Source organism: Ictidomys tridecemlineatus, chromosome Y, assembly GCF_052094955.1.
Source record: "Ictidomys tridecemlineatus isolate mIctTri1 chromosome Y, mIctTri1.hap1, whole genome shotgun sequence".
Classification (NCBI taxonomy): domain Eukaryota; kingdom Metazoa; phylum Chordata; class Mammalia; order Rodentia; family Sciuridae; genus Ictidomys; species Ictidomys tridecemlineatus.
This window is the reverse complement of record NC_135494.1, coordinates 26200108-26344286: the sequence shown is the minus strand read 5'-3', so window position 1 is coordinate 26344286 and position 144179 is coordinate 26200108. Positions and strand designations below refer to the sequence as shown.

Below are 144179 nucleotides of genomic sequence, written 5' to 3'. Positions count from 1 at the left end.
ACTCTTATAAGAGCTGTTTTTGAAACACTGAAATGGAAAGTTTCTTTTTTCAAAAATTGTTTTTCTGTACCCCACAGAATGTACCCAACTCAGGATATGGTGGTGGTCATGGTGAGCTACGCCCTTGGTTTGAGTACATTCATGAGTCTACGTGACTTTAAAATAGATTATGTGCCCCCCACTCAGCTGAAACCCAGGATATGGTTATCCAGCACGTTTGTGGACATAAGATGTGATTAAGCTAACTGCTTTTTTTAGCCTCTGTAAAATCTTTGCTTGTGTGATGCTGAGAAAAATTCCTAAATATATTTTTTTGTGTGTGTGAGTATGTGTGGGTGTGTGTTTGTGTGTGTGTTTTCCATTCTTAATTTTCAAGACACAGTCATGAAAATTGTAGTTCTCCCACAGAGCATCAATCTCTATAGGTGGCAGAAAATAACTTGCCAGCTAAATAAATCTCCCTTTTGTTTTAATTTTAACTTAGAGTTTTTTCTGAGGTGGCTGCTCAATTCAACAAGAGAAGAAAAAGTGTCTTTTTAAGTCAAAACGGCTTGGCTGGCTATCATACATTTTTTCAGCTGGCTTTCTTAACTACTGTTACAGGAAAGAAAGAAAAAAATAGATACCAAATGTATAAGATTTCTTTAATTCTGTTTTGTTTTCTTTTGAGAATTTCTCAGGTTTCCACATTGTTTATATCTGAACTGACTTGCACCTGAGAAAAAAGTACACTCTGACCTGATGAAAAAGTCAATATTGTGGCTATTTAAGTTTTTTTATATTCTATGTTAGTTAATGTATTTTTCTGATCAGTCTTATTTTATCTAACTCTAAAGGTTTCTACTTACTGTCTTTGTTCAAAGGCCAGTTTCTCCAGGGTTAACCATCAAATACATTCACAAATTTATTTTAATACATCCATAGGAAGATATAAACATAGTGATGATAGGAATAAATCTGATAACTATCAGGGACAAATAGCCATCTATTTGAAACCTTTGATTTCAGTGTCCATCATTGCTATTAGATTCTATACCTGGCATTTCCATTCATACAGGCCTGTCTTGTTTATATATTATGTACTTGGAATCACACTGGCATATAAATAAATTAGCACTCATGAATTAAAATTTAAACAAGTATATGGAGCCAAATAATTTGATTCAAATCAATTAATTAAATACAAATATAGATTTTTTTAAAAATTCTTACTCAATTTTTTTTCTACATGGTCATAAAAAATATTTCTAAAAAATGTCTAAAATAAAATATAACATCCATTGCTTCTAAAATTTTTCAACAGAGAAGAAATAATTAATACTACTAATCACATTTTTCTTATATTCTTTTCATGATTAAAATAAGTAAATTAAATTTAAAATAATTGGGATTAATATTCAGCAATATTGTTTCTTAAATAAATAAATTAGAAATTGCAACTGATGTTCAAATACTTTCTCCTTTATTTTTTTCCAACTGCTAAAGAAACAATAGAATCATGCCTCAAATCTCTCCAAAGCAAGCTGAATTAACTACCATTATCCTGGATCTGATATTATTTTCTACTCCTTTAAACAGTTTTTCAGATTCTTAATATACAGCTCAACTTGTTCCTTATACTGCTGTAGCTGTGTTAACCCCTCATTTAGATTCCCATTTACTATCTTTTTTTTTAACCCTTCAGATAATTTAAAGCATCATATGTCTCCCATCTTCCTTACACATATGTACATGCACACCAAGATTCCTGAAATTCTGATAGAGAATAATGCTCACAGAGATACATCTATGAGATCCCTTTCTCTTTTATTTTCAGATGCTGTAATATCTCATTAATTTTTTTTCATCAAAATGCACAATCATTAATGAAGATTTTTCCATTTATTCCCAAAAATCTCATGCCAATTCATTAAATTTTTTCACTGTACACCCTTCCAGGCCCCCATGTGGGAATCTGAAAATCCATGAGGCCTACATTGTAATGCACTTTGGCAAATGCATGCTACTCATTTCCCTGTTTCATTTTTACTTCTTTCTTAATATTTTCAATGGTACTCATTCTGGGTTTATCTGGCTACTGTCTATTGATCTAAAAATATATCTGCTTACATTTCTCATTTCTTACTCTGCTTCACCACTATGAATAAGCCTAATTATTTAAAGACAGATAAGTCCCTGCATATACAACCTGTGCTTTTGTACAATTTTTTACTCATTGGAATATAATTTTAACCCTTGAAATTCCCCATTCTACCTCTTCATTGAATGAGCACATCATACCTTCAAGACCTGCCTCTCAATGCAAAAATTAAAAGAAGACCTAGGCCAGGGCAGAATACATTTTTTTTTAATTTTATGCAAATGAGCATAAAATAAAGGATTTAAGAAACAATGGGACCTGAGGAAACTTAAAATGTGGTTTACAAATTCAAAAATTTTTTTAGAACTAGATTTTTTTATATTTGAAATCTCCTATTTACATGACATAGTTGTATTTTCTTGTATGTTCTTAATATGGTATAGTTATTCTTCTTTTATAGAAAAAGAAAAAGGTACCTAGCTGATTTCTATTATTAAATCATTTAAAATCTTTCACCTAAGCATAATTTTTTTTACATTTGGTATAATCATAAAAAGTATATTTATTTATATAAAGGCACAAGCTTTGTTTAGATTTTAAAATGTCCCTTACAAAAAGGTTATGTATATAATATTTCCAATGTTGGTTATGTAAATTAATCAAATTTAAGTTACACTACTTAGAATAAATTACCTGGAAATAATTGACTCATAAGATTCATATTTAAACCATTTTTATTTACAAAATACTATTGTAATAAATGTAATTCTGTTAAGCTTCAATTTAGAGCAAAAATATAATCACTTGAGTAATAGCAGTTAGTTAAACTAAAAATGAGTAATATATTACTTTTGAAGGCAGACAAAAATATAATACTTCATTTTTATGAGATATTTCTTAGCATTTTTTTGCAGATGTTTCTTATAGATAGATAGTGTTTATTTATATGGTTTTGTGATGAACTGATTTTAGTACTTTTTTTAAAAATCAAATTATAGAGATAAAGTTTCTCATTCTCCCAAATTTGCATTGTGTTCACTTTCACTATGCAGAGGAAGTAGGGTGCTTTTTGTTTTTAGTTGATTTGTTATTGTTGTTGTTATTCACATGCTGATTCTGCAAGGGCTCCAGAAAAGTAGATAAGAGAACAGTCTCTGGCACTGGGGGGCCTGAGGTCTAGGACTTTTTCTACCAAGGTGATCATCCTGAAGTTACTCAACTTCACAGATCCTACACTTTGTTCTCCTTGTTCAGTGATGATAATAATGTATCTATTTCCTGTCATGATGTGGGGGCTCAGTGACAGCAATTTGTTTAAGCCTTCAGCACCACCTATGTAAAGCAGAGCAAGCCACATACAGGGTTTCTGCTTTATGGCCTTAAAGCATATCTCAGATGAAACAAAAAAATACTTAGACAAAGTGATACTGATCATAAGAGAAACAATGGATAAACCACAATGCCCAGCTTCAAAATATAAAACAGAGCCATAGTAATAAAAAAACATGGTCCTAATGTAAAGAAAGACCCATAGACCAATGGATAAAAAAGAAGTCAGAGAGCAAACCCAGGGGTACAGTCATGTGATACTAGGAAAAGACACCAAAAACATATTTTGGAGAAAAGACAAACAACATTTTAGAAATAGTGTTGGAAAAATTAGATATCTATATGTAAAAGAAGAAACCTAGATGCCTATTTTCTAACACTGTACAAGAGTTTATTCAGAAAGGACTAAAGACATATGTACCAGACTAGAAGGTTCACAAATACTAAAAGAAAATGTATGAAAAACACTTCAGTATGTAGGCAATAACTTCCTTAATAGAGCAACCTGCAGCTCAGAAAATAAGAGCAACAATGGATAAGAGAGGGTGCATCAGAGATTCTCATTGTTATACAAAATTACATATAAGAAGTTGTGAGGGGAATGGGATAATAAACAAGGAGGGAAATAAATTACAGTGAATGGGGTAGAGAGAGAAGATGGGTGGGGAGGGGAGGGGAGATAGTAGAGGATAGGAAAAGTAGCAGAATACAACAGTCACTAATATGGCAATATGTAAAAATGTGAATGTGTAACCAATGTGATTCTTCAATCTGTATTTGGGGTAAAATGAGAGTTCATAATCCACTTGATTTTAATGTATGAAATATGATATGTCAAAAGCTTTGTAATGTTGTGAACAACCAATAAAAAAAAGAGAGGGTGCATCAAACTGAAAAATTCCTGCATAGTAAGTGAAACACAAAAAAGTAAGAAGTGGTAGCCTCCAGAAATGGAGAAAAGCTTTGCCAGCTATTCTTCTGATAGAGGATTTATATCCTAAAAATATTAATGCAAATATCTTACTACCAGAAAAACAAAAACCTTTTCAATAAATGAGCAAATGCACAGCTAGTTCTCAAAATAAGAGATACAAATGGCCAACACTTTAGGGGAAAAAATAAAAACCATAACATCTTTATTAATTGGGAATATGCAAATCAGAACAACATAAAGCTCCCATTTTCCACCATTCAAAAAAGCAATCATCAAGAAGGCAAATAATACTGGGAAGATTAGAAGAAAAATCTCTTACATGTGAATGGCAGAAACATAAATTAATATATCACTATGGAAATTCATATGAAGGCTACTCAAAAACTGAACATAGAACTACTTTATTATTCAAATATACTTCTCAGTACTTACCAGAAAATATTAAACTCAGCTTATTTTAGAAATATACATATGCCCATCTTGCCATGACACTATTAATAATAGGCAAGTTATAGATTCAGGCTAGATGCTAGTTAATAAAAGAATGGATAAAGAAAATGTGGTATATATAAACAAAGAAGATTTCTATGCATAGAGAACAACAAAACTAAGTTAATTTTAGGAAAATGAATAAAACAGGGAAGCATAATGTTAAATAATATAAGCCAGACTCAGGAAACAAATATCATATATTTCTCTCACATGGAAAACTAGAGGAGGAAATGTTCAACATAAAAATAGATGAATAATAAATTTTATCAATTAGCACTTCATAACTAAAATAAAATTAAAGTAATTTCAAAAAAAAAAGATATCATTTACATTTAACCTTATTTTAGCTTCTTCAGGATATTTGCAAATATATTTCCTATCCTGGAATAGTTCATAAAAATATTAGTGTTTTACAATATACATTAAAGTAAGTAAATACAAAAATATCTAAAATTTGAAATTTCAAAATTTTACATAGAATTTATATATTTTAAGAAACTATAATGGAAAAACAACAATTCTGAAACTAAAGTATTAAACAATACATTTATTGAGTGTTTCTGCTTCTAGAACTGGTTATTACTTTACACACACCATTTATTCTTTGATTAGATGAAGAGTAAATTTTTAGAAAATTTTATTACCTCAAATTTCTTTAGAATTTTTATTGGTTCTTTTCAGTTATACGTCAAAATAAAAGTTATATACTAGAATATAATTATAAAAGCATAGAATATAATTTGTTCTAATTCAGGACCTAGTACTTCTTTCTGTTCTTCTAATTTTTCTCCTATTTACTTAGAGTTTTTTTTAAAAAAATTACTGTCACTTTTAGTGGAAAGACTCAAAGTATGGATATGCAAGCCATTTTAATACAAGTATTAAGATAAAGATTCTAGATTTCTGGGTTGTCATAATTTCCAATATTACTTTAGTATAAATATGGAGCCATGGAAAGAAATAGAGAATATAGGTCTCCTCAAAAGCTATGATACCAAAATATCAAGGGTCCAAGTAAAAAAAGAAAAGTTATGTGCAATGTATATTATATATTCCAAACTAAAGGCACCGGGAAAATTTCACAATTTTATAAAAATTAATTTAGGCATGAGTATTGTAAGTCATGTAAGAATTATTTAAAAACCACAGTAATGAAAACTGATACGAAAAATCCTTGAATAAATATTAAATTTCCTCTACAGTTAGAAAGCTGTTTCTAATGCAATTTTTTTCACTATATATTTCACAGCCCATTGTTACTTCCAGCCCCCACGATCCCCAAGTACTTGAGAAAACAGTGATACAAAAAGCATTTTTTTAAAAAAATCAACATAATTCTTTAAAATGGATTCTTAGCAAATATTCACATAAAATATAAGAAAAAATACAGCTAAATTTTCAGCATTAACATCTTAAAACACAAAATTCAGAGCAAGAACATGAGTTTTTTTTTTTACAAAAAATCACTTTACCTTAATAGGAGCTTCATAGGTGTCCTGAACCATTGTAAACAAGGAATCATCTGAGTGTGATTTTTTGATAGATCTTTAAAGCAAAAATGTATAACAAAAATGGTGAATAGTTTTCTTTTTAAAATAAACTCTGATTAATTTAAGGTATAACTTATTAAATGGTGTTTCTTGATTGATTAATTAAAATATGACCTCCAATTAAAAAAATAGCTTGTGTTCACCTCTTTCTGACTCTACTGCTGTGAATCTATAAAATATTCAATATAGATATTAAGGCACTCTTAGTTCCAATTCAGAGCAATAGCCAGTACATGAGCAGAAACAGATAATAATTTGTTCTTGCAAATTGCCTGTCTTGAAGGCTGAATTTAAAACCCAATTAATGGCTGACAATTTTTTTTTCACTTGAACTCAAACAAACCTCTGGAAACACAAGACAAGATAACAAGAGGCACAGTTCTCTCTCCTGAATATCCAGGAGTCAAATACTAAGCAATGTTGTTCTTCAGCATGGAAATCAACAATAATAGTACACTATTTATTCCCTCTACCCACAAATAATGCACAGTGTTTTCTGGAACTTTAAAAATTATTGAAAGTTAAAAAGTGAATATATATGTTATTTAAAATACCTTTGTCAGAAACATTGAAATAAATTATAAAATTAATTTTTCCGGTACAGGTCTCACTTTATTCAGGTCCTCATAAACTAGTAAGCCCTTTAAAACCTTTACAAGCACTCAGACACCCAGGGGAAAAGACTGCCAGAAAAGCGGTCTTGGTATTTGTACCTCTGTTTCCCTAGCTATTATGTAAATACCCTCCCTTCCTCTAAGAACCCATTTCCCAGTCACTCATCTGCAAAACTCAGTGGCAGTCTCTGAACTTGAAATCTACATCCCTTGAATATTCAGATTTCTGACACAAGGTTAAACTAAGTGGAGTCTCAATCATTGGCCTGTCTGAATACCTTTCCAACTACTCATCTGAAGCTTTATAATAACTTTCCCTGCCAATCACTCCTTTGCCCAGACTACATGTACATTTTAAGGACATCAGCAATTTGGAAAGAAAGTGAAAGTGAATGAAAACCTGTTTTGTGCCACAGATTCATGTATTCTAGCTATTTCCACAGTCTGTTTTACTAGTCTCTAATCCATTCTTGCATTGCAGAGATGAAAACAGGCAAAATACAAGCTATTAAGACTTCCTCTAAATTTTTTATTAATATGCCTTTATAGAGAGCTTTTAATATTCTGTGTTCTTCATTCCTGTTTTGTGCTCATCAAACTATTCATAAATCCTAAGATTTTGGTCTCTTTTTTAAAATGCTTATTCCTACCCAACACAGTATTGTTACTCTGGGTGAATACTTTTATAGCCCTTTCTTTCACTAGTTAAATTTTGATCCTCTACCACTGTGTTCATTTAAAAATTCTAGTCTAGTCCTCTTTAGTTGGGTTCCTATAGTCAATCTTCAATCTATTATTTAAAAAATCACCTTAAAAATGATAACCAGAAAATATACTGAGCTCAGAATTTAAAAACTGGAGTTTAAATTTCATTGTTGTCATTGTTTGTACCAAGAAAACTCCCTTTAATATATTTAAGTTCCAGGTACATCCTCAAAACTATCATTTGGCTGGCATGTAGAACACATGCTGAAAGACTAGAAGGTTTCTAAAATTCCTTAAAATTCTGAGATTTCTAAACTTTTGATCTGTCAAAAGAAAAAAATAATATTCAAATGACAAAATAAAACAGAAACTCAAAGAGAACAAAACAGAAAATACAAATAGAAATTAAATAAAAGGTTATAGTTATAAAAAAAGAAAAAAGTATAAAAGTAAAAGTCTTCATAAAATTGTTAGGGGTAGTAATTGAAGAGAAACTAACTGGAAAATCAGGAAGTAGAGAAATTAGAATGTCCTATAAGGATTAATATAAGTAATACAACATTGTCTAAGTAATGTTATTCATAACTTTCAGTAAAATAATTTCTCTACAACACTTCCCCGATCTTCTTGTTTATTAGAAACTATGAGGCTATAGCTCTGTGAGATTTTCCATAAAAACTTTTGATATATTAAGAAAAAATCCTGATTACTAGTGGAACTGTCAATATCGGGACAAATTCTTGGACTACAACCTGAATTATCAGGTAAAATATAAATCAGAATTAACACACAACTGCCTTTGACTTTCTAAATTGATGATACACAATATGAAAGTTAAAATGTAAATCTATATGTTATTTAGAATACATTTGTCAGACACATTGAAATAAATTTTTCCTACATAGGTCCCACTTGGTATCAACCTGTACAGTGGAACAACACAATGGAGTTGTCAGCCAGGTAAGACTACAGTCTAAACACAGGCCTGAAACTTATTAATTACACAAATATGGAACAAATAGTCAACTTCTATGAATGACAGCTCTTTATTAGGAATTAACAGATTATAATAGCACAGATACTTTCAAAGTGCTTATAAGATAACTTTAAGAAACAAGTGTTAACTGAATGTAGTGTCTGTCCCACACTAGAATACTCAACAAATCCTTCTACCTTCACTCTCCACTTAGTTAATACACATTTTTTATTTAAAATCTATAAATTCATACCTTCTTAATGAGTCATCTTTAAGACTTTCTTTCACTATTAAATAAAACCATAAAATATATAATTAATCAAAGACAGAAATATAAAATATAAAATTTTATGACTCTGATGATTTGTTATAAAATGTTCCAAGAATGCAGAGCAGGATCTCATGGTACAAGGTGTAATGTCCACCCTCATCTCTTTGTCCAGCCAGCTCTCTCTACACAGCTTTGACTTAGATAAACTATTTGGAATGGGAGCCATACAGGGGGTGCGGGGATTGTGATTTATCCATATGTTGCTTAAAATTTTCATAAGGAGCACCATTCATTAGAAATAAAAACAGTAAAGACTTTTGAGGGGATAAGTCCACCAGGCAACCATATAGCCTTGGGGCCTGCACTGATGTGGAGAGGAAGGTGGTGCCTTTTCAACCTTCCAGATTCCAGGTGCTAGCTGAACCAGGTAGGTAACAGAAGGGAGCCTCCCTGCTCACGCTCAGAGGAGAGTAGGCAAAGCCAATCTGTTTCACGTGTTCTGGAGCCCTTTGGGGGAGGAGAGAAGGACACACATGTGGCCACAACCTGTTCTTTGTGCGCCATCTAGTTGCTACATTAGAAACAGTCACTCATAATTCCCACCTGGGAAAAAAATAAAATAAATCATCTGGACCACTGAAATTTGGAAATTTATTCTCTGTGCTCTGCCATGAGCCAGGCAAGTGTGGAGCATGAGGGCACTTGCTGTGTGCTTTGAAGCTGTCAGACCTGGGAAAGGACTGGGTCATCATTAATATTTAAAGTTGCACCTATTCCAGGTAGCCCAAGCCAGTGCTGCCCATTATGAAGCATTCTGAATACCACCACTGTTCTTGTGTATTTCCTCTTTATGCAAAATTAAAAAGAAACATACCATTAGCATTTCCCATACGTGCATTATGTGGGATCCATGTGCATGTATTCCTGTGTCTCACCTTCACAACAACTGGTAACCTAACACTATGGAGTCCATGTGATCCTTTTTAGAGTTGGAACAACCCAGGCAGACCTGCTGTAGGCACAATTTTGGTAGAGAGGAAGGTCGTAGAGGAATTGAATAGCTTGATTTGGCTTGAGCACATATATCTCCCAGGTCCCCAGCAGTGGGAGTCAGTCTGGGGCAAGATGGCCCTTTGTCTACCTTCTGCCAGGCTCACCTGCAGTTCATCTGGGGGAATCAGTCCTGGGCCTGACCTCTGTAGGAGTCCACCTGTGGATAAATGGAACTGTGCTTACCCATGTCCAAGCTCCCCTGCAGCTGGATTTCGTTGATCAGGCTACAGATTGAGCTCCAGAAGGTGTTTGCTTGGGGGAAGAGGCGGTCCTGGGTCTTGCCTGAGCACTGGTGGGGGTTGGCCAGTGGCAGGACTAATCTAGTCCTAAATTGGGCCAGGCTCCACAACAATCAGCTAGGTGATGTTGGCTGAGGCTCAACTCTGGCAGGTGTCTTTCAGTAGGTGGAGTCAGTGCCTGAAGGAGTCTGAGCTCTGACAGGCATCTGACAGTGGGAAAGGTCATTCCTGGGCTGATTCTGAGCTCTGGCAGGGTTCAGTCAGAGGTGGGATACATCTGTGACTACCCTCTGCCTGGGCTGTAGCTTCATGTCATCATGGGAGTTCTAGGCCAATCCTGAGCTCCAAAGGATGTTTGCTGAAAAGCAGAGGCAATTCTTGGCCAAGCTCAAGGATCTATGGGGCATCAGGTAGTGGTGGGTAGAAATTGGGTCTTCACTGGTTCCTGGCTCCTGGACAGAGCTTCAGCCCAAGGTAGGCATGGCTCCATCCGACCTCCACATGGTGTTGGAACCTCCTCCTGGCATTCTCCAGGCCTCACTAGGCCTTCTATCTCTGCTCCAGAACCAGCAAGCCATGGGGACTTTTAAAAACATACTCACTCAATTGATATATTACCTATCCAAGTGTATCAATGCATTCTACTGTCATGTATAACTAATTAAAGCCAATGAAAAATGTTAAAAAGTAGAACAGCAATTAGGACTTTGGTCAACATGTGGCCATAATCAACTAATTTTCAATACCATGGGAAAAAAAGAAGACAAACAATGTCACCCTATGACATGAAATTTTCCAGTGATTTTCCGCCTTGTTTCATATCAAACCCAAACCCCTAAGACGGATCACAAGGACTACTGGAAACAACTCATTTCTACTGCAGGGCCATGGCAGCCCCCTTGCTGAGTTTGGGCTCTATTGCCTGCCAATTTCTCTCCAAAGTTGTCATATTGATTCCATAAAGGTCGGAGTAAAGCTCAGTGTCCCTGGAGCCTAGAATTGTGGCAGTCACACAGTTCTCATTTGGTGATTTAGTTTCTCTTCACAGTGATATAATTAGTCAATCTCTTTTCCACTATTGTATATACTTGAGGACTCATCATCACAGGAATAATGACAAGTGTGCTGTCATCAGCATGTCCAAACTCGGGATTCCAGTTAAGGATCATGACAAAGAAACAGTAGATCATGGCCACATTCAGAAATCCAGATTATTACTCTACTAGGCTCCTGTAATGGTATGCAGAAGCCTGCAGGTATGATGGGCTCAGTCTGCAGGAAAAAAATTATGAACAGGATGAGAGTAAATAAATCCTAAGAGGTTAAGAAAAGGCAGTACATTCAGAAAAACTCGCTCCACCAGATTGACGTTAATACTGGAAAGAAGACAAGGATGACAGCAGCACCTGGATACAGAAATTGATGTGTCTTATGTGTTAAGAAAAAAGTACTTGAGCCTTGTCTCCTGTCACATGGAGGCTGAGGCAGAAGGATGACAAGTTCTAAGCCAGCAACAACAACTTAGAAAGGCCATAAGCAATTCACTGAGGCCATACTCTAAATAAAATATAAAAAAGGGATGGTGATGAGGCTCAGTGTTTAAACTCCCCAGAATTCCATGCCCAGGACAATAAAAATAAATAATGTGGTTGAACCCAGAGAGGAAGATCCCATTGATATCTATTTAAAAAGTTATATGCAGCACTCAGATGTTGTTCTTCTATGTCTTTGCGTTCCACATAAATAAAACTATGAAAATAAAGAACCACATAATAATAAGTAAAGTATGTTCCTTTAGAGAGATGCAAATGTTGAACAGCTATCTACCTTCCTTGTTTCAATCTGTATAAAATCTTCCTTGCAGAAGGAATCATGATAGAAAAAAAAGAAGATCAAAAGTTATTTTCAAAAATGTTAAAAAATACAGATTTGAGAAGTGTGTGTGTGTGTGTGTGTGTGTGTGTGTGTGTGTTTGTGTGTGTGTGTGTGTATTTGAATTTTTCATTTGGTAGCAGGAATTGAATCTCAGATGCACTCAACCACTGAGCCATATCCACACTCTATTTTGTATTTTATTTGGAGACAGGGTCTCACTGAGTTGCTTAGTGCCTCACAGCTCCTGAGGCTGGCTTTGAACTTGCAATCCTCCTGCCTCAGTTCCCCAAGACACTGGGATTAGAGGCATAGGCCATCACACCCAACAGAAAAGTATCATCTTGAAAAAATAAAATAAGTCATATATTTAGCTCCAAGAGTTACCTTAACATAGAGAATTATCATATCTGAAGTGTGGGAACTAGGAACAGAGTGACAGAACTAACAAGAGAGATCAGGAAAGACTTTCATGAATAAAACACTTGGTAATGTCACTAAGGTCTCATTTCCATTATTTGGAGAAGAAAAAATATTCCATAAAAGGTAGTGGGACCATTATAAAGATGCATAATGATGTAGGTAAGAACATGAAATCCAATCCCTATCACATTATGTCTATCAAAATAAACTCCAGATGCTCTGAGACATTAAGTGTAGAAATCATCAAAGTACAGGAACAAAATAAATGAATGTTTGCGAAAGATAGGAGGATTTATAAACATCAATGTGAAAAGAAAAAGGTGAAGTTGGTTATGAATCCATGTTTTGAATGCATATGGAGGTGTAAGTGTGTGTGTGCACATGTACACATATACACCAGAACACATTGATCTTGTACTTTGGTAGTGTTAAAATAAATATTTGAAATAATCAAATTCATACAGACAGGAAGTATAACGGTGGCTACTGGGATAAGGTACCGGGATAAGTGGCAAGATAGTATTGAATGAGGACAGGATGAATTCATGAATAGAAGAGTACTGGGGATAGACAAATGATGATAAATGACTGTAAAATAACGTGATTCTCTTTGAAGCCATAGAACCATACTCTTTTTTAAAAAGTTAATATGTTAATTGAATTATATCATGAATACATACAACTATGAGCTGTGTTAACTTTTTTAAAGCACCTTCTATATTATTTTCTTAATTGTTTTTCTTAGTTGTGGATAGATATTTAATTTTTTATTTATAAATTGTGCTCTGAGAATGGAACAGAAGGCATCTGACATGCAAGGCAAATGTGCTGTGGCTGACCTATACTCCCAGCCCATGTAGGAACTTTTTATAAAATATGTCTGAGATAGAAGTAATTATATAGGAATGTGTATAAAGTTGTGTAAAAGTATTTTTAATAAACAATACACAAGAGGGACTGGAGGTTTTGCTCAGTGATAGAGTACTCAGCTGGCAAAGGAGAGGCCCTTGGTTTGATCCTCAGCACTATGTGAAAATAAATCAATAAAATAAAGGCAATGTGTCCAAATACACCCCCCAAAAAACCTAGTATGAATATATTTATATATTCATGTAAAATGATTACAGTGGACCAATTGTGAGTAAAATTCTTTACAAAAATAGCCCCAGTACCAATTAATGACTCACATAAATTAAAATTCATGGGATAAAGGTAGGCATGCACTTTAAATTTTGCATATTTTATGAAACTACTCTGCAAATAAGGTATGACAATTTTGTATTACAATTATCAGAGCTTGACAATTCCATTTACCAACACTGTTGACATTAAATTTTCTCACTCTCTTTTTTTCTAAGTATCTGATAGGCAAACACAAACATGTACTCTGTTTCCTTTGGATTTCTCCTTTGTAACTTAGTTTACTCAATTTTTTGTATTACATCTTTTATAAACATCATATAATGGGTTTTCCCATTTTTGTAAGCTCTTTGTTTCTGCATATTTACTTGTAGAAATTCCCAATGTTATTCAGCTCTTGAAAGTGGCACAGACACCCAGAGGAATATCACCAATACTGTTTTCTAGAAACTGGCCACAGTTTTTGATACTTGCAACGAGCCCCTTAATATCTTGTTAACTTGGCCACTCAAAATTTAAACAGCCTCCATATCACCCTGCACTGTGGACCACGCCTTTAACGTAGGTTGCCTAAAGAGTCTTCAATATTCCAAACACAGCAACCCTTTACTGAGTGCAATGAATCATAAAGCCCTGATCCCAGGAAAGAGAAAGTCCATACCACTGTGACAGTTTCCTATGAAAAGGTGTCTGCAAGGTTGAATATTTCAATATTCATTATTATGTGGTCAAATGGAAATCCTGAAGAAAGTTCTGGAGATTCTGTGGAATGGTTTTCATTAACTCGAAAAGGAAAGATAGAAAATAAAAATAATTACTAAAATTTAATCATTTGTTAATAATTAAATAAAATTAATTATTAAAAATTATTTAAGCTTCATACATGGAGCTATCCAGAAGGCTATAAAAATAAATTAATTCCATACCTTCATTTGTGAACATGAAGAGTAGCATTAGTATTTCTAGCACTAAGACCAATTTGCTACTTGGATGCAATAGGGAGAGGGCTTCTTTCCACATGATATCAGTGTGTGCAAGTCAGCAGAGGAGCTTTCCTTCCTGGTGGCATCCCAGGAAGATCCAACCCAAGCAGCAGCTAAGCAGTCATATTAGGAGGAGAGACCTTGGAAAGAAATCCCATGAGGGCATGCTATTTTCAACACATACAGCCCAAACTTCTTCAGTCCATAGATGTGGAGCATGGATCTGTTGGTGGCCTCGATTCTAATGTGCCCTCAGGGCAATTCTGCTCCTTTCAGGGCCCTGGACCCAGCAGCTATCACTCGCGTGCCAGCACCACCCTGCAGTCCCGCTATGTGGCGAAATTCCAGGTTGGTCTCACCAGGCAGGTCGGGCGCCCCATGCACCATTATTCAGGTGCCAGTGCTGGGCTCTCCTAAGAGGCAACAAACCTGGGAGGGCTGTTGGTCTGGTGAGCACCAGGAGGACACGAGGATCATCCCAGGTAGAACCAGGCCCAGTGGCCTTGCCCTCTTGTCTTGCTCCTGCAGGGCCTGGCTCTTCTGACAGCTGGCCCAGTCAGGGAACTTGCCTAGGTTTCTGGTGGCTCCAGGGAGTGGTCACTGCAGACATCTGAGGGCAGTGAAAAATCCAAGGCAGCTCGGTGGGTTGTGGTGGGAACTTGGAGCTCAGCAAGATGCCACTAACTTGGTGGGGCTGCCCCCTCATTTCCTAGATAGATAATCTAGGAGATCACTGCACTCTGGGCAGAATGAAGTTTAAGGGAAGGTTGGTGGGCCCCTTGCTTTCTAGGAATGTCAGCAAGGGAGGGTGTTCCTGAACATGGGTGACAGAGGGAAGGAGCAAGAGAGCAAGGAACTTTCAGTGCAATGCACTCTCTGCACCAGCCAGGCCCCACTTTGGTGCCAGCAGCTGCTGTTGCTGCTTCTATGCGACACCAGATCCATTCCAGAAATCCCTTGGGCCCCAAAGTCCAATATTTCCTTCCATTGAGCTGCAGAGGCAGAAATATATAGCCAGTTGGGCTGAACCTGAGGGTTCCTCCTCTGGGCCTGACTATAGGCTCTCGGATCCAAAGCCCTCTGAGAAAAATGCCCGGGGCTCTTGTGGCAACCCCTAGAAGAAATGATTTCACTCGAGTGTTACAGCCCCTGCCACAAAGCTGTGCCCAACATGTCTGTGCAATGAGCAGAACCGCTACCACACAGTGACTGGATACTCAGGTTCAAATAGTGATGCCTGTAAATTTCACACCTCATACTTGCTATAGGAGTAGAAATGTAGAAGTTTCTAAAGTTTGATATCAAATAAGGGGGAGAGAGCTCAAAAGTTTTCTGTGGAGTACTAAATTCTTAAAAATGTTGGGAAGGAGAGGATGGTGTTTATTTCACAGACACTGAAAGAAATTGTAGTTGGTATTGATTTGCCTCTGACAAATATCAGTGGCTTAGGCTCATCAGCTGCAAGATATCCTCAGCAAGGGGAACAGGCTGAAGAATGTGAAACCAACATCAGAAAGAATGAAAATTCAACTTCCATAGAATATAAGACTATGTAGGTGCTGAGCCTTTTTTTTTTTTTTTTTTTTTTTTTTTTTTGGGATTCAGTGGAAACCAGATCACACATGTTCATTTTGCTTTTCTGGCAGCAGCAGCCTGGCACCAATTCCAGTCCAGAAATATTTCAGGTGCAAATGTGGAACACTTGCTTCCATTGACTTGCTGAGGCAGGGATATCTAGCCAGTAGTGCTGAACTTATGGTTCCTCCAGTTTGCCTGATTCTAGCTCTCAGACACAACGCCCTCTTAGACAATGCCCAGGGTTCTTAGGCAATCTCTTGAAGAAGAGATTTAACTGGAGGGTCACAGCCCCTGCCACAAAGATGCTCCAAAAAGGTTTATCAGATGAGTGAAACCAGTGCATGAAATTGACCTGATAATCAGGCTCAACCAGTGCTTTCTGCCAATTTCACACATCAGCCTTGCTGTAGAAGTGGCAATGTAAAATTTTGTAATTTTGGATATTAAAAAATGGGGAGAGCTTAGAATTTTTCTGTGGGGAACTAAATCTAGACAAGAGTTGGAGGTGAGAGTATTTTTTTTTATTTCACAGACACTGAAAGAAAGTGTAGTTGGGATTTATTTGCCTCTGAGAAATACTAATAGTGTCTCAAGGTTCAAGATATCATAAGCAAGAAGTACAGGCAGAAGATTCTGAGGCAAAAATCACAATGGAAAAGAATTCAACATTCATAGAACATAAGGCTTTTGCAGTTTCTGAGTTATTTCTTTTTGATTGATGTGGACAGTAGATCACACAATTGCTAATTTTACTTTTCTGGCAGAAGACAAAAGAGGGAAGACTTTCCTGTCAGAATAGTACCTTCACCTAATTTCAAAATAAGAAGTCAACCATTCTATGAGTCAGTTATTATCCCTTTAATGAGATACCAGAAATAACTGACATCTAAAGACAAATTATTTTTCTTTGGATTCTCCATGTTGTAACTTAAGAACTAAGGGCCCCTCGTTTTCTCCTCTAGAAAGGAAAGCACAACATGATGTAAGCACATGGCAGATCAAGCTGCTTACCTCTTGAGCTAGAAAGCTCTAGAGCACTGGACAGGCCTACAATCTAAACATAGATGTACAAACTGTGATCATTATACAGTAAAGTTGGAATGGTAAGTTTTTTTTAATTTCAGCTGATGTCTCATATGTCATCCATTTCCAACCTATCCTTCTCTGGATATAAAATATATTCCCTTTTAAGTATGTAGAGTATATGTTTTTGTAAGTTTAAGAATTGTAATGTTCAGAATAATATACTGCTCTTTAGAGTCAATGTGCTTATATAATTTATCCACACATGTGCATGCATGTAACACACTTCTTCCTAAATCAAAACTCACAAGTTTCTAAGAAGGAAGATGGAGCTCAAGCTTCAAGTAGTTCCATGAACAGAAGAGCGGGCACTTGCACACTGGTAAACTTTATTCATTAAGAAAGGGAAGGGAAAGTTAGTCTTAAGTCTTTACATGTGTAGCCCCTGCAGAAACTTAGGACAATAGGAGGGAATGTAAGGTAGTATAAACATTATACAAAATTTTATGACTGTTCCCCAAAATACTAAAAATAAATCTACTACATGATACAGAAATACCACTTCTGGTTACACACTCACATGGAATAAAATTCATATGAAGAGATATCTACCTTCGTTGATTGCAACACTATTCCCTACATCCAAAACATGACAATAATCTGTGTCTAACAATAGATGCAGAGAAAAATAAAATGTGATATATATCTATAATGAAACATTATTTAATCATAAAAGCTGGAAATACTCACATCATGATAATGTGGATAAATGCATAGGGCATTATATTAAGTGATCTAAGCCAGACAGAAATGTAAATGTGGCAATAACTCAATTGTATATGGAATCTAAAGCAACCCAACAGAGAATGGAATGATGGTTACAGAGGCTAGAGGTCAAAGATGTGGATTTATGAATGTCAAAATGTTCAGAATCACAGACAGGAGGGATATCAAGTTTTTATTTAACTCTATTATGTAGCATGATAAAATTAGTAAATAATTTTGAGATAAACAAGATTAAGTTTCCAATGTTTCATGAAAAATAATAAGTATTTGAGGTAATATATATTTAATGTAATTTATATTCCATATTGTGTACATAAGCCATATTGTAGCCCAAAATATGTACAATACTAAATTGTCAATTTATAACACTTTTTTTGTATTAAGGATTTAACCCTCAGACACTTACTACTGAACCACATACTCAGTCTTTTTTTAAATTTTATTTTGAGTCAGAATTTTGCTAAGTTGCTTAGAGTCTTGCTAAGTAGATCAAGATGGCTTTTAACTTATTATCCTCCTACCTCAGCCACCTGAGATGTTGGGATAACTGTGTCATTGCAATAAAATTTGAAAACTAAAAAGAGTGGTGGGATTGTCAAGATGTAGAGCTATCTGAATTCCCTGAGCTCTCAAAAGAAAGTGGCTGTTGCTGTAAACTGAGGGAGACAAGCAGCTCATTTCAGAATCAAGTGTTTGAGAAGTAAAGTTTGGATGGTCACTAGGCTTGTCTGAATGACAGATGAATGCAAAGTAGAAAGAGGAACATCTCCCTTCCTCTGGCTTAGATGAGTTTGAAATTAAGCACAGAGAGAAGGTCTGAGAAAACACTTGTCTGTTTTGCACTGAAAAATTCAGGAATAATGGTTGTTAGCTGCAGAAAAGTTTAACATAGTGTCAAACCCCATCTGGGGATGTGGTAGCTTTTCTTTGATGTGGTTTAGACCAGTGAGATTTGCAAAATGTGTATTAATGAATTTTAAGTAAAAAAACCATAATTTTACTTTTTTCAGAGAAGTTTATTTGAAGTTTATTTTCTAGAATATGGACTGTAAAACCATGTGGGTTGCACTTTACAAAAATTCCAGCAATGTGGGAGGCTGAAGCAAGATGATGGTAGCTTTGTGGTCAGCCTCAGCAACTTGGTTTGAACCTGTTTTGGAATAAATAAATTAAAAATAAGTAAATAAGCAAATGGTGTGGAGGGAAGCTCAGTAGCAAAGTTCTCCCAGGTGCTGCTGGGTCAGATTAGTCATAGAAAATAAAAGTTGCTTTTCTGACTTCGGAAAGCTCAGTCACAGTCCAGCTGTGGGGGTTGGGGCTTAACTAGAGAGAATATCAATATGTCACCATGGGCAGATGAACTAACAGTGGCTATTCACAAAATTTAACTTGGAGCAATGACAACAGGGTGTATGTGGAGCTCCCTCTGAGTCACATTCTTTTTAGGGCAGAATTCCAAAGGAGCTTCTTCATTTCCAGCAGGCAGGGACCAATTGAAGTTTGTATAACTCTGAAATGGTTTTTCTTCCAAACTATGCCACTTGTTCCACCTGACTTAGGGCGAGGAAGAGCCCAGGTGAGAAAAAGACCTTAGAATATCTTTCTTTAGCTAATATTAGTTCAATAATCACAAAAATGGATAGTGAAGGAACTTATTTTCCCTGAAACTAACTTATAAAATGAGGTTTTTCTATATATTCTACCAAAAGTGTTTGCAATATCAAGTTTACCAAAAATATTTACAATAACTTGAGTTTCTGATGTGGCATCAAAAACTATGAATTATAAAACTTAACATGCAGATGACACCATGGTTAATAGGTTGGAGTCAACAAGGGGCTTCTCCAGGCTTCTGGCATTTGGGACTCTTGAAACCTTCCAAGACTTACTGAATTATAGTACCTATTCATTTAGGAAACAATAAGATTTGCCTTTTTTTGATTAGTATAATAGAAAAAATTAATATAAAATCTTTAGCAGGGAGCTCAGTATTAAGTAATATTTTTTTACTCAAACACCGAATTGATTGCCAGCTTGAGATTTATTTCATGGCAAAGGTGAAAACATTGGAGAATGGTTGCTCTTGTGAAGGATTAATTAGATAAAGAACAGTTTACAGCTTGGTGAATAAGCGCATTGTAATGGGGTATCACTTCCAGACAGGTCTTTTGACAATGAAGTTTGACATCATATACTCCCCACCTGTCACACTACATTTTTTTTTTCTTTTTGGGTCTACGCTAAGCTGAACAGTCTCTTTTTCTCCCCCCTGTTTATCTTTTTTTAACAAAAAAGGCAATTCTTTTCTTCCTGTCATTTTTTTCTGCAAACTTCAAGGTAAATTTTCATCCCTCATTCTAACTTAGTAGCAGGTACTTTCTGTTTTGACTTAATGTTGTTTTCCCATCTTAAAATTATCACGTTGTCTTTAGTTTTTTAAACTAAATTAATATTAAAATAGATATTTCTCTAAGATTCTTCAATTTTTTTTGTAATGAGAGTATATTAAATGACAAGTTTTCTGTGTGGATCATTTTTGTCATTGTTAATGGTTGTGGGATGCTGGAGCTCTGACCTTTTTTTTTTCCTTTAATTGTAATATATAAATTTTATTTATTTATTTATTTATTTTTATTCTCATCCCTGTTTAATGTTAATCTTCTTCTCATGCTCTTTGTCCCTACTCTGTTCTTAGTTACTCTCCTTATATCCAAAAAGACATTTGGCATTTGTTTTTTAGGGATTAGGTGGCTTCACTTAGCAAAATCTGCTCTAATGCCATCCATTTCCCTCCAAATTCTATGATTTTGTCATTTTTTAATGGAGAGTAATACTCCATTGTGTATAAATGCCACATTTTAATTTTTTACAAATTTGGGGATTTTTTGGAGCTGTTTCCTATCTACTCTCTAGTTCATTTATAAAAAAGACTTGTTTGGTCAACCACTGAGTGAGCAAAAGTGGAGGGCCTGAGTGTCAAGGTTTTCTTGTTTTTCTTAAATTGTTGGGTAAATAATATCTTTATTTTCATGAAGGCTTCCATTATTAATTCACTCTGTTGCTTTTCATAGTTAAGATGCTCTAATGACACATTTCAGAATCTTCCTGGCATGGTTCATCATTAGTTTTAATCATTATTCTGTGCAATGAGACTAGGGCTTTTTCCTGAGAAAAATACTGGGAAGAGATGCTAAGATATAAACAATCATGCACACAATACTGTAGATGAAGAAAAGTCAATTTAGTGTGAAGCAGACACTGAAAATCAAACGCTTTTTCAGACAGTAATCTGGCCACAGTCTCCTCAACTGCCTGAACCAGAACATCAATGTGGATCTTATCTCTTAAGCTGGTAGTTCTCAACCTCTGAATTACTGCTTCCACTCTGTAGCGTACTTCCAGGTTTTGAACAATGACTATTTTTCATTCTAACTTTTATTTTTACACACACATGTCTTTTCTGGAATGGAATCTAAATAGTGAGACCACATCACTTGTTGAGTTGGACATTGAGATTCATATCATATCCACCAAGATTAATCTTTGTGTTAAATTTCTCCTGATTGTAACTAAAGAAGGATTCAACCATCAAGTCAAAGGTCATAAATGTCAAATTATGAAGTGCTTTGGGTAAGAGTTGACACAAAATTTCTTTTTATGAATTGTCATTTGAAAAAGATGTGTAATTCTGATTTTTGTTTGACTATAGGGAACTTTGTGGACCTCTGCTACTCCATTAAAATTGATTAGAAGCTGAAATATTTTATGATAATTTATTAAGAACCTGACAATGCAAATTAAAGTTGACATCTATCCAAGATTTTACTAAGTTACAAAATCTCCACTGTGCACATCTATATGCAGAATGTTGGCTTGCTTAAAATGAATTATAGAACACTATTTTAAAATGGCTGATCAATGCATCTTCATATATATAATTTTAATTTGCTGTTACTCTTAATTTCTCATATTTATTATTCAAATGTATGCAATTTAACTTCAACATAATCAATTTCTTTGATAATTGCTTAGTTAATCCAAGAATGCATGGTAATGCATAATTGCTTCAATGGGAGTATATATAATAACTGTATTCTGAAAAGATTTGAAGCCATATGACATATCCTCTAGAGTTTAAATGTAATTGGCCCTCCTACCTTATTTGGCAAGTTTTCATTATATATTCTGCTTGAGAACTAAGCTATTGAAGGTGATTTTCAGTAACAGAACAATTTGAATAATATAACTTTAAATTTTATATGAGGTTTATAAAAGTACACTATGTAGAATGAATATTTAAGATTCAGAAAAGCAGAAAGATTTAATAAGCCTCATGATTTTAAGATTAGAAATGACATTAAAATCTGACCTCTCTGTTGAAGCCAGAAATACCTGAGTCCTGGAGACATCATATGATTGACAGGGTGATGAGTATCATGGATACCGGCTGTTGGATGCAAATGCTTCTCAGGAGGGCTAGAGGTGGTAGGGTACAACTGCTTGCAAACTACTCCTCTTTGTTATCAGTCCTTCTAAATAACCAACGTTAGTGCTCATAATTACTGGTTGGTTATAATGTGTAGATTTTTCTTCTCTCTGGACGCAAGTAGCATTATCATCAGTTGGAGAGAGACTGTCAGAGGTTGACATCTGCTGTCAGAGTCAAAATCCTGAGGCTTGAACACCAGCGATGCAAGGGAAGGCCCCCTTTGAACCAGTTCTCTGGATCTTCTTTCCTGTCCCCTTTTATTTCACTCTGGATGATCTCAGCATCTCCTTCAGGCCCCAGGTAGGCTAGGGTAAGGGCAGGTCCTGGGGAACCCAAAGGGAAAGTTAGTAAGTGATCAAGCAGGGAAAGAAAGAGGAAGAATGTTATTTCCAAGTGAGTTCAACAGTAAATCATAATTGAAATCATATATATATATATATATATATATATATATATATATATATATATATATATATATATATATATGGATTTTGTCCAGAGAACATAAAAAAAGGTAAACACATTCAGAGCTGTATCTACTTGGGGAGTAGTTTGGTTACAATACAAACATTTGTGTAATTTTGTTAATGTGTAAAGACTCTTCATTGAATGCTCCTTGTGGTTTTTGATTACCAAGGTCTTTTAGCAAACAAAGCATATACAGATTGCCTCCCATCATGTAGCAAAAACTGAAGAGGGGGATGCCAGAGTGCATTGCAGGCAGTGCCATACAAGAAAACCAAATGAGGTCCGAATATTAAGTTAATCTTTATTACTCATGTGAACTGGCAAAACACAAATACATATGTTTTCTCCGTTACTACTTTTGAGCATTTCTTAACTACCTAGGATTCATCAAAGCTTAGAGTTTCAACCACATTTTGTCGTCACATGTTTTAATATCTTACATGCACAAAAGTACCCTTGCTTTTGACATGATTTTTCTCAGACTATTTTAATTTTCACAATGGCAATATAAGCACAATTGTTTCAGGCCTTATTTGTTTTTCTCAATTTAGGAATTTTGATATAGTTTTCCCCAGGATACCAAACATTCTATCCCCAGAAAAACCATAATAATTCACTTTGGTGGGGGGCAGGGTAACTAGAACAGGAACAAAGTATGGTTTTGTGAGTAAGTACTTAAGGAGTGGATAAGTCAGTTGGAGTCCTTTATCTTAATGGAGCCATGAAGCAAAGGTTATTCTTTGTCTGCACTCAGAGTTCATGATTTCATCATAATAGAACCCAACAAAGTTTATTTTGTCCTCCATTTTTTTTTAATACCTGAAGATAATTTTCAACTTATAGGTTAGGTTGTTAGCTGTTTCCATATTTCTGGTATGTTGGAAATCCTCTTGGGTGATGTTTGCTTAATTGACTGTCTATATCTTTCATTGTTCCAAAAAAAAAAAATGATGGCTGAATTTTCTCATGAACATGAGGTCTGACCTGGTACAGCAAGGCTATCTTTATTCTCTCTCTGTGGTTGTATCAGACAGTGGCTGGGACCAGATATTCTAAAAGTCTCCTTTGCTCGCAAGTCTCATCCTGGACTAAGAAGGATCAGAGTAACTGGAAGCTTTGTGCCTTTTTTTCACTCTCTGGTGTCCCTATGTGACCTCTCCACATGGTGAACTCAGAGAAGGGGCTTTTTGCAGGGCTGAAAATGGAGAAAGCCCAAAGACGCAGGCAGAACATCAGCCTTCTCAAACCAACACCAGACATCACTCAGCATTGCTTTCACACCAGAGAAGTCACACCGGCCACCCAAGGCCCAAAAATGGGACAGAGACCATGTCTCAATGAGAGGGATGTTAAATATGGGGATGGACTATAAAACTGTCAGAGTCAGATCTCCAGTCACAAAACATGTACATTCTTTCTGCTTGAAAATGATATTCTCCCTCCCAACCTTCCACAGTCTCACTGTCATCTGAGTGAGTTCTGGATGCAGATAAAATTTGTTTGTAATGTTCTTCCTTGTTTGAAGACCTGGGGACAAAAGGGACTGGTGCCTTGCCCCTCCCTTGCCCACTTACAACCATAGGGCAGAAATAGAACAACCCCCACAGAGTCTCTTACAGAAAATAATTGAAGAGGGGAAATCATGACTGTTCCAGATCTGCATCACCTCAAAACCCATCAGATGCTTGTGCAGCCCATGCAGTAGATCCAAGCCACTGCCTGGAAATATTTTTTTCATGGTTTCTGGTTTAATTTTCTGGAGCTTCTGAGTAATCATTATTTTTCCCATGGGGAATTATGTGTTTTTGAATGAGTAGTTTTCTCAGTCTGATTGCTCTGTGTAACTACCAGAAATTCGTGGCTAAAATATCAACAGTTTATTGTGTCCATTGTTCCCAAGTCCAAGCACAGCATAACTGGGTTTCCTGCTTTGAGATTCTTGGGCTGCAGCCAAAATATTGGTCAGAGTAAGTATCTCAACCCAGATCATGATCATTTTCCAAGTCCATTGGCTGCTGGTGTAATTTACTGCTGTGTTATCCTGCCACATCTCCACTGCTGGAGGCTGCCTGCAGATCTTTCTATATGGAAAAGGGATAATTTACAGTTTCTGTCTTCCACTACCACCTAGAGAGCATTTTTAAGAAGCCCACCTGATTGCATGAGGCCCACCTTGCCAATCTCACCACAAAAAGGTCAGCCAATTGAGGAACATAATCACATCTATGAAATATATTTAAAGGGATAGAAACATTACTTTTGAATCATAGAGCTGGAGGTAGGTGCAAATTCTCTAGGAGCTAAGGATCTGAGAGCATCTTAGAATTTTTCCCCTCTCATCACAACTAGCAGTTTGTGATGCAAAAATTATTGTTTCCTTGTGTATTATTTTTGCTCACTTTAACTCAAACAGTCCTTTTTTATAGCAATTACATTAAAGATTCATGAATGTCCCAAAAGTTCTAAGTGTATTCCACATAGCAGGTACCCAACCACAAATGTCTTTTAGATAAGATTCTCCCTACTCTTGGTTCCTGAATGATCATGGTAGGAGGGCTAGATTCTTTAAACTTCTTAGAAAACTATTGTTTAAAATATTTTTTTTAGTTGTTTATGGAACTTCATTTCATTCATTTATTTATATAAAAAGTAAATGAGAATCGAACACAGTGCCTCATACATTTTAGGCAAGTGATCAAGCACTGAGCCACAGCCCCCATTGCTAGAGGACTTAATTTTAACAGGTAGAATCTGAGATGCCCCAAATTATAATTATCAGTTCTCTTTCTCTGAAAGAATCAGTGAGGCACCTACTCCTGTCTTCACAAGGTCTTAATAAATGATCTTACAAGACTTCATTGATATTCAATTTGAGGTTCTTTCTTCATTTTGGCTTTCATTGCTATTTGCGTGTATTAAAAATTGTTCATAAGTTTGAGCACTTGTTTTTCCTACTTGAATCATTAAATTTCTTCTTTCTTTCTTCCTTTTTTGCCTAATGGAATTGGTAGGGTTTCGAGGACATTTGTTAAATAAAAGTGGTGAGAGAGGGCATCCCTGTCTATTCCATTTTTTAGAGGGGCTTTTAGTTTTCTCCTATTGAGGATGATACTGGCCTTGGGTTTAACATATATAGCTTTTATAATGTTGAAGTATTTTTCTACAATAAGTATATTTCCCACAATAAGTATTTTTATTGTGTTGTGGATGCTATATTTTTTCAAATGCTTATTGCATTGACTGAGATATTATTAAAACCCACAATCTCCACCAGATATGTTATAAAACTCATAAATTCAGAAAATTATTAGGATATAAAAATGAAACCCATAAATCAATTGCATCTTTCTACCCCAATGATGAATAAACCGAAAAAGAAATTTGGAAAACTATACTATTTACAACAGCTTTATAAAAGAAACAAACAAACTTGGAAATCAATCAAACAAAAGCAATAAAAAGTCACCAAAATAGAAAATAGAAAACACTAATAAAGAAGTTTAAAAAGACCTTAGAATTTAGAAAGATCTCTTATCTCCCTGGGTAGCAGAATTAATATTGTCAAAATGACCATACTACAAATAGAACTATAAAAGTGCAATACCATCTCAATCAAAATCCCAATGATGTTCCACAGAAATAAAAAATGCAGGCATAAAATTCATTTAGAAAAATTAAGAGACCAAGAATAGCCAAAGCAATCCTTAGCAACAAGAATGAAGCTGGTGGCATTAATATTCCAGACCTTAAACTATACTACAAACAATCAAAACAAAACAGAATTGTTTTGGCACCAAAATAGACCTGCATACCAATGATAAAGAATCTAGAAAAAAGTGACTAACCCAAATAATTACAGTAATCTTATATTAGACAAAGGCATCAAAAATAAAAAAATGATAGCCTTTTCAAACACCGGTGCTAGAAAAACCGGAAATCCATATGGAACAAAATGAAACCACTATCTCTCACCATTCACAGAAATCAACTAAAAGTGGATCAAGGATCTAGGAATTAAACCGAGACCTTGTGCCTTATGGAAGAAAAAGTAGTCCAAAATTTTTATCACGTAGGATTAGGCCCCAACTTCCTTAATAAGAAAAATATAGCACAATATTTTTTTTAAAAAGAAAGTACCAATAAATAAGATGGATTCAATTCAGACGGCTTCTTCTCAGCAAAATCAGAAAAAGTAACAATTAATGAGGTGAATAGAGAGCCTACAAAATGAGTGCAACTCTTTACCACAAGCACATCAGAGAGAGCACTAATACCTTGGGTATATAAAGCACTGTAAAACCTTAACACCAAAAAATCAAATAACCCAATCAATAAGTGGGCCAAGAAACTGAACAGACATGTATAATCAATCAAAAAAATATATAAAAATGTTTAACATTTCTAGCAATTAGATAAATGCAAATCAAAACTAAGATACCATCTCACTGCAGTCAGAATGGAAGCTATCAAGAATAGCAACAACAATAAGTGTTGGAAAATATGTGGGGGAAAAGGCACACTCTTACATTGCTGGTGGGACTGCAAATTGGTGCAGCCAATCTAGAAAGAAGTATGGAGACTTCTTGGAAAACTTGGAGTGGATAAACCATTTGACCCAGGTATCCCCCTCCTCAGCCTATACCCAATGGACTTAAAATGAGCTTACTATAGGAACACAGCCATATTAATGTTGATAGTAGCTCCAATTCACAATAACTAAACTGTGGAACCAATACAGATGCTCTTGGATAGATGACTGGGTGAAGACACAGTGGTGTATACACATTATGAAATATTACTCAGCAGTAAAAGAGAATAAAATTATGGAAATTGCAATTAAATGAATGGGGTTCAAAAATATCATGCTAAGAAATGTAAGCCAATTGTTAAAAAAAAAAATCAAAGGCCTAATATGCTGTCTGATTATTGGGTGCTAATCCATGAAGGGGGTTGGGGGGGTGAGAATGGAGGTACTTTGATTGGGCAAAGGGGGAGGCATAGCAAAGAAGAGATGCAGGTAGGAAAGATGGTAGAATAGGATGGACATAATTACCCTAGGTACCTGTATGACTGCACATGTCGTGCAACTCCACATAATGTGTAACCAAAAAACATAAAGTTGTGCTTTATTTTTTTACAATGAATCAAAAAGCTTTCTGCTGTAATGTATAATTAAACAGAATCAGTAAAATTCAACTAAGAAAACACTTATTTTCTTTATAAAAACAGCCTGTGGATCTTCTGTTGTAGCAATAAAAACCAGAGAAAGACAGGGCTCCTGAGGAAAGCAGAGACCGGAAGCTCAGGGTTGAGCACAGAGCCAGCCACACTATTTCCCATTAAGAGCTTGCTTTTCTCCAACTCCACAAAGAGAAAAAACACAGGCAATTCCTACTGATGGCTTTGGGAAAGGAGGTCACTTGGAGGAACTACTGCTGTAACACTGTACTCTGGCTAACAGGTTCATTATCTCCCATCTTGTTCTTTTCATTTCTTTGATAGTAATAACTATATCTTACTTTTCAAACCCAAACCTAGAACAAAATATTATTCCAATAGAAGCTGTATTTAAAATGCAATATGAAGAAATCCATTCTCTGACTCACTAGAGCAGTAGAGGAGGATCAAGGCTGTCATGCCCAGGCTTCAGGTACTTCCCAGGGGGCCCCAGGTAAGTCCAGACCCCCTGGAAGGAAAGACATTACTTTCTGGAAAATAATTACTTTCTGCCCCTAGGATTCAACACTGGAATAACCAGCTCTACATAACCAGGGTAGTGCCATGGCACTAGACACCAAAGTACACACTACATGCTGCCTGTAACCACAGGATGCAATTGAAAAGACAGGACCAGAGATGAGAGCATCAGCACTCTACAGGCTTTCCTAAGTTAGCAGGTAAAGCAGACAGCCTGATATTTCAGAAAAAAAAATATAGGAGAAAAGCAACATTTCCTGTATATATCTGCTTTAAAATTATAGCTTAAAAGCCACAATTCAAAAGTACATAAATAAATAAGATTAGTACTTATTAATAAGAAAAAAATTAGAAGTCCTAGTCTCATACATAAGTCTGGGTCATATAAGTCCTAATCTTATTAATAAGTCTATATTCCAGCAAGAACATCTCATTATCCAAAAAAATCATAATGTATTCACAAAAATACATTAGGTTTATAAGGCATGCATGTGGAAAAGGAGTCTCTGATCTTCAGTATCGCTCTCCCCAGACCAATAGTAATGAGCCCTTCTGCTGCGCCCCTCCCCTGACTCAGGCAATGGCAAGGCCCTACTGAGGTGGATGGCGCAAGGCGTCCATCCTCTGGAGGAGCGCAGTATGTTTCTGGGAATGGGCTGATTTGTTTTTGTATTCCTTTAATAAGTATGGTTTTGATTTCTCATGACCATTAAGTATAAAGGAAAAATCATGACTTTCCTAATTAATGCAACTACTTCTAAAGCATAGATCTGTTTGCTCTAAATGCAATGATTCAGCTGTGGAGTGTAAATTGTTAATGTCTAAAGAAAAACTCCCTGTATTCCTGTCAGGGAAGTTTTTGAGAAATTAAATTAAAATCTAGAGAAGAAAAATTAATGTTAAGAAGATAGATTAGTGCTTAGTACTGGGCAACTTGTTCTTGTTCCTGTGCACAATGGTTTGTGCTCTTACTTCTGTTTGATTAAAAGTAATAACAAGTCAACCCCTTGCCGTAACCATGGCACCGGTTCCAGTCAGTAAGTCAAGAAAGAATAGTCAAGGTATAGGCCAATAGTTTGGGACATTTGTAACTATTATTAAAAATTAACTAAGCAGAAACTGCTCAAAGCAAAACGCGAACTGAAAGTACACATGCTTGCTTATGCATAAGCCAAGATACATTCTTCTATTCTAATTGTAGCTATGTAATATTTTGTTTTGTTTGAATAATGATTCCTGTTTTGTAACCACAAAGTACTGTAAGCCTGCCAAAATTAAAAGTATATATGATCAACTTCACAAGTAAAGATTGGGATCAACACCTTCACTTTGGTGTCTGTGTTGTTTCTCCACCCCCTCTTTCGCCAACTCCTCACCATCCGTTCGTCTCCTGAGACCCCCTGTTGGAGCTGGTCTCCGACACCCTTCCCCTGGTAATTGGCGATGGCTTGATTTGGGAGCCACATTCACATTCTTGCCTTTAGTGTGATTAATAGTATACAATACATTTCGTAATTTATGTATAATCTATTTATAATGGCTGATACTATCTGTATAAAGTCATTCTTTCTAAAAAAATCATCTTGTTTGGTATTGGGGAGAAAAACCTAGGACTCCATACTTAATAGGCAAATGCTCTACTTTGGAGATGAACTCCGAAAACATTTAAAAAACCATCAGTTTTGTGGTTGGGGCTGGGGCTCAGTGATAGGGTGCTCACCTCACACACAAGAGGAATTAGCTAAGAAGTAAGTAAGATGTTAAAAGGGGGTGATAGGAGAGAATACCCTTGATTGTTACTGATCCTTGTGGGAAAGTTTCAAGTTTATTATTATTAATAATGAGGCAGGGGTGATTTAGCCACCAGCCCCCAGGTGGCAGGAGCAGACTACAAGTTGGGACAAGTCAACAACACTGAGGGAGAACTCACCCAAGCCCAAGAACAGAAAGTTGACAGAAGGAGCTAAGGCCCAGTTGGGTGACTGGCCGACTGATGGGGATTTACTTGTGCAAGCCCAGGCCAGGGCTCTTAATTTCCAGGCAGAATGCAATGGTTGGCAGAGTCCTACCCTTCATGGAAATCTGAGGCTTGGGTCACAATTGACTCCTTGGTGCTCCAGGAGGTTCAGAGCAGAGATAAATAGAGACTGAGGTAGTTTTCAGAGCGGGTCTGATGGCTAACTGAAATTGTTTCAATATTGTCCTGGTTTAGAGGCCTAGGCTCTTAATTGGGCCACTCTTTGGGCCAGGTGAGGGGGCAGCTTGGCTTTCCTAACCAGCAGTATATCCAAAGTCACCAAGGATGAGGTTCTCAATGATTTCAATGATGTAGAAGCAGGTTTACCTAATTATTGAAGAAAAAACCTTGAAGTAACAAAATGGATGATCAGGTATGACAATGAAAGACTTAAAAACTATTTTACTAAGCTAGAAGAAAAGTATTCAGCATCAGAGCTGCAGATTCAACATCAATCTACAAATTACAGGAATGAACTGGAAGAGAAAGAAGTAGAAATCAGGCCACTTAAAACAAGACAGTTTGCACTAGAAAATGAGTTGTCCACACTGCAGTCAGTAGATTCAGGAGCAGGTGATGTACCAGCAACTTCTGCCCCATCTTTATTAGGTAATGAGGTCAGTCAATTTTCAGCTTTTCCCAGTGATGGCATGGACTTCAGTGACATCATTTCATCACAACAAGAAATCAACACACTGTCATTTGAAGTTTCAAGACTTGAATCTCAAATTAGTTATTAGAGGGATATAGCTCAGGCAAAGGGAACACATAATTCTGATCAAAGTGAAATCTGTAAACTACAAAATACTATTAAGGTACTTGAAAAAAAACAAAGTCAAGACCTTGATTATCATCAAAAGGAAATGTCAGTTTTGCAGAATTCACATCAAAAGAAACTGCAGAAATAAGTTGCTGGTATCAAGAGAAATGACTATATAGAAAAGATTGAAAAACTTGAAAATCCATTTAAGGTGACTCAGGAGTTACAGTAACTGATGAGTCTAAAATCGGTGAGATGGGGAAAAAAAACTATTCAGGTTCTACAAACTGAAAATGTAGAGTTTGAGACAAAGATGGGAGAATATAAGAATCAAATAAAAGACATAATTAAAAAATTTTCTTTGGCAGAATATGTCAGATTCCTTGAAGAGGGAAAAAGAGCAGCTTAGTTTGAAAATGTGACAAATAATTGAACAGTGTGAAAACTAAAAACTGGAAGGTAGTCAATTGCAGCCTTCTGTGATTGAGCAGAAAGATGAGACATTTAAGAATTTGCAGAAAACCATTGAATAAATAAATGCCCAGAGAGACACACACAATACTCCAGCAGACAATTCTGATAGTTTTCAAGAAACAAAAGTTAAAGCCTTTTTATAGAAAATGGAAGTGAAGAACATGACTTCTATAACTATGAAACTGAAAAATAAATGAAAGGTATCGGAGAAGAGAACTTGATATTCAACTTATAATGAAAAGAATATATCTTTAACCAAACAGACTGGTCAGTTGTCCAAAGATGAAGTTGGCAAACTCAAGTTATCCAGCAGAAGGACAGGGAGATACAAGTTTCTCAGAATATAATTTATTAAAGAAATCTCGATATGATTACACCACAGCTCTTGTTTGCATAATCACTTACCTCCCAGTCCTCAGAGGTCAAAGAGCTGAGACAATCACTGCCAGAAGAATGCCACAATTAGGATGCTCCAGGGAGTTAACCACAGGTTGTCTGATGCAATTACTACCACCTCCAAGAGAAAAAAAGAAAGAACATGAACAATCACATTTCAAAATTAAACAGCTCAAAAACAAACAAACAAACAAACAAAAATCTGTTACAAAATTTACTGAAAGAAAAAAAAAACCTCTTAATCCAAGCCAAAATGATCAGTTACTTTCTTCAAATGAAAAGTTTACTAACAAAGTGAATGAAAATGAATTTTTGAGACATGCAATAACCAACCTCAAAGAGAGAATATTAATTTTAAAAATGGAAATTTCTCAACTAACAGGAGAAACTGAAAAAAATAAAGAAAACATCCAAAGAGAAGGAAATGAAGAATCAAGCATTATAAGAGGCGAACATGAAATTCTCTGTGATGTTGAAAGAACAAGCATTGGAGTACCATTTGATGAAGAAGAAAGCTCTTGACTTTGAGAAACTGTTACAATAAAAAAAGAGCAAGGCTGGGGAATTAAATTGGTTTTTAAATGCAGTTGAATCCATGCAGGATAAAGCCATTCTATGTCAGCAGGAGACAGACCAACTCACCTTGTCCCTAAAGAACCAAGAGATGGAAAAGAGTACCCTCCAGGAAAAGGTTTCACATTTATATGACAAAACTTACACTTAAATAAGGAGGTACAAAGACTGGAGAGTTATTTTTTAGTATCAGAAAATTCTTAAATCTGGGAAATTTGGGCTGCAGAGAAAAGAGAGATGAATCTAAGAGAATGAGTCACACTATTGGAAGAAAAGCTACTTTCGTCTTCTAATGCAAGTTATCAAGCCAGTGTGCAGGCAAAGTCCCTATGGAAACAGGTTCATTTACTCTCCCAAGAGAGGGATAAAAATGCACTACAGCTTTCCCTCTACCAGGAACAAGTAAAGAAGTATTCCATGTCATTAACTAACCTGCAAATGGTTCTAGAGCATTTAAAACAAGAAGAAAAAGCTATGCATTTGGCTTAATTAGAAATGGAAAGACAATATAAACTGAATAAAAGGAAAAGTCAGAAAATCTAGAGAGGTATTATTATTACAGGAACATGTAGATGAAGCCAACAGTATGTTGAATTCAGCAACCAGATTTACACAACAGTTACATCTAAAGGAAGAATAGATTGAAAGACTTAAAAAACACAAAGAACTCCAACAAGAAATGTTGAATAATTCACAAAAGAAATTGATGAACTTGAAAAATGGCACAGGAGAAAAAGTGGACAAAACCCTAAAGAGAAACCTGTTTATTGGGTATTTTCATATATCAAATGTAAGTTCCATGAAGAGTTACAGTTATTGGAGGAACCCTGGACACTCATAAGGAGAAAAAAGGAGCAGTTGTTGAATGGAGGTGATGGTGGTGTTATGAAGGAGATTTTGTTTCCTGAAATTTAACAATAAGTTCTGGAAAAGAACTATTAAGCAGAGATTGCTCATTTGGTCTCAAAGATGTCCTGGGTGATGAAATGCCAGAGAAGTTGTTCAGAAGGTTCATAATTAAAATGATCTATAAATTAAAGTATGATGTAAGTGAGGAAATACAAGCAAAAAATTTTCATTCAAACAAAGAGATAAGAGAGGAAATACAAGTAGCAAAATATTATTTTAAGAAAGAGATAAGGACTCTGAAAAAGAAAACTGTCAATAGTCCTAGAAATGAAGGATACAATGAACCAAATATAAAACTCAATATAAAACATAAGCAGTATATTAGATCACTTGGAAGAAAGAACATTAGATAATAAAGACAATGTATATAATCTGGAAAATAAACTTGATCACAGAGTTCACATAGTAAGAAACCATGAACAGAACATCCAAGGATTATTGTACAGCATCAAAAGACCAAATATAAGAATTACTGGGATAGAGGAAGGCAAAGAGTTTCAATCCAAAGGAATGCACAATTTCTCCAATGAGATAATATCAGAAAATTTCCTAAGCATAAAGAATGAATTGAAAAACCAAAAAAAAAAAAGAGGCTTACAGGACAGCAAATGTACAAAATTGGAACAGATCTACACAAAGTCATATTATGATGAAAATGCTAGCATACAGAATAAGGATAAAATGTTAAAAGCTGCAAGAGAGAGGAATCAGATCCCATATAGAGGGAGACCAACTTGTATCTCAGCAGATTTTTCAACCCAGACCCTCAAATTTAGGAAATTGTGTAACAATGCATACCAAGAAAAGAGATTGCAACCAAGAAACTTATATCCAGCAAATCTAATCTTACGATGTATTGATGAGATAAAAACCTTTCATGATAAACAAAAGCTAAAAGAATTTGCAACTAGAAAGCCTGCACTACAGAACATCCTCAAAAAAAAATATTCCAAGAAGAGAAAATGAAGAAACAAATGATGAAAATCAGGAGAGGGAGGTATTACATTTAAGAAAAATCTAATCAGTCAAGAAACCAACTCATGTTAAATACCAAGCATAAAGAAAAATGGCTGGGAATACAAATCATGTCAATAATTACCTTCAATATTAATGGCCTAAAATCACCAATCGAAAGACATATACTACCAGATTAAAGAAAAAATAGAGACCCAAAAGTATGCTGCTTCCCTGAGACTCATCTCATATAAAAAGACATCCTCAGCCTGAAGGTGAAGGTTTGGAAAAAATTATACCACTCACATGGACTGCACAAGCAAGCAGGTATTTCCATCCTCATAACAAATAATGCAGACTTCAAGCTAAAGTCAATCAAAAAGGATAAAGAAGGACATGACAAACTTATCAAGAGAACAATAAACAAAAAAGACTTAAAAATTATAAATATATATGCCCCAAACACTGGAGCATCTACATTAATCAAACAAATTTTTCTCAAGTTGAACTGTCACATACGCCACAACACAGTAATTTTTGGTGACTTTAACACATCTGTTTCTTCACTAGTTAGATATTCCGAACAAATGTTGAACAAATAAATTTTAGAATTTAATAATAAAATCAATAAAGTAGACTTAACTCACATATATAGAATATTTCACACTTCATGAAAGAATGAACTTTCTTCTTGCAGTATACGGATTCTTTTCTACAACAGACAATATATTATGTGACAAAGCAAATATAAAAAAAAATAGATACTACCCTGTATTATATCATATCATAGTGGAAAAAAATTAGAATTCCATGATAAAATAAGAAATTAAACCTACTCCAATGCCTGGAGACTAAATAATATGCTAATAAATGAAAAATGAGTTGCAGAACAAAAGAAGCAGATAAAAAAATTATGTGAATGAGAACACAGATACGACATACTGAAATCTCTGGGATACTATGAAAGCAATTCTAAGAGCAAAGTTCAATGCAGAGAGAAAAAATTAACAAATAAATGATTTAACATTACATCTCAAAACCCTAGAGGAAGAAAAACAAATAAACACCCAAAGCAGTGGAAGACAAGTAATAATTAAAACCAGAGCTGAAATCAGTAAAAAAAATTTTAAAAAATTGAAAAAATCAAAACAAAAATTAATTATTTAAAAAAAATTTAAAAAATGACAGACCCTCAGTCATGCTAATGAAAAAAAGGAGAGAAAATCTCAAAATACTAACATCCGTGATGAAAAAAAGAAAATTTGACAGCAGACACTACAGAAATACATATGATAATTAAAAATTATTTTGAAAACTTGTACTGTAAAAAAAAATATTGAAGGCATTGACAAATTTCTACAGTCAAAATAATTTGCCCAAATTAAATAAAGATGATAAACCAATTTAAACAGATCAATTTCAAGAGATGAAATAGATGATGCCATCAAAATCTACCAACAAAGAAAAGCTTAGAACCAGATGGATACACAGCCAAGTTCTACAAGATCTTTAAATAACAACTAATATCAATACTCTTCAGTTTATTTCAGAAAATAGAAGAAGAGGGAGTAATTTCAAATTCATTTTATGAGACCAATATCACCCTGATTCCAAAACCAGGCAAAGAACACATCAAAAATACACATTACACCAATATCTCTAATGAACGTACTGCAAAACTTCTCAATAAAATTTGGGAAAATCAAATACAAGAACATATAAAGAATCCATGCACCACAATCAAATGAGATACATCCCAGGCATGCAAGTTTGGGTCAACATATGGAAATCAATAAATGAAATTCATCACATCAATAGAGTCAATGCATGCAACACAAAACTAGATTCAAATAATTGTTTTCTAATGTAACAAATATCTAATGTTGTTTAGTTCATGCAAGGATCTCATTTTCTGGACATGCTTTGACAAATTTTGGAGTAAAAATCAGTTCACAACTATAAGTTAAAAACCCTGGGTTCCAGCCCTAGAGATGCAACTCACTAGCTGTAGGACTTCTTAAGAGGTATTTAACAACTCTGCAAAGAGCCTCAGCAATATCTTCAGATAAAAAAAATAACAACACATAACCCAGTGCACTGTAATGATAACTCAACCTAATATTCTGTGAGAAAGCAAAGCCATCTACAGAGGAACAGTACAGAGTGGTGTGGATTAGGTGATGGTACAACTCACACTAGTAATAAATCCTCTTCATTTATACCTCAAAGCAATAGACTCTTACTTGGAGAAATAATTTCTATGCTTAATCAAGCATTACTAAGTCACACAACATTTTGGATATTTAGAATAACAATATTATAAAAAGGAGAATATTAACAAGATCCTACTAAAAACAAGTCTTTCAATTTACTGAAAAATTTTAAATTAAGGTGTTTAGAAAATAAGCATTTGGAAGCATTTAATCACAGATCTTGGACTACTATGTACAGTTGGAACTAAGAGAGGAGAAAAATTGAACACAGAAAAGAAAATTGACTTACTTATTTTACTTCATCTTGAGGTATTTTTTAAGTGGCTTATAAATCTCTGCCCATTGTCTGTTAATCTCAATTTTAAAATATAACTTCCAGCCCAAAGACAGATAACTATCAATAACTAAGGCAATTAATCCATCCTTCAGTGAGCCTACAAATAATCTCAGTGCATTTAGTAAATGTAAAGAAAACCTATGCAAAATTGATATGTTAGGAAAAAAAACTAAATCAAATTGACTCATGTCACTTCACAGCAGGAGAAGAGAAAAGAGGTTTTATATTAAGATTAATTAACAGAATCTGAAAATAAATTTTAAAATCATGTACCTGAACATATTGCCAGCCAACTTCAGTTTTATTCATAACCCACAGTTCATGAATATTTTCCACCAGTGTTTCTCTTATCCTCTCTAGGTGAGGAGGCAACAAGACCTAAAATTAACATATATATCAGAAACATGAAAACAAATATCAAGGTGCAGGGTCATAACCCTGCCTCCTAAGCAAATAGAATTCAACAATAGAACTTATCCTAATAAACCTATTTCCACAATTCTCAGTAGGCAAATCTGGATTTTTTTTCCTTGATGAGTACTTTTTTTCTGGGAGAATTAATGAACAAAGTAAATGGAGTGTTGATGGGAACTACTGAAGGATTTTAATAGACACGTGACAACCACCAAAGTGTGCATTAATTTAAAATAGAAATCACTCCAATGCTCTTCTTACACAAATCTGGCTGGTGTTCAGAGGCTAGGGGAATGGCAAGCCAGTGCCTCGGTTATATTCCATGGGCTCCTGGAGCCTATATATATCTGATTTCAGTAATTTATGTTTTCTCTTACCTGTACACTCTGTTTTTTTTTTAGAAAAAAAAACAAGAAAACACAAAACAAAACAAAAACATTTACCTGTTCTCATTACAAGCATAAGCAGGAGCAGGAGCAGGAGCAGAAGCAGGAGCAAGACCAGAAGTCCTGCTGTGATCACTATAAGAACCTAAGTTTTCTATTCTCAGAAGGGCTACAGAAAGGTGACAGGTTGGGGTGACTTGACTCACAACACTTAATTACCACCGATCTGCATGGCAAGCTTTTCACTTTTCAGGTCCTGCTTTCCACAGGCACTGTTACCATGCTGGTCACAACTCCATTTGCCCCAATTTGTCTGATGACTCATATTTTCAATTGTGGGTGCCCCACTGTATATGTGCACTGCTAATGTCTTTTCTAACCTGAGTCACACCTTCTTAGTCTCCTACCACCTACTTGGATAAACAGATAATCTTAAGTGGGGTACAATTTACCAATCAATCCTGATTATTGTGGTGGTTTTCCATCAGGAAGTTTCTTCTGCATTTTTGTTTTTAAGAAGGTCATTGTTTTACATTTCACCTGAGAGTCAGAACTCACCTGATACTGATCTCTGTGTGGAATCATAGGGAGGAGCCACAGGCTGTCTCTCTGCCCTAGATAGCTGTCCAGCTGACCCTGCACTAGTTCCAAACTGAGAATCCACTGTCAGCTACTGATGTGTCAAGAAACTAACTCAAGGATCTACTTCAACATTCTGTTATGCTGGGCCTATTTTTCTGTCTGTCTTAACATTGAACTGTCTTATTCAACATTAAAATAAGTCTCAACATCTGGTAGAAAAAGACTCCAAATTTGTTTTTCAATATTATATCTGTAATAGTACACTTCTTTATTTCTTGTAATTCCCAATTAAACTCTGTTAATTTTCACATACAAGAGAGAAAGCCCTCTGAAATTTATATTGAAACTGCAATGTTCTATAGTTTAATATGGAAAGAAGTACCATCTTTGTAATGCCAAGCCTCTTGATACATGAACATAGGTAGGATATCTCATTTTGAAATCATCTCTACTTCTCTCAAAATGCTTTCAATTATCTGTATAAATATTTGCATATCTTTCATTGGAATTATTTCCAGATATATGATATTTTATACTACTTAAGTGGATTCATTTAACAATTTTTATTTTGCAATTAACTTTTCTTAATATATAAAATGATAATAGTAATTTATGTTGAGACATGTTTTTGCTTCACTCTATATTTTATAAACATTATTTATAGTTGGAGATGAACATAATACTTTTATTCTATTTATTTGTTTGTTGCGCTGAGATCTCCACAACTTAGCTACAACCCCAGCTCTATCACTTTTTAATTCTAAAAGTGTCCATATATATATATATATATATATATATATATATATATATATATATATATATATTATAGGTGTTATATCCATCTATGACTTATATATAAGTTATAGATGGATATAACACCTATAATTTGTTTATTTAGTTTTTTTTTTGTGTGTGTGGTGCTGGGGATGGAACCCAGTGCCTCATGCATGCTAGATGAGTGCTATACCACTGAGCCACAAGCCCATACCTAAAAGTAACATTTGTATTCAACAATGTAATTAGAGAATTCAAGATTTTATTGGTTTTTCCATTTTGCTGATATTTCTTCCAGTTTAATGAAGTTTTCTTAATTTACTGACATAGTATTACAACGAATGGGTGCAATTTTTTATTCCTCTCTGAACATGACACCTAATAATTTGTTTTGTGAATAATTAACTGATTTTTGAATCCCAACCTTGTTGTGACAGTTGATATATGGATGGACTTGATTTGCTCTTATTTTCTGAAGTGTTTGTGCATGTACATCCATGATGGATATTAAATCTTTTTTTTTTTCTTGTGAAATTTTTGCTTCTTTTAGAATCAGGGTTCCAAATGGACTTCATAAAATCAGCTGAAACTCTGTCTTCAGAGTTTAAAATTGGTATTAGTGTTTTCTTAACTGTTCAGTAGAACTGTTCAGGAGGGTGACTTTGGCCTAAACTTCTTTGTGGCAGTAATGCTTTTAATTATTATTTAATTTTATTTAATAAATAGAGAGTTCATATTTTTTACTTCTTATGTGAGATATGGTTAACTATATTTCCAGAAAGTTTCAGTATCAGTGGAATGACTTTGAGACTTTATGTCTCTTTGAAGTTCATTAAATTGTTTTCTGTATTATTTCTTCTTTCTAGATTTTTAGGTGTTTAATATTTACTTTCTATTACCTTCTTGAAATACTTAGTTAATTATTCAGTCATTCTTCTGTATTTAGGTCCAAAAACACTATAAACAATATTTAGTGAATCTGTAATTTTAAAAACTTCTCATTTTTCCAATTATTATTCAGTTTAGAATATTCTATAAATTTGCATTCTAATTAACTCATTCTTTTCATAGATTTATGGGTTTTTATTTAACTTTTTATTATTGATTTCTAGCTTAATTACATAATGGTCAGAATATACTACTAAATTATTTCAATCCTTTGAAATTTATACTTGGATCATGATCAATTTTTGCAAATGATCCACCTGCACTTGAAAAAATTGTGAATTATGTAAATAGCTGCTGCAGTATTCCGTATGTTTATCAATAATACTGTTCAGATTCTATATCCTCATTGACTGACATACTGTTATTGTAATAGTTGAGATATGTATGGTTACATTGTAAATTGGTTTATTTTTTCCTTATCCATATTTTCCATTTTTGGATTTACAAATTTAGAAGCCATGTCATTAGATTCATATAATGCATAATTATTTTATTTTTCTTATAAACTCCCCAATTTTCATCATAATGAAATGTGTGTTTTTATTTCTAGCTATATTTCTCACCATAATTTTTTTAGATAGCTACAGAAATATACTGTGTCTTTTTCATGCAATTTATTCATATGTACAACTTTGCCAACCTATTACTTTTGCCTCTTTCTGGAATAAAAATCTCTAGGTATACTTCTCAAAAACAGCACACAATTGTTAATGATGTTTACTCAAGTGAAAAATTTATGAGTTATCTCCTCCCTCCGTGCTATGAATGGATTAAACTCAGGCCTCCCACAGGTTAGCACAGCACTCTTTTCTAACCTACACCCAGTCTGTTTGTGTGTGTGTGTGTGTGTGTTTATAATTTTTTTACAGAACAGTATAAATGTTTCTGTGTGATTCACTTTACTGTCTTGTTTTTACAATATAGAAAAGTAGATCTGAATAGCTTTAGTAAATGTAATCTTTCTACTTTCAGCAAGAAAATTATATGCACAAACCTCTCAAAATACTCTTTTTAAATTGTTGAATTTATGTGACTACTAATCTTGTTAAGCAACTTGATGCAAACACCAAAATAAAAAAAAAAATTTAGTGAGTACTACATGGGAAGAAGAAGGCTGAGGAATTTAGATAGCTTTTCTAAAATAAAAAAAAAAACAGTAGCATTTGATTATAAACAAGACATTCTTAAGCAATGCCATCATATATACTCTACAAGTATAAAAAAAAATTCACATTTTTTGACACTGTATATAAGTAAACATCACAATGATGCAGTTAGACTTAATTATAAAATATATACAAAATTTAAAAAGTTTAGATTTAGACCAAAAGTTAATTGCAATCTTTTGAAAAATAATTTGATTAGATATTATTTTATATTTTTTGCTTATTTTATTTATGAAAAATTTAAATAAACATATTAGCTTTATATGCTAAGAATGTCTGAAGTATCTACATTAAAATTACTACACTATAATTTTATAAATTCAATTTTCAAAAGAAGGATAATTTAATGAATAATGGAATCCTCTTCTAGATTATTTAATTTCTATTACCTATATCTTGCATTTTAATTTATATATACTGATCATAGACTAATAATTCCTGGCCATTAAATGACCTAACAGAGTTCCTGAATACCAACATGGTTTTTTTCTGTCATAAAATCTTGAGTCTTATTTTTAGAAAGGCTCTTAAATATAATTTTTAAATTACTAAAAATGATTTAGATTATTTTAGAAGTTATATAAAAAATATATATACTTTCAGATTACAAAATTAGTAGCTAAAAATAATGCCATATTAAACATCCCTTATAAAAACAAATCCCACTACAATTTTGAATGCTTTGTTTGGCAGTCCATTTGAGTAAAAAGGTAAGAATCATGTATTGGTTTAAAAGATTTCAGTTCAAAAGTCTACAAAGAGAAATGTATTGATAAAAATTCTTTCACTAAACTCATCTGTTACAGCTTTTATATTCCTTATTTCTCCATCCATACCAAATTTTATACTTGATAATTATGTGAAGATCTATGTTACCACTACATAATGTTTAATTCTATTCACACATATCTTATTTTAACAATACCCAGTAATCACTTCAACAATTTATTGTTTCAAACACATAGCACCTCTGAAAGACAATGGAGAGATTCCTAAGCATGTTAGCCATTCCTCATTAAACAAAAACTTTCCTCCTCTGAAAATCACTTACTGCACTTTACTATTGTGTGCGTGCATTTTTGAAAAATATAACTTTATTACTTCTTAATTTTAAAAATATGCTTTGGGATTTCTTCCCCTTGTGATTTTCCAAATTAAAAATAACATATTCCAGAATTCACCCTAAAAACGACAATTTTTCTTAAAAATACATTGCTTTCTTAAACACAAGATGTCATTCAAATATGTTCCATAATTTTTTATGTAGACCTTCTATCTGTATTTATTCTAAATCTAGAACCAAAAAATGTCGGGGCAATACCAATGCTTCTTTGGCTGTTTCTACTGAACAAAGTCATACCATGCCATACTTTATAAATTATATTATCGTTATTTATAAATGTTATTTGCCAATAGAATCAGAAGAATAGAACCTCTGATTCATAAGACACTTAAGGAAACTAATAATCTATGTAAAACATTAAAGAAAAAATTTTTAAAGAAAAATCCAATTTAGAAAGGGCATATTAGTATAACTAAGATTTAAAGTGTTCTCATTTCCTTATTTAAGGTTTTTACTCTTTTAATATTATAATTTCATATTTCTTTAAAAATGACAGAATTAAAATACAGTAGTTGTTAAACTATCTTCCAGAAAGTCAAGCATCCTTAATATTTCTGTACAGGTCCATTTATCAGTCTTATGCAAGAGTTAGAAATTCATGGTACCAAGGTCACTTTTTGCTTTTCCTGCAGAGTTAATGATGCACATCAAACATTTTTCCATATAAAAACACATACACCCTCAGATTAGAAAATCACTGACTAAAAATAATGACATATTAAAAATATAATTGACAGCCACACTGTGGTGGTATTAAGAATGCCTCAAAAATCACCCACTCTGCTGCTGCCTTTGATTCTCTCTTCCTGTCTGCCTGCTTTGGCTTGGTGTGAATCCAATTCCTACTTCCTTAGTTATAAACATAAATGGAAATTTTCCTCCTCCACTATTCAAATTTAGGTTGGCCTAGTAAGTAAGTCTGAAATAATCTGAGAAGATAATTGATCTTCCTGCTCTTCATTGCTACTCTCTTATTCAGCTCCACCTGCCCACGTCATCCATGTTTTTCTCTCTGGGCTTACTTCAAAATTCTTGCAGCCAACACATTTACATATTGAGGAACACATTATTTTTGCCTCATAACACTCAATAGTTTTTAAGACTTCCTGACATTGGCAATTACATCCCTTGCTATGACATTGATATGATTCTCCCCATTTTATTTTCCTGTCTTAGGTTTAAAATCTAAAATAGAAGATTTTAAACATGCCTTTATTGTTTTATGCCTTTCATTTTCAAGTTACAAATTGTTATAATAATTAATACAACTGCAATTGTTATAAAATTTGCCATTTACAAAGCAATCACAGTATAATTTCAAATAGTGATTTTGTACAATTACAGGACTTTTGCTCTGATTGGCAGATACTGATGGTATTATGCCATTGAATGGAAGACTTGACTGGGTCTCGATACCAGATATTCCAATAAAATAAGAGCTGACTGCTATGCACACATATGAAGACTGCAGTAGCTGAGTAATGTACTGAGCTTGAAGCACTGCATAACCCACAATCCCTGTTCCTCTAACTGGTGCCAGAACAGCACCTGGTAGCATATTAGGGAGGTTGGGCAGAATTTGTGGCTGTCGAAAGAAAGGCATCATAAGTCATTTTTGTACTTGGCTATTAGTTTCTATTTATGAAGCTGGATTGATGGATTTGGGGACAACTTGTTGTATTGCCTGAACTTGGACAAATAGAACTGACATCCACACTGGGGTTGTATTAACAACCACTGGCTTTTCTTCCTAAAGGGGTTTAATACCTGTACTGGGATTGTGACTAACTGGTAGAGTTATGATACTGGCTGTGGTGGCCGTAAAAAAATCAGACATAATTAAACTTACTTCTAGGCACTTGAAACTGCTGGGCATTTGCCAGCAGTTCTAGAGAAATTTGGAGCAGTTTCAAGAGGAATACTTGTCTTAAATTATGGTATGCCCATTTTTTCAACAGTGAGGGTTTGCACAGCTGATTCCATTGCTTTATTTTGTGATTTCAAAGGTGAGATGGCTGTTTTATTTGGCATCTGCATTTATCAATTTAAAAGTTGATGCAATAACTCCACTTTCAGATATTGTTATGGTGTTTGATGGAGTTCTAAGGGTAGACTGTGAAGGAACCTTATCTGCAATGACTGATAGTGATACTTGAGTTGTCTGTTCTGTAACTGCTTTATTATTAATTGTTTTACAAAGAACAACTTCCTAATTACTGGATCACAGGTTGGTGTTCCAGGATTCTTAGCAATCTCATCTGGCACCACCTCTATGATTATTCTCCTGCTAGAAGGTGATCAGGTGCAACACCAGAGGCACCACTGCCTCTTTGCAGGGCATTCCTCAGGCTCCAAGCAGCTGTGGTGCCTCCAAGACACAAACCTAGGTTTGTTAGCAATCACAAGCCCCTCACCATCCTACCACTTCATTCTATAATACACTATGTCTATAACTTTTAATTGCAGTATTTTCCCATTTTCATTTAATATTGTTCGACTCATCTCATATTCTTTTAAAAGTTTCTAAAATACAATTTATATGCCATAAAGTTATCTTTCTTAAATTGCACAATTTCAATGCTTTAAAGTTTATTTACAGAGTCTTGAATGACAATAATCTAATATCTGAAAAGGTTTAGTATTATGTATTCTTATTTTCTCGGCTTTCTTTCTTTTTTTTCATTAATCATATATTTAGATATTCCATTCTTCTCTACTGGTTCTACTTTATTAATCTTTGAATTACTATCCTACAGATTACACATGCATCTGTGGCATTAGTAAACTACTAAAAGTTAGTAACAGTATTATGTTCCAGGAAAAGTTGGGACCTTGGAACTTGTGTTTACAAGCTGAAGCCTTTCCTTTTGTATTATAACTACTCTGCTTCTCAACACAATGCATATTTTAAGCCCTACCTTTCCAATAATGTCAAAGTCACCTCAGTGTATTTCTTGTCTCTTTATAATTATGGATCCCAAATGTTCTGAGCTAGCTCAGATGCTTCCAAAGCCTCTGAAACCCCCCCCTTTTGCTTATTTGTTTATTTAGTATTTGGTTATTTTTTGGTAATGTATCACCTCTTAAGTAAACTCTTTCAAATTTCCCAGTTTAGGGAGCTTCTGTTTTCCATAGCCAGAACATTGGCTGGCTGCTAGCTGAAAATGGAATTACCTCTAGTTTTTTATATTTTTTTCCTAAAAATTTCAAATAAGGTCTCATCCAAACAATACATATTCAAAATAAATTCAAACAACTTTTTGGTTTTTACCTGCAGATTTCCTTATCTCCGAAAAAAAAAATGTGTGATACATGGATTCCTTGGTGAAAGATAGTTTGATAAGAATGAACCAACTGCCAATTAACAAAGACTTAAATAAAAGCCACAGTGTATACTTTTATTAAAACATTTCCATCTGGATAAAGCAATTATATTTTAAAATGCAATCAATTTAAATCTTGAAAGTGATAAGGAACAAATATTTAACTACAATTTGTTAAACTATAAACCAAATTTATACCTACTGGCATAAGCTTTGCACTGGTTACTTGTAGACTTCCTTTTTTTCCAATAACTAGTATTATCATTAGTTAGCATGCTACCTTTTTATTTATGATTTTTATATTTACATGTATTTTATTTTTCTGTGATTGTATATAGACACATGCCTTTATTTTATTTGTTTATCTTTATGTAGTGCTGAGGATAGAACCTGGGGCCTCACATGTGCTAGACAAGTGATCTATCACTGAGCTACAGCCTCAGCCCCTTACAAGTGTTTCCAAAAAGCAAAGCTATAGAATCACTGGACCTCCAACTGAGCAGTCTCCAATGTGGTCTCTGGTATAGCCTGAGTAATTTTAAAATAGAAAATTCAAAGTACTAAATAAGGATAAATAAGTAGTAACTAAGTACTAAATAGATATAAGAGAAATTATAAATAATTAAATAGCATCTTTGTGTACTGAAATATTGAATGTGATTTCTATTTTAAACTGCATGTGACTGCAAAATTCTTCTTGTTATCACTTTGAGAAATTTACCATAAACTTAATTAAGCAAATGAAGTCACAAACATAAGTTCAATAATATATTCAGACATTGACCCTATTTCCTGGCTTTACTGTGGCTTTTTTAAATTAACCAGGCAAAATTTCCTTTTCAGATGTTGAATAATGTAGCAGATTTAGCAGAATAATTTTAAAACTCTTCCACACGAACACATGTATGACCTAGTTCATGCAAAGACCTTATAAATTTCATTTGCAAATATGGTTAATTAAAAAAATATTAAACAAGGCAACAAAGGACTAAGATCTATCTGTTCCTAAATAATTCCTATTTTAGAACAGCACAGCTCTTAGAACACTAATTAAATGCTCTCTGATTTTGCACAAACACTCAGAAAAACATGTATACTTTTTACTCACTGTAACAATAATTATTCAAATCACAGAATATGCTAAAATGGCTCATTTATAAATTTCCAAGTTAACAAATTCAAGTGAATGGATACTAATAATAGAGTAGGTCTTTCCCATGTAGGCTACTTATGAAAATTAATAAATGCAATCAAATACCATAAACAATTGCATATTAAGAGAATCAATAGTCAGGAAGAGTATGAACAACATGTAGAAAAAAAAAGCAATAAAGGAGGGCCACCTTATTACTAACATTGGAATATTTCTAAAATGTCAGATTCTTAAATAACAGCACTTGACAATAAGAGACCAGCTTATGTGACAGAATACTTAGTATACAGTAATAGCCTGGTAAGAGGAGTAAATTTATTGTATAATTCAAAAGGCATCACAGTAAATATAAGGAAGAGGATTATAAGTTCTGATTAATGATGGGATTGTGACATAACCTTTGAGAAAAATCAACTTACAATACTAATATAAATAACCCTCAAAACATATCTACCAAAATTTAAGACAAAAACAAAGAAGGAGGAGTAGCGAGCCAGAAAGAATATAAACTAAAACATCATGTTTTAAGAGAATAATCTTAAAGGGTTGAGAATATGGCTCAGCAGTTTAGTGCTTACCTAGCAAGTGTGAGAAGCTGGGTTAGATCCTCAGCATTGCATCACATAACAATAAGTAAATAAAATAAAAATCTTGTGTTCAACTACATCTCATAATTTAAAAAAAAAGAAAATAATTTTATAACAAATTGTTACAGCAGTTTGCCTTACTTATTAGCTTCTGCTGGATTTCTAGCTTTCCTAGTCTTACATTCCATACATAAATTACAGATCCTACAAGATTTACAAGCTTATAAATACAATTCAGATAATGTTGTGTTTTAAACTAGTCAAAAAATTAATAAGTTATAGATTAGTGAAAAATTATAGATTATAGACATACAATTTTGGGTTGCATTTTAAAAAATGAATGTATCAAACTCAGGATATGGGGGTTTATGGTGAGCTATATCCTGGGTTTAAGTACAGTGATGGATCTACATGACTTTTAAATTGATTATTGCCTTCACTTGGCTGAAACCAGGGATATGGTTGTCCAGCACTTTTTTGGATCCAAGATGTGATTATGCTAACTACTTATTTTAGCCTCTGTAATTTCCTTGCTTATGTGATGCTTAGAAAAGACCTTAATTTTTTTATCCATTCCTAAATTCTGAAGACACAGGCAAGGGAATTGTTTTTCTTCCACAGAGCATCAGTCTCTATGGGTGGGAGACAGTCTGTGGCCAGCTAAATAAAGCTCTCTCTTGTTTGAATTATAACCTACAGTTTTTTCTGAGGTGGCTCCCCAACAATAAGAGAAGAAAAAGTATCTTCTTAAATCCAAACTGCTTACCTGGCTATCTTATCTGTTTTTGGCTGGTTTTCCTAACCACTGTTACAGGAAAGAAAGACAAAAATAGATTACAAATGTATACACTTTCTTTAAATCTTTTTCTTGTTGTTTGAGAACTGCACAGGTTTCCACATTGTTTATATCTGAACTGACTTGTATCTGAGTTAAAAGTACACTCTGACCTGATAAAGAAGTTAGTATTGTGGCTATTTAAGTTTCTTTTTTTTTTATATTCTGTGTTAGTTAATGTATTTTTCTGATCAATCTTATTTTATGTAACTCTAAAGGTTTTTACATTCTTGTTTTGCCAAAGGCCAATTTCTCCAGGGTTAACCCTCAAATACATTCAGAAAATCTCTTTAATAAATCCATAGGAGGATATATATTTGGTGATGATGGAAATAAACCTGATAACTATCAGAAACAAATAACCAGCTATCTGAAACCTTTTATTACAGTGTCCATTATGGCTACTAGATATTATACCTGGCATTTCCAATTATACAGGCCTGTCCTCTCTGTATATTATGTACTGGGAATCACACTGACGTTTAAATAAATTAGCACTTATGAATTTAAAATTTAAACAAATAAGAGTGTGAAATTATTTAATTTGAATCAAATTATTAAATGCAAATATAAATGTTTTTAAAATTCTAACTCACAAATTTTGTAGATGGCCAGACAATAAAATCTTTATATCTAAAAAAATGTCTAAAATGTAATATAACATCAATTGCTTCTAAAATTTTTTAACAAAGAGACAATTAGTACTGATAATCACGTTTTTCTTATATTATTATTTTATAATTACAATAAGTAAATTAAATTTAAAGAAATTGGGATTAATCTTCATCAATACGGTTTTATAAATAAATAAATTAGAAATTACAACTGTTGTTCAACTACTTTCTCCTTTTTCTCTCCAATTTTTAAAGAAACAACAGAATCCTGCCTGGAATCTCTCCACAGCAAGCTGAATTAATCACCATTATCCTTGCACTGAGATTATTTTCTATTTCATTAAACATTGTTACAAATTCTTAATATATAGCTAAACTTGTTCCTTATATTTCTATAGCTGTGTTATTCCTTCGTTCAGATTCCAATTTACTACTTTTTTTTAACACTTCAAACTCTTTCACTGCATCATATTTCCCTCATCTTCCTTGTTCATATGAACACCAAGATACCTGGACCTCTGATAGAGAATAATGCCCACACAGATACAGCTGTGAGATCCCTTTATCTTTTTTTCAGATGCTGTAAAATTTCATGGATTTTTTTCCATCAAAATGCACAATTATTAATGAAGATTCTTTTCTCCCAAGAAGCTCATGCCAATGTCATGAAATGTTCTCACTGTACACTCTTCCAGGCCCCTATGTGGGAATCTGAAAATCCATTCTAATGCACTTTGGAAAATGCATGTTACCCAATTCTCTCCTTTTCATCCCTACTTTTTTTTATATTTTCACTGATACTCATTCAGGTTTTATCTGGCTACTGCCTATTAATCTAAAAATGTATCATTTTTACATTTCTCATGCATTACTCTGCTTTGCCACGATGGGCAAGCCTACTTATTTAAAGAGAGATAAGTCCTATACTGTTATAATTAAATTCTTTGTCACAGGGTTTCATAAACTGCCATCCAGACCACACATACACAATTGAATCAAGCCTTTATTGAACCCTATATTGAAGTTCTGGTGGCTGCTGACCAGAACATAAAGCTGTTCCCATGATCAGCCCAAATAATTTTAAGGGTGATCCTTATAGCCTGAAAACCTCAAAAGGAATGTTTAGGGGTCTAGCTAATGCAAGAAAACCAGGTTACAGAAAAAAAAGAGAACAGTCAAGCAGATGGAAGCCTAACCAATCAAGTTAGCCCAGTCTTTCCAGTTTCAGAAACAAAGCCCTATTATCCTAGTTACAGAAACTACGCCCCATTAGTAGTTCCATGTTCTTAAAGGTTTCTATAGCAAAAGGAAAAGGACATCTTGATCCAGTCATGCCCCTTCTACTTGGCATTGTTGTTTTACAGGTTGAAGTCATAAAACAAACTGGAGTCACATTTTCTTCTACTATCACATTCCACTGGTTTTAGTAGGTTTGATGTAAACATTGTACATGATTAGGCCTTAGGGTTTTTTTTTTTCATCCTTCTCTGTCTAAGGGACTATACTGGGCTTGCAAAACCATAAATCAGACTTCACCTCATTCTTGTGTATATGGCTTGGGAGGATTGTTAAGAAGCAGGGTCCTACAGAAATCCCTATTAGGAGAAGAACTAGGGGCCCAGCTATGGCTGAAGTGATGGTATTCAACCAAGGGGACCATAAGAATAGGTTTTGAAACTAATTGCCTAAAGTTTAAATTTATATCCATTTGATGACTGAGGTACTTAAATTTTTTAGAACCTGTGATAAAAGTTGTAGTTCCCAAAGGAATAGATCCAGCTTTTCCCATATCAGCCAGGAGGGAAACTAAAATGGGGGCAGCCAGTCTATGTCAATAAATCAGTGGGCCCTGGCCCTTTAATAAGTCCAGGTGTCTTTTTCCTTTTTCTACATAAAAATAGTAGGTTACAAAGTTCAGAGTTATTGACAGTTTGAAGATTTGGGCAAGGAGTTGGAAGTGGGACCTATGAAGCACAATTTCTGATGAATGGAAATTGTTCAACTTATAAGTTTGGTTGTGGAAGCAAGTGTCTCTTTCTGGAAGATCACCCAGTGTGATCTTGGGAGTAGATTCCCAGGTACATTTTTCTGAGCTGGATATATTGACAAACATCTATATTGACTATAAATTTTCCTCTAATATATGGACCTCCTACTGCTATAAGGGAAAAGGGTGATGACCATTCTTGCTACTTAAAGCTGAGAGGGAGTAATGTGCAGTGAGCAAGCAGTTTTTAAAAAGGGTTTTAAAAACTGAGTGGATCAAGGAGTCCATGAAAAAATTTGGTTCAGGAAGAACAGGATGTAAATTCACATGGAATGGGCACTTCTATGAGAGAAACAAAAAGACATGAGTGCTGAGGTAAGATTAATACAAAATAGCAGTTGTAGCATCTGGAACCTGTCCATGAGTATCATGAAAATGTCAGAAATTAATTGTTGTTTACCAGCATGTGGAAGAGCTGAGGAATTGTCTCCATAGAAGGACTAGTAAAGTCTAGTAAGCCACAAATTTTAGGAAACATAAATCATTAACATTGTCACAGTTATCAGGAATGTAGGCACAACATTTTGTTAAGTGAGGGAATGTCATCTGATTTTTGTAAAATATCTTCATTGGCATGACCTCTGTTTTCAGTAAAGATCCCTTTGTTACTTAGGGCTAGATAATTATATTAATAAAAATTTATTACTTCTAACTGTGTAGGAACTTAGGAAGATCTATAGGCCTTAAACTGACTAAAAACTTCTGGCAATTTTTTAAATTGATAGTTAACAGGTGTTTTTGCCTATGAAGCTCTCTTCCGTTGCTCCAGTCTTTCTCATTCTGAGGGGTGCTAACACTGGTGTACATTCTAAGTTACATTAAAATAACTGTTGTTTTTTGTTAAATGCCCAGGTGTGGCTGTGCTTTGGTTTTTAAATGTTTTTTTCTAAGTGTTTAAGACCTAGCTGGTCAAACTCACCTTGTTCCTATTTATTGTTAAGAGTCAGCTGAGTTTCCTTGGAGGACATTCTTGGGGAACTAATTAGAAGCATTTTTGCTTTGCTAGTGTCTTCTGCATTAGGATGGGTCAAGGACTTGCTCACTATGTGACTTTCCTTGGAAACATCAGGCATGTCTCCCCTCTTTAATGACCTTCCTCTTTTGCAGTATGCACACTCTTTTCTGTTCTCCAGTGATCTCATTAATCTCCATTATTGAGAGATTATGTGGCCTGAAGTGGCAAAGCTTTTTCTCCAGTCTGGATTCAGGCTGACTTAGAGGGCAAGAGCCAAATATTGGTTTCCTTGGTCGCTTTATTTTAAATAATATTTAAATATGTCCTTAAACACCCAGCAAGTCAATTTTACCAGTTTTAAAGTAAGAATGCTTGGTTTTAACTTTAATATTTATAACTTTACAGTTAATTTTTACATAACACAATATATTTATTTTATTTATTAATTTATATAATGCTGACGATCTGCCTGAAAGCAGAAGATGACACCTTAGAATCTACTCTATGATCCAATCACTGTCAACCAACAAGGAAGCTTCCAGACCCAGAGGACCAATTAAATTTTGGCTATAAAAACTCTCTCTTGCCAAATCCTCTTCTATTGCTCTCTCCTTTTCCTCTCACTTTTCCTGTCTCACATTCTCCCTCTTCCCTCTTTCCTCTTCTCTCTTCTCTCTCTTCTCTCTCTCTCTCTCTCTCTCTCTCTCTCTCTCTCTCTCTCTCTCTCTCATGTGTTAATCAGACACTGTAACAATAAAGGTCTTTTGGTTGCTCTGAGTGTCATAGTCACTTTTTTTCATTATAAAAAAAATACAAAGTGTAATTACCAATAGTAGAAACATATTTATTTTGTATATAATTTTTGAACCTTGGCTGAGTTATACATTATATTTCCTATTTGATATCACACGTTATTTTTAATAAAATTAATCTTTTAATATAATGTTAAGTTAACTGAAATCTGGCCTACTTTGATATTATTCTAACATGCTGTAAAGTAGGAGGTAGATCCATATCTCAGGTAAGACAGAGGTTTTTAAAATCTTAGGTAAAGTGTTCTAGTTTAAAGCTGATATTTGCTTCTCTTTTTAGATATTACCTAATAAAGTTTATAGATATTGTTTCAGACTCTGTATAAATGTTAGCTTGCACAATATGACATAGATATGAAACATTAATTTAAAAAAAGGCTGAGCATTTTTTTATTTTATGTGGAAATGTGGCAAAAATATTTTGTAATATTAACATTTAAACAGATAGGTTTTTATTATCTTTTATAATACCTTTAAATTCTTATATCTTATTGTAAAAAGAAACATAAGATGTGGTTACAAATCATCAAATTATATAAATAAATCCCCAATTAAATCTGTTATCCTTATAAGTTTAAAATTACCATTATAGACAACTTTAGTTTGGAGAACACCTGCTTTGTAAAATCTTTCTTTAAACCTTTTACCTTAAAGACTTGCATACATAAAAGATATGAACACATTTAATATGTAAAGAAGAGTATTATACCACACTTTTCTTCATGTTTTATGTTAAACAAGGTTAGCTTTTAAACAAAAATCTAGACCCTGTAATGTAGGACAATATTTTAAAATAAGCGTTGCTCTTTAACCACAGATGTACAAGACTTAATTTTTCCAAAATTACTTGCTTTAGAGAATAAAACATAAGAGACACAATGTAATTACATTTTTAGAAGTTTTTGTCATTTTAACAAATAAATACATAATTATTTGTCCTAAGATAACAGCCTTGAATAGTTTTACATATTTGTGTTACATATATAACCAACTTAGTTACATATAAATATTTTAATATTTTTCTTTTATATATAAACCTTTATATTACTTAATTAGACCCTTTTGTTGTTTACTTAGATGTATTATATTATACTTTACCACTTAAAGTCTTTTTTACCTGGAAACATTTTTTAATAACTATATTTTATATTTAGAACTTTTTATTAATTTTTAATCAATTAATTTTTTCTGTTTGTACCTGGAAGTAACCCTTATAAATTTTTCAATTTAGATACATTAATCCATTTTATTAAGATAAAGTATTTGTTATTTACAGTACTTTAGTTGAAATACATTGAAACCTCTTGACTCCTTGTATGTAGAATTATACCTGTTGGGACTTTGTAATTTATAGTAACCTTGTTTTTATAATAACCCAAAATAATTTCAAATTATTTTTGTTTACTAATTAATGAAAACACCAACATTGTTTAAGATTTTACCTTATGGAATTTAAGGATTTAAAAGAACTTGATATTATATTTAACAGTCAGAATTTTAACTTTGTAAACTAATTAGATGTCTCTAACAAACACATCCTTGATTACTTTTAAAAGAAAATAAAATACATTTTGATGTAATTTATGTATCTTTAAAACAAAAAAACAACAACACATGGTATTAGACAAGTGTATTGAATAGTATTAGTAATTTTTTTCCTGTTGAAGAAAAATCCTAGAGATAATGGATGTCAGACACTTTATAGACATTAACATTTTAAGAGCTACTTAACCATCTAGAAACAAAACTTTGCATTAGCAGCTTTAAAGACTTTTGTATATTTATCTATTTTCCCAATTTGAATTGAACTTTTTAAATCTTATTAACCAAAATATTTGGATCCATTTTTTAAAAATTTATAATTTCACACTTCCTGCTTAGCATTGTTTTTGCTATTCTGGGTCTTTTATTATTCCATAAGAATTTCATGATTCTTTTATCTATTTCTACAAAAAATGCTGTTGGGATTTTGATTGGTATTGCATTGAACTTATAGAGAACTTTTGGTAATATCGCCATTTTGATGATGTTAGTTCTGCCTATCCATGAGCGGGGTATATTTCTCCATCTTCTAAGATCTTCTTCTATGTCTTTCTTTAGGGTTCTGTAATTTTCATTATATAAATCTTTCACCTCTCTTGTTAGGTTGATTCCCAAGTATTTTATTTTTGGGGGGCATATTATGAATGGAGTAGTTGTCCTCATTTCCGTTCCAGAGGATTTGTTGCTGATATACAGGAATGCCTTTGATTTATGCGTGTTGATCTTATATCCTGCCACATTGCTGAATTCATTTATTAGCTCTAATAGCTTCTTTGTAGACCCTTTTGGGTCTGCTAGGTATAGGATCATATCATCTGCAAATAGTGATAATTTAAGTTCTTCTTTTCCTATTTTTATGCCTTTAATTTCTTTCATCTGTCTAATTGCTCTGGCCAGTGTTTCAAGGACTATGTTGAACAGAAGTGGTGAGAGAGGGCATCCCTGTCTTGTACCAGATCTTAGAGGGAATGCCTTCAATTTTTCTCCATTCAGAATGATGCTGGCCTGTGGCTTATCATAGATTGCTTTTACAATGTTTAGGTATGTTCCAGTTATCCCTAATTTTTCTAGAGTTTTGAACATAAAGGGATGCTGAACTTTGTGGAATGCTTTTACTGCATCTATTGAGATGATCATATGGTTCTTATTTTTAAGTCTATTGATGTGGTGAATAACTTTTATTGATTTCTGTATATTGAACCAGCCTTGCATCCCAGGGATGAATCCTACTTGATCATGGTGTATTATTTTTTTGATATGTATTTGAATCAGATTCGCCAGAATTTTATTGAAGATTTTTGCGTCAAGGTTCATTAGAGATATTGGTCTGTAATTTTCTTTCTTTGAAGTGTCTTTGTCTGGTTTTGGAATCAGGGTGATATTGGCCTCGTAGAATGAATTTGGAAGTTCTCCCTCTTTTTCTATTTCCTAAAATAGCTTTAAAAGTATTGGTGTTAGTTTCTCTTTAAAGGTTTTGTAAAACTCTGCTGTATACCCATCCGGTCCTGGGCTTTTCTTAGTTGGTAATCTTTTTATCGTTTCTTCTATTTTCTCTATTGTTATTGGTCTGTTTAGGTTGTCTATAACCTCCTGACTCAATCTGGGCAGATCATAAGACTTAAGGAATTTATCTATGCCTTCACTATCTTCTATTTTATTGGAGTATAAAGATTCAAAATAATTTCTAATTATCTTCTGTATTTCTGAAGTGTCTGTTGTGATATTGCCTTTTTCATCCCGTATGTTAGTAATTTGAGTTCTCTCTCTTCTTCTCTTCGTTAGCATGGCTAAGGGCCTGAATGAATCTGAATCCCTATCTCTCGCCATGCACAAAAGTTAACTCAAAATGGATCAAGGAGCTTGATATTAAATCAGACACACGGCATCTGATAAAAGAAAAAATTGGCTATGATTTACATACTGTGGGATCGGGCCCCAAATTCCTCAATAGGACACCCATAGTGCAAGAGTTAACAACAAGAATCAAAAAATGAGACTTACTCAAACGAAAATGTTTTTTCTCAGCAAAAGACACAATAAGAGAGATAAATAGGGAGCCTACATTCTGGGAACAAATCTTTAATCCACACACTTCAGATAGAGCCCTAATAACCAGAATATACAAAGAACTCAAAAAATTAGACAATAAGATAACAAATAACCCAATCAATAAATGGGCCAAGGACCTGAATAGACACTTCTCAGAGGAGGACATACAATCAATCAATAAGTACATGAAGAAATGCTCACCATCGCTAGCAGTCAGAGAAATGCAAATCAAAACTACCCTAAGATACCATCTCACTCCAGTAAGATTGGCAGCCATTAGGCAGTCAAACAATAATAAGTGCTGGAGAGGATGCAGGGAAAAGGGCACTCTTGTTCGTTGCTGGTGGGACTGCAAATTGGTGCAGCCAATTTGGAAAGCAGTATGGAGATTTCTTGGAAAGCTGGGAATGGAACCACCATTTGACCCAGCTATTCCCCTTCTCGGTCTATTCCCTAAAGACTTAAAAAGAGCATGCTACAGGGACACTGCTGCATTGATGTTCATAGCAGCACAATTCATGATAGCAAGATTGTGGAACCAACCTAGATGCCCTTCAATAGATTAATGGATAAAAAAAAATGTGGCATTTATACACAATGGAGTATTACTCTGCATTAAGAAATGACAAAATCATAGAATTTGGAGGAAAATGGATGGCATTAAAGCAGATTATGCTAAGTGAAGCTAGTCAATCGTTAAAAAACAAATACCAAATGACCCCTTTGATATAAGGGGAGTTAACAAGGACAGGGTAGGGACGAAAAGCTTGAGAAAAAGATTTACATTAAACAGGGATGAGAGGTGGGAGGGAAAAAGAGTGAGAATGATATATAAGAAGAAAGGAGGGGTAAGACAAGATAATACAAATGGAAGAAATTATTTACAGTAGAAGGGATAGAGAGAGAAAAGGGGAGGGAAGGGGAGGGGAGGGAAGGGGGGATAGTAGAGAATAGGACAGACAGCAGAATACATTAGACACTAGAAAAGCAATATGTCAATCAATGGAAGGGTAACTGATGTGATACAGCAATCTGTATATAGGGTAAAGTTGGGAGTTCATAACCCACTTGAGTCAAACTGTGAAAGATGATGTATTAAGAACTGTGTAATGTTTTGAACGACCAACAATAAAAAAAGCATAAAAATAAAAAAAATTTAAAAAATTATAATTTATGAGTTTATATGTCAATTTTTTTGCACCAAATATATGTAGACATGGCAATACATGTAGAAAGACAGTACACCAGTGCACCCACACAAAGCAAACAGACAAATAGTCTTGTGTTTTATGTTTTTAAAAATCTATTAGATTGAGTGTTAACCTTTGTAAATTGGCCTTAGAATAAAGCAGAGTGTAATCAGAAAAACATATTAACCTAAGCATTTTGGATTAAAATTCTGAATTTAACAAACATAGAATTTTAAAAGTTTTCTAACGTTTCTTCCTGAGGTGGTCCTATTCATAAAAGCTGAAAAGAGTTGAGGGAACAAAAGCAAAGAGGGCTTTTTTTCTGGAGGAACTTCCCAATGACACAGCTTTATTGGTCTTCTTGGGAGAGTCCCCCAGGTTGGGGGCCCATTTTAAACTGATTTTTCTGGGTTTTTAGATAGTGACCACCAACTTTTAACCTGACATTGAAAAATCTTTAGACCATTTTTTAAAAGTTGGTAATTATTCATGCTTGCAAATACTGAGAAACAAAAGCCAAATATTTTAAATAAAATTATGCTTTTTCTTATGCAATTTAGGAATAATAATTGTATAAACACTTGTCTTCTATAGTAACTGACATGATTTACCCAGTAGGCAACCTGGCCCAGTTTTTAAATAATCTCTAGATGTCTATTTTTTTTAACCTTTAGCTTTCACTTTTGACAAATCTTTTAGTGCTATTGGAAGCACTTTACATTTTAATGCAAGTTCTAGTGAGCACCATTTAAACCATTTTAACCATTTTTTATTCCATTAGAAACAAACTGAGGTAGAAATTTACACAGAACACAAAGAAAATAAACAAAAACAAACTAACAGACAAAGTCTTCAAAATTTTTAAGGAAACAAGGTAAAGGGGTATAATAGGATCTCTGTAGCACTTGCTTGTCCCATGATTTCAGTGGAGCAAAGGAGTCCTGATGAAAAAAGAATGGTTATGAGAACAAGAAAAAGGCCAACACACAACACACAGATAAGAATAAGACAAATGCCTGGCAAACAGAAAGTGGACAAATAAAAAATAGCAAGGCAGACACTGGACTATACATTAATAAATAAATAGGACCAACGACCAGCAAATTGATAATGGTCAAATGTCAACAGCAAGAAGATGCTGGATAAATGACTAAAAGCAGAACAGACAAAAGACAAGCAACAATTGCTGAGGTCACACAGGAAGAATTTTAATGGGGAAGAGACCACATATTAATTCTGCCCCAGACAGATGAGGTCCCACAGGGAGGCCTCCGGAGAGACAGAGACAATGTCTCATCCTGTCCCCAGACAGATGAACCTTTGCAGCGAGGCCTCCAGTGGGCCCTAGATAAAGACAGTTGAGGTCACACAGGGAGACTTCTAGGGAAAAAGTGACAACAACTCGTCTTGTCCAGGAAAGGTGTAAGTGAGTGTTTGAAATCTGACCTTTTCCACAGAAAAGTCGATTCACCAAAATTAACAGGCTTGCAGGAAGCATTTCAGAGTGTCCTAAAACAGATTGGAGTCTTCCTGAGAGTAAGGCTGAGAAACATCTCTCAGGAGTTCCTCTCTACCCTGTGGCCAAGTTTCAGAGGCCTTTGGAGGCAAATTTGGCATGAGGGTAGAAATGAAATGGATCCCAGATGAGGCCCTAAATATTATAGTTAAAGATTTATCCCAGGGTTTTATAAACTGACTTCTAGACCACTCACAGATAATTGAATCAAACCTTTATTGAAGCACACTGGTGGCAGCTGACCAAAGCATAAAGCTGTTCCCCTGATCAGCCTCGAACAATTGCAAGGACATTCCTTATAAGCTTGACAACCACAAAAGGGATGTTCGGGGGTCTAGCCAATGCAAGCAAGCCTGGTTACAGAAGCAGGATAGTGCAGTCAGGTGGCAGGAAGCCTAACCAATCATAGTTAACCCAAACACCCCAGCTAAAGAAACAGAGCCCTGTTACCCTAGTTTCAGAAACAATGCCCCATTAGGTAGTTCCATGTTCTTAAAGGTTTTTATAACAAAATGAAAAGAACTTTTTGTGCCAGTCATAACCCTTCTACTTGGCATGGTTGTTTTACAGGATGAAGTCATGAAACAAAATGGAGTCACATTTACTTCTACTATCACCATATTATGTAACCATTTGTACACTGTGGTATATTACATACATGTAACATGTTACAAGAATTTAATGTGTGTGTATATATATATATATATATATATATATATATATATTCTTCAAATTATTTTGGGCTCTTTTCTTTCACAGCTACAGCTTCAGCCAGAAGGACACTCAGGCTTCAGAAGAGACTTACCTCCAGTGTCCTCTTCTGTAGCTAAAAGAATGTTTGCTTGGATCCCAATGAGATCAATAAAATCTCTAATGCCAACACTTGTCAGCAGATATGGAAGATAATTAAAGATGGACTGATTATCCACAGATCAGTGACTATCCATTCTAGGCCTGCATGCCAGAAAAATGCCTTGGCTCAACAGAGTAATAAGCATGTTGACACAGATAAGCAGAAGAGTACAGCTAATGTTCTAATGCAGGAGAATGTCACCTAGGTGCATGGGATGCAGATTCTTTGTACGCTGCTCAGAGATACCCTGAATTTAACATTGAGCAATACATGTATCACAGCCTCTACCTAAAGGTAAAGGGCAATGTGTTCAAGAACAATTGGATTCTCATTGAAGATATCCACAAGGTGAAGGCAGAGAAGGCTGACAAGAAGCTTCTAGCTGACCAGGCTGAGAACTGCAGTTGTAAGACCCAGGAGGCACACCAGTTATAGGAGGAGCACTCCAGGCCAAGGAGGAGAACATCAAAAAGACTCTGTCCAAGGAGGAAAAGACCAAGAAATAAAGCTACCCTCTTGTGTATGTACATAGTGGCCTTGGTGAAAATATAAATACGCCTTGAACTATAAACAATCTTTATCTGTTAAAAAAATATAAACTATATAGTACCACAATTTTAGAAGATAACAGTTTTATAAATCACCTTTTTTAGAATAAAAGAAATATAATTAATCTGGTCTTTGAGTTGTGAAGTTTCAAGAAGTCATGTTAATGGTTTTAAACCAGTAATAATTCTTCACTCTCCAAATATTTCTGCTCTGTTGCACATACTTCATTTTTTAAATTTTCAACACACTTCTAAATTTCTTTCAGCATTACATAAAATGTTCAAATTTTCAGCATTGAATTTTATTAGAAATGTATAATTTTCTTGTTGAAAGACTATGGACATATTTTATAAGCTACATAATGAAATGTAATTGAACAATAATATTCAGAAAAAACTTTATATGCATCCAGATTATGGTCACTGGTAAACACTGGCAAAAACAAAAATCTTAGTACAAAAATATGTAAATGTAGTTGGCCAAATTTGGATGATATAGAAAATATTAAAAAATGAAGCTGTCAATTTTCATTTGGAAAATAAAAGGTATGCTTAATGGAAGATAACTTTTTTAAGTCAAGGTCTTTTTTAAAACCACATAATTTTTATCATAAAGATTTTATTTTAACCATTATGCTTAGAAATACTATTTCTATACTTAAGCACTTATCTCCAGTCTATAAAATGAAGTAGCTTCTGGCTAATTTTATTAGTTTGACAACTATATTTTGTAGAGGATGAACAAAAAGAGACTGCTTTTTCATTATGGAAATGAAAAATCAATGAAAATTTACATCATCACACTATCTTTATAAGTTCCAAAACACAAAATGTAGTGATGTACATAATGAGCTCAGGAATCTTAGAGAACAGCGTGGCTTTTTTTGGCTGCAATATTTTTTTGCACTCAGAATGTAATTCTTAATTTGAGTTAATAATTTGAAGGTGAGCAAGATCTAGACATGTACTAAATTCTTTTTCCAAGAGAACCTTCGTTCAAAGGCAAGAACTTAATATTTCCTGACAAAAGGTACAAGTGCTTTTCTTTCTTTCTTTCTTTCTTTCTTTCTTTCTTTCTTTCTTTCTTTCTTTCTTCTTTCTTTCTTTCTTTCTTTCTTTCTTTCTTTCTTTCTTTCTTTCTTTCTTTCTTTCTTTCTTTCTCTTCTTTCTTTTTTTCTTTCTTTCTTTCTTTTTTCTTTCTTCTTTCTTTCTTTCTTTATTTTCTTTTCTTTTCTTTCTTTCTTTTTTCTCTCTTTATTTCATTTCTTTCTTTCTTTCTCTCTCACTTTCTTTTCTTTTCTTTCTTTCTTTTTCTTTTTCCTTTCTTACCTTCTTTCTTTCTTTCTCTCTTTCTTTTTTTTTGTACTAGGAACTATACTGAGGGTGCTTTTCCACAGAGTTACATTCCCAGACATTTTTTTTGAGTTCTCCTTAAATTGCCCATGCTTTCCTTGAACTTGAGATTCCCCTACTTCACTGGGATTACAAATATATGTCACTGTACCTGGTGTGTGTGTGTGTCAATGTTTTTTACAAACCAAACTTGAATGGTATTTAATTAAATTGCCAAGTTTAATTTCATACATTTATAATCTAGTAGATCCACAAATAGTTTGAGTATGTTGAGATGAAAAGTTCTTAGAACCGTACCTGACTTAATAAATTCTCAGAGTTAATATCAACAATTCTTATTGTGTAATATATATTATGGGATAGTGGAACTGTGTGCCTTGACACTTGTCTGACAGTTTTGCCAATGGCCATGTTCACAGCCACAATCCTCTTCCCTGCCACCTGGTCCTTCACCCACATCTTTGGGCAGTGATTTGCAGACAAGTGCACACCAACCTTACTTGCAGGTTCATCATCTCATCTGACCTCCTTCTTCACCTGGGGCTGCTGATCTCTGTTCCCTGTTTCCCATGCAGTGCTCCTGTGATTTGCTGTCCTGGATCCTTCTTTACATTGATAGAAGACAGCAGAGCCATCGTGGTTGGATGGTAACCACCAGAGCATTTATACAGTCCTGTAGAACTTCTAGCACTATGAAGAGTGCAGACTCTGCAGCCAGCTGCCTAAGTGCTTGCTCAACTTCTGCTCCAGTTCTGACCTACACAAGTCTAGTGCATTAGCCCTACCTGTCTTCCTCTGTCAACACAAACTCCTATGTGGAGTTATGTTGTCATGTGGTGTTAATGATCTACTAAGAAACAGGCTTAACATTACCTGATATATAATAAGAAGTCCAAGTTTGAAATTTTAACTTATTATATTTTAATATTCCTCATTAGGAGCCCTAGATCTTGTGACAGTAAAATAAGTGAAAGCTAGTTGTGTTCAAATACTGACCAAAGAACTCATTGGGATTACAATTTGGAGCTCCTTATTAAACTACATTAGCCTGTTAGGCTATGGGATTAATACAACCTACTTCATGACACATAGTTGTCATAGAAGTAAATAAGATAAGTGGAATTAAGCACTTTGCAATCATGCCCAGCATGGAATAAATTGGAATTACTAAACTTCAGAGCAGTGTTTTTTTTTGTTTATGATTACTGATACCAAATTGCAGATCAAATTTATCATACAGGGCCCTTATTTCATATATCAATTACAATTTAGCTCTACTAGTATCTAGAACTATGAATGAATGGATTTTAAAAAATGTATTACTTTTTTTTAATAATTATGTGTTGTTTGAAAATGAGAAATGTATATACTGCATCTTTAAGTAATGCACTTTGCTGTCTTAAAATTAATTAAAAAATAATGAACAACGTCTTTATCGCTATTTTTCAAAAAAGTAAAATAATATTAATATGAGGACACTAATCGACAACCATTAGTACTGCAATATAGCAGATTACCTCAACATCCTGCTCTATTTAATACTGTCCAGCAGAAGAAGATATCTAATATTGATTTTAAACAAACTGATGAACAAAACAAAAGAAAACAAAACAATCTCACCACAACCCTCTGACAAAAAATGTGAGCACTTTTTTACAGCTGCCAAGACCATTGTGTGGCAAGGGAAAAAGTCTTGGGGTTTCCAGGCAAGCCTCTGGGATCCTGGAGGGTGGAGTGAAAGGATGAAGACCTGCTAGGGAGGAGCAAGTGAGGGCAGAGCCTCCTTCCTCTTTAAGAAACAATAGTCCTTGTTCTGGTGATTCTGGCAGCTCATTCAGGGGCTGTGAAGACCGATCTGTCTGAAATCAATAGCACATGCAGAAATACACTTCCAACATAGGATGAATACTTGGAGAAGCTTGCTGGGCTTCTTTCTGGAGAGTCCCTCTGAGAGATCAACAATGGAAAAACAACCCCCAATTGACAGAAGACATGCAGAAAATGTCACTCTCTTGCTTCTCTCTTCACTGGGACACCGCCCCCAGGAAAAACAGACTTGCTCCAGGTATAGGTGTCCTCCATCTTTGGGAGCAACCTAGGCATTGCAAGTTGGCCAAAGGAGTGGCTGGTGGTATCTGTTTCAGTCTGACCTATGAGGCCCAGCTGGAGTCCCCTCCACCCAGGGGGGGACCTCAGCTGCTTCTCCATAGTTCTCTGTCAGGATTTCAGCCTTGCCCCAGTGGGAGAACATACACAGAATGGCAGCCATCCAGCAGCCTGGGCACTGCCTTCTTTTCAAATGTCTGGCACCTAACAGTACCTTTCTACCTCCTGAGGAGGGTTTTTGCCCCAACAAAGTTGGGCAGGAACCAGAACAGTTTATGTGTTTTGCCAAGACTAAAACTTGGGCTTACCCAATTCCAAATCCCTCTAGCAAGTGCTGCACAGGCAAAGTCCACACAGTGGAAACCAAACAAAATGAAATGGCTTAAGGAGGGGGAGAATGGGAAGCCAAATACAAGACAAAACACCCTTCCACAGAGGACAACAGAAAAGTGCATGACCCACCTCTTTTGTTCCCAGGTGAGGCTGACCCCACAGGGTACCCAATCAATTCTTAAAATAAGACCCAAACTAAAGGCCTGACATATAAACCCCAAATCAATAAACCTCTCCAGAAACATGCAAAGCATCTGTTTACCCAGAATTATCCCAAGTAGTCTGTGCTGATGAAGAAGAGCCTGAAGGCTTCACCCAACCTCTAAACTCAAACATTGTACTTTCCATAGGGTATCCCAAGGAAAGCAGACAATTCTTCTCAAGGCCAGGGCAATGACATATAAGAAGGTATTTTCTGCTGGCACCTGGGAACTGCATTTTCTTTAACACCCAGACACTGTCAGTGGCCTTGCCCAGGAAGAGATGTATGGAGCCTTCATATGTACCCAGCCATGGTGCAATCCCTGGGAAACAGCAAAATCCACAAACATGGAAGGACAATACAAGGGCTACCTCTGGTGGCAACATTGTAGCCACCAAAGCTGCCATATGGGCAGGAAGCTGGAGGTCCCCCTATGACCACATATTTTCCAGACTTTCAGCAAAGCTCAATTGGGGTTTCCCACATGACTTGTCCCAAATGACATGTAGTCCATCAATGGAGTCACCAAGTTGCACACATAAGTCTCAGCTTTTTTAAGTCTAGGTTCCAGGTCATTCCCTTTGCTATTCAATGTATCCTTCCTTCCAGGCAATAGCTGGGGAGGTGGGCCATCTTTCAGGTCCGGAATCTACAGGGTTTAATGATTTCCTTCCCCTCTGGTTTTTGGTGTTCAGCACCTGCACTGGCCTCTTGATCTTCTTCAGGCTGTCTGACTTGCCCTCATTCTGCCTGCTCTTTAGCACATCCATTACATCTCTTTCCCAGGGGTGTTGGGCCGCTCATTCTCATTGGGCACCAAGTAGTGGGAAGAGGCCTAGCCCTCCAGATACCACCAGCCACTCTCCTGATTCTACAGCACCTGAACCTCCACACTGGCAGGGAAACAGATCTCTGAGTCCTGGATCTTCTGGTAGGTGCTACATAGAAGGTGGCTGGCCTTTTCCAATCTTTCCAGGGGGTACATGGGAGAGCAGTGGCCAGGAGACTGATGATGTCAGCTGAGCCTCTCCTGGCCCACTCATTGGGCCATTTAGAGTCTGTGTGTGGGGGCAGATCTGAATCCTCACTCCTAGGGCCCTTGAGCCCCCCTCTCCAGCTGGCCTGTGGGTCTTAGTTGGCCTCGTAAAGAGCTGATGTCAATCTCCTCTTGACTCTGTGACTCTTCCTGTTCAGGAAGGGCTTACACAGGGAAAACGGCTTCACCTGGGCACAGGAGATCAGCCCAGCACTCATATTAGTATCCTTCTTGGCCTTGACCTTGGGAGTGCCAAAGATGCCTGGGTCCAAGGCAGAGCATGGCCAGAGAAGCCTCTGGTCCATAGGGTGTCCTCCGCATATGGCTGGAAGCCCTCATTTTCATAGCTGGCCTTCCATTCCAGGGCCACGTCTTCTGAAGAGTCACCCACTTTGAAGCAGGCCCGCTGCAGGGAGGAGTCTGTCTCTTTTTGGCACCCACAAAACCCTCCTTGGTCTCCTTGGGCTTGCAGGGGGATGCTGGTAGTAGGACCTTGGGCCATGTCAATGTGCTTGTGTGGCAGTTCAGGTTGGGCTTCTTTCACTTATCAATGTATTACATGGGGCCCAGCCCTCCTTCTCATGGATCTGCTCATAGCATCAGCCGCCTTAGTTTATCTCTGACTTCTGTCCACCACGGAAGCTGACTGCGTCAGAGATGCATGATTGGAACTCAGTAATGGTTAAGTACTCCACCTCGAGAGAAGGGGGCTCTGGTGACTTTGGGAGTTGGAACCCCAAGTTGGATTCTGGGCATGATGGAGGGATGAAGAAGTTTTCCTTAGGTTTGGAAGGTTGATCTGGGCCCTCTACAGGGCAATCTTGGCCACAGCTGGAGATCCCTGGGCCATTTTGAAGATAATATTCTAGGGGACACCAAGGGCACTGCCATTGAAAGCATTGAACAGGATTAGCATGTTAATCTCCTTTTAGGCAATGGGGGCCATAGAGCCTTTGCCTTCAGTTGGTGGAGTTTCCTTGTCTCTAGAGGTGTTCTTGTTTAAACAGGTTGCTGATCTCCATGTTGTTTCAAATTATCTCCACGGGCCTGCCAGATTTTTTTTCCAGGTTGGCAAGTCATTCTTGGCCTTCTTTAGGTAAGATACTGGTTCCCAGACCTCTTTGCCCAGGTATCTGATATACCATCAGCCCTCAAATTTTTTTCTGGATAATTTCCACTGTGACACACTTCTCAAAGCCAATCTCATCTTAGTTTTTGCTGATATAGCATTGAATGGTGGCATTCTTCTCTTATCAGCTGTGCTGCCTGTTGACCATTCCACCAAGGTCCACCTATAATCCAGAAGCCGCAGAAGGGCCTTGCATTTCTTGGACACATCATCAGTCTTGGTCATCCTGCTTCCCATTCTGTGCCACTAGGTAGGTGGCAGGGACCCAGACCTGCTCCTCAGAGGTGCTAACCAACCACCATCCTTTCTTGGCTTAAGTGTCATCCTTGGAAAGACAGAATGCCAATCTCTCCCCTACTTCTTACCAAGATGTTTTAAAATCTGCATGATTTTATACTGCTCTCATTCTTTTCAATGACAAACTGCTGTCAGTCCAGGTTCCTCTTCTCATGTGATGCCCATGGTTCAGCAAGCTGAGTGCTCTGCAGCTGCAAACACTGCATATGTAACTGCCCACCAACAAATAGTTTTTTGAATCACTGATTTTGAACTCTTTCAACAAAAATAAATTAGAAAAAAGTGAACAAAATTTAGTTAAATTTTAAAAAGTATATTCATAAATGTGCATAATGAGCTACAGGCAGTACACTGTCAAAAAGTTTTTAGAAAAGTCCTCATGAATTTCAGAAGTCTAGTTTTACCCCTGTTGAGTAGTGAGTCAATAGAGCAGTTTCACTGTTGTAGCACACTCTTAGCTTGGCTTTGTTTCATGGAAGAATTTCCAGTCTGTTATTTTAGTGCTGTGCCAATATGCATTTGATGTACTGGTTTTCCTGATTGGTTTTCTACTTGTAACATTTGATTGATAATCAATCCAGATTTGTACACAAGAGTTGGGATTTCTAAAGTCATTAAGATGCTTTTTTGAATATATATAGAAAACAGACTATTTTCCTAATGATTCTATTCTGCTAACATCTAAAGGTCCTCTTTTTATTTCAGGATGTCTTCTTGTAGGTCACATTTTTTTTTAACCTGAACAGTGTTTAATTTTTATTGAATATTCTATAACACATCCACAGTATGAGTGAATTAATATGATGCTTCCTCTTTATCAGCACTGTTCAATAGACTTTTCTGCCATGACAGAAGTATATGGTATCTGCACTGCACTGTCTGGTATAATAGCCACAGCTCATGTGGTTACTAAGCTCTTAAAATAAGTCGTATGTCTTAGGACCTGAAATTTAATTTTATAGTATTTTAATTAATTTACATAGTCATATAAGGGTTTTGGTTCTTGTGTTGGATACTTCATATGTAGGTTAGCAGAAAACACTTTAATTGGTGTTCACTATAATTTTCTTTTCCTGCCCTTTTTCCTTTCCTTCCTTCTTTCCTTTCTTCCTTCCTTCCTTCCTTCCTTCCTTCCTTCCTTCCTTCCTTCCTTCCTTCATTCCTTACTTACTTACTTCATTTCTAGCACTGGATCTCAAATTCAGGACCTCAGCATGCAAGGAAAGTTCTCTACCACTGAAACACGTCCAGGCCTTCAGGAATATTTTCAATTAAAGTCTCCAAAGTGAGAACAGTTTAATCCCTTCTCACTTCCAATGTCTGAGAATATTATATGTCCTAGAATTTCCTCTTAGGTGAGGCATCCTCTTTATCACATGACCTAGTTTCCAAATTATGGCCCTCCTTTTTTTAAAAAATCTTGTCCAACTCTAGCTTCACCATCATCAATTCCATATTCACAGTATTTCACTAAAATCTTGTAGTTCTTCAACATTTCTTGAAAAAATCCTTAGTGTTTTGCCACCATGGCTAATAGGTATATCTACATTCTTCTCAAATTATGTAACAACATTCTTCTCAAATTACATGTTCATTAATTATTATACATTATATTTCAATTGAAATCTTTATCTTTGCTGTGATTCCAAGGCATACTGGTAAAATTAGTGAAAGCTTGCATTTTATTGACCATATTTTATGAGAAAATTTTTTTCAGATCATAGCTTAGCCCAAATAAGGTTGAGTTTAAAAAAAAAAAAAACTCCGTCTTATGACTGGAGATAGAGCTCAGTATTTGCCTAGTATGTTGTTGGTCTTGGGTTTAATTATCAGCACTGTAATAATAATAATGAAAATAATAAAATTAAAATTAAAAATCCCCCTATAACATTAAACTTAGCTTAAATGAGAGGTGAGAAGGAAAAATAACTATTCAACATATACCCAAAAGATTTGTGGCTAAGACAAACCATTCAGCTCCTTAATACCAGAAAATGTTTATCTTTGTGACATGAAATCTCACAGGATCCCAAATAATTTAGGGCTTTCTGCAGATGGGTCTTAATTCCTGGGACCAACTGGAACGACTAAGAGTCACTTAAATACTTAAGTCACATTTCCAGAATGAACCTCTAATAACACTAGTTTTAAAAGAAGACCAGGGACATAGTGGCTGATGATAATCAGTCTACAAACTTCAGTTTTTTAAGGAAAAACTTTTTTTTCAACTTTAAATTCAAAGGATTTATTTAGATGAATACAAATTCTGTAGTATATAGCATATTAAAAAGAAATAAAAATGGCACATGGAATTTGGGTTTCAGGTGAGTTAGATCCTATAGCACATTTATCAAGTGTGGAGATGCTAGAAGGAAAAATGATACCCAGCAATAATAGGGTTAGTGTAAGAGGGAAAAAAGAATACATTAAGAAATAACATATATTGCAGAGGTGCTTCAGGTGCTATCTTCTACTAGCTGTTCAACCTTTGGCAGGTTAATTGAGCTGCTAAGAGAGAGTTCAAAACATAAGTCTTTCTGAGGATCCTGAACCAGTCTATAAAAAGCATCTTAAAATATATCTGTAAAATATTAACAAGAATATATAGGATTGGGTTAAAGGCATAAAAAATTTGAAACAGAAATGCTATCTTCATAATACTAAATCTTCTAATTCTCAAAATGGTATATTCTTCCACTTATTTAGTTCTTTGGGTTTCAGATGAGTTATATCCTATAGCACATTTACCAAGTGTGGAGATTCTAGAGTCATATTTCAGTGTAGAATATTTTAATCTCTTCTCTAAACATCTCTGCTTAGATTTCCTAGCTATTTCATTTTATTTTAAGTATTATCAGTTCACTAATTTCATTTTATTTTTGGTACTAAAATATAAATATTAGATACTTTGAATGCTGAATTCTAAGCATCTTTTTGCAAAATTATTTAGTAATTCTAATAGTTTACAAACTCCTTTGGGTTATTCATAAAGATAAAATTTGCAAACAGAAAAGTCTTTGCATCTTTAATTTCTTTTCCTTGCCTTATTATTTAGCTAAAATTTCTAGTTCTGTACAATGTTGAATAGAAGTAGTAATTGTTGAGAGCCACAGCAAAAGGGGCCCCAGCAAACTTCCAGCTGCCAGTAAACTTTCAGCTGCCAGCTGATGATTTGCTCAGAGCAGCCCCAACAACATCTAACTGATTGGCACCTCTGCGGTGATGCACATTGGGCTGCTTCCCTGCCCTTTTAGACCACAGAGCTGCTCATTGGGATACTTATTTGGCTCCGTCCACACAACCCAGCCAATTGGCCTCAAGAGCAGGAGGATTGTAAGAGGTGGAGAGGGTGGTGTTGGGATGAGAGGCTAGTGGGAAGCTGATGGTGGCAGTTGGGCTCTGAGGGTTTTTCTTGAGGAGCTGTTTTGTTTGTCCTGTGTAGTTCTAAAAATAAAATTAGTTTCTTTTGACAAGTGACACCTAAATTATGCCCAGTCAGACTGCGGCATTTGGTGGCTTGCACAGGGAGCAAATGAGGGTAAGTAAACTGCTCGCCCCTGAGGGCAGGGAGAGAGGATGGGTAGCCATTTTAAGATTCCTCTTTTGTTTTGCTTCACTTTTGTTTTAAGATTCCTGTCCCTGGAGATGAGTGAGATGGAAGAAAAACCAATCACATCTGAGGAAAAACTATTTGTGTCTGAGGAACAGATAGGGAGAAAGGCTATAGTTATTTTTGTTGTTCCATTTTTATTTCATTCTATCTCGGTTTTGTTTGGTGTTATCTTGTTGGGTTTTATTAGAGTAGAAATATGGGATCAGAAATTAGTAAAAACAAACTGAAAGAGTGTTAAGTAAATTGTTAGAGGGAGGAGGCATTCCAGTAAAATCAAGTGCAGTCAGGGCATACATTGACACAATACAAAAATGTAGCCCATGGCTTTTTAAGGAGGAATTGTTAAATATCTCACAATGGAACCATCATGGTCAAGATTTAAAAAGAAGAGAAAAGAAAACCCCAGGGACTCTGCCAGTTGGCACATTGCCATTGTGGATGTTCATATCTTGTTTGCTTAGTCCAAAGCCTTCAGTTCAGACAATGGTAGAGGAAGGAGAAGACATATTTATTCAAGTAAAAGAGAAGATCTCTCTAGCTAGTCAGACAGAGGAAAATATTCAAGTAAAAGAGAAGGTTTCTCGAACTAATCAGACAGAGAAAAAGATTCAAGTAAAAGAGAAGGGTCAGACAGAGGAAGGAAGTTTAGAGCAGAAAAAGCCATCAGGGGGAAAGTTACAAAAGGAGACTGCTAATACCACCTTTCTATCACTAGAGAATGTAAGGGTCAAACCAACAGTGCCACCTCTAAAGGAGACTGCTACTAACACCTTTCTCTCACCAAAGGATATAAATGTCCAACTAACAAGGGTAACTCCACATACTGGGAGGCCCCCAACCCCAGCAGTTGCTAATTGGAATCCTAAGACAGGATCTCAAGTATTAACATGTCCTGTATTTAAATGAGGAGAGCAGCAAATTTACCATGCTTTAAATTTCAAAACAGTGAAGGAGCTAAAAAAGGCTGTAACAACATATGGTCCTCAAGCACCCTTCTCTGTAAGCTTTGTCGAATCCATTAACAACTTGAACATGATGCCACCAGATTGGGCTAATATGCGTAAAGCTGTGCTAAATGGAGGACAATACTTGTTATGAAAGGTTGCCAATGAGGAATTTTGCAAGGAGACGGCTAGGCGAAATACAGAAGCTGGTTATCCTTAGAGAAATCTAGATATGTTGTTAGGAAAGGGACATTATAAGGATAGGCAGCAACAAAGTGCATATGATCCTGGCATATATTCACAAATTGCTGTAGAGGCGATTACGGCATGGAAGACTTTACAAGGACATAGAAGTTTACAAGGTCAATTATCTAATATAATACAAGGAGCTAATGAACCTTATGCTGAATTTGTAGATAGGCTTATTCAAACAGCTACCAGAGTTTTGGGGAATACAGAACAAGCAATTTATAAAACAACTGGCTTATGGCCAAGAAAATCATTGGTGCAGAGATATCATTAGAGCATGGAAACAGGAAGATTTAAACACATATATTAAATTATGTAGAGACATTAATGAACAAGAGCAAGTCATGGCAGCTTCAGTAAAACAGGCTTTAGATGCCAGAGACATTAATAAACAAGGGCAAATTATGGAAGCTGCAGTAAAACAGCCTTTAGATTCCACGCTAAGAACATGCTAAAATTGTGAAGAAACAAGACATTTTAAAAGGAATTGCTCCATGGGAGGAGGGTTTCACTAAACTAGGTATCAAAGGAGTATAATACTGGGTATTTACCCATGATGCCATAGAGGAAGACATTGGGCTAATGAATGCCGTTCTCAATCCACCATAGAGGGTACTCCATTATCAAGTAACAAGCAAGGACAAGGTGTTTATCCACAATATTTTGAACAAAGGCATCGCTCTTCATTGCCAAAACATGGACAGGGGGCCTCAATGCTCCAGGGACACAAACCACAAATATACGGAGCACTGGAGGAACACAGCAACCCCATCAGAGTAGTGCCCAGTACACATTGTCCATCAGATCCCTAATCAGACAAACCAGAGGGAGAGCAGGTTTGGACATATGCGACTCCGCCAGATCAGTACTAACTCCAGAGATGGGAATTCAAATCATTCCCACAGGGGTAAAAGGACCTCTTCTCAAAGGAACAGTAGGCTTATTATTGGGATACAGCTCTTCTACTCTAAAAGAATTTATGATAAGTCCTGGGGTAATTGATCCCAATTATAAAGTTGAAATAAAAATTATAACCAGTTCTCCAAAAAATATATCAGTAATTTCACCAGGAGATACAATATCACAGTTACTAATAATACCAAGCCTACATGATAAATTTACCAGTCATGCTGTAGAAAGAGGTTCCAAAAGATTAGGCTCCACAGATGTAGATTGGGCTATGCTTTATTTAAATTTAGATTCTCACCCCATGCTAAAACTAAATATTCAAGGACATGAATTTAATGGGCTACTGGATAAAGTTGCAGTCCTTAGCATCATCTCTCGTCAAAAATGGCCAAAACATTGGCCATTACAACAATCCACTCAAATGCTTCGAGGCCTAGGAGTAGTGACTAATCCCCATAGAAGTGCAATGGTATTAGATTGGAAGGATCTTGAAGGATGTGAAAGAAGTATACAGCCATATGTATTGGATCATCTTCCCATAAATTTATGGGGACGAGATGTCCTAGATCAATTAACAAATAACATCAACAAAAATGCACACACTTTTATGACTAGGAAAGGTTTTAGGAAAGAAAAAAGAGTAGAAAAACAAGAACAAGTTATAGCAGCACCAATACAAATAGATCATAAAACAGACAGACATGGGTTGGATTTTAAAAAAGGGCCACTGAGACAGTAAAAATTACTTAAAAATTGGAAAGACCAGTATGGGTTCCTCAGTGGTCCCTGACTAAAGAAAAGATACAAGCAGTCCATTATCTGGTAAAACAAAAATTAGTGGAAGGACATATACCACCTTCTGTTTTTCCCATAATACTCCCATTTTTATCATCAAAAAAATCTGGTAAATGGAGATTATTGCAAGATTTAAGAGTCATTAATAATGAAATGGTCATTATGGGACCTGCTCAATCAGAGATTCCTCAATTGTCTGCTTTGCCCAAAACTTGGTATATTTTAGTTAGGAATATTAAAGATTGATTTTTTTTTCAATTCCAATTCATCCTGAGGATAGTTCACGTTTTGCATTTACTATCCATGCACTGAATCATGAAGGTCCTGATCAGATATATAAATAGAAAGTACTCCCTCAAGGGATGACTAACAACCCAACTATGTTTCAAATTTATGTTAAGAAAGTAATCCAGCCACTTAGAAATCAAAATCCTGAACTACAAATATTTCATATACTCTTTTAAGGTCTTCAGGGAATAGTCCGAGAAGGGCAATAGCTGGGTCAAATGGTGGTTCCATTCCCAGCTTTCCCAGGAATCTCCATACTGCTTTCCAAATTGGCTGCACTAGTTTGCAGTCCCACCAGCAATGTACAAGAGTACCCTTTTCCCCACATCCTCACCAGCACTTGTTGTTGTTTGAGTTCATAATGGCTGCCAATCTTACTGGAGTGAGATGGTATCTTAGGGTGGTTTTGATTTGCATTTCTCTGACTGCTAGAGAAGGTGAACATTTTTTCATATATTTGTTGATTGATTGTATGTCCTCCTCTGAGAAGTGTCTGTTTAGGTCTTTGGCCCATTTTTGATTGGGTTATTTGTTTTCTTATTGTTTAATTTTTTGAGTTCTTTGTATACTCTGGATATTAGGGCTCTATCTGAAGTGTGAGGAGTAAAAATTTGTTCCCATGATGTAGGCTCCCTATTTACCTCTCTTATTGTTTCTCTTGCTGAGAAAAAACTTTTCAGTTTAAGTAAGTCCCATTTGTTGATTCTTGTTATTAACTCTTGTGCTATAGGTGTCCTGTTAAGGAATTTGGAACCCGACCCCACAATATGTAGATCAGAGCCAACTTTTTCCTCTATCAGGCACAGAGTCTCTGTTTTGATATCTAGTTCCTTGATCCACTTTGAGTTAACTTTTGTGCATGGCGAGAGGAGGGGATTCAGATTCATTTTGTTGCAAATGGATTTCCAGTTTTCCCAGCACCATTTGTTGAAGATGCTATCCTTCCTCCATTGCATGCTTTTAGCTCCTTTATCAAATATAAGATAGTTGTAGCTTATTACAGGATACTGCCACATCACATCGATGTTCATAGCGGCACAATTCACAATTGCTAGACTGTGGAACCAACCCAGATGCCCTTCAATAGATGAATGGATAAAAAAAATGTGGTATTTATACACCATGGAATATTACGCAGCACTAAAAAATGACAAAATCATGGATTTTGCAGGGAAATGGATGGCACTAGAGCAGATTATGCTTAGTGAAGCTAGCCAATCCCTAAAAAACAAATACCAAATGTCTTCTTTGATATAATGAGAATAACCAGGATCAGAGCAGGGAGGAAGAGCAGGAAGGAAAGATCAACCTTAAACAGATACAATAGGTGGGAGGGAAAGGGAGAGAAAAGAGAAATTGCATGGTAATGGAGGGAGATGCTCATTGTTATACTAAAGCACTCATAAGAGGTTGCGAGGGGAATGGGTAAATAAACAAGGAGAGAAGTGAAATACAGTAGATGGGGTAGAGAGACAAGATGGGAGGGGAGGGGGGATAGTAGAGAATAGGAAAGGGAGCAGAATACAACAGATACTAATAGGGCATTATGTAAAAATGTGGATATGTAACTGATGTGATTCTGCAATCAGTATTTGGGGTAAAAATGGGAGTTCATAACCAACTTGAATCTAATGTATGAAACATGATATGTCAATAGCTTTGTAATGTTTTGAACAACCAATAAAAAAAAAGAAAAAAAAACAAATATTTCATATATAGATGATTTATTGTTAGCACACAAAGCTAAAAATACATTGCTAGAATGTTATGCCAAATTACAAATTTATTAAAAAAAATTATAATCTAGAGATAGCAATAGATAAAGTACAATTAAATTTTCCAATTAATTATTTAGGAGACCTATTATCCTCAACCATGGTCCATCCACCAAAAATTCAAATATGAGTAGCTCAACTCAAATCATTTAATGACTTTCAAAAGTTATTAGGAGACATAAATTGGGTAAGGCCTTATCTAGGTATTTCAACAGGAGAGTTAGGACCTTTATTTGATATCCTAAAAGGTCAATCAGATCCAAATTCACCCCGAATGTTAACACCTGAAGCAAGAAAAGCATTAAAAATCATTGAAATATATATAAAAAATATGCATTTGGATAGAATTTATATAATTTTGCCTTTATTATTATTGTACTACCAACAAAAAATATTTCTACAGGAGTATTTTGGCAAGAAGGTCTACTATTATGGATACATTTATCTTATTCTCCTAACACTATTCTCACTAGGTATCCTGAGGTTGTAGGACAATTAATACAGAAAAGAATAAAAGCAGAAAAGGGAGTGTTTGGAATTTCTCCCAATAAAATTATTACTCCATATACTATGAATTAAATTGATGAGTTAGCTAATGAGTTAAATACTTGGGCAATAATCATGTGCAAATCTAATGTTTCATTTAATAACCACTTACCATCTAATCCTTTATTGTCTTTTTGGTCATTGCATCCTGTAATCTTTCCAAAAATGACAAGAAAAACACCTATCATAAATACCCCCAAATATATTCACTGATGGGTCAAATAATGGTACAGCAGCAATAGTTACACCTGATCAACCGTTTACATTTTTAGTACCCAAACAATCAGCTCAAAAGGTAGAGCTGAATGCAGTACTACAAGCTTTTGTAATGTTTAAAGATTCTGTATTTAATTTATGTTCTGATAGTCAGTATAGAGTTAATGCTATAGTATCCCCTGAAGATGCTGGTAGGATTTTCCCTTTCTCTACTGTTTTCTCTTTGCTTTCTACTATACAAAGACTAATCTGGAGCAGAAAAGATTCATTCTTTATAGGACATATCAGGGCACATAAAGGATTGCCTGGAGCCCATAGTTTGGGCAATGATTTAGAAGATAAAACTACACATGACATACATATTTTCTCTACACTAGAAGAAGCTATAAATTTTCAATAAAGTTTCCATGTCAATGCTAATACTTTACAAAAGCATTTTAAAATAACTAAGGAACAAGCTAGACAAATAATAAAACAATGTCAAAATTGTGAGACCTTTTTACCACAAGTTAATCTTGGAGTCAATCCTAGAGGATTGATACCTAACCATATTTGGCAGATGGGCATCATAAACTTGCCAGAATTTTGAAAATTAAAATATTTGAATGTTACAGTTGATACTTCTTCTGAATTTTTGATGGGCTCCCTTTATTCTGGAGAAAAAACTAAAGATGCTATAGCTCATTGCTTAAAAAATTTTGCCACTGTGGGCATTCCAAAACAGTTAAAAACAGATAATGCCCCTGGTTATACTTCTAACTCTTTTAAACAATTTTGCTCATCATTTGGCATTTTTCATATAACAGGAATCCCGTACAATCCACAGAGACAAGGAATAGTTGACAGAACTCATCAAACTATTAAAATGTACTTATTAAAGCAAAAAGATGGTATTGGAAAGAGGTATATATTCCCCAAAGATAAACTTGAAATAACCCTTTTTACTCTAAACTTTTTAAATTTGGATTCATCAGGACTTAGTGCTGTAGAAAGGCATATGTGTCCAAAAAATGTACATAAAGCCAAGGAACTTTGGAAAGATATTCTAACAGGACAATGGAAAGGTCCTGACCCAGTGATTGTCTGGAGTCGGGGCCTGTTTCTGTGTTTCCACAGAAAGAAAAGCAGCCAATTTGGATTCCAAAAAGATAAACTAAAGCGATTTCTACAGACCAAAGAGAAGATGATTTGGCTCAAATCCATAACAGCTGATATCCAAAACTCCAATTTGGCTATCCTTACATCTGTGACAAAACCAGGATGCTTTTTTCAATATCTATTTTATTATTGCCCTTTCCCATATCATGAAGTTCTATTTTGTTTTTTGAGCTCATACAGACCTAGGTTAATGTTTTGCTCATCAATTCTATTTTTTATTTTTTGACTATAGAGTTTTAAACATTGAAATTGAGATTTCACATGTAAAAAGTTATAAGGCCTTTACTATTATGTCATGTGTTGTATTATGTGTGCGCACTTATGTTTTGTGTTATATGTTTGAATGTATGTATGTCCATATATCATATATGATGAGTGCTCATGAAAAAATGGATCCAAATATTTTTTTTATTCACGTGATTTAAATGGTTTAATTTAAATTGGGTAAATAACTGTTAAGAATTGTTTTAATATGTAAACAAAAAAGGAGGTTAAGAGATCTGTTTGTTTACTTTCACTTTTCCTTTTCATTATATTTAATAATTCCCTTCAAGATAATGTAAATTGTTAAGAAAATTGTTTTCTTTTAGTGCCTTCTGGAATGTCACACAATTTTTTCTTTAGCCATTATTGCCAGAATTCCTATCTTCATCCCAGTGCCAGTGAAGACAATGTAAATTGTTAAGAAAATTGTTTTCTTTTAGTGCTTTCTGGAATGTTACAGAATTTTTTCTTTAGCCATTATTGCCAGAATTCCTATCTTCATCCCAGTGCCAGTGAAGACAATGTAAATTGTTAAGAAAATTGTTTTCTTTTAATGCCTTCTAGAATGTTAGATAATTTTTTTTAGCCATTATTGCCAGAATTCCTGTCTTCATCCCAGTGCTGGTGAAGACAAAGATAAAACCAATCTACAGCTTCTTGAATAGCCATCACTGAAGTGCTTCTAGAACTTGCCTGGACTATGTATCACTTGTATGCATTGTTAACTCACCTGTATGCATTGTGAACTATCTGTTGGTGCAATGACTTGTGATAGTGTTGGGTTATTTTTGCTTAAGATTTCATCGGTGGTACAATTTTTCCAAAAGAAGCCATCAACTGGCTTGGTGTATCTTTCTCCCTTCTGCTTGTCATGATCGTTCAGCTAAAATTTCGGGTCCAACAAGGTGAGGTAACGAAACTCACCCCCCACTTCCCGCTGGTATCTCTCCACAGGTGTGGCTCCATTGGACTGGTAGTCAATGATGGGTAAGATCCAATTACAATGATACCAACCTAAGATAGGAGGCTGACACTTTAAAGTCAGCTAATCTGAAGAAGGGTAAGGACCATATGTAGTATTGGACAACCTAAGGCAGGCACTGTCCCTAAGCCACATGCTTGTTGTTTAAATAGAGAGGAGGAGATGTTGAGAGCCACAGCCAAAGGGGCCCCAGCAAACTTCCAGGTGCCAGCAAACTTCCAGCTTCCAGCTGATGATTGGCTCACAGTGGGCCCCAGCTACATCTAACTGATTGGCTCCTCTGTGGTGATGCTCATTTGGCCGTTTACCTGCCCTTTCAGACCATTAAGCTGCTCATTGGGGGACTTCTTTGGGTCCACCCACGTGACCCAGCCAATCAGCCTCAAGAGCAGAAGGATTGTGGAAGGTGGGGAGGGTAGTTTTGGAGTGAGAGACTTGTGGGAAGCTGGTGGTGGCAGTTGGGCTCTGAGGGGTTTTTTTTAGGAGCTGTTTTTTTTGGCCTGTGTAGTTCTAAAAATAAAATGTTTCTTTCTACAAGTTTCTCCTGAATTATGCCCAGCCAGACTTCGGATAGTAATTATGGGTATCCATATTGATTACAGATCTCAGGGTCCAAACTCAATATTATACTACAAGCGAGCTTGCTGAAAGCTAGATTGTATCTGTATTAGGAAAGTCATTTCTTTTTCTTTTTTTTTTGGGGGGGGAAGGGTGGTTATCTGTTAAATGTTATTCAATTTTTTTTGAGAACTTGGATCTTTTGTTATATTTTTTTTCTTTAAAAATTTTTGACAAATACCATTGTTATTCCAAATCTTAAGACCGTTTTGTGCACCATAGAGATTTCTTCTCACTGTTATATATATCCCGTTTATTTTCTATATATTTGATATTTTGTCACTTTTTTATCAGTGTAGGAACAGAATTAGAGTTGAGAAGCGTTTTTTTTGTTTGTTTGTTTGTTTTGAGAAAATTTGTATAATGGGGTAATTTCTTTCTTAAATGTTTGAAAGGATGTCATGATACGTCCACATTTTCTTCATGAAAACCTTTAAATAACTCTCTGATTTAGTTAGCATATCTAAGCCCCTGATTTCAACCCTTAATACCAGCAAAAATATTTCACTAACTAACTGATGGAATTCTACCAATCAGTGGAAACTCTGGGTTTGCTTTAGTTTAAATTTTTGTCTTTAACTTCATTCTTATTCAACTTGATATTGAGTTTTTCATAAATTTTTTAATACTTGTAGGTTTTCTAGAAATATTTTTTTATTCTTTAGATTATTTTCCTCCTTTTATGGTTTAGTCTTACTAGTGGTTTGTCAATTTTATTAATCTTTTCAAAAAATCAGCTTTTAGTTTTGTTTTTCTTTTAATTTTGTCTTGCTTGTCCATCTACATTTTCTACTTGAATTTATTTTAGATGTGTATAGATACAATAACTTTATTTATTTTTCTGTGGTGCTAAGAATTGAACCCAGTGCCTCACACATGATAAGCAAGTGTACTACTATGAGCCCAAGCCACAGTCCCAATTTATAATTTTTCCAGGAATTGTAGGTAAAGCTATAAATTTTCCTCTAAATGTTGGTTTAACTGCAGCCCATAGTTTTTTTTTTTAACTTGGCACCTCTTTATTATCGCATTAAAATATTTTCTAATGTTTATTCCTTCTTTGATCCTTTGGTTATTTAGAAATATGTTCTGTTTAATTTATAGGCATTGAGACAAATTTGAGGAGCTTTCAGTCATCTTCTGTTATTAAATTCTGGCACATTTCTCCTGAGGCTATAGCGTTTATTTTGAGTTATTTAAATTCTCTGAAATACTTTGAGGTTCTTTTGTGGCTGATTTACTGTCATTTTTGGTAGATTTTCCATGTGGGTTTAAGTGAAATAGAAATTATATCCCTGCTTAAAGTGTTCTCTGTATCTCAAATAGATCAAGTTTTTTAACTCTTCATACTGTTTTCACAAACTTTCAGTTTAAAAATATACTCAGCAACCCCACTACTGTGGATTTCTCCATATTTTCATTTTAATTGTCTCTTTTTTCCTTACATATTTTAAAACCGTGCTTAGAATTGTGAAATTCTTCCTAGAGAATGGGCTTCGTTTTCATTGTGAAATATTCGTCTTTCTCTTTGGTATTGTTTCTTTACTTAAAATGTGTTTTATCAGGTGTTATTGTAGTTAGGTGAGCTTTTACATTGAGAGTTTCAAGTTTCTTTTTCCAGCCTTGTACAAAGTAACAAAAGTTTCAGTGATTCCACTTGTAAAAAAGGTCAATAAAACAGGCAAAATTGAATACTATGTTGAAAGCAAATTGAAACAAAAAAATAATACTCAAGATAATGTCAGGTGATTTGGTACACACCTGCAGTCCCACCTACTTGGGAGGCTGAGGCTCTTCTCAGGTGAGCTGAGAAGAATCTCAACTTCCAGGCCAGTTTGAGAAACTTGGAAACTGTCTCAACAGTTAATAGAAAAAGTGCTGAGCTTGTAGCTCAGTGGTAGAATGCTTGCCTGGTATGTGAAAAATGCTGGGTATATTTTTGCACCCGCACCCCCAGCCCCTCCCAAAACATTCAATATTGTTTACCCTGGTGGGAGAAGAAATATGTTGTGATCAGGAAGGGATGTGTAAGTTGCTCATTAACACTCTGATACAGATATATGAGTAGGTAGGAGTTCATTTTATTCTTTTTTTTTCTTCTTTTTAGGTTCTAAGATTAAATTGGCTGATTGTAAAGACATTTTAGAACTGCATAACATATGATTTACTTATTAATATATCAACATTATTTGAAATTTGTTATACTCAGAAGTAAAATCATAGTTTATTTTATAAAAAAATTATTTATACACTGTTATAAATACATACTTGATTAATCATTTCTGGTAAATATGTGTAACCATTGTTTTTAAAGTTTACTTAGTAAATTTTAATACAATAAATGCTCATTTTCAAAAGATAGTCAATTTGTTTTTTGGATTCCGCTAGCAAATTATACAGACCTAAAATTTTTATAGTGGGCTCAGCATAAACTTCCCTGGGGTTATGGATTCAGTTCATGTGGTATGAGCTTGTGTGGTACAGGTTAGGTTTCAAGCGGCATTTCAGGGATCACTGTGGACAAGACCAATACAGCATTGAATGAGAACTAGATTTGGCATATTTGAGACCAGACAGAAAGAAGCATCAGGAGGTTAAAGGAAAAAATAAAATATTTAGGAATATGGAAGCCAGACTTGTATGTCTTCAAGCATCCCAATCCAGGAGAAAAGAAAATTACAAATATGGAAAATGAAATAATTGAAATCCCAAAGTATAAAAGTAGAATTAAATAACGGTGTGAACTCAAGGTTTTCAAGGTTTACAATGTATGTTTACATGAGAGTGCACAACAATGTGTTTGTGTACAAATATGGATATGTACAAGTTTATCTACAAATAGGCTTAGAACCAGTAAATTCCCAGTTAGCTATGAATTGTTCTCCAGTCTTGGCTTCCATATATCATTCCCCATTAAAAAAAAAAACAATGTTTCTTTAAAACTCTGTAATATATATTTGGGGTAGGTAAAAGCATAAGATGAACTTGTAACACTTTAATGTACCCAAAATAAGGAAGAATCCAAAAAGAAATATAGACATATCAAAAAGACTCTAGAAGACCATGTATAGAGATTCCCAAAGACAAAATCTGAAAAAATTTTCAGCATGAATATAAATGATATATTATCAGCTACTTAAGTAAAAGGAGAACCCATAAGCCTAAACTAATATAAATGAATAAACACATAGAGAAGGGAAGTTTTTTCTTTATGGTAGGATATAAAAGCACAAGTGGTGGTCTCACCACCTGGCAATCAAAATAGTAACTGATTTAGGCAAGAATTGTCAATAGACTCAAACTAGCTATTAGCAATTCAGTAGGAGTTTGGACATTTCATGGTCTCCAAGAATCTTCTCAATTACTAACTTTATAATGAAAAAACTTTGTAGATACTATCCTAACCTAGTGACCAAAGACCACATCACCAGAAGTAGGACAAATAAACATTGTGCATCTTCTAGTATGATAAAATAAAAAGAATAAAACATAATTACTGATATTTATGACACAATTTTATATCATGACTTTAATCATGAGAAATATTACAGAAACCCAAACTAAGTAAGCAACAGTATACAAATTGGCCTGTTTCTCAAATGTCAAGGTCATGAATGAAGAGACCAAAAGACTGTCCCAGATGGAAAGAGACCAGACCAAGGAGACAATGTGATCCTGGATTGGGATGCTTAAAGACAGCAGCATTTTGGGGGCAATTACGAAAATGTAAATTAAATCTGTGGATTAGATGTCATCATGTTAATATCCACAGTTTGATGTGTATACTATGGTTATGAAGAAGTGTCATTGTTTAAGTACACACTCAAATGGTTAGAGGTAATGGGGCATTATGTCTTTAATTTTCAAATGATTCAAAAATATTTTGGTTGGGATTAAATTGAATTCATAAATTTAAGTTAATTTACCATCTTTACAATATAGAGGCTTCTAATTATTGATGTGGTATAAAATTTTATCTATGAATACCTTTTATCTTTTTATTCTTAAGACATTTCATTTTTCATTTCATTATTAAAGAGATTCTTCTATAGATCTAATTTCTGTTAGGGCAAATATCCAGGAATATGACAGACTACTCCATGTGTTTGGCAAATGGAACTTTGCCAAACTACAGATATTCACTGAATTGTCTACATATATAATCATACCAACACAGCACATTAAAAGAAGTTTAAAATACTCTTAAATTCTCATGAAATTCTCATCATGTAAAACAGGTCCATGGAGGAAAAGTATAAACAACCCCCCAAAAAACACCTCTCGTAACCATGAACAATATTCTTTGCACAGAGCTTTCTGGTTGCCTGGCAGCTCTATCAGGAATCTCCATAATGCCCTTTTCCCTAGATCACATATGTCCAATTGTCTTAAGACAACTTTCCAATGAAAAATTTCTATCACAATATTGGTATCAGGGCACTGTGTATGCTCTGGTCACTCTAGAATCAGCAACCCCTTCTCAGGAGACACTTGCTTCAGTGCCTCCAAAAATTTGGAACATTCAGGCTGAATGTTCCAAGCTGAACAAGATCCCAGGAAGGATATAAAAGTGCAACTCTACTTGTGAGGTTTGACTAAGTTGTATGCACGTATTAAAACTTAAAGAGTTTAAATGTATGTAAGTTTTCTCGCAGAATGATGGTTAAGTTCTAGAAATGGACACATGAGTATAGTTGCAGAACAATGTGAATATACCTAGTGTTCCTGAACTGTACACTTCAAAATGGTTGAAATAGCAAATTGTATGTGTATTTTACAATTTAAAAAAATCTAAGGAGGTATTTTCTATTGTTTAGTGTTTCCTGCTAATATTTAGTAATCACATTCACCAAGAGCACTAACCAGCCGGGACAGTGGTGTACACCTGTGAGCCATTGGGAGGCTGAGGCAGGAAAATTGCGAGTTCAAAGCCAGGCTTAGCAACAGCAAGGTGCTAAGGAATTCAGTGAGACCCTGTCTCTAAGTAAAATACAAGATAGGATTGTGGATGTAGCTCATTGGTGAAGTGCTAAAAAGTTCAATCTCTGGTCCCACAAAAGAAAAGAAGCTCTCATCAAAATATGACAGCCCTGCATTTGACATTTGGATAGGCTTACTGCATCTCTGAAAACTAAAAAAAATCATTTAGCTAAGCCTCAGTTTGCTCATCTGTAACCCAGGATTTATAAAATGCTTAGTTACCCATTAAAGATTACTGTAAAATTTCAACTTGCTAAAGTCTAAATACACACAAGAAGCTTTATAAATGATAACTCTGATTTTATTTTTAAGTTTTAAAACCATTTTAAATTCTTGTACTTTGTATAAGGAAGGGGAAAAAATGATGTTAGCATTAAAAAACGTCATTTGTTCATTTCTCCTTAGTCCTTACTATTACGGAGACATATAATACAACATGCCCTAAAAACCAATTCATATTATAGTCAAGTGATGAGTCCATATGTTGACCCTTGAGTCAATAGTTAATAATCTTAAAGTATCATATTCCAAGATGCAACAATTTCAAAGAAGCCATTTGAAATCTTTTACATATTTATAATGTGTGTATAAACCTATACATATAATTTTTTAACAAGTATAATATGATCATAAAATTATATAGATTTGCAATATAATTCACACATACAAAAGAAGGCTATTATATTTTTCTCTCTTTTACATCCTACTTTAGGTAAAATGATGAAACACAGATAATAACAGGAATGGATTAGTTTATAAAAACTTGGTATTTTATAAATGAAACCAATTCAGTCAACTATGTCTCTCAAATTCCAAACAATGAGACATACTATACTCTCAAAATGAACTTAAATAAATTATTTCTTAATTCTAATGCCATATACATTTTCACTCGTTTATAGTCCAAGTAGAAAAATTATGTAAATTGATTTACAAGTAAAAAGCACCTGATTTCAAAGAACAAGGTGATGTGCTGTCTGCCTCTGAAATGAATTTCTCCACATGACTCAGGGGAGTAAGAGCTGTGGTAGGAGGCAGTGCTGCTGAAGGTGGAACCTGTCTCTCTCAGTCCCCCTGAAATTGCTGGTAAGGGTAAGTTGTTTGTAAAATGTTCTGAGATGAGGCTTCAGTGTTCTGGCTGCTCTTGCAGAAACAAGACAGTAAGAATGAGAGGAGTTTCTCTCTGATGTCTCTCTTAATGATCCAGGTGGTGTGTTGGGATCTGTGGCACTGTTGTAAGGGTCACCACTAACCCTGATGATCAATGTCAGATTTTCCTGGAGTGCACTTGGCAGTTAAGTTTTTTGGTTCACATTGTTGTCTCTGAGGGTTTTTTTTTTAATCTCTGATCGAAGCCATTAAATTGGGAACCAAAAATAGTGTAGGGGTATCATTTTTATTAAGTCCTCCAAAGGTAAGATTCTGGCAAAACTTTTTTGAAGTGACATTTTTCCACATTTCTGCTGTTTCTTTCATTAGGAGAGCTTGAAAAATGAAACTTATCTACAGCAAATGAAAATGTCTAATCTTGTTACTTTGCATAGGCCTCCATATATCATTTGTTGCCACATGAGATTTAAGACTATGTTGTTTCAGGGTTTTACACATAGTGTCCATCTTTTGGGTTGATGATTCAAGATTTTTGTTATCTGAAAAGGAAAAAGTTTTTTTTTTTTTAATTTCATGGATCTTGGTTAATAATAAAGTGTGGTTATTTATAAATGGAAACTCTCTCAAGCAATATACTCTTACATATCTTTTCCAACATAATATTTTTAGTCTTCTATGTAGAGGATTTAAAAATCCATACAGTATTAAAGGGACATTTTGAATTAAACAATTACTTTTTAAAACTTATCTTAATCAATACCTCAAAAAGCCACAACACACATAAAATTAAAACAAAAACAACATCAAAAATTTAAAAAATAAAACAAACACTTCCTGAAGTAACTTGTTTTAATATACTACCCCCAAATTAATATTTTTTGGTTAAGAACTTTCCTGAGTTCAACAGGCAGACAATGGTAACTAAAGAAGAATAATACCAATCTGTACACCAACCAAACCCATGTTCTGAGTCTCAAGGCCATGGCCTGTCAATTAATCTGCTTTCCAGCTACATTCTGTCCATACTAAGAGCCATATACTAGATAGAACTTGGATGCTTTCTCATCTGATCCACTAATACATGGCAACATTCCCTGGTCAAAGAAGTTTAAAGATCTGACAAAATTGCCATTCTGCTACTGGTCCTGGTGATTCCAGATTTACTTTCTTCTCTTTCTCCTCTAGTCTGCTCCCAAGGTCCCTGTTTTTTCACCTAGAACCATAGCTCATCACACTCTGTCTTTGCTGAATGTACCCCAGAATCTCTTGTTGCTAGAAAGGTACAGCCCTCTGGCCATGATTCTCCTCTTTCTGCTGAGAAACATCAGACAACTGTGTGCCTTGCCAGTTTTTGATGGCTTTACAATATCCCTGTTCATAGCCAGTCCTCATCCCTGCCACCTTATCTTTCTCCCACATACTTGGGCAGTGGTTTGCACACGAGGTTCACAGCATCATCACTTGCAGCTCATCATTTCATCTGAACTCTTTCTTCACCTGAGGCTGCTGACCTCTCTTCCCTTTTTCCCAAGCAGTGCTCCTGTGATTTGCTGTCCTGGGCCCTTCTTCACATTGATAGAAGGAAGCTAAGCCATGGTGGTGGGCTGGTAAACACTGTAACATATTTACAGTCCTGCAAAATTTTTGGAACCATGAAGACTACAGGCTCTGCAGCCAGCTGCCTGCGTGCTGGCTCAGCTCCTTTTCCATTTCTGCCCTGGGCAAGTCTAGTGCACTAGCCCTAGCTGCCTTCTTCTGTCAAAACAGACTCCTATATGGAGCTATGATGGCATGTGGTGTTAATAATCTAATAAAGAAAAGGATCAGAATTGCCTGTTATGTAATAAAAACTTCAAAATATTTTAAAATTATTTATTGTTATTACTATACCTAACTGTGAATCCAATTTAATTGGACAGTGAAAAAGTTACATTTAGGAGTGAGACAGGATGAGGTTCAAATCCTCAATCAACAATAACTTAGGGACATGACCCTTGGCATTATTAATCTTCCTCAGATGGTTAGCTATGGCTTTAATGAGGCCAATGTTCATATCATAGAAGGGCTAATAAGATCAAATCAGATAAAGGGAACCAGTGAGTCCAGTGTTTTTTTTTCAAAAAGAGATGATGGACCTCCTTTGTTTTCAGATATTGTCAGGCTTCAATCATTGATATTTTCTTAATTTTATATATCAAATTTAACATATATGGCTGTATGTTGAAAAATTCTTATTTAGCTCTACTAAAGCAGTAACAAAGAGAAGGTTCTTAAGCCCCTTACCAGAAACCATTCACTGAAATAAAATGATCAAAAAACAATTAACTAAAGGACTGCAGCCAATAAAATGGAAGACATGTGTGCTTCATGTGCTAAAGGTAGGCCACAGGTAAAGAGACATAAAAAATCTTTAGCTGTCTATTTTATTTTTTTTTAATTTTTAGGTTCAGGAGTCCAGCTTGTTTTTGCTTTCATTTTAATTGATAAGAGAGAAATAAAGGTGAAAATAAATTTTCGAATGAAAACAAAAATAATTTATGAATTTAAAAATATATTTTTAAAAGAAAGAAACAAAGCATGATATTCATTTAAATGGCATTCATTAAACTTTTTCAATGTCTAGCAAAGTTAACTAATCAAACTTTCAAGTTTGATCTTAACTTAATTCACCTTGTTTTTTTAATAATGAGCATTGTAGATAGATACAATATTTTATCTTCATTTATTTAATTTTATATGGCACTGAAGATGCAACCCAAGGCCTCACACATGCTGAAGTAAGCACTTTACAACTAAGCTACAAGCCCAGCTCTTACCTTAGTTTTTAACCATGACTTCTTGGCAAGGTTTGAAATATGCAACCATATATGTTACATGACCACTCACCAATGAGATATACATCTCATTTTTTCCCAATGCATTTTCCTTGTATTCTGAGTCCTCAAATGATGTAGCTGATTCAAGATTTTCAATTTCAATATCTGCATTGTGTATATCCTATTGATAGGAAAAAAATTAAAAATAAAAGCTAAAAACATCTCAAAATAAGCAGTTCAAAGACTATTAACTTGTTAAAATAAACATTACAAATTTAATGTAATTCTATAGTGGTCAAAACTCAATTGCCTTGTATGTAGAAAAATATTGTGACTTTGTGTAATGTTGTGGTGATATCATGGGATTGGAAGGACAGCTCTCATCCACCTGAGGTACAATTACAACTTGTACTACATGAAATATTTTGTGTCTCTAGGGACGCATTGAAGATCATCTGTGAGTTGGTAATGAAGAACTCTACCAAAGTAAGTAACAGGATATAAAATCAATAGCCACAAATAAAATGTATTTCTATAGATCAGTGATGAATCCTTTGAAAAAGAAATACGAAAATTACCCCATTCTCTATATCACAACTTCTTTACCCATACATGAAGCTAATATAATCCTGATAGCTAAACCGGACAGAGACAGTGATGTTTCAGTTTCCAGTATAAGAAACAGGGAGTATATCCCACATACAAAGATGGAGCAATTTTTAGCGGTGTTTTTCTTCATTTTGCTGCTAAGATTTCAGGAGTTTCTTCTACTTGCATACATTTTATCTTAATATAGTACTCTGAAACTCAGTTTGGTGTCTGGTAAGTATCAGAATGAAACAAATGATTCTTTACCTAGACCCAACAAACTTGACCCTTAACAATAGTTTCAGTTCTTCTTTTCCTATTCATATTCCCTTTAATTTCTTTCATCTAATTGTTCTGACTAGACTAGCAAGGATTTTGTTGAACAGTTTTTAGATGGAATGCTTCTATTTTTTTTTCATTTAGAATGATGTTAGCCTTAGCTTTAGCATAGAGAGCTTTTACTATGTTGAGGTAGGTCCCTACTATCCCTTCTTTTTTTTTTAAGTTTTGAACATGAAAAGGTGCTATATTTTTTCAAACGCTTTTTCTGCATCAATTGATTTAATCATAGGATTCCTATCTTTAAGTCTATTGATGTGTTGAATTACAATTAGTGATTTCTGTATGTCGAACCAATCTTGCATCTCTTGAATACACAACTTGATCATGGTGCATTATTTTTATATATAATTTTGTATGTGATTTGACAGAATTTTATTGAGAATGTTTTTATTTATGATCATTGGGGATATGGGTCTGAATTTTTTTTCCTTGATGTGTCCCTAGCTGGTTGAGTATCAGGATGATATTAGCTTCACAGAATGAGTTTGGAAGGGTTTCTTCATTTTCTATTTTATGGAATAATTTGAGGCCCATCAACAGATGAATAAATTTAAAAAATTGGTATATATACACAAGGGATTATTAGTCAACATTACAAGAGAATAAAATAATGTCATTTACAGGTAAATGAAGTAAAAAAAAATTCCCCAAAAGAAAAGGCCAAATATTCTCTCTGATAAATAAATGCTGGTCCATAATTTGGGGTCTGAGAATGGAGGAACATTTATTGGGATCAGGGAGGGAAGAAAGAGGAGGGGAATGGGGTAGAAATGATGGTGGAATGAGATGAACGTCATTACCCTAGATACATGTATAATGGCACATGTGGTGCAATTCTACATAATGTAGAGAGAAATGAAAAATTGTGATCCATTTATGTACAATGGATTTAAAAGCATTCTACTGTCATATATAACTTATTTGAAATAATAAAAAAATTAAAAATAATTTAGAAAGGGGATCTGAATTGCTGTCAGAAAGGTCAAGCAGGCAAATCTGAGTAAATGAAATTCCTGAATCCAAGTTCTTTATTGGGAATGGAGACAATATGGTCAACTCATTTAAAAGGTATGTGAGATATTCTTATCAGGCTTCTAGGAAGGGTAGTACAGTTTCTGCTACTGCTTGCTATATTATAGCCTAATAAAATCAAAGTTTCCAAATGCAACATGCTTTCTTGTGTCTCCATGTCTTTTACTCTCTGCTTATTATGCTCTTTTACAGATTCTCTATCAAATGAACACTCAGATATTAAAATAAGCCTGAAGGGCTTTTTTCTCCTCTTCTCTATTCCTACCTCCAAAACTTCCTCTTCATGCCTGCAAGCTGTGCACAGCTACTAGAAAAAGGATGATGGTGTACTGTGGTTTTTTACTGGTCTCTCCCCCAAGAAGATGAGACCACAAATAGCAGAAATCCTGTATTTCCATCCCAGTTTCCCCATCCAGAGCTTGGCATACAGGAGGCATCTGAGGGAACCATGTTGGCAGCATGAACATGTATTTGATGTTTTTTTTTTCCCAAAATGTAATAAAAACATCATAAATATAAAGCAATCATTTGAAAATCATACCACCACAATATAAGTTTACTGAATACTATTTCCCCGTGCAATCAAAAATGGTTAAGATGGTATAAAAATTCTTAATGCTTAAGATTGATAATAAGGTAATGTAGAGAGTTAAAATGTAATGTTTGCAATTTTTTAGAAGATCCTGGCTTTTGAGAAGAATTTAGTTAATTTCTGTACACATATTTTGGTATGTGTCACCTTCAGAGTTATCTTTTTTGGTGTTAATTTTAACACTTCACAGATGTCAGGTAAAATATATATTTAAAAAAGCATACTGCTTCTGTCTCAGATGTAAGGGTAGCCAAACTGGTGTTCTGGATATAAGCTGTTATGGGTTTGAACCAAATCACCTTTTTTGTTTGTTTGTTTGTTCTGTAGAAATCACTTTAGATAATCTCTCGGGGGTCCAAATCATCTGCTGTTCTCACTGTGGAAACACACAAACAGACCTCTGACTCGAGACAATCACTGGGACAGGACCTTAGTTACTCTTTCTGGAATCCAAATCGGCTGCTGTTTTCCCTGTGGAAACACACAAACAGAACCCAGATTCCAGACAATTACTGGACCAGGACCTTTCCATTGTCCTATTAGAATATCTTTCCAAAGTTCCTTGGCCTTATGTACATTTTTTGGACACATATGCCTTTTAGCAGCACTAAGTCCTGATGAATCCAAATTTAAAAAGTTTAGAGTAAAAAGGGTTAAATTAAGTTTAGCTTTGGGGAATATATACCCCTTCCCAATTCCATCTTTTTGCTTTAATAAGTACATTTTAATAGTTTGATGAGCTCTTTAAACTATGCCTTGTCCCTGTGGATTGTATGGGATTCCTGTTATATGAGTAATGCTAAATGATGAGCACAATTGTTTAAAAGAGGTAGAAATATAACCAGGGACATTATCTGTTTTTAACTGTTTTGGAACGCCCACAGTGAAAAATTTGTAAGCAATGAGCTATAATATCTTTAGGTTATTCTCCAGAATGAAGAGAGCTCATCAAAAATCTAAAAAAAAAGTATCAACTGTAACATACAAATATTTTAATTTTCCAAATTCTGGCAAGTTTATGACGTCCATCTGCCAAATATGGTTAGGTATCAGTCTTCTAGGATTGACTCCAAAATTAACTTGTGGTAAAATAGTGACAAAATTTTGACATTGTTTTATTATTTGTCTAGCTTGTTCCTTAGTTATTTTAAAATACTTTTGTAAAGTATTAGCATTGACAAGGAACTTTTTATGAAAATTTGTAGCTTCTTCTAGTTTAGAGAACATATGTATGTCATGTGTTGTTTTATCTGCTAAATCATTGCCCAAACTAAGGGCTCCAGGCAAACCTCTATGTGCCCTGATATGTCCTACAAAGAATAGATCTTTTCTGTCCCAGATTATACTTTGTATCCTGGAAAGCAAAGAGAAAACAATAGAGGAAGGGAAAATCCTACCAGCATCTTCAGGGGATACTACAACATTAACTATATACTGACTACTGGAAAATAAATTAAATATAGAATCTTTAAACATCACAAAATCTTGTAATTAAGCTCTATGTTTTTAACTGATTGTTTGGGTATTACAAATGTAAAAGTTTGATCAGGTGTAACTATTGCTGCTCTACCATTATTTGATCCATCAGTGAATATATTTGGAGCATTCATGATAGGTGTTTTTCTTGTCATTTTTGGAAAAATTACAGGATGCAATGACCAAAAAGACAATAAAGGATTAGATGGTAAGTGGTTATCATATAAAACATTAGATTTGCACATCATTATTGCCCAAATATTTAACTCATTAGCTAATTAATCAATTTGATTCATAGTATGTGGAGTAATAATTTTATGGGAGAATTTTCCAACACTCTCTTTGCTGCTTTTATTCCTTTGAGTACTAATTGTCCTTCAGCCTCAGGATACCTAGTAAAAATAGTGTTAGGAGAATAAGACAAATGTATCCCTAATAATGAACCTTTCTGCGAAAATACTTCTAAAGGAATATTTTTGTTGATAGTACAAGAAATAATAAAGAAAAACTTATATCTATTCTATCCAAATGCATATTTTTAATATATGTTTCAATGATTTATAATGTCATTCTTGCTTCAGGCATTAACATTTGGATTGAATTTGGATATGATGGATCTTTTAGGATATCAAATAAAGGTCCCACCTCTCTTGTTGGTATACGGAGATAAGGCCTTATTCAATTTATGTCTCCTAATAACTTTTGAAAGTAGTTAAGTGATTTGAGTTGATCTACACGCATTTGAATTTTTGGTGGATGGACGATGGTTGAGGATCACAGAACTCCTAAATAGTAAATTGGAAAACTTAGTTGTAATTTATCTATTGCCATCTCTAGATTATAATTTGTAATAAGTTTGTAAGTATGGCATAACATTTTAGTTATGTGTTTTTATCATTATATGCTCATAATACATCATCCATATAGTTAATTATTTTTAGTTCAGGATTTTGATTTCTAAGTTGCTGGATTACTTTTTTAACATAAATTTGACTCATAGTTTTGCTGTTAGCCATCCCTTGAGTGAGTACTTTCCATTCATATGTTTCATCAGAACCTTTCTGATTCAGTGCAGGGATAGTAAATTCAAAACCTGGACTATCCTCAGGATGAATTGAAATTGAAAAAAAAAACAAAAAACAATCTATAATATCTATGAATAAAACATACCAGGTTTTTGGCAAAGTAGACAATTGAGGAATTCCTGGTTGAGCAGGTTTCATAATAACCATCTCATTATTAATGACTCTGAAATTTTGCAATAATTTTCATTTATCAGATTTCTTATTGATGACAAAAATGGGAGTATTATGGGGATGTACAGAAGGTTGTATATGTCTTTCCACTAAATGTTGCTGAACCAGGTCATGGGCTGCTTGTATCTTTTCTTTAGTCAGAGGCCACTGAGAAACCCATACTGTTCTTTCTGATTTCCAAATAAATTTTATTGTCTCAGTGGCCCCTTCTGAATATCCAACTCATGTCTGTCCATATCTTGATTTATTTGTATTGCTGCTACTATAGCTTGTTCTTGTTTTTCCAATCTTTTTTCTTTTATAAAACCTTGTCTAGCCAAAATAGAGAGTGCATTTTTATTGATGTTATTTGTTAATATAAAACATAATTGATCTAGGTCATCTCGTCCCCATAAATTTACAGGAAGAAGATCCAATACATATGGTTGTATAGTTCCTTCACATCCTTCAGAATCCTTCCAATCTAATAGCATTGCACGTCTTAGGGATTAGTCACCACTCCTAGGCCTCAAAGTGTTTGAGTGCCTTGTTGTAATGGCCAATGTTTTGGCAATTTTCGATGACAAATGATGCTAAGGTCTGCACCTGTATCCAGTAGCCTATTAAATTTATGTCCTTGAATATTTAGTTTTAGCATGGGGTGAGAATATAAATATAAAGAAAGCATAGCCAGGTCTACATCTGTGGAGCTAATCCCTTGCATTCTCTTTCTATAATATGACTGAAAAATGTATCATGTATGCTTGGTATCATTAGTATTGTGCTATTCTATCTCCTAGTCAAATTACTGATATACTCTATGGAGAACTGGCTACAATTTTTATTTTACCTTCGTAATCGGGATCAATTACCCAGGACTTATCATAAGTCCTTTTAGAGTAGAAGAACTGAGTCCCAACAATAAGCCTAATTTTCTTCTGGGAAGAGGTCCTTTTACCCTGTGGGAATGATTTGAACTCCCATCTCTGGAGTTAGTACTTTTCTGGTGGAAGCACAAATGTCCAACCCTGTGCTCTCTCTGGTTTGTCTGATGAGGGATCTAATGTACAATGTGTCCTGGGCACTACCCAGATTGGGTTGCTGGGTTTCTCTAGTGCTTCATATATTTGTGGTGTTGGACCCTAGAGCATTGGGCCCCCCATCCATATTTTTGGCAACTGAGCCCGATGTCTTTCTTCATGATATCCTTGATATACACCTGGTCCTTGTCTGTTTTTTGATAATGGAGTACCCTCTATAGTGGTTTGAGAATGGCATTCATTAGCCCAATGTCTCCCTCTATGGCATTGTGGGCAAATACCCAGTATTCTACTCCTTTGATACCTAGTTTTGTGAAACTCTCCTCCTATGGTGCAATTCCATTTAAAATTTTCTGTTGTTTCACAATTATAGTATGTTTTTGGCCTGGCATCTATAACGTGTTGTACTGCAGCTGCCACAACTTGCCCTTGTTTATTAATGTCTCTTCATAATTTAATATATGTGTTTAAATCTTCCTGTTTCCATGGTCCAATGACTTCTCTGCATCAATGATTCGCTTGCTCATAAGCCAGTTGTTTTATTAATAGAATTACTTGTTCTGTATTCCCAAAAACTCTGGTAGCTATTTGAATAAGTCTATCTACAAATTCAGCATAAGTTTCATTAGCTCCTTGTATTATCTTAGATAATTGATATTGTAGACCTCCATGTCCTTGTAAAGTCTTTCATGCCCTAACCTCATCTACAGCAATTTGTGAGTATATACAAGGATCATATGCAATTTGTTGCTGTTGATCCTCATAAGGTCCCTTTCCTCACAACAAATCTAGATTTCTCTGAGAATAACCAGCTCCTGTATTTCGCCTACCCCTTTCCTTGCAAAATTTCTCATTGACAAATTCCAAAACAGGTTTTTTTTCTCCAGTTAGCACAGCTTTACATATATTAGCCCAATCTGCTGGTGTCATGTTCAAGTTGATAATGGATTTGACCATGCTTACATTTAAGTGTGCTTGAGGACCATATGTTGTTACAGCATCTTTTAGCTGCTTCACTGTTTTAAAATTTAAAGCATTGTGAATTTGCTGCCCTCCTGCCTGCTCAAATACAGGGCATATAAATATTTGAGATCCTGTCTCAGGATCTCATCTATCAACTGCAGGGTTTGGGGGGCCTCCCAGCATATGGAGGTGGCGTTGTTTGTTGGAAAAGTATGCCCTCTGGTGATAGAAAGGTATAGGAGAAGTCTCTTGTTGTAACTTTACCCTGATGGCTTTTTCTGCTCTAAACTTTCTTCCTCTGTCTGACTAGTTTGAGAGACCTTCTCTTTTACTTGATTTTTTCCCTGTCTGACTAGTTCGAGAGACCTTCTCTTATACTTGAATTGTTTCCTCTGTCTGACTAGCTCGAGAGACCTTTTTTTACTTGAGTTTTTTTCTCTGACTAGCTCGAGAGACCTTTTTTTTTTAACTTGAATTTTTTTTCTCTGTCTGATTAGCTCGAGAGACCTTCTCTTTTACTTGAAATTTTTTACTATAACTATACAACCTAAAAAGATAATGCCAAACAAAACTGAATCAGAATGAAAAAAAAAATTGAAACAACAAAAAATTATTATGTCAGCCTTTCTATCCTCCTGAATGTCCATCCGTCCTTTCTCCCTGTCTGTTCCTCAGATTTGACTGGTTTTTCTTCCATCTTACACATCTCCAGCTACAGACAACTTTAAAAAAAAGTGAAGCAAAACAAAAGAATAATCTTAAAATGGCTACTTATCCTCTCACCCTTCCCTCAGGGGTGAGCAGTTTACCTTATCATTTACCCTCAGTTCTTCCCTGTGCAAACCACCAAATGCCGCAGTCTGGCTGGTAACAATTCAGGAGCCACTTGTCAAGCAAGAGCAAACTTTATTTTTAGAACACACACACTTCACTGCACAGCTCCTCAGGAAAACCCTCAGAACCCAACTGCCACTGGCTTCCCACAAGCCTCTCAACCTCCCTCACTCCTCCTGCTCTTGAGACTAACTGGCTGGATCATGTGGGCAAAGCCAAAAAAGTCTTCCAATGATCAGCTCTGTGGTCAGAATGGGTGGGGAAACAGCCAAATGTGCATCACCACAGAGGAGCCAATGTGTTAGCAGCTAGAAGTTTGCTGGGGCTGCTGTGAGCCAATCATCAGCTGGAAGCTGGCACCTGGAAATTTGTTGGCAGCTGGAAGATTTTCCGGGCCCCTTTGGCTTTGGCTCTTAATAGATTAGTTTCAAAATAATTTCTAATTATCTTCTGTGTTTCTGTAGTGTCTTTGGGATACTACCTTTTTCATCACACATGTTATTAATTTGAGTTCTCTCTCCTTCCCTTTGTTAGCATGGCTAAGTGTCTATCAATTTTATTTATTTATTCAAGGAACCAACTTTTAATTTTGTCATTTTTTTATTTTTTTCTTTTGTTTAGATTTTATTGATTTCAGCTTTTATTATAATTATTTGTTGCCTTTCTTCTGCTTTTGCTGCTTATTTGTTCTTTTTTAGGGCTTTGAGATGTAGTGTGAGGTCATTTATTTTTTGACTATTTCTTTTTGAAGGAATAAAACCCATGGAATGAATGTTTCTCTTAGTACTGCTTTTATACTGTCCCAGAGATTTTGATATGTTGTGTTCATGTTCTTATTTTGTTGTGTCTGTATTCTCAGTTACCTGTAAGCACATTTTAATTTCTGGTTTGATGTCTTCTGTAACCCATTGTTAATTAAGCAAACATATTGTTCAGTCTCCATGTGATGCAGATTATTTTATTCTTTATTTTGTTGTTGATTTCCAATTTCATTCCTTTATGATCTGATAAAATACATGGAAGCATCTCCACTCCTCTTTATTTGCTAAGACTTGCCTTGTGGATTAGTATATGGAGTATTTTTGAGAAAAAATCCATGGGCTGTTGAGCAGAAAGTTTATCTGCTTTATGCTGCTGTATATATTTTATATATGTCAGTAAAGACTAAGTTATTGTGTTATTGAACTTTACAGTTTCTTAATTTAATTTTGTTTGGAATATATTACCAGTGCTGAGAGAGGTATGTTAAAGTCACCCAAGATTATTGTGCTGGGTGGTCAATTTAACTCTTGAACTTGAAAACAGTTTGTTTGATGAAAATAGCTTTACCATTGTTTGTGCCATATATATTTATGATCATTATGTCTTGTTGGTGTATGGTTCCCTTGAACAGTATATAATATCCTTCTTTATTCCTTTTGATTAGCTTTGGCTTAAAGTCTACTTTGAGATGAGCATGGAGACCCCTGCTTGCTTCCTCGTCTATGATTGGTATGATTTTCCCAACCTTTCACCTTCAATCTGTGTATGTCTTTTTCTATCAAATGAGTATCCTGTACACAGCATATTGTTGGACCTTTTTTAAAATCTGATCTGCTAGCTTATGTCTTTTGAATGGTGAGTTTCAGCCATTCATATTTATGATTACTTTTGAAATATAATTTGTATTTTCAGGAATATTCATTTATTATTGTTACTTAACTTGACTTGGTTTCCTCTTTGATTAGAAAGGTTTTTCAAGATGGAGTCCATTTTTATCCTGCCTCTGGGTGTATGTTGATGTGAGGGTAGTGGGGATGTCCTGGTGCTGTGGCTAGAATGTGGTCTGGTGACCTAAATGGGATCAATGTATAGTATGGAGTTCTGCTACTCTTCAGAGGTGCTTATTTGGTGTCTCTGCTTCACCACTTGAGAGTCGCACCTGTGCTCAAACTGCAGGCTTTAGTACCAGAGTCTGGAGTCTCACCAGAACACAGAGGCTCTTACTTTTGCTTGGTTCTTGCAGCTCTGGTAGTTTCTGCAAAAATCCGCTGGATAAAGTTCTGTCACAAACTCTGAGATGTTGTGTTCCCTCAAGGTGAGACCCCCAGAAGGAAAAGCTGCCTGATAGCTTGCTCAGATTCAGGCACAGTGTAGCCAGAAATGGGATCTCCTCTACTCTGCCACCTTGAATCCTAGTCAACTGATTTCTGACAGAGACGCCAAAGAAATTCTGTGGTCTTTCAAGAAATAGTGCTAAAATAACATATACCAATATTGTGGAGAATGAACCTCAACCCTTATTTCACTCAACTGTGAAATTACAAGGTATCACACACCTAAATATACAACCTAAAACTACCCATCTTTGAATTTAAGATTATAAAGGGAAGCTGCCTATTTTAAAAAATAAAGAATGTTTTAGGAACACAGTCATGTTGATGTATTGTGTATCATCACTTTCAAGGTTTATTATTTATAATGGTAGTAGAAATAAAAGACTCTTCAGGAGTTGATAATTTTTGAAACTGAGGTTGCATGCACAGAGTTCATTATACTGTTTGGCCTACTTTCAAGCATGTTTGAAATTTTCCCTTATACAAACTTGTTTTTGTTTTTTTAATCTACATTCATATCTACTTTGTGCTATCTCAATATCATCCCCAAAACTTCATCACTCTTCTTTCCATTTCTCTCCAGCAAAGTACATATGTTTCTCAGTGCTCACCCAATCATAGAGTCCCCTTAAAGTCCTGTGAAAGCCATACAATTACACACTATTCTAACATGCTATGAACAAATGTGACATCATGGTAGTACTCAATGAATATTAGAGAAATAAATTATAAGTAAAATTATGAGAGGTTCTGTCTCCATATACCCTGAAGTGGAACCTGAACTTTCTCTTCCTTAATACTTCTATACACATGTTAATTAGCTCCTTCTTCTTCCTTTCAAAGTCAGACTGTGGGGCTAGAGTGTAGTTCAGTGTAGAGTGCTTGCCTAGTATACCTGAAGCCCTGTCTAAATCTGTAGCACCATAAAAATAAAATAAAATAAAAAGGAAGACTGTTGCATTTGAAAACTTTTTCAGCAAAACACACTGAAACTTTTTTCAAGGAAAATAAAACTCAAACAAAGGAGGCATTATTGCTGAATATCTGCTCTATGAGCAAGATGGCTCAATTCCTTATCACTGTAAAAATAAAGACAAATAATAAAACACATACCACCTTCCTCAGAAAAGACAAGAAAGTATACCCAAACTTTTTCAACCTCCTGTTTTTTTTAAACAGATAATTTTTCTTTATATATTGGCTCATCACCATAATTAAAGTGAATGGGAAATTAAAAATCAGCAGCAAATCAAATAGTCTTCAAACAGAGCTGTTATCTGGGACTTGTTTTCTTAAATAAGTAGTTCTGGCTTGATGTGAAACATCTGCATATTCTAGTCACCTACAGAGCTCTCTTTAATATTCCTCAGTGGCACTGAGGACATGGCTGCTTAATCAAAGAGGTGAGATTCTGGTAGAAATTAGATATAACCAGCAATTCTATGCAGGAAATTCCCTCACCCAAATCTGTGTGCTTATTAAAGTTATCCTTTACACTCAAGCTCACACAAAAATATCAATTCTTGCAAAATACCTTTTAATTCCCTCCATTGAAAATAATCATGCATTTGGCTCTAGTTTTTGATTATTGTATTCTTCCACTGAACAAAAAGAAAGGTTATATAGGTACTCTGTCTAGCGTAAAATGAGATCCTGCTAAATTTTCAGAGTGAATGCTTAATAAATTATGATGGACAGGAATCAAAATCCTTCCAGAATCCCTTCTGAAAATCATCATTGTTCAATTGTAGTACTAACCCCCTGGGACCAAGTGCTGCAGCCTGGCTGGGCACAATTCAGGAGTCACTTGTCAAAAGAAACTAACTACAAACGCCAAACAAAACAGTTCCTCAGAAAAAAACCCTCAGAGCCCAACTGCCACTACCAGCTTCTCACAAGCCTCTCACCCCACATAAGCCTCACCACCTCCCACAATCCTCCAGCTCTCTTGAGTCTGATTGGCTGGGTCACATGGGCAGAGCCAAAGATGTCCCACAATGAGCAGCTCCGTGGTCTTAAAGCGCAGGGAAACAGCCTAATGAACATCACCACAGAGGAGCCAATCAGCTAGATGTTGCTGGGGCTGCTGTGAGCCAGTCATCAGCTGGCAGCTGGAAGTCTGCGGGCAGCTGGAAGTTTGCTGGGGCCTTTTTGGCTGTGGCTCTCAACAACCAAGAGCAGTTGTAAAGGCCCACATTCCTAGGTCAAGGGCTTTTAAAGGAGGGAGGTGAAGGGAATGATAATGAGAGGTTGTTCTATTTTCGGGAAGTGGAGGGGGCTGGAGTGACTGTATAATCACTGAGTAGTGATTTTTCAACTCAGCCAAAGTTCTATAACCTGCCAACTTGGGGACTGAAACTTTTCTACCTGGGCCCATTGAGCTTTCTTCAAGTTCACTCTTAAATGTTTTATCAAAAATCATGAGACAAGAGCTATAGGTATTGTCATCCTAATGAGACTTAAGTGTCACTGTTTTTTACTTGCCCAGTTCTTACAATAAGGAAGCATTTTTAAGTAGACATTTGTGGGAAACGTTTTAAAGAACTCACTGGGGTAAAAGGATCTAATTATTTATGTATAAAGTGCTGTTATTTATTTACTCATCCTAAATACTCATCTTCATGTTCAATTTTGAATTTTTTTCATGAAGAGGGAGACCCCTAAAAACAAACTCAATAAGAAGGTAAAGTTAACCCATATAGAAATAGAACAAAACTGATATACAAGAAAAATCTTTTTGCTGTTTAGAAATGGACTTGAAATGTTCACAAAACATGTTACACTCTCTCTTTCCTCAAAACATCAAAAGAACTCAGCAGATGTCAACGATCCAAAGGACTAAGTGTGGTATGCTATCCTTGGTCTCTAAGACAGGAAAAGTAGTAAAAAAGTGAGATAAATAAGAACCTGTCTGATTCAAAGAAAATGACACTCCTGGTCTACTAGGTTTTCACAAAAGCTGGGCCACCTCTGGAACACAAAATTTTGATCACCGACAGGGTCCTGGGGGCATCCTGGCAACATACTCACAGGAACATACTCTCCTTGTAGCAGTTTGGATCTCCCAGTTTATCAATTCCAATTTAGATTCTAACTTGCTATGCTAAGGCTATGGATGAAAAAAAAGGTGAATGGAAACAAAAGGGACAGTACCAAGCGAAGGACAGAGAACAGACAGGATACAAATGCAAAAGAGGGAACACTCAGAAAGAAAGGCAAGAAGGGTTTTCCTGCACTCTTAGGCCCTCCTCCCCACCAAAATTAATCAAGGCCTAGAGAAATGGAAGGGGAAGGGAAGGGGCATGGGGTTGTAAATGAAGGCAGAATGTGATGATCATTATCATTCAAAGTGTAGGTAAGAAGATATGAATTGGTGTTAACATACATTATATACAACCAGAGATATGAAAAAAATTGTGCTGTACCTGTGTAATAAGAATTGTAATGCATACCACTGTAATAAATAGATAGACAGATAGATAGATAGATAGATAGATAGATAGATAGATAGATAGATAGATAAAGAAACAGAGACACAAAGTTCATCAGTCATTACGGCTTAACCTGGAATCCTCTCAGACTTGACCTCACCCTTCAAAGAAAAAAAAAATCAAATTGAAACAAGCCCACAGTGGAGGGGGCAGCATTTTCCACACAGTCTATCTTATTTTCTTTATCTGCACTCTCAAAATTCATCTCAGAATTAGAGAAAATGATTATGGAGTGATTATATAATCCAATGACACCCCCCACACACAAGAGCCCCTGGCCTTCACTACTCACTGGAACAAACAATTTCATTTATCTCAGAGCAGAAACTGTAAAAAAAAAAAAAACAAACAAAAAAAAAAACAGAAACACAGGTGGTATGACTGGGATCAGCATGCTGGGGCACAGAAAAGTGACCTTACAGAGAGAAACTGAAAAACTGAGAATTGGACAGAAAATAGGGGTTTGCACATAGGAAGACAGAAAAAATAATGGAAGGCAGTAACAGGTGAAGGCAAAAAGCAATAAAAAAAGAAAAAAACTCCTCACTTAGAAAATGAGGACAGCATGATAAATCCAAGAAATAGGTGTGGTGAGATTGGAAAAATCACTCACTGACATAGAACCAGACACTATTACAGAAAAAAGAGTGTTGAGGAAATAAAACAAACTTTGTCCCATGGGTACTACTTAAAAAATATAAAAATAAGGTTCTTTGGTTACCATATGAGCTCCATGGTAAATTTTTAGACTCACAACTTATATCTTTACACTCCAAACACAATAATACAAAGACTGAGCCACAAAAACTCAGGAAACGTCCAAACTAAACATTCTTTTAACTACAGTGGGAAATAAAGTCACCAAACACTCTCCCTATGGACACTCATTATGCCTGAATTGAAGAAAACCAATAAGAAGACAGGAATCATCAGAGGCTGTAGTGGAGCAGCCACAGTTAAATCATAAATAAGGTTTTGGGAAGAAAATGTGGAGAAGTTCCTAAACCCCAAAGACCCTCTGAAGTCTATTTTAAAATGCATTAATTACTTTTGAACTTATCCATCATTCCCTTTAATAAAGATGATGATGTTTCTGATTCCAGTTATGTCATTAACAATACCATAAACAAGGTCCTGATGAAGAGAAATGGGAAGTGATGGTGTTTGGAAGAGAAAACCAAATAGAGACAGATTTATGGAAATATCAATTACTGTAATAATTGATGAAATTAAGATGGAAAATAAAATTTTGATAGAAGAGTATAATTGTGTTACTTTTAATATATAATATATATGGACAAAATACATTTATTTTGTTTATTTACTTATTTTTATGTGGTACTGAGGATCAAACCCAGTGCCTCACATGTGTAATGTAAGCACTCTACTCCTGAGCCCCAACAACAGTTCCTAAATATGTTTCTTTTATTTAGAGTTGCACCAGTATTCTGGCTCCTAAAACCTACAGATTATTTCTATTTGCTAAAAGTTGAGAGTCCTTTTGTTACAGATGAGTTATAAATTTATAACATGAGTTAACAGGAAGCATGAGTTAGTAATTCCTGTGCAGTTTTTTTGGTAAATAAGGAGTTTTAAGCTTCTAGTTTAAGCTCACCATACAATGTTTTATTTAAGCTGTGTGGATATGAAAATATTTGTGGGTTAAGTGACAGGAGAGATATATGTTGGTGATGTATAAATATTGTTTTTTAGTGTGAAGGATGTTTTCATGTTACTAAGGTGGTATGTGAATTGCTGTCATGTTGTTATTATTGTGTTGAGGAAATATAATGCCATAATTAATATATTGTGTCCTCTTAGGATAATGTTAAAATTAAATCATAAAAATGATGCTATAACTACATATAAATTCTCCAGCTGAGCTGATACTTGGTGTTAGAGATAGGTTTGTTAGACTTACCAGTACCCATAATATTGCTATTAAGGGAGTCTGTAGTCCACAAACTAACAGTGTAATTCTAGTATGGATTCATAGCCTGATTTTGTGAGGCAAAATAACATTGATGAAGTGAGGCTGTGGGATAATTAGGACTGTCTCCAATAAAATTCCATGGTTTTGGATAAGAGTGGCTATAATTACTAGTGCTATATGATGTGGATAAATTCATAAAGACTGATTTATAGGTCTGTTTGATGTAAATAAACAGTAAGTTATTTGTAGCATTTGATGATTCTCCATAGGAATTATATTAGGAATGTATAGTTATATATTCTATTAGTAGACTTAAATTTATAGTGGTGCTAATTCTTCAATAGCCTCCTAGTCTTGGTACCACCGCTTCAAGGACTGTAGATCCAGAAACTGGGGTTCTATATGTTCTTTTATGTCCTCATGGTTCAGATTTTATACAAGACAAGATCCGTCTATGAGCAGATGATGGTGCCCAGAAGATTTTGATGGTATTTTAAAAATCCAATGTCAGATCACATTCCAGTTGGTTTTCAAAAAATTACTAATTCTTTTTTTTTCTGTTCCAGCATCAGTGATGTGCAACAACTGTTTCACATTAGTGTCCCTATTATTTTTGTGGTGGAAGCCTTTGCCACCACAAAAATAATAGGGACACTACTTTGGAAAGGTCAGTTTGAAGAATACAGAGAAGATAGAATCCATCAGGAACTACCATCTTTCTGCTGCTCTCACTGTTTCAAAAGACATTGCAGAAGGTTAAGGATACCTCTCACCTAGTTTCACCAATGATTAGCACAGACATGGATTTGAATGTCATTCACAATCAATTAATCTATGCTGACAAGTTGACTAATGTTCATACGTTACTCACTCTGTAGTTCTCGTTCTTTTTTCTGTCTGCAGATCCAACCCAGGATGCTATGTTACATGGTGTAGTCATGTTGTGTGGGCTGCTCTGTGCAGTCATGTTATCTCAGACTTCCCTGGGTTTTGAGGACCTTCACAGAGGCTTTGAGAGGTATTGATTGGGGGTTTGTAGGACATCTTCAACTACTGTGCTTTGAAGCCACTTTCCAGCCTATGATCTTGGGCTTTTTCTGTATTCAGAAGAAAGAAATTAATTAACAATGAAAGTAATTTCTGTAGCATTAAAACAATGGCTGTTCATTACAATCTTCTCAAGCTAATAATCCTGGGAAATATTTAAAAAGAAAGGATGAACTTAAAGAGTACTTAGAATTTGAGCTAACAGCTAATTCTCCAATTGCCAGTTTAGAATTGAGGAAATGTATAATTTCAAAAAAAAAAAAAGAAAAAAGAAAGAAAAGAAAAAAGGAATGAAGGAAAGAAAGAAGGGAGACTGTGAGAGAGAAGGGGGAAGAAGAGGAGAAAGGGAGAAAGAAGGTGTACTGCTTCCATTGAACATGAAGAGTTTTCACTTTTGGAAGAACAAAAACTTGGTAATAATAATCCACCTGTGGCCATGATTTTATGGAGACTTCTAAGTATAAAGAGAGAAGTTTGTCATGAGAGAAGGGCCATCCATAAGGGCCTTCATTCAGGAATAAACAAATTGAAACCATAGAAGAACTTGGAGCCTTTGAAAATCCATAAAGATGAGTAGAAAAAAAAACACATTAAAAATTTGTCAGAAAGGCTAAAACTGCACCATCGTGACATCCCCAGGATGGCAGTAAGGTAGAGCCTTGTGTCTGGGAGTTTAGTCTTGCAAGGGGGTAGGGGTCAGAGCTGCTGTGCTGAAGCTTACCTTCAGGAGGGTCCCAGAGGCATATATCTGACTCAGGATAGTTGTGTTAACTTTTTGTTCTTGCTTAACAGTTTCCTAAAGAAGCAGATATCAGAGTACCTTGCAACTGAACCTTCCCTTGTGTGGAAGAGTGAGTATGCCACTGACCAACTTCTTTGTTTTGGAACTACTGAATTCACTTTCTTCAGGTCAACCATCCACACAGAAGGTTATTTGGGTGCCAAGTACAGTCGGAGTGTGTTTTTTTTCCTGAGGCTTGGGTTTTAATCACAGGCTGATCCATGCTTGTTGGATTTAAAGATACCTGGAGAGAGGAATGGAGTGTGATGGTCAATCCTGTATGTCTACTTTGCAAGACTATTGTGCCCAGGTGGTTAGTCAGCCTGAATGTTGCTGCAAAAGTATTTTAAAGAAGTGATTGACTGAATTCTGCAGATAGAGAGTAAAGCAGATTTCTTTCCATAATGTGAGTGTCCTCAGCAAATGAAAGGCCTAAGAAATAAGACTAGGATTCCCTCTGGAAGACAAACCTCTGCCCATAGACTGCTTTACCTCAGCCCTGCCCTGCACATCACATTATACTTGCTCCACAGTTGGTGAGCCAGTTCCATCAAATAAGTCTGTCTCACTCTCTTTCTCTCTCTCTCTTTCAGCATTGCAAATACACAGTTCACGATATCCATCCTGACAGGTGATCATTGTGACTCTACAAGTAGGTTGATACATTCTAGTGATAGGGGGTTTGATATGCTGCAGAGTCAAGGAAGGCATCAGAAGTCTCCTCTCAGACCTGGCTGGAAGTCACTTTGCCTTGGACTCTGGTTCCAGCAGGCACAAACTGGGCCCATACTCTGGCTGCATTGCACTTTTTTCTATGTGGCCAGTTTGGAAAGTGAGCAAACAATGGTTTGCTCTTCAAACGTTGGAATGCTACTTTTTGAACTATCAATGTGAGAGATGCTTGCAATTCATCCTCACCAGGGAGGTAGTCTGTCACCCAAAAACACAAACAAGAAAACTACACTTATAAAAAAGGTTATGGAAATTTATGGGTAAATCAAAGAACTATCCAGATCTCCCCAGACATCTGTCAATGTGAGATCTGTGATGAGGAGTGTTCACAGAATTAAACTCTGGACAGTGCTCAAGTTTCTGTACATATGACTGAATATCCTGGCCATTTTGAACAAAGAGGTCAGTAGGACAATGTAGGGATTTCCAACTGGGTTCAGCAATGTGCTATGAGGTCACCTGTCTCCTGAAGCTTTGTGGCTGCATGTCTGTCTTATTCTTCCACCACCCAGCACTACAGCTCCTGGACATGGGAGATAGCATGTGCTGTTTGTAGCCACTGTTATACTTCAATCCAGACCCTTGCAAAAGACAAGAAGTATAAAATTTAAAAAAAGGAAAAGAGAAAGTATAAGAGAAAAAGTAGGGATGGTTGGAGTAGAGAAACCTGGATATGGATTTCAGTTTTTCATGCTCCCCCAGGACACTCTGAAGAATTGCCATAGGAAAGGGAGGTCTTGCTCTGTCCCTGTCCTTTAGTGCCTCTCTATTGAGAGCAGTAGTAACAGTAAACATTTTCTGGGAATTTCCACATTAGCTGTACCTGATCTTCATTATTCACGTACTGTATTTGCAAATTTACTGCATGCTAAAACTTACTTGTAACCCCAAAATTAGTGCCCATGTGCACAGTGCTATCTGATATTTATGCTGTCTTCTGAGGCTGAATGAGGCTTCTGCTTTCCTTTTTGTAGACACTATAAATAAGTGTCTTTTTCTCTATCTGTCAAGGGCCCTATTTAAAACAACCTTCACACATCATGCTAAAGTGCTCTTGTGCTTCTGAGAAAAGGGAGGATGTGATGGCCTCATGGAGAACACACACATCACAGAATCTCCTTTCCAACACAACCTGTGGCACGGCTGGCTTTGTTTCATACTAACTAATTGGCAGCTTGTATCAACTAAGGTAACTCAAACAGAAAAAAAAAACAAGGTTACATGTTGATGGGTGGCTGCAAGCAAGTGCAACCAGAGCCTGGCATGTACCTGGTCCTGCTGCATCTAGGATCAGAACCCCAACATTCCCTGGCTCAGGGTTTGAGATGACTTTACAGAGCAGAACTGCAATGGGTAACAAGAACTATTATGCAGTTGACTAATGATATTTGGGCATCCTGATCCTGAATGAGTGCTGTATCCAGTGGGCAGTGGCTCTGTGCTTGTGGGGATGTGATGGAGCAGAGCCAGCCTGAGTAAGGTCAGGTGGTTCCCATGTTGTTTTTCTGTATAACCCTCTGAGGTAACCCTGAAAAGTACCCCCTGTTGTTACTCAGGACTTGATTGGGGTTTCCTGGGATTAAGTGACTTCCCAAGGTAATCATAGAACCAGTTACTGCTGGGTCCAGAATTCCATCCCTGGCAGTCAGACCATGGATCCCTGGGTATACCCTAAATCATAATGCCCTCTCAACTTCCCCTCCTGCTGGAATAGAATCATGGGTGTTGAGAGACCAAGACAGTGGGTATGCAGAGACCCTAGACTGATGCTCCCATATGAACCCTTGGGGACATACTCGACCTACAGCACCTAATGTTCTTAGACTCTCTTCTATTTGTGCTTTTAGCTCTTGAAGTAGATTTTCACTTTGTGGTTACCACAGCTTATATAAAATCTTAGACTACTTTATGCAGATAACAACTTAATCTCAATCATATGCAAATATGTGCTTTGACTAGCTACTTAAAAAACACATTTTATGCTTTTGATGTCAGCATTTTCATCACTTTATTCTTCATATCTTACAATCTGTTTGATCTATAGTGTCTTAAATATTTTTCTCTCTTAATGTATTGGAGAGAAATATTGACTCAGTATTACTTATAGTATTGATGTCTGTGCTTTTAAATGTTTTATGTTGCTAATTAGTAATTTTGTTTTTCTGCTTTAACTTCACTCCCTTCAGCAGTTCCAGAGACAGGCCTCATGGTGGGGTACGTGGCTTTTCTTTGGGAGAGACATCATCTACTTCCTCCTCATTTCTGAAACACAGTTTTGTGGACAAAGTATTCTTGGTTGGTGAGTTTTTTTTTTCCTTTTAGTACATTGAATTTATCCTCCTGCTCTCAACTAGCCTACAGGGCTTCTGTAGAATAATTCCTTGAGTGTCACCTTTGGGCTCCTTTGTCTGGGATAAAGAGAGACAATTATGAAGCACCACAGTTTCCATGCAGTGCAGACAAGCATATTCTCAAAGACTGACAGTGAGGACTGTGCCAGAAACAGAAAGAGTCTTGTGTGGAGCAGGGCAGACATTATGACTCAGCAGAGCTGAGTGAGGTGGTTTGGCTACTCCTTATACCTCTAGCATGAAGGCAGGAAATGTGTTCTCTCTCATTCATGCTCTCTCAGTATCTCTGCTTTTTTAAAATTGTTGTTTTTTTTTTTTTTTTTTTGCTCTGATCAAAGAGAGAGAAAACTATCTTAATATCTGGGACAAGCAAAATAAACAACAACAAAAAATGTAGATGGAAGGAACCCTATGTGATGGCATTCTTTTAGCCAGTGTGAGACAGCCACAAATTTAATGGAAGAAGAAATATTGCACTGTAGTCAACTTTAACTTGAAATAAAATTGTAGCAGTTATCCAAGAAAATTAAATCCCACAAGAATATTCACACAGAGCTGGCAGTGGCACCCATCATGGACTTCTCCCATGATTTCTAAGACATCTGAAAGTCCGAAAAAAGAGAAAAGGAATCTGCCTCTCCTTCCTGTTCCAAGGGCTTCTTTTACTTAAAAGAGTGCATCAAATGGTCTAGTCTGCTTTTGTCAGTATATAGGAATTTTAGCAAATACATAAAAAAGATATCCCCTTTCATACTGGTTAAATTTTAAGCACAGCACAAAAGCAGAGTAACATAACAAATGAAGAAAAATACTTTTTAGAATATTTACTTTATTTAAGCCATGTGAGTGATATATGCAAACAATAACTAAACACAAAACATGTTTTTTTCTTCACTAATATGCACCCCTCTTCTTAATAAAAGGGGTGAGAAACCTCGGGATCATTCTGCAAATTGAAGAAAGATTTTTGATCTTCTGTCGCCTTTCATGTCCATCACAAACTGGGAAGAGCTATTAACAACGCAGCATCCAGGAATCCAAGATCAGTTTAGAGCTGACCAAGAAAAGCCTAAAAAAAGGGACTGAGGGGTAGGCTGGTGGCCTGCAGTAAATGAAGAAGCAAGAGCTGTCCTAAGGAATATGAGCAGGAAAGAGCCAAGACAACACTCCTCCTCTTCCTGCAACTATCACCCTCAGAGTCCAGGGCTGGCTGTGGATCTCCAAGGCTTTCCCAAGTGCCACTTCTCAGCCTCTTAAACTTGCATGGCTCATTTGCTCCACACTTAAAATCACTTTTTATTTCCCCACAGCAGCTATTAATTAGCATTAATATTTACATTATGTTTTGCTAGAGTACATCCAGTTCTTTTTGTTTGTGCCTGCAGAAGCTGTGGCTGCTTTGAAGCATCAGCAGAAAGGCTGAGTGATTGTGGTAGAGATGCAGGGGTCACAAAGCCTAGGATTTTCATTTTCTGGTCTTTGAAGAAGATCTCCCTACCTTCCTACATAAGCACAGGAAATGGGTTTTCTCAATGGGGTGTGTCTCAAGTGCTTAGCAAATAGTTGAGGCAGGAATGGATGAATGGTGCCTTCAGGCAAATTTGTTCTGTTTTGTAGCTTTAAGGAGAGACAGGTAGGGGGAACCTGAGTCACCACAATTCATATTACTCTTACATCTGGAACACAGAAAGTTCTGTGCAGCAAAAGTGAAAATTTTATGTCTCTACTGATTAAAAAACACTGGATGTTCATGACACTTTTTCCCATTCTTCAAATTCCAGAACCACAGGAATAAGTATCAGTAGAGTAGGATGATGAGGTTTGCTCTTGAGAACTGGGAAGCTGGAGAAACCATCCAAGGCCCCACTTGTTCCTCAGGAGTCTCAGTTCCAGACCTCTTCCAGTGGTAGAGGTGCACTTACAGATTTTTGTAGCTTGGATTCAGAGGTCATGTTTTCCAGGGAAATGAGGCTCTAGAACAGCCATATCTCTGTCTCCAACTTCCATGGAATGAGAGAAGAAGCTGGTGGCAATAGGCTCAAGTCTTGGTTACTCAGAACTAAAGCAGAGGAAAATGCTGACTTCATTTCTTTAATTTCTTGCTTAATATTTCTAACTTACAGTCCTCTAAAATAAGTCCCTTTAATTTGAAGATTGTTGCTTTTATAATCAATTAATTTTCATCTTAATACATACAAAAAAAGTTATGAATCTGCAGGCAAGAGAAGCAAGTTGTGAATCTGCAGGAAGCAGAAGCAAAAAAAAAGCTATCTGAAAAGGAAGAAAAAATAAAAAATCACAGTGATCCATTCACTATGGGCATGAGAGATGTGTTTAGCAGAAGATGACCAGATTTCTAAACTTGAAGGCTATTTTCTCCTCAGCAATCAATGGCAGCTCTTGGAACTTTGTCAAATATGGTTAGAAAATAATTTCCCTTGTTAAGAGCTAAAACTTTGTGTCTTTTCATTTTTCTGAGATATCTGTAAAATTTTTTTTCTTTTAAAATGAATAAATTTTGGGATTTTGTTGTAGCTCATAAGTAGAGTGTTCTCTTGCCTTGCATTTGTGAGGCCCTGGGTATGATGCTCAGCACCACACAGAAATAAATAAAATTAATTTTAAATTTTACTATTGATACAGGAATGAATTATTCTTATTGAATATTAGATCATCACAATATATGTTTTTCTGAATTTCCAAACTTCCTCCCTCATACATCCCCAATTTTTACCATTATTATGGTATCTTAAGTGAATTTGCCCATCTTAAAAAAATACTTTTATAACCACATGGATATACATATTGAAAATACTTTGCATTATTCCATGTTTTATCACACAGAACAACAATAATTTATAATAATTTGCTTGCTTTATTCCATACCTTGTTTTCAAGCAGAAGGATTTTTTAAGAGAGATTTATTTTGTAAAGCAGCTAGAAAAGAGATTAAAGGATAGACTTTATTTAATCTTTTTCAAGCTGTTTAGTTCCCCTCCTAAGCATCTGCTATTTGTTGTGCATTCATCCTTCCCCTGATGCAACCTGGGTCTTAGGGTTTCTTTCTGTTGTAATGAAGATCATTTTTTCTTGTCAAATGCTGTAAGTCATGTGTACATTCCTCCAGGACACACCTTTAAGATTTGAGCTGCTATGGTCTGGGGAAGCAAGATCATCTAGGTCCTTGATCCATTTTGAGTTAACTTTTGTGCAGGGCAAGAGAAAGGGATTCAGTTTCATTTTGTTGCATATGGAATTTTAATTTTTCCAGCAACATTTATTGAAGATGCTATCCTTCCTCTAATGCATGTTTTTAGCCTCTTTATCAAATATAAAATAGTTGCAACTTTGTGTATTATTCTCTGTGTCCTCTATTGTATACCATTGGTCCACCTGCCTGTTTTGGTACCAATACCATGCTGTTTTTGTTACTATTCCTTTGTAGTACAGTTTGAACTCTAGTATCGCTATACCTCCAGTTTCACACTTTCTGCTTAGAATTGTTATTGCTATTCTGAGTCTTTTGTTTTTCCATGTGAATTTTGTGATTGATTTATCTATTTCTACTAGAAATGCCTTTGGGATTTTGATTGGCATCGCATTAAACCTGTAGAGAACTTTGAGTAATATTGCCATTTTGATGATGTTAGTTCTGCCTATCCATGAACAGTGTACATTTTTCCATCTTCTAAGATCTTCTTCTATCTCTCTCTTTGGGGTTTTGTAGTTTTCATTGCATAATTCTTTCACCTCTTTTATTATGTTGATTCTCAAGTATCTTATTTTATTTGAGAATATTATGAATGGAGTGGTTTTCCTCATTTTCATTTCAGAAGTTGTATTGCTGATATACAGAAATGCCTTTGATTTATGCGTGTTGATTTTATATCCTGCCACTTTGCTGAATCCATTTATTAACTCTAGCAGTTTCCTTGTAGACCCTTTGGGTCTGTTAAGTGTATTATCATGTCATCTGCAAATATTGATAATTTAAGTTTTTCTTTTTCTAGTTTAATGCCTTTAATTTTTTTTGTCTGTCTCATTGCTCTGGCTACTGTTTCAAGAACTAAATTGGGAAGATGGCAGCGGGAAGTGAGTGAGCCGCTCTGTGCTCTGTGCCACCTTGCCCACAGTGTGTGTTGCCGAGTCTTAAAAGAAAAAGTAAAGATCATTAAAGGAGATCTGTCAACAAAGACTAAACACCGTGTCAAGAAAGGGGCCTAGGTGGAGTGAATCCATCATGACTCCAGCCAAGTTGGACTGAGTCGATCACGAAACCAATGCAAGCTGTAAGACTGCAGCCCCCAAGCTGCCTGGCTCTCTCGGCCCCTTTGCCTTCTCCACTCTGCCTTTCCGCTTTGCTTCTCCCCTGCCATCTCTCCTCCCACGCTCACTCCCTAAATCTAGATCTCAATTTCTTTCCCCCAGCCCTGCCCACTCTCTCACTTGCCCAGTAACCCCGTGGGGCTGCCTTCCCCTCCCCCAGCCCACACCTCCTCCCTGGGGTGTTCCAAGGGCCGCAGCTAGCCCGCAGCTGCCACCGCCACTTCCTGCAAAGCACCTTAGAGCAGACTCTTCACTGAGCGAGTCAGATGCTGACCCACCGAGTAAAATGGAACAGCTGATGAGTGACAATTTAAAATCTAAGTGATTAAGTCTCTAACCCCTTCAGCTACTCGGGAATAGGAAAAAGTAAACTCTCAAAATGCTGTTTGCTCAGGACCACTAGGCAATGTTAAGCTGAAGTGGATCCAGGGTGAACAGTCTGTACATCTCAGAACACAGGGAGCCTGGATAAGCTGCATTCTAACTCCGGTTCACCTGCTTCTCGTGACTCAGCCCTAACTATCCTGCTGAAATAACTTCTCAGCCCACCTGAACTCACAGAAGTAAAAGCCAACTGAGCACAATAGCCAGATGGAGGGAATCAGGAGTGACATCAGACTAGCAGCGCAGAACTCCCAGCCACAGCTCCCACCAGTGCTGATAATAGAGGTCCCTTGCACCAGCTACCAGGAGAGTTGCTACCTGAGGGCAAACAAATTCGCTGGGGTTCCTCAGTCCAAAGCTCTACAAACGTAGGGTCTGAGGGAGGCAAACAGAAAGGGTGTGCACAGGAATCCATGAAAACAGTGCTCCCAGGAGCAGAAGACCTGGGATGTAGCCAGTATTGTGGTGATTGGCACAGGTGAGCAGTGCCTGGCTTGAGGAAACACAAGAGAAGGCCCTAGACACTCAGGATTGGAGACCCTCACAGTCTGGGAGGAAGAGCTGATTCACAGTGATTGGATCCCACCTATCAAGAAGAGAAGCTAGGTCCAGTGGGCATAGCTCAACCTACCGGAAGAAAAGTTAATTGAGCTCTATGACTGCATTTATTATTATTATTATTTTTTATGATTATTATTAGTATTTTTTATATTATTTTCATTTTTTGTTGTTGATATTGCTGCTGTTATTTACCTTTTTTAAATGGTTTCAAGTTTTTAATTCTTTTTATTTAATTATTATTACTATTATTTTTTAAACTTTAATTTCCATTTTTTTAATCATCATTATATTTTTTTTACTTTTAAATTTTTGTTTTTTTTTCTTTTTTTTTCACTTTTTCTCTTTTGTCTCTTCATTTCTTTTCAATTTTCTTATTCCCCCTTCCTTGAATTCTATCTGCCTACACTCATTCTCTTTAGTGACTTCTTCCCTTCCTTTCTAATATCTCTCCTCCCAAGCATCAAATAAATTTATAAGAGTAAACAGTAACTCAACAGTCAAACAGAACAAGAAGTAACATGAGCATAAAAAAGCAAGGAAGAAAAGGAGTAAAAACAATGAAGGACAGCCTAAATATTCAGGAAGACCTAGAGTCATCAGAAACATGGCCATATGAAGAACTCAAGGAATACCTTAGACAGATGAAAAGGAACCCTAAAGATCACTTTGAAAAATGAATTACATAAACAGATAAAAGAAGAAGTTAAGCATCTTTATCAGGAGATAGAGATTATTTAAAAAATCAAACAATAATTCTAGAAATGAAGGAAACAATAAACCAAATTAAAAACTCAATCAAGAGTATCACTAACAGAGTGGAGCAAATAGAAGCCAGAACTTCAGATAATGAAGACAAAATATATCATATTGAAAATAGTCTAGCAAACTCCGATAGGCTGGTAAAAAATCATGGGAAAAACAACCAAGAGATTTGAGATAACATAAAAAAAAAAAAACTTAAAAGTCATCAGGAGAGAGGAAGGTACAGAGATTAATGCCAAGGGAATGAGTAAGCTGCTGAATGAAATAATTACAGAAAATTTACCAGAAATAAAAAATGAAACAGATATACAAATTGTAGATGCATACAGGACACCGAGCACAAAAAAATCACAGTAGACCAATGCCAAGACACATTGTTATGAAAACATCCAATATACAGAATAAAGAGAAATTATTAAAAGATACAAGAGAAAGGAGGCAGATTACATTTAAGGGTAAACCAATAAGGTTAAAAACGGATTTTTCATCACAGAAAATTAAAGCAAGAAGATCCTGGAACAACGTATTTCAAACAATAAAAAACAATGGATGACGACCAAGAATTCTGTATCCAGCAAAATTAAGCTTCAGGTATGACAATGAAATAAAAATCTTTTATGATAAAAAAGCTAAAAGTATTTTTAACCAGAAAACCAGCATTGCAAAGCATCTTTAGCAAAACACTACACGAGGAAGAAATGAAAAACAATAACCAAAACTATCAGTGGGAAGTGCCTCAGTAAAACAGAGGACGGGGGGGGGAAGCTAATCATGAAGAAACAAACCAAACTAGAAAAATAAATAAATAAATAAATAAATAAATAAATAAATAAATAAATAATCAAACACGGCAGGAAGTACAAACCATATATCAATAGTAACCCTAAAAGTTAATGGCTTAAACTATACAATAAAGCAACATAGGTTGGTAACATGGATTAAAAAAACAAATCCAACAAAATGCTGCCTCCAGGAGACACATCTGATTGGAAAAGACATAAACAGGCTCAAGGTGAAAGGTTGGGAAAAAATATACCACGCACATGGTCCTCATAAGCAAGCAGGGGTGGCCATTCTCATATCTAATAAATTCAACTTCAAGACTAAATTAATCAAAAGAGATAATGAAGGAGATTATATACTGTTAAAAGGAACTATTTACCAACAAGTCATAACAATTATCAATATTTATGGACCAAATAATGGTGCTGTGATGTTCATAAAACAAACTCTCCTCAAGTTCAAAAATCAAATAGACCACAACACAATAATTATGGGTGACTTCAACACACCTCTCCCACCATTGGACAGATCCTCCAAACAAAAGTTGAATAAAGAAACTATTGACCCTAATATCACAATCAATAACCTAGACTTAACTGATATATATATTACATATATATATATATATATATATATATATATATATATATAATATATCAACCGTCATCAAGTGAATATACTTTTTTCTCCGAAGCACATGGATCCTTCTCAAAAATAGACAATAAATTATGCCATAGAGCAACCTTCAGTAAATATAAAGGGGTGGAGATAATACCATGCATTTTATCAGATCAAGCAATCAAAAGACTATCAACCAAGAAAAGCCCAGGACCGGATGGGTACACAGCAGGTTTTTTACAAAACCTTTAAAAAAGAATTAACACCAATACTTTTCAAGTTATTTCAGGAAATATAAAAAAGAGGGAGCTCTACCAAATTCATTCTATGAGGCCAACATCACCCTGATTTTGAAACCAGACAAGGACACTTTAAGGAAAGAAAACTACAGACCAATATCTCTGATAAACCTAGATGAGAAATCCTCAATAAAATTCGGGCAAATCGGATACAAAGGAACATCAAAAAAATTGTGCACCATGATCAAGTAGGATTCATCCCTGGTATGCAAGGCTGGTTCAATATATGAAAATCAATAAATATTATTCACCACATCAATAGACTTAAAGATAAGAACCATATGATTATCTCGATAGATGCAGAAAAAGCATTTGTCAAAGTAGAGTATCCCTTTATATTCAAAACATTAGAAAAACTAGGGATAACACAAACATATCTCAACATTGTAAAAGCTATCAATGCTAAGCCTCAGGCTAGCATTATTCTGAATGGAGAAAAATTGAAGGTATTCCCTCTAAAATCTGGAACAAGACAGGGATGCCCTCTATCACCACTTCTATTTAATATGATTCTCGAAACACTGCCCAGAGCAATTAGACAAATGAAAATAAATTAAAGGCATAAAAATAGGAAAAGAAGAACTGAAATTATCACTATTTGTGTATAACATGATTCTATACCTAGAAGACCCAAAAGAGTCTACAAAAAAACTGCTAGAGTTAATAAATGGATTCAGTAAAGTGGCAGGATATAAAATCAACACACATAAATCAAAGGCATTTCTGTATATCAGCCACAAAACTTCTGAAATGGAAATGAGGAAAAACGCTCCATTCACAATATCCTCAAAAATAAAATAAAATAAAATACTTGGAGATCAACCTAAAAAAAGAGGTGAAAGACTTATACAATATAAACTACAGAACCCTAAAGAGAAAAATAGAAGAGGATCTTAGAAGATGGAAAAATGTACCCTGTTCATGAATAGGCAGAACTAACATTATCAAAATGGCGATATTACCAAAAGTTCTCTATAGATTTAATGCAATGCCAATCAAAATCCCAATGGAATTTATTGTAGAAATAGATAAAGCAATCATGAAATTCATATGGAAAAATAAAAGACCCAGAATATCAAAAAAATTCTAAGCAGGTGAATCAGGTAGTATAACGATACCAGATTTCAAACTATATTACAAAGCAATAGTAACAAAAACAGCATGGTACTGGTACCAAAACAGTCAGGTGGACCATTGGTAAAGAATAGAGGTTACAGAGACTAATTCACAAAGCTACAACTATCTTATATTTGATAAAGGAGCTAAAAGCATGCAATGGAGAAAAGATAGCATCTTCAACAAATGGTGCTGGGAAAACTAGAAATCCATATGCAACAAAATGAATCTGAATCCCTTTCTCTCGCCATGCATAAAAGTTAACTCAAAGTGGATCAAGGAGCTAGATATGAAATCAGAGACTCTGCCTCTGATAGAAGAAAAAGTTGGCTCAGATCTACATATTGTGGGGTTGGGCTCCAAATTCCTTAATAGACACCCACAGCACAAGAGTTAGTAACTCGAATCAACAAATGGGACTTTCTTAAACTGAAAAGTTTTTTTTTTTTTTTCTCAGCTAGAGAAACAATAAGAGAGGTAAATAGGGAGCCTACATCCTGGGAACAAATTTTTACTCCTCACACTTCAGATAGAGCCCTAATATCCAGAATATACAAAAAACTCAAAAAATTCGACAATAAGAAAGCAAATAACCCAATCAACAAATGGGCCAAGGACATGAACAAATACTTCACAGAGGAGGACATAAAATCAATCAACATGAAAAAATGCTCACCATCTCTCGCAGTCAAGGAAATGCAAATCAAAACCATCCTAAGATACCATCTCACCCCAGTAATATTGGCAGCCATCATGAAGTCAAACAACAATGAATGCTGGCAAGGATGTGGGGAAAAGGCTACTCTTGTACATTGCTGGTGGGACTGCAAAAGGGTGCGGCCAATTTGGAAAGCAGTATGGAGATTCCTGGGAAAGCTGGGAATGGAACCACCATTTGACCCAGCTATTGCCCTTCTCGGACTATTCCCTGAAGACCTTAAAAGAGTGCACTACAGGGATACTGCCACATGGATGTTCATAGCAGCACAATTCACAATTGCTAGACTGTGAAATCAACCCAAATGCGCTTCAATAGATGAATGGATAAAACAAATGTGGCATTTATACACCGTGGAGTATTATGCAGCACTATAAAATGACAAAATCATGAAATTTGCAGGAAAATGGATGGCACTAGAGCAGATTATGCTTAGTGAAGCTAGCCAATCCCTTAAAAACAAATACCAAATGCCTTTTTTGATATAATGAGAACAACTAAGAACAGAGCAGAGAGGAAGAGCAGGAAGAAAAGATTAACATTAATAAGAGACATGAGGTGGGAGGGAAAGGGAAAAAAGGGAAATTGCATGGAAATGGAGAAAGACCCTCATTGTTATACAAAATTACATATAAGAGGTTGTGAGAAGAAGGGGATAATAAACATGGAGGGAAATGAATTACAGTAGATGGGGTAGAGAGAGAATATGGTAGGGGAGGGGAGGGGGATAATCGAGAATAGGAAATGTAGCAGAATACAACAGTCACTAATATTGCAGTATGTAAAAATGTGGATGTGTAATCAATGAATTCTGCCATCTATATTTGGGGTAAAAATGGGAGTTCATAACCCACTTGATTCTTATGTATGAAATATGATATGTCAAGAGCATTGTAATGTTGTGAACAAACAATAATAAAAAAAATAAATAAATAAATAAATAAATAAATAAAAGGATGGTGAAAAGAAAGAAGGAAAGAGAGAGAGAGAGAGAGAGAGAGAGAGATAGAGAGAGAGAGAGAGAGAGAGAGACAGAATACAATTAACCTGTGTAGAAAAAATGTTAATTTCTTTAAGCAGAGAATATGGATTATATTCTAAAAAAATAATAAAAAATATCATATGTATTACAGTTTTATTTTACTTATTTCAGTGTATTTACTCTGTGCTTTTATATCAAAATGAATTCATGTATAACTACAAAGTGATGATACATTTCAAAAACCATTATGCTGTTACAAAAAAAAAGAAAAGAAAAGAACTAAATTGAATAGTAGTGGTGATAGAGGGCATCCCTGTCTTGTTCCATATTTTAAAGGAGATGCCTTCAGTTTTTTCTCCATTTAGGATGATGCTAGCCTGAGGTTTAGCATATATAGCTTTTACCATGTTGAGGTAAGTTCCTGTTATCCCTAGTTTTTATAGTGTTTTGAACATAACGGGATGCTGTACTTTGTAAAATGCTTTTTCTGCATCTACTTTGTAACTGCTTTCTCCTATACATTTGTTTTGGCTTTGTATATCTCTGTTGTCTCTTCTTTGTGGTGAAATATTATGCCTAGAAATTTTGGGCTTTCTTGTATTTAAAGCTGATTCATTGAATTTCTAAAAGGCTTCCAGGTTCTGTATACATATAGTGATTTGTTATTTTTCTTAGGACTATATGTTTAGGTTAGGTGCTATGATGGTAAAAGGGTTAGTATGTCTTGGCTACTTTAGAAGATTGTTCTACTGAAGGTGGATACTAACAGGCAATTGTATCAGGGTGTTGTTAGTATCTAGGTATTTAGGAGCCCTGTAGACACCCTTGAGACCTTCACCTATTTGCATTTAGACAATTACACGTAATGAAAGATTTAATGCTTGGGATAAAAGTTGGGGGGTAGGGGAGTGAAGGTACTCTTAAAAAGAAAGAAGAAGAGAGAGAGAGATTAGAGGATAATGAAAAGAACAGTAAAACTTGAAATGGAAAAGAAAGAGAAAAGAAAAAGGGGAGAAAGGAATAGAGAGAGAAGAAGAAAAAAAAATTGAAGTCTTAGAGATCCATTTTCTTCTCTTCCGGAAGGCAGAGCTGTGCCCTCCGAGGGGAGCTTCTGCTCTCTACCTGCCCATAGCAATCCCTGTAGGGCATCTCTTGGGAGACTCTCAGACTTGTCAGGTCTGTTGCTTTCTTGTTGACAGGTTACAAGGCCTAAAAACCTGTAAAAATTTACATCATGGTTCAAGTAGACCAAAACTCTTTTTAATTATAGTTATTGATACAGAACAGTTGACTTACACAGTTATTTGTAAAATAATCTACATTTAAAACCTCAATGGTTTTACCCACTTGATGTTTCTCTATGAATTCTGAGCTTCTGTTGTTCTTTGCCTTTATATAGTGTAGGAAAGAGGAGCTGTCTAAATTTTCCCTTAGTTTTGTATACACTTTCTGTAAAGTGTGTATAAACAGTTTCATATAGCACTTGCAATATCAGCTTTTATGGGCTTCCTGGGTTTTGTGTTTAAGCAGGTAATAGAATGAGTAGAAAGGAATAACATGTTACATTTGTTGAATGATAGTTTTTAACAAATACATATTTCTTCCCTGAATCTAAAATTTATTTGATATCAGATACTTCCACTCAATCTCATATTTGGAAAATAACATTTCAAATAATCATTATCAGGATAAAAATATTTGGTTTGTAATATTTTTAAAGAAAAACTATAAGACAAAGTTTTATTTTAACTGCTATGTTTTATAAAAATTTATTAGAGCCAATCAATAATAATAAGATTAAAATATACACAATTTAGGAACAGAGAGAAGAGATGAGATTTGAAAACATGTAATAGTTTGTAAAAACCTCTTTAGAAAATAGACAAAGGGCTTTGACACATTTCCTTCAAAATATTTACAGCTAACAAGGCTCTTAAATTTTGAAATGTATTGTGAGATTTTCTTATTCTTATTTGCTTTAAAGCCTTCCTTGTACTTTATCACAGTCTACATTTATAATTGTACATTTTCTTCAGTGGAACATATTGGGTTGGATTATTAATGGTGTGATGCGAGCAAAGGGTATTTAAACATCACTTATTCCAATTCCATGTTTTTTGGAGAAGGGCATCTGGAGTTAATTCACTTGCCTGGGGCCATATATTAAGTCTTTAGTAGCCAGGGGAAGAATACTGTCTGTCTTTCATTGTGTCCTTGTTATTGCCAGGATATTCTACTCACTGGATGTTGGATTTTAGGGTAAGTTTTAGGGTAAGATTTTAGGCTGCTGAGAACTCAGTTAGAAACTTACCCATGGCACTTTACAGTTGAATACAAACTTGTCTTTTCTTTTTAAGCTTGTATCCATGGACCCCCCACTCAGTTTCCTTAGAAAATAAGGTCCAGACTGTTAAGTACCCTAATATGAATGCTATAGAATCTGATTGATAAAATATCAGTATGTAATAAATTATTTAATAAAATAACTCATTTCTTATTTCTTATGGATCAGGAACTTTAAGTTTTCCAGGAGTTGTTCTAAGTATAGTGGACAAAAACAATCCAATAAATGGCCCCAAATGCCTATCCTTATGGGAACAGGGTTCTAGATGTGAAGATGAAGTTAGGGTCTATGAGGAATAGAAAATAAGTAGATGAGATTATTACATTGAAGTGCTTAATATCTGTCAAATTAAACAGCACATTGGAAAAAATGTAATAGCTGCTACTATTGTGACTTCTAGATAACGGTTTTTAAGACATTTTATTACTTTTTTTCTTCTAACAATCCTGTGGAGAATTCCTGGTGGAACTAGGGCTCAAATGTAGTTGATTGGATTCTAAATTCTTTTATCTTTTTGGTACAGAATTTGTCGAATTTTTTTAATAAATGAGAGCAAAATGCATTACAATTCTTTTAACAAATATACAGCACAATTTTTTACATCTCTGGTTGTATATAAAGTATGTTGACATCAATGCATGTCTTCATATATGTACTTTGGATAATGATGTTTATTGACATAATTTCAAGATCCAGCTTCTTCTATGAATTTAATACTCACTGGCTTGAACATAACACAACATTATAATTTCTTTATCTGTAAAACAAGAACAGTAAGCCTATCCCCAACTTGTTTTATTTGCAGGATATTTTTGAAAATTCAATAAAATGGCTTTTATGAATTTAAACAAGACTCTAAATCACTGAATAAAAGTGAAACATTATTGGAAAAATTCTAAGCAGTTGTCAAGTAGTGCCTGTTTTTTTTTAGATGCCATCTATAGAGGACAGAAGGGTACAAGATAGTCTGAGTTCCCAAACTTACGCTGGATTTGTGTTTTTCATGCTTGCCTGAACAGGTTGCACATTTTCTCCATGAGAAAGAATACTGAACACTTTAGCTAATGTCTTAGTCAAAGAAATATTACTTTATAAAAGAAATTAGAGAAGTAAATTATTTTTAAATATATCATTATGCTACAAAATTAATAACACATGTTCAGATACCTTATCATTATACTATATCAGTCTACATTTACATAGAAATAGCCAAAGTGATTAATTTTCCATCTATTCTAAAAAACTAGTAGTTTTTATATTTCTCACTTATGCTATTCATTAAGAAACAAGTTTTCAAGATATTTTATAAAGACCCCATCCTACATATTAGCTTACCAAATGGAAACTTGAACTCTTAAATAAGAGGTACACTGTTAACTATCAGCAAAAATATCTTCACCTGAGAATACAAGTCCTTATTAATTATTGTCTAAAATTTGTATTGATATAAATTGTTTATAACTAGGTTGTGCTTATAGAGCACTTAGATTTTTTTTCACGTGGAAAGTGTAACAATGTGACCTATAATAATTGCTAAAAAATCTTATCAATTAAGACCTAATAAAAGTCTTTATTAGATGACACACACATATTAGAGTACTAATCTCCAGGATACATAAAACACTAAAAAAACACTCTTAACCCCAATAAACCACAAACAACCCCATCAATAAATGGGCTAAGAAACTGAACAGATACTTCTCAGAAGAAGATATACATTAAATCAACAAACATAGAAAAAATGTTCAACATCTCCAGTAATTAGAGAAATGAAAATAAAAACAACTCTAAGATTTCATCTCACCCTAGTAATAATGGCAGATATCAAGAATACAGGTAATAATAAATATTTGTAAGGATGTGGGGAAAAGGCACACTCATGCATTGCTAGTGGGACTACAAATTGATGCAACTAATCTGGAAAGCAGTATAAAGATTGCTTAAAAACCTTGTAATGGAATCACCATTTTACCCAGCTTTCCCACTTCTTGTTCTATACCCAAAGGATTTAAAATCAGCATACTATTGTAATGCCGCCACATCAGTGTCCATAGTAGCTCAATTCACAATAACTAAACTGTGGAAGCAACCTAGATGTCCTTCAATAGATGAATGAATAAAGAACCAGTGGTATATGTAGACACAGTGGAATATTATTCAACATTAAAAGAGAATAACATTATGTCATTTGCATGTAAATTGGTGGAGTTGGAGAATATCATGCTAAGTAAAGTAAGCCAGTCCCAGAAAATCAAAGGCCAAATGTTCTCCCTGGTAAGTGGATGTTGATCCATAATGGGGAGAGGGAAGGCATGTTAAAAATTGAGAAACTTTGACTAGGAAAAGGGGTAGGAGGGTAGGGACGGTGCATGGGAGCAGGAAAGATGGTGTAATAAAATGGATATTAATACCCTATGTGCAGGTATGACTGCATATTTGGTGTGATTCTACATCCAGGGAAACCATAGAAATGTAAAGTTGTGCTGCAGTTATGTACAACGAATCAAATGCATTTTTCTGTCATATATACCTAATTATAATAAATAAATTAATTTAAAAAGACTATCTTTCTCCCCCCAAATTGATCTTCATTGTACTTGCCACCAGCTCTGAGTTTCAGTGCATGCTGTCACCAGCTGAGAAACTGCTGCAGCCAAGGGAGCTGCAGTACTTGGGGTAAATCAAGACCATCTTGTGTTGTGGCTTCAGGAAGGAAGACTGCACCTTCTTGTATTTTTTTTTCATGAAAGCATGCTACAGCTTGAGAGATAAATTTTGCTGCTGACAACAAAATGTTTATTCTGGAATGGTGTTTTGAAAAAGTTACTGTGATTTATCAAGGGATCCACAAATACTAAATAACTCTCTTCCAAGGGACTAAATATCTGGGATGCCAATGCATCTCAAGCCTTTTGGGATTGTCTGGGATTCTTCACCACCAGAAAAAAAGGGGACCTGGGCCCAGTTTATCATTTGTAGTGGAGACATTTTGGGGCAGAACAAAAAATGTATAGATTTAGATTATTCTAATCAAGAAGAATAATCAACTGGAAAAAGTGATCCACACCATCAAAACCAACCATGAAGACAGAAAAATCATCATGTGTGTTTGCAACCCAAAAAGTTTTCTTTATATTGGTACCTCCATGCCATTCCCTCTGCCAGTTCTACAAGGTGAATGGGGAGCTGTTCTTCTATACCATAGGTCAGGAGTCATGGGCTTGGCCATGCATTTCAACATTGAGAGCTACGCCCTGCTTACCATACATGATTGTGCACTTAATGGACCAGCAGACAGGTGACTTTATGCATTATTTTGGAGATGCACATATTTACCTAAATAACCTTGATCCACTGAAAATTTAACTTTTATAACAACCAAGAGCTTTCCCAAAGCTCAAAATCCTTGAAAGTTTTGAGAATATTGACAACTTCAAACTTGAAGACTTTCAGATTGAAGAGTACAATCTACATCCAACTATTAAAGTGTAGCTGGCTGTTTAGAGTGCTTTAAAAAATTGGAAAGGTCTTGTCACTTTACGGGTTGGGTCTGATGCCCAAGTGAAAGCTTTTTTTTTTTTCTGAAAAAAAAATGGAACTAGGTCAAAAATCTGTCTATGACTTACCAATTATTCTTCATTAGCTTTTAAGTGTGTTATCATTGCAGACATAATTTCTAGTGTTTTCAGAATTACGTTTTGTTAACTTTGGGAGCATGAAAATCCTGACAGAAGAGAGTGGAAATTTATATACTTTTAGTAAAAATATATAGTATTTCAGTCTCTGGGCTTCATGAAGGCTCATGAATTTTATTATAAGCTATGTATAAGCTATTCCCTTCAATTTCAAAGTAGCCAGTCTCTCATAATATATGAGCTCATGAATGCTTATTTGTTTTATATGTTGCTGTAATAAAGAACTGTATACAAAGCAACACTCAAAATATTTTACATAACAAAAATATGCCCTATAGAAAATAGAGTAAATCATACATAACTTTTCTCTATTCATATATGAATATGCCACCAGAATAACTGCACATTATGTTCAACCCCAAGAATGGGATTCTAACTGGAACCCATTCTGTTATTATCTATGCAAGTTTAATGCATCAAAAATGCTTTCATTGTTCCATATATCTAAGAATAACAATCAAAAAGTCAATTAAAAGAGAACTATAGCCCCTGAGAAGGAGATTTGCCCATGCATTTTCCACATTGCTAATTAAAAAGTATCTTCTGTTTTTCCCCAAGGACTTTGCAATCTTTCTATTCTGAGATATACATTTTTGAGTATGCCCTCCTGTAGAGAATTCTGTGAAATTATTGATGTAAATGATCTCAATTTGGTTTTACAAAGCAGATCATTTCTTTGCCAACTGTAATTATACAATAATTTTTAATGTCTATAACTTGAAAAATTACTTCTTTCTATGCATCTCAAATATTTACAAAGTACCCATTTATCCTTTGCACAGTCTTAACCATAGTCTAAAGAAATCCCTCATGGGCAATAGATGTTTTGCTCAGTAGCATGTTTGAATCCTATGATAATGATGTTGTTGGCAAACTATAATAATAATTTAAGTGTACATATTCATGAGCACTTTTGTAGGAGGTTCAAACCTTAACTTGTCTCAGAGAAGTGGTTCTGGTATCTGTTCTGTTTTTACCTTTGCTGTGCTGTTTGAGTCTGCCTGATACCAGCTTCAAGTCCTAAGATGCCTTTTATCTGTCCTTCTCTGGCCAGAGACTTAGTTTTTCTTTTCCTTCCTCTAGGCTTTTAATTATCAGATTTACTGCCACAGCAAAGCTATTCCCCAATGTATGTTGACCTAAGTAATGGCTGGGAGAGAGATGAGGAGGGGAGAAAAAAGGAAAAGCAACTCAAGGATTCTTTTCATGCTTACTAGCATGCAGGTGCCCCTCTACTAGACCTGTAGTGAGAATAAAGGGGTCTTTCCTTGAGTTTTTATGGCATGCTTTTGTCATTTGGTGCCATCTCAGATCAAAGCTGGATTATAAAGGATACAGGGAAAAAAAGAAAAAAAAAACATTACAAATTATTTATTCAAGTTTTACTTTCAATTCCCCAATTGCAGAGGACCACAAACAAGTTAAGATTATGTCAATTAAGTTAAGCTGTGTATAATTAAGATAATGAGAATTCCTTAATGACCAATTGATGTATGTAGATGTTAACTGATACAAGCTGTGTATTCAGTTATGTTTATATACCCCTGCATTCTTACAATATACGGCTCCCACTGCATCAATCTTCACAAGTTGCTTGTCACTCACCCCCCCAGCTATTTTTCCCAGGCAGCCGGGCTGTGGCAGATGGTTTCCTGTATGGGGAGCTCCAGGACACTCGAGGGTGAGTGACAAGGAAAAGCTGCCTGACCCTAGATAGGACGGGAAAAATCTGCTCGTCCCTAAGCAGACAGGGCGAGAGGAAGGATGACCATTTTAAGAATGAGAAGATTCATGCAGTATGTTTATGTCTTTTTTTTTGTCTCAGTGTATTGTGTTGTCTTTGTGATGAAAATATGGAAAGGGTGTTAGGTAAATTGATAAGGGAAAGAGGCACCCCAGTAGAACCAAGAGGAGTTAGGGCATACATTGATACAAGCCCAGGAACTCTAGTCAGAAAAAAAAAAGAAGTTCAGAGGAGGAAGAATTATGAAGGAAAAATGTTGCAACAAAGGGCTACTACTAAATACTTTTCATTACTGGAGGATTAGTAAAGCAGTGCAGCACAGGTCGCTGCAAGCATGTTGTGATACAGACTTTCCAGCTGGCTGCTGTGGCAGACATCTCTTCCCTGCCGCCCCCCCTGCCTGAGTGTGGATGCTACTGCCACAAGCCCAAATCCAGACTTGACCCAGAGGTACAGTCTCACAAGCTTTTGCTCCCTCTGCCAGGTGGCAGCTTGAGTCCAGGACATTCTGCAGGCTTTCTGGGGCTGCTCGCAGACACTACAGCTGGGGGCAGAGGACGTGCACAAAACACAGGTATTTGATTATATCCAAGACCAGTAACTACAATGGTTCTCCCACACCTGGAGGCTAATGAGTAAAGAGCACTATTAAGGCCTATTTTAAATGTAAAAAAAAAAAAAAAAAAAAAAACTTGAGATAATGTACTAAATTGTTTGAAAAATTGTTTCTTAGTGCCTGCTGGAATACTACAGGATTTTCTTTAGCCAGCATTGCCAGAGTTTCTGCCTTTATCCCAGTGCTGGTGAGGACAAGGGTGGAAGAATTTCCAGTGTTGCTGAGAACCAGAGGAGACTTCAGATAATCATAGCTGATTGCTGTTTCGGCTGCTAGAGCTTAGGCTGTTTCTGCTACTATGACTTAAGCTAGCTGCCTACAGAACTTACCTGGACTGTAAACTTACCTGGACTGTGAACTTACCTGCACTGTGATTTAATCTATTGAGACACTGCTTTATCTGGACTGAGACAGCAAAGTATAATCTTCAACAAATTGTAACTAGGTATCTTTGCTAATGGAGTCATTGCTGGTATAATTTTTTCAAAGGCTTCTTACTTGGAGCAATCAATTGGCTTGGTATGGCGTTTTGTATCCTCCCTTTCTGTTTTTAGCAGGTTATTTATTGTTTATGGTGTAAAAACCACTCTGGTCATTATCCACAACTGTGGCTGGGTGTGTTGCACCAGTAGTCAATGATGGGTAAGATCAAATTACAATAGTATCAACCTGAGACAGGAGGCTGACAATTTGACGTCAGACTATCCACTGAAAGGTAAATACCATATTTAGTACTGGACAACCTAAAACAGTCATGGTCCCTAAGCCACATACTTGTTCTTTAAAAATAAAAGTGGGGGCATGTAGAGGACCACAAACAAGTAAAGATTATGTCACTTAAGTTAAGCTGTGTGTAATTAAGATGATGAGGATTTCTTAATGACCAATTGATGTATCTGAATTTAAATTGAAACAAGCTGTGTATTCAGTTATGTTTATATACCCCTGCAGTCCTACAATACATGACTCCCACTGCATCAGTCTTCACAAGTTGCACATCACTCTCTTACAGGCTATTTTGCCCAGCCAGCTGGGCTGCAGCACCTAATAATTTCTTCCACTCCATGTTGGCTGACACCCAAAGTTCAGGATCTTTAAGAATATAACTGAAGGCTGACACAGGATAAAGGTTTAACCAAGGCTCAGCTGTGAACCCCCCAGCCCAGCTGCTCTGATGATGGGGCTTCTACTCAATGTTAATTTCTTTAAAATTGGGGGAAAAACACATGTAAAGAAAGTAAGAACTTACTGTGCACAGAGCTCTGTAAATCTTCTCAGTTCCATCTTAGAGGAAAAACTGAAGAGGAATTGGAAATTTGTAATATCTTTGAAGACTAATGTCATGAAAGAAAGAATTGAGGGAATTCCTATGAACTTCTGGAGTTTTGCCTCTATTTCTGGCCTCTGAATTGAGTCAAAATAGCTATTAAATCAGGTTAGTGCATATACATATCCTGTTCTACTTGTCAGTATTGTTGCTTGAAGGAAGAATGCTGAACGGGAAGCTTCTAAATCCTTCTTGTACTGCCCTAGGTGAGTTTGAGTTGGATACCAGACCCAGGAAATCTGATGCTTCCATCTGCTTTCTGTCCCCATTAATGAGCCATCTATAGTTAGGATTAAAATTAGGACTCAGTAGCAATTACAATCTAAGGCTGGTTGTCTATAAAATAAGTTAATTTTATAATTTTATTTTTATATTTCAAGTTAAATCTCAATCAGACTTTTATCGGCTAATAGCTTTAGATAATAGTACATATCATTTTCCATAAAGCTCTGTTCCCAATTTTAAGTAAATTAAACCTGAAAGTCTTTTTTTTTAATAATACTAGTTACTTTCAATTAGTGCCTTTCATAATTATCTTGCAGCAAATACAATCCTAGGTATTTTGCATAAATTATCTCTTTACATCTCAATAATAATTAAAACTCTGAGATATTATGTAATTTGCAAAAAGTTGGGCTGAGATTAAAACCCAGAATAACTTGTTTAACCATTGGGCTAGGCCTCCTCCCAATCAACAGCTTCAGAAAAAGAATACTGATCCCCTGCATTTTACATGCTTTTTACAGCCTCAAGTACTTACAATTACTTCTTACTATTCATGGCCTCTCTCTTGTCCAGCGAGGGTGTCCACAGAACAAAAAGTAGAAGTGTGGCTGTGGAGTGCCTAAACAAGAACTCCAGAGACCAAGCAGGAACCATGTCTGATTTTATTGCACAATTAACATGTATATATACTCTGGCTGTAGCTAAGTAGATTATAGGCGGCAACCAATACAATTTCTGGCCAACTGTCTTTGCAACAAACAATTGAGAAGCAGTCCATGGAGCAAGCACAAGGACTGCAACATGTGGCCTCAAACCCAGGGCTGTGTCTATGAGGTAAGTTGTTTGTGACTCTCATGCCTAGCATAGGGGAGTGGTTTGACACTTGGACACCCTTATATATGTCATGTATGCAGTGTTCCATGCACTTGTCCCCACATCACCATAGCTTTAGATTAATCATAAAAAGAGTCTGAGTAATCTGTTTTTGGAAACCTGTGTCCATTGTTTGGCAAATTTGGATACTGTGCCACACTATCCAATTTAATATTCTTTGATATTTATTAAGATTTTTTTTATAAAGCCTTTGCCACAAGTCCCTCTTTTTTTATCAAAAACTAGCCATGGCCTTTGACTTCTAGCTACTGCCTGAACATCTTGCATTTGCACTGGACATCTAACTCTGAGCCTGGCTGAACAGCCTTTTGGGAAACAGGAAATGGAAGGCATCTCTTACATTGTGGCCAGCCCCCAATATTTTGGAAAATCTCATGGGTAGCATAAAAACATAGATCCTTTTTTTGTAACAGAATTTGCCATAGAACCACATGCTTCCATGGAAAGACTTGGCAATTGGAAATGATATAATTCTTGCCACATATAAGACAAAAGAGGAGATTATAAAGGCAAAGAATATGGAAAATATTAAATCTAAGTGAATAATCAACATAAGATACTGAATATTAAATATAATTGCATAATTTTTTTCAGGCAACATTTTTTGTGTGTACAAATTGTGCCCACACATATTCTGCCCTAGTGATTTCTTCTTAAAGTGCCCTACCAACAAGAATCACAAAGTGGAAAGGAGAATTAAAAGTGAGATACAGGAGCTTAGCAGAACAAAAGCAGAGTTAGAATAGATACAATTCAACTGAATGAGATAGAATTATTTTCTGTTTATTATTTGTTTTTTAGGAAAAGGTTTGTTATTTACATTCATGTAAAGACCTTTTATTAGTATTACTTGGGAGAAAATATTCAGGTCAAAAAATATGTGTTCTTTAGGGCACATACAAGACTCTTCTAGTATTTTGTCAGGTTTGGTTGTTCAGTGTCCTCCTTTTTAACTTTGATTCATTGTAGGTCTTAATATTCATGATTGGTGCAGGAAAATAAAACACAGATTGGCAATGCCTATACCAGGTCACATGAGGAAGACACAATGAAACGTGATGGGATATTGCTTTACATCAACAAGAGATTTTTTTTTACCTGTTCTCTTGTTTTCCACTATTCCTATCTTTACAGAAACTGAGTTTACATATCTTTTTCCATATAGAAAAAAAGTGCCAAGAAATGAACAGCAACAACAACAACAACAAAAAACCCCACTGGCACCTAACTCTAAACTATTGTTTCAATAATAGCAGCACATATGATTGACATCTAGTGAAGAATAGAAATATAAAAGTCTCGTTTATTGCAAGGAGAATTTTATTCTAAAAGTGGTTTCTGGCCAGCAAATGATCCAAAGGAACATAATTGCAGGTTTGATAAAGACAAACTCTTGAATATCTCTCTAAATAGAGATTATTCTCTATTCAGTCCAAAATAAAATGCATTGCCCATGTGTTTTTATGTAATCAATTTCTACCAGAAATAAGACATAAAAATCTTCAGGAGTGTTCACATTTTATTTAGACACGGAGCAGGAAGAGACTGGTGTCACCATAAAATTCCAAACTTTTTCAACCTCAAGGTGCATAGAGTAAATGCAGGTGACTTGCAGAACTGAGCAACCCAGATTATCCAAGTCATACTCAGGCATCTTCAAGCACAAAGCATTTAAGTGACAGAACTGGCATGTATCATGGCCACTGTTAAGTAAAGTAACACAATCTTATATGTTCTGTGGTGATAATAATAGATAAGTTGGATATTTTTAATAAGATCTGATGAAAAAAATAAAAACAACACAAACTAAAAAAAGAACTAGTGTTTTCAGCTTCCTCCAGAAGGAGTACTATATTTTCTTTACTTTCTCATTGTAGCTCATTCTCTATACACATATGTGAAGGAGGCTATGATAAGGGTCTGGAGGCAGAAAGCCCTAGTTTGTCCTCTAGCTGCTCTTCAGTTCTCTAAGAAGATTTGAATAATTGGCATGAGAACCTACCAGAAGATTCTCTGCATGAGGAACTGAGGAGTGTACTGAAAAGCATCAAGGAAAAAAGGAGTTGTGTTAAACCTGACTCAGAAACAACCTTAGTCATCAGAGAGTGGAGCAGAGCCTTCCTCAAAAGTGTCCCTGGATCTTGACTAATCCTAGAACTGGAAAATAAACTGTAAGGGAAACAACTAAATCGCTTTGACAGCAGGAGCTCAGTGCTTTCAACTGGACAGCACAGGTGTAGAGAATGAGATATCTATTTTGGCATAGATTATGAAACAATCTTGGATGCTCAGGAAGTCTTCAACATCTGTGGTCAGCCAGGCATGGGAAAACAGACGCATGGTGGTGCCTGGAGGCATCAGAATGCTTCATCAGAGGACATAGAGAAGACAGAATGGAGGTCCTTCATATCACATGAAGGGTTTCTGGACAACAGGAATTATCACTTAAATATACATTTGTACATTTACTTGACGATATATTTTAATTTAAATTGTAAATTTAAATATTTCATTTCACTAATTGAATATTTTGGTACATTTTAGTCATGCTTTATATCTATAAAAATGGATTGTTAAGGATAATCTATATTCTAGATCTTATTTCTAGGTAGAGAATTAGAACAATATCAAGTTGATTAATCCCCAGTGAGTAACTCAGGCCCATCACGCTAACATGCAGCTTTTATCGTAGTCAGTCCATCCACTCTTTTTTGGAGGGCTAGATAGTGAAATATATTGGAGATATCTTGCAGGGGAATTGAAGTTCATGATATAGGTGAATAACCAGAATAATAAAACCATGAAAACAAGATAAAGCATGCATAGAAATGCAAGATTCTGGAGCAAAAATTCCCAGATCAAATGATCAACTTCAGGTACCAACACTGAGCAGTAATAAAAAATGTGGAAACAAAGACAGGGATGAGAAATCAGGGCAAGGAGTGAAGGATTCACAACTAAGAGACATTCTGGAGTCCTTCTGTAGATGTCTCTGACTCATCTTCTTAGACGTGCTCAGGACATTTGAATGTAATCAAACAAAACCTTCAGATTTTAGCAAGAAGAAATACTTTTAACAATAGAAGTATATATTTTCACAGTTTCAGAGCTAGAAGTACAAGACCATGGTGTTGAGAAGTTGGTTTCTTCACCCACTCTTCTTAGCTTGTGGGTGTCTGTCTTTTCCTTCTGTCTTCACATGGGTTTCCTTTGTGTGTGTTCATCACCTAGTCTCCCCTTCTTGTAGAGACACCAGCATATGTATTAAGAGCTCCTTAGATGACTTCATTTCAACTTAACCACCTCTTTTAAGACCCTGACTCCAAATACTATCACTTTTTGAGGAACAGGAAGTTAGAGGAATATATAAATTTGGTGAGAAGGACACATAATTAAGCTGATAACTCATGTTTTAGAAATGATTATATCTGGGACAGGGGTTGTGGCTCAGTGGTAGAGTGCTTGCCTCACATGTGTGAGGGACTGCATTTGATCCTCAGCACCAAATAAAAATGAATGAAAAAATGGTATTTTGTTCAACTACAACTAAAAAAAATATATTAAAAAATGAGCTGGGCATGGTGGCACATACCTGTAATCCTAGCTGCTTCGGAGACTGAGAAAGAAGAATTGCAAGTTCAAAGCCAGCCTCAGAAACCACGGGCTACTAAGCACCTCAGCAAGACCCTGTCTATAAATAAAATACAAAATATTGCTGAGTATGTTTTTCTGTTGTTGAGTGCCCCTGAGCCCTGAGTTCAATCCCCATTACCCCCCCAAAATAAATGTTACATTCAAGTGTATACTGATAGTTTATCTCTTATAATTTAATTAGTAAGGAAGTGGTAATTCTTACATTTTTCTCTGCAAAGACACTATGGAAGGAGAAAAGGAGTTGGCTGATAGTTCAGGCATGGGGAATGCATCCATAGGAGTATGTGCCATTACTATTTCCAGATCTGCCATCAGATCTTAACTATTGTAGGGAGAAAGCTGTTGAGCATATTGTATTTATCATCTTTTTTCTAGAGTAATTCTATTATTGTTGTTGTTGAAACTAAATACATTTTAACAGAAAACAAACTACAATATAATTATCTTCAGAAAACACAAATATTTAACCCTTTTTTCCACATATCAGAAATTGCTTTACCCTCAGCATAGCTGGGCTTCGCATGACCTCCTGGTGCAACAAAACAGGGCAGGACAATGCAACTTGGTCGCTACTGGAGGAAGAAGCCAAGAGCTACCTTGACAAATGGTCCTTTGGATACTCAATGTCTTGTGACTTACTCCAAATTGTTTTTTCACCATAATCTTTTTTATCTGGTGCTGGGGCCTGAACCCGGGGCCTCATGCCTGCTAGACAAATGGTCTGCTGCCAGGACACACCAGCCCACCATCACTTCTTTTTTTAGGGGAGAATTTCTGAAACAAGTGCAGTTGAGGAAAAGACTTACCCTTCCCAGGACCACTACAGAGCCAGCCTGCTCATTGCCTTCACCTGCTTCCAGAAATGTGTCCCTAGTACCACCAGCCTACACAGAGACTTTCAATCTCCTGACACACTATGCTGCCAACTTCTCTGAGTTATCTGATTTTTAAAATTCTCAGGATCACAGCTCGTGCCAGCAGTCAAACCTGAATGTTAAAAGCAGAGAAGGGCCTTTCTGCCAGTGCTAGTTTCCTCTTCTCAATAATAATAATAATATTAATAATAATAATAATAATAACAACAACAACAACAACAACAATAACAACAACAACAACAACAACAATAATAATTTTCTGTCATGAAGGGGAAAGGAAAGACTCTGCCAGGATAAGCCCTCCCAAGCCTCACCCCAGCCTCTAACAAAAGCCCCTGGGGTGAGAGGGGTAGACATGGACTGTGTCAAGTTCCACTGAAACTCCAACTACCTGGCCACAGGCACCACCAACAAGACTGTCCTGCTGTGGAGCACCCAGGAGGGGAATTCTGTGCAGCTCTTCAAGGGCTACCATGGGCCCCTGCTGGCTATTGCCTTCTCTCCTAATGGGAAGTACTAGGCCTTCAAAGGTGAGGACCAACATGTTTGTCCTTCAAAGGCCTAGTACTTCCACATCCAGAGGTGACCTGCTTATATCCTCATATATGGGGGTACCAGAGGTGACCTGCTTATATCCTCATATATGGGGGTATGTCTGATCCAGCGATCCCAGAATGGCTATGCAGTCGTGGGACGCACTGGCAAAGTAGAGGCTCTAGGGGCTGCCATCCAACTCCCACACCAGATAGGCTTGCCCCTCATATAGCACAGTATTGCTGAAGCGCCCAGGGCATATCTGAGAAAAAGAGCATCCCTGAGCTGTCTGCAAGGAAGCACAAGCTGTACACAGGTACACAGTGGCACCGCAGCATTTTAATTTCTGTGCCCATGCTGTCGCCCTCAGTGTCCTCCTCCTCCAGAGTGTCACAAGCCAGGCTGATGACCTATGTGTCCACCTAATGGGCTCCACATTCAACTTCTTGAGCCGTAGACTCCAGAGCTTGATACAGGAGTTGTCATACACAGCAGCCAGAATCCAAGTTTTGGGAGAGACCTCTTTGGTGTTGAGCAGCTGCTCCGTGTTGTAGAAGGCACAGAAACAGATGGGGAAAGGGAGGGAGGCCTATCTTTCACATGCTCGATGCTGTCCTGTAGGACTTCCAGGGTGGCCTCACTCTCCAGGAGAGGGCTGGGCACGTTTTTTGACTCCACTCTACTGCTCTCATCACCGGGGGAGGGGGGGTTCCACTGGTGTGGAGCCGGTAGTCTGTCTTCTTTGAAGGCTTAACGTCTAGGTGAATGTGGACGACCAGCACCCTGCATAGTGTGGTGTTGTTGTCACTCTGGATGTAGTGCATCAGGTCATTGTAGCTGCCTTCTGGCAGGTGGACCACATACTTGTTGTCCATGAATGTGCAGAGCCTGGAGTTAGACAGGATGTCCTGAACCATCTGCGTGGTCTGCAGCTGTTCAATGACCTATTTCTGGCCCGCATTCTGCAGGAACATACCATTAAAGTGGCTGTAGAAACTCTCCACTGTGCTTTGGGGCTGTTCTGGACCAAGTTCAGATGGAGGTAAATGAAGAGAGGGTAGAGGAGGGACATCACTCCATGGCCTTGCTGGCAATTAGAATCAGTGAGAAAATTCTCCAGCCATCTGAACTGTACTTTATACTGCTAGGGCTCTGCCTGGCATGGGCTGCAGACACTATGTTGCAGATTCAGACTGGACTGAGAGGTTGGCTGCCATCTCCTCTGCACTGTGAAAGTCACAGACCTTGCTTCAGGAGGCCATCAGAGTCCACCTACTGCCAGCTTTTGAGATAGCAGGACACTGCCCTCTGGAGCTGCTCCATGCTCTCCACCACAGCACCTCATTTTGCCACTGCTAGTTTTGGCCAGCACCCAGCACCCAGCTCCCTATCGTGCCCACAGCTCTGCCCCCATTACCATCAGGGCGGGCATGCAGGGCTGGGCCACGGACCCCAGAGCCTTAGCCAGGACACCCCTGAAGAATTCTTTTAACAATAAAAGGGATAGTAGCAGAAAAAGTAGCATAATAGTTATCAAAATTAGTTCAGTCCTTGCCTTAAGAAAACCCTCTCTCTATCATGACATTGAGATTTGAGTGTAGGATGAATACTGGAGATTAGGATTTTTAACTGTGAGGAAGTAAAGAAAATAGAATTGGGTAGAAGAAGGAGCTAAACTTATTGCAATCAGTGTAATTCCAATGAAGGCCTTGGCTGTCCCACAGGTTCAGAGCTGGGAGGCTTCCTCAGAGTTATCCACCCCATCCCACTAAGCAAGAGGGCTTGATATTCCTCATTTTAAACTTGGAAATTGACAATATTAAATTACTCAATTCCCCATGTTTTTCATCAAATATACATTGAACTTGTCTATGAAAAGATAAATATGGTCTCAGCCTTCAATTAATTATAAACTTGAGGAGAAGCAGGTGAGAAAAAGAAAAATGTAAAAATTAGCTGAAATATTTATAAATTGTTTCATATGTTAGTAAGGTGATAGAGTGTTGACTTAGAAATAACTGAGGTGAGGGGTTGTGCTGCTGTATTTGGAGTACTGGGAGGGTGTCTTTGAGGAGGTGTCCTTGAAATTGAGGCTTAAAAGTCAGAGAATAACCAGAGAGTTAGGCAAAAATCCTAAATTTATCTCTGAGATCCTGTTCTCAACTACATGCCTTTTGATGTGACAGCCCGCAGGTTTTTGCCGCAGTCTGGCTGGGCACATTCACAAGCCACTTATCAAGCAGAAATGAAGTTTATTTTTATAAAACGAAGGCGGTACCACATGAGCTCTTCAGAAATTCCCTCAGAGCCCAACTGCCACCACCAGCTTCCCACAAGCCTTTTAACCCCCCACTCCTCCTGCTCTTGAGGCTGATTGGCTGGGTCACATGGGCAGAGCCAAAAGAGTCCCCCAGTGAGCAGCTCTCTCATCTGAAAGAGCGGGGAAACAGCCCAATGAGCATCACCACAGAGAAACCAAGCAGCTGGCAGCTGGAAGTTTGTTGGGGCCAAGGTGAGCAAATCAGCTGGAAGTTTGCTGAGGCCATTGTGAGCCAATCAGCTGGAAGTTTGCTTGAGCCCCTTCAGCTGTGGCTCTCAACATATCCCCCTTTCTGTTTAAACAACAAGAATGTGGCTCAGGGACCATGCCTGTCTTAGGTTGTCCAATAGTACGCATGGCCCTTACCAGTCATCAGATGAGCTGACCTAAAGGCATCAGCCTCTTGTCTTAGGTTTGTACCATTGCAATTGGATCTTACCAATCATTGACTACTGGTCCAACATACAGCCACACCTGTGGATAGGCATTTGTACCAGTGGTGGGGGGGTGAGGTTCTTTGCCTCACCTCTGTTTGTCCCCAAATTTTAGCTAAATGACCATGACAAGCAGAAGGGAGGAGGATACAACAAGCCAATTGACAGCTTCTTTTGGAAAAATTGTACTACCAATGATACCATCAGCAAAAATACCCCAACCCTACCACAAATCACTCTACCAAAAGATAGTTCACAACACATACTGGCAAGTTCTGTAAACAATTCAGTGATAGCTATTGCAGAAGCTGCAGATTGGTTTTATCTCTGTCTTCACCAGCTCTGGGATGAAGATAGGAATTCTGGCAATAATGGCTAAAAAAATATGTAACATTCCAGCAGGCACTAAAAGAAAACAATATTCTAAATAATTTACATTATCCTGAATAGAATTATTAAGTATAATAAAAAAGAAAAGTGAAAGTAAACAAACAGATCTGTTATCCACCTTTTTTGTTGACATATTAAAACAATCCTCAACAGCTGTTTACCCAATTTAAATTAAACCATTTAAATCATGTGAATAATAAAAAAAATTGGATTCATTTTTTCATGAGCACTCATCATATATGATGTATGGAAATACATACATAACCATACAAAACAAAACACAATTGTGCACACATAATATAATACATAGAATAAATAACATAATAGTAAAGGCCTTATAAAGTTTTACAGGTGAAATCTTCATTGCAGGGTTTAAAAACTCTACAGTCAAAAAATAGAACTGATCATCAAAATATTAACCTAGGTCTCTATGAGCACACACACAAAAAATAGAATTTCATGATGTGGGAAAGGGCAATAATAAAATAGATATTGAAAAAAGCATCCTGGTTCTTTCACAGATGTAAGGATAGCCAAACTAGAGTTCTGGATATCAGCTGTTATGGAGTTGAGCAAAATCATCTTCTTTTTGTTCTGTAGAAATCGCTTTAGTTAATCTCTCTGGAATACAAATTGTCTGCTGTTCTCTATGTGGAAACACACAAACAGACCCCCGACTCCAGACAATCACTGGATCTGGACCTTTCCATTCTCCTGTTAGAGTATCCTTCCAAAGAACCTTGGGCTTATGACATTTTTTTGAAACATATGCCTTTCTGCAGCACTAAGCCCTGATGAATCCAAATTTAAAATGTTTAGAGTAAAAAAGGGTTATTTTAAATTTATTTTGGGGTTATATATGCCCCTTCCCAATTCCCTCTTTTTGCTTTAATATGTACATTTTCATAGTGTGATGAGCTCTTTCAAGTATGCCTTGTGTTGTGGATTGTATTTGATTCCTGTTATGTAAGTAATGCTAAATGATGAGCAAAATTGTTTAAAAGAGGGAGATGTATAACTAGGGGGCATTATCTATTTTTAATTCTTTTGGAATGCCCACAGAGGAAAAATTTTGTAAGCAATGAGCTATAATATCTTTAGTTTTTTCTCCAGCATAAAGAAAGACCATGAAAAATCTGGAAGAAGTATCAAATGTAACATGAAAATATTTTAATTTTCTAAATTCTGGCAAGTGTGTGATGTCCATCTGCCAAATATCATTAGGTATCAGTCCTCTAGGATTGACTCCAAGATTAACTTGTGGTAAAAAGGTCACACAATTTTGACATTATTTTATTATTTGTCTGGCTTATTCCTTAGTTATTTTAAAATGCATTTGTCAAGTACTAGCATTGACATGGAACTTTTTATAAAAATTTGTAGCTTCTTCTAGTAGAGAAAATATGTATGTCATGTGTAGTTTTATCTGCAAAATCATTGCCTAAGCTAATGGCTTCAGGCAATCCTGTATGTGCCTTAATATGTCTTATAAATAATGGATCTTTTCTGTCCCAGATGAGACTTTGTGTACTTAAAATCAAAGTGAAAAACAATAGAGGAAGCAGAAATCCTACCAGTATCATCAAGGTATACTATAGCATTCACAATATACTGACTATAAGAAAATAAATTAATTACAGAATCTTTAAACCACACAAAAGGTTGTAATACAGCATTAAGCTCTACCTTTTGAGCTGATTGTTTGGATATTAAAAATATAAAAGTTTGATCATGTGTAACGATTGCTGCTCTACCATTTTTTGACCCATCTAGTGAATATATTTCGAGCATTCATGATAGGTGTTTTTCTTGTCATTTTTGGAAAATGTACAGGCTGCAATGACCAAAGAGACAATAAAGGATTAGATGCTAAGTGGTTATCAAATGAAACATTAGATTTGCACATTATTGTCCAAGTATTTAATTCATTGAATAACTCATCATTTTGATCCATAGTATATGGAGTAATAATTCTATTGGGAGAAATTCCAAACACTGTCTTTGCTGCTTTTATTCCTTTGAGTATTAATTGTCCTACAGCCTCAAGATACCTAGTGTTAGGAGAATAAGATAAATGTATCCATAATAATACACCTTCTTGCCAAAATACTTCTGTAGGAATATTTTTGTTGGAAGTACAATAATTAATAAAGGCAATCATATCAATTCTATCCAAATGCATATTTTCCATATGTGTTTCAATGATTTTTAATGATTTTCTTGCTTTAAGCTTTAATATTCGAGGTGAATTTGGATCTGATGGACCTTTTAGGGTATCAAATAAAGGTCCTAACTCACCTGTTGGTATGTCTAGATAAGGCCTTATCCAATTTATGTCTCCTAATTAACTTTGAAATCTGTTAAGTGATTTGAGTTGATCTACTCATATTTGAATTTTTGGATGGGCCATGCTTGAGGATAATAGAACTCCTGAATAATTAATTGTAAAATTTAATTGCACTTTATCTATTGTTATCTCTAAACTATAAATTTTTAGTAAGTTTATAAGTGTGGCATAACATTCTAGCAATGTGTTTTTATCTTTGTGTGCTAATAATACATCTTCCATATAGTAAAAATATTTGTAGATCAGGATTTTGATTTCTAAGTAGCTGTATTACTTTGTTAATGCAAAACCTGGTCTATTCTCAAGATAAATTCGAATTGAAAAACAAAACAATGTTTAATATCTATAACAAAAACATACAAGGTTTTTGGCAAAGCAGACATCTGAGGAATCCCCGATTGAGCAGGTCCTATAATAACCATCTCATTATTAATGGCTCTTAATCTTGCAATAATCTCTATTTACAAGATTTCTTTTTGATGACAATAATGGAAGTATTATGTGGAAATACCCCTCCTGAAAATTATGTAGAAATACCACTCCTGAAAATCCAATCCATATCTATCTGTTCCTTGATCTATTTGTATTGGTGCTGCTATAACTTGTTCTTGTTCTAATATTTTTCCTTTCCTAAACCCTTGTCTAGCAATAATAGTGAAAACATTTGAATTGTTGTTATTTGTTAATGTTTGTTCTAATTTATTTAGGACATCTTGTCCTTCAGGATCCTTTCAATCTAATACCATTGCACTTCTATTGGGATTAGTCACCACTCCTAGGGATTGAAGCATTTGATTAGCTTGTTGTAATGGCCAATGTTCTGGCCATTCTTGACAAGAGATGATGCTAAGGTCTGCACCTGTATCCATTAGTCCATTAAATTCATGTCCTTGAATATTTAGTTTTAGCCTGGAGTGAGAATCTAAACTTAAAGAAAGAATAGTCCAATCTACACCTGTAGACCGAATCCCCTGAGATCTCTTTCTACAGTATCATTGGAAGACTGGGTATTATTAGTAATTGTTCTATTCTATCTCTTGGTGAAATTACTGATATACCCTTTGGATAACTGGCTATAATTTTTATTTCACCTTCATAACCAAGATCAATTACTCCAGAACTTATCATAAGTTCTTTTAGAATAGAAGAACTGTATCCTATAACAAGCCTTCTCTTTCTTTGGGAAGAGGTCCTTTTACCCCTGTGGGAATGATTTAAACTACAATCTCTGGAGTTAGTACTGTTCTGGCATAGGCACACATGTCCAATTCTGCACTTTCTCTGTTTTGTTTAGTGAGGGATCTAATGGATAATGTGTCCTGGGCACTACCCTGATAGAGTTGCTGGTTTCCTCCAATGCCCTGTATATTTGTCACCATGGGCCCCGGAGCATTGGGCACCCCCTGTCCTTTTTTTGGCAATGGAGCCTGATGCATTTCTCCAGGATATCGTGGATAGACACCTGGTCCTTGTTCATTTTTTGATAACAGAGTACCCTCTATGGTGGTTTGAGAATGACATTCATTAGGCCAATATTTTCTTCTATGGCATCGTGGGTAAATACCCGGTATTCTACTCCTTTGATACCTAGTTTTGTTAAACTGTCCTCCTATGGGGAAATTCTTTTTAAAATGTCCTGTTTGTTCACAATTGGAGCATGTTTTTGGCCCGGCATCTGAAACCTGTTGTGCTGCAGCTACCAAGACTTGCCCTTGTTCACTAATGTCTCTACATAATTCAATATATGTGTTTAAATCTTCGTGTTTCCATGGTCTAATGACTTCTCTGCACAAACGATTCACTTGCTCATAATCCAGTTGTTTTATTAATGACATTGCTTCTTCTGTATTCCCCAAAACTCTGGTAGCTGTGTGAATAAGTCTATCTACAAATTCAGCATAAGGCTCATTAGCTCCTTATATTACCTTAGATAACTGACCTTGTAAACTTCCATGTCCTTGTAATATCTTCTATGCCCTAAACACATCTGCAGCAATTTGTGGTATATGGCAGGATCATATGCAACTTGTTTCTGCTGATCCTCATAAAATCTCTTTCCTAACAACATATCTAGATTTCTCTGAGGATGAAAAGCTGCTGCATTTTTCCTAGCTATCTCCTTGCTAACTTTCTCATTGGCAACCTTCCATAACAGGTATTGTCCTTTATTTAGCACAGGCTTTGTCCATACTAGTCTAATCTGCTGGCGTTATTTCAAGTTGGTAATGGATTTGGCAATGCTTACAGTGAAGGGTGCTTCAGGACCATAGTTTGTTACAGCCTTTTTTAGCTGCCTCACTCTTTTGATGGTGAATTTGCTTCCCTCATGCCTGCTCAAATATATGGCATGCTAATATTTGAGGTCCTCTCTCAAAATCCCATCTATCGCGGGTTGAGGACCTCCCAGCATATGGAGGTCGCACTGTTGGTTGGATACTTACGCCCCCAGGTGATAGAAAGTTGTTAGTAGCAATCTCCTGTTGTAACTTTTCCCCTGATAGCTTTTTCTGTCCTAAACTTTCTTCCTCTGTCTGACTGGCTCGAGAGACTTTCTCTTTTACTTGAATCTTTTCCTCTGTCTGAATAACTTGAGAGACCTTGTCTTTTACAGGATTCAATATATCTTCTCCTTCCTCTACCATTTTCTGAACTGAAGGCTTTGGATTAAGCAAACAAGATATGAACGTCCACAATGGCAATGTGCCAATGGCAGAGTTCCTGGGCTTTTCTTTTCTATTATTTTTAAATGTTCACCATGATGGTTCCATTGTAATATATTTAACAACTCCTCCTAAAAAATACATGGGCTACGTTTTTTGTATTGTATCAATGTATGCCCTTACTGCTCTTGTTTTTACTGGGATGTCTTCTTCCTCTAACAATTTACTTAATACTATTTCAGTTTGTTTTTTACTAATTTCTGATCCCATGTGTCTAATATAATACAACCCAACAAGATGATGCCAAACAAAACTAAAACAGAATAAAACAAAAATGGAACAACAAAAAATTATTATATCAGCCTTTCTATCCTCCTGAAATATTCATTCGTCCTTTATCCCTATATGTTCGTCAGACGCAAATAGTTTTTGCTGAGATGTGAGTGTTTTTTTCTCACTGATTTCCAGGGACAGGCAACTTAAAACAAAAGTGAAACAAAACAAAAGAAGAATCTTAAAATAGCTACCCATCCTCTCACCTTTCCCTCAGTGTCCAGCAGTTAGCCT

The 144179-nt window shown here is 35.7% G+C and overlaps 6 pseudogenes; 2 read left to right on the top strand and 4 right to left on the bottom strand.

Moving 5' to 3' along the window:
- Window positions 1-22684: 22684 nt before the first annotated feature.
- On the bottom strand, window positions 22685-46326 carry LOC144371906 (protein lin-54 homolog; annotated as a pseudogene).
- A 3408-nt stretch (window positions 46327-49734) lies between these two features.
- LOC144371905 (large ribosomal subunit protein eL19 pseudogene) lies at window positions 49735-60710 on the top strand (annotated as a pseudogene).
- A 4620-nt stretch (window positions 60711-65330) lies between these two features.
- LOC144371904 (SH3 and PX domain-containing protein 2A pseudogene) lies at window positions 65331-66054 on the bottom strand (annotated as a pseudogene).
- A 5-nt stretch (window positions 66055-66059) lies between these two features.
- LOC144371902 (SH3 and PX domain-containing protein 2A-like) lies at window positions 66060-105060 on the bottom strand (annotated as a pseudogene).
- Window positions 105061-124520: 19460 nt separating this feature from the next.
- Window positions 124521-125401, top strand: LOC144371901 (thymidylate synthase pseudogene; annotated as a pseudogene).
- Window positions 125402-135526: 10125 nt separating this feature from the next.
- On the bottom strand, window positions 135527-136784 carry LOC144371900 (TAF5-like RNA polymerase II p300/CBP-associated factor-associated factor 65 kDa subunit 5L pseudogene; annotated as a pseudogene).
- Window positions 136785-144179: the final 7395 nt, after the last annotated feature.